The sequence below is a fragment of the Ambystoma mexicanum genome, chromosome 9 (assembly GCF_040938575.1).
Source record: "Ambystoma mexicanum isolate Mex_15411 chromosome 9, UKY_AmexF1_1, whole genome shotgun sequence".
Lineage (NCBI taxonomy): Eukaryota > Metazoa > Chordata > Amphibia > Caudata > Ambystomatidae > Ambystoma > Ambystoma mexicanum.
The window spans coordinates 1,184,776,154-1,184,920,332 of record NC_090931.1 but is presented as its reverse complement, the minus strand read 5'-3'; the positions used below and the strand labels follow the sequence as shown (position 1 = coordinate 1,184,920,332).

At 44.4% G+C, this 144,179-nt stretch overlaps 1 pseudogene; it reads left to right on the top strand.

Moving 5' to 3' along the window:
* The first annotated feature begins 62,562 nt into the window (after nucleotides 1–62,562).
* LOC138487446 (cytosolic acyl coenzyme A thioester hydrolase-like) lies at nucleotides 62,563–137,579 on the top strand (annotated as a pseudogene).
* The last annotated feature ends 6,600 nt before the right edge of the window (nucleotides 137,580–144,179 follow it).

The window sequence follows — 144,179 nt, the reverse complement described above, 5'->3', positions numbered from 1 at the left end:
GTGGAGCTAGAGTATATGGGACTGAGTGAGTGCTTAGGTTTTCACCCTGGCAACACAGGTGATGGTTCTAAATCGTGTATTTCTCGAAGCATAAACTTTGGGCAAGGTGTCTCACAACAGTGTGTGATGTATAGTTCCTTGTGATCGAAATGTAACATCCTACTGTGAAAAATGTAGTGCTTGTGATCATCCATGTTGCTGTATGCCAAACGGGCAAAATGGTGGAATCCCATCATGGAAGTTTTGTGGAATACCTAACTCTTCACAACTCTTTACAATTTCTTTCTCCTAAGTTACTTTATAGCCAGTAAGATGGCGCATCCGTTTAAGTGCTTATTGCTGTGATCTGTGTTTGAACTGCAAATCACAGGTTCAAATCCCGGCAAGGTTGACTCAGCCTTTCATCCTTGCGAGGTCAAAAAGTGAGCACCAATTTGATTTGGGTAATAATAATGTATGTAAATAAGCTTAAGCTAGTAAGAAAGATCAGCGGGTTGAGCTCTCTCTGCTGCGATCTGAGCGTGATCTGCAGGTTAGAATCCCGGCAAGGCCAACTCAGCCTTTCATCCTTCTGAGGTCGATACATGAGTACTAATTTCAGTTGGATGATAGTGTATGTAAATATGTGCTCTGTAAAGCGCTTTGGATTAAGGTGCTATATAAATAATTGCATTACCATTAACATGAATCATGTGCTGTGCATAGCACGTTGGATAAAGGCACTATAGAAGTATTTTAGGATTATTACATTGTGGTTTGTCCCATCAACCATGCTTGCGCACTGGTTGTGCAATGGTACTTTGTTATGAGTAATTTGTTGTTCTCAGAGTCCAGTGAAAAATTACTTACAAACCAGGGTCATCAGGCTCTTTTGGTCAATTTCTTTTGAATGAATGCTCTAGTTTAGCTACCACATTGAGGGTTTATGTCGTTTCTTTGATGTGCAGAACATGATGCTATTGGTGGGTTTGAGGCCACGGGAGATCACTCATTTACCATGTGAAGCGGGTGTCGGTCTCTAACCCTTCAGGGTCTCCGTTTTCATCCTGTAGCCTATCGTGGGAAACTGCATCGCATTGTCGCTATGTGCATGCTGCATTGGTTTGCTCATTCTTTGATTGTTCACACTGTCTATTGTTATCCGTATTATAAAATGTGTTTCCTGGGTGAATGTGTTTTTCTTTTCTTCCCCAAGTTACTTGTTTATGTGGACCTTTTACCTTTTTTGTATTTTTGCACAGAACCTGGGGTTGGTCACCTTAAGTTACTTGGGGGAACCCAGATGTGGACCCCTTGCTCCTCACTGTGCTCAGAGAGGCAGAGCTCCACCTCACTGATGAGGCCCAAGAAGGCTGAAACACGTTTCTGGGGTTGCTGTTGGTACTTGTTGTATCAGGTGCATGTGTACATATGTAGATACGTCGTTCTCCCATTACAAACATGTGTAAATATGTTATTCTACCATTTTAACCTTGAAGGTTTGTAGCCCACATGGAGTGCACAGTATAACACATTCCATTCTGGAATGGAGCATTGGGGTGCTGTTGTTGGAGAGAGATGTTATTACTTGAAAGAAGAAGGCAGACTGATAACATAGCAGGTTTGGGCTGCTTACTATGTAACTTGATGAGAATTTGATGGAAGTAATAAATGCTTACAATTACTTCAATGTGCTTCAAGTGTGCATCCCATTACTGGCGACAAGTATGGGATTATATAGCGCTGTTATGGTATGCCCCACTCAATTCTCTTTGAAGAATTCTTCCATTTCTCGAGCCACAAATTGTGGTCCATTATCTGATACCAAATCCCTGGGAAAGCCCTCCCTCCAAAATACTCCTTCCAAAAAACTCACAACCTTGCGCATACTTATGTACTTTACCATGCACACATCCGGCCATTTGGACAATAAATCTATACCACTATTAAATAAGTGTGTTGTTGTCCTCTTGCCGATATCAGACCCAGAATATTTACAGCAACCACATCCCAGACAGAATTGGGTGATTCAATCACAGTCATTGATGGCGTCTTGGATGGCGTTCCTGGCCACCAAAATCTTGTCACTATTTTTACAACCCCCACATTCTTTAAAGAATTCTCCACCCCCCTATCCAATCTGGGCCACCTAAAACCTTGCAGAATGAATCCCTTGGTCTTGCACACACCCAAATGCCCTTCATGGGCTATGCAAAGTACCACTCCCCTCATTAATTCCGGTACCACCATTCTATCTCCTCAGGTCAAAATCCCTTTCTTAACACTCAACATATTTGTTACTCTTCTATATTCTTTTAATTATTCTTCAGCGTCTTCCTTAGGCCACCGATCCTGCATATACTTTACAACCGCGCTATTCACTTCGTCATTCTCACACTGTTCTCTCCATTCCTTTTCGTCCGCCACTCTGCATTTGTTTAACACTTCTCCATCCTCCTCATATCCTTTCCATTCCACATTCTCTACTGCAGACTCTGCAGCCTACTGATCAATCAAGCAATTCTACTAGAGATACCATCACAACCTTTTTTTTAAAAAAAACACACACAAGGGGTTTATGAACTGTAACCAGTACAAATGTTCTCCCCCATAAAAACTGTTTATATTTTTCCACTCCCCTCACACAAGCCAACGCCTTCCGTTCTATGATGGAATATCTCCACTCTGCATCCTTCAATACTCTTGATGCAAATTCTACGGTCTCCAATTATTTCCCCTTTTGCTGCATAAGAACACACCCCAAACCATTCTCACTAACATCTCTAAACAGTTTCACATCCCAATCCCCTTTAAGTCCTTTTAAGATGGGTGCCTGCTTCAAACAACTTCTTATATATTCAAACTTCCTTTTACATTCCTCACCCTTAGTATATTTTGCTCCTTTCTTCACCAGCATTCTCATTGCTTTTGTTCTTTCGGCCAGGTTTTTAACAAATTTACCATAAAACACCATGAGACCTAAATATGAAGATAACTCCTTCCTTTTGTTGGGTGTTTCAACATTCTAATCGCCTCTACCGTAGACATTTTGGGTTTTATTCCTACAGCTGATAACTCATGACCCAAATACTGTACATTCTTCACTCTGAACCTGCATTTTTCCATTGATATAGTCAAATTTGCTTTGTCTATCCTCTCCAACACTCTTTTCTATCCTTTGTCGTGTTCCTCTACATCCCTTCCCCACACTAAGATATCATCTTGATAACACCTTACAACTTCTATTCCCTTGAGCACTTTATTAATTTTCTCTTTGAAATACGCTTAATGCAGAAAACAGACCAAATAGCATCCTCCTGCACCTATACAAACGAAAGGGCATTATAAAATCTGTAAAATCCATAGAAGAAGGATGTAGTCTGACCTGATGGTAAGCCACTTTCAAACCTATCATTGAGAAAACCTTCCCTCCTTCAATTTCTGACAACAGACACAAATCTTTGACAATGGAAAACTATCTGGTAACACATTCCTATTTAGCACCCTCAGGTCAATACATAGTCTCACACTTCCATTAGGCTTGCGTACTGCTACTATGGAGCTTATCCTCTCTGCTGCTTCTGCTTCTTCGAGGATCCGTTCACTTAACATACATTCTAACTCTTTTTTGACATTTGCACGTAAAGCCAGAGGTATAGTGCATGCCTTGGACCTCATCTGCATGGCACCTGGTTTCCTCTTCCTTAAATGTACAAATCTTTCCAAATAAAAAGTATTCTTCTCAAATACTTTGGAAATCATCTTGTGATGGTATGTTGTTCCCCTTCCACTAACTCTTCCTGTTTTTTTTCGTATAGCCCTCACTTGTGTTCGGTGGTCGGGTCTAGTCTCAGACCCAAATCAGCCTGTGTGTCCCATGACAGTAGGTTGTCTCCTTTTGCCATGACTCTCACCATACCTTGAGCTTCACCTTCACCAAACTTGAATTGTGCCCGAACTTCCCTACAATGTCTGTCGATATGCCCCCATAAGCATGTGCTTTGAGAGTAGGTTCTTGTAGTTCACCCAGGTTAAACTTTTCCCTCCATGTGTCAACATTAACAAGTGTGTGGTCTGCTCCGCCATCAATTAGTAAATTGTGTGGAACATCATGTATATCAATCAATGCATGTGCCTTTATTCTTCTCTGTCTCGCATCAATTGCATTTACCACACATATTTCATCTTCATCACTTGAACCACCATACTGTAAGTAGCTTGTACATTCCGCAGTTGTCTTGATTCCTCCTGGTTTGCTCCAAAGCTTGCAACAAGGAGCAATGTGACCCTTCCTGCCACACTCTCTTCATACTATATGAAGTGCAAAGCATTGTTTGTCACTTGCTTTGTGCTCTGGATTGCTGCACCTGTAACACCTTTTGTTGGGCAATCTCGTGTCATACTTTTGTTTTAATTCCATCATCTTCCCTGGCGCTGCTCTGTCCTCCTCCTTATTCAATGACTGTTTTCTTGGTGTCATCATCTCTACCATGTTGGTCGCTGGTACATCAATTTTACCAGCCTCAGCATCCAATGCTCTCATGGATCTTTCTGTGTGTTCTACCATTTTTGCTATTTCAAATTGTTCTTTCCAGCGTTATGTCTTGGTGCATCATCAAGAGGTGATACGAGAGAGGGTGATATGTGATCAAATAAAATCTAAAAGAAGCTATGATGAAAAGAATTCTGTAAGGCACTGTTTGATGTGAGAGGGTGAAGTTGGGAAGGTTAAGAGTGGAAGGAGCGTGCAGAAAGGATATGTGAGGTATTCCAGCTCTCTAAATGTGGTAAGAGATTTTGGAAATACAGTACTTTTGAGCAATGGTGAGAAATGGAGTAAGGAGAGGGTGGCAACATGTGGAATGAGGGAAGCACATTGAGGAAAGGTCCTATGCATATCATTCCATGAAGGGAAGGAGGTGTGTTGTATCAGGTAAATGTGTACCCAGTGCTGGAGAGTCCATTTGTAGCACACATGGGGATGCAAATAATCGTATGATGTCTGCCTTGCAAATTACCCAAGTACACAAGAATAAGCCATCCTTACCATTTAATCGGGCTGCGGTTTTGTGCATTTTTCAATCCATTGTGCCCCTCAGGGTATTTACATCAACATATATAAGGTTGGTCGACCAGTTTGAAGTTACTAACCAATACATAACCAATATATGTTTTGAAGTCGAGTCAACGTTGAACTACACCATGGGTTTTGAAGTAGACCTGTTGCGCACGGGATATGCAGCCTATAAAGTTCAGATCCCGGTCATGAAACCCCACGCAAATGTACCACCACAAGGGTGTGCCATTCCTGTGGTCCCTAAAAAAATCAAAAATAGTTCTGCGAAACAGGGCACAGATAAGAGTAAATGTTCTCAGGTTTCTAACACGGTGAAGGGAGATTCTAATGATATTCCAAAAGGCTATTGGCAATGGCTCCCTTTGTCCTTTAAGCTACAGTTTGCTGAGACTCATCAATGACAAAATCCCTTACAACTGTTGTATTCATGGAACACTAGAGGGCATTCACACCTGTTTGAAGAAGAGGGTCTTGTTGCACATATGGCATTGTTTAAAATCATAGCACTCCAAGAAACTTGGTTGACATCTGAAGTTCAGTTGGACGACAGATGTACTGTCCATCAGGTGGAAACCAAGGGTCCTTTTGGTAGACCGAAGGGGGGCTTGTTGGTATCTGTCCAACCACCTTGGACGATTGTGAAATTACCTTTGTCGACTCAGAATGTATTGGCGGTTAAATTAACCTGGCTAAAGCATGTTATAATAGTTATTAATGTATATGACCCCCCTAACATGGCTATGACGCAGGAAAATGTGAATACTGTTGAGACTGTGCTAAAGCTGTATAATCATCGTCATCCAATATGGCCTATGGGAGACCTTAATGCAAAAATTGGAGATCTCAGCACAAACGAAGAATGATTTGGAAGTTCGCAAAGTTATGGAATGTGCACGTTGCCTCATAATAAGCAAGGCACCAAATGGTGTAACATCCTGAATGCACATAACTTAGTTAAACTAAATGGTCTAACCCCAGGTGACACTGCTATGGCTTTCACTAGAATAGAGGGTAGTTCAGTGGCGACTCTTGTTTATATTTTTGTAAAGTATATGGGACTTGAAAATATAAGAGACATGGCCATTGTATCGAGAGAGGAGAGCGATCATCTACCCCTGTGTCTCTCGTTTGTCCTCCCTGGCCAATGGGATACAGGCCTTGACTATGATGGTAATGGGATGGTCCATATCAATGAAAGTAATAATCGCATTGTATGGCATCAGCGTAACATTGAGAAAGCTCACCAAGCAGTTGCAGACCTACTACCTGAGTTTATTAAAAAGGGTGTGTTGGGTAAGAACATAGAAACTCCAATAATATCTACTTTCTCTCAGCGCATGCAGAATATTCATAAACAAGTATCTGAGAGGCAAACCTATAAATCTGTTGGTGAACGTTCTAATATTGTGTTACCTCGTAGACATAGTAATGATAAGATGATCAAAGATGCAAAAAAGAACCTTCGTACTGGAATCCGGAGTGGGTTAAGTACAAATAATATTTCATCAGCGCACGCTATTGCATGCCACATTAAAAACCTTAAAAAGAACTATAAACAGTGACTCAAAGAGCATAAAAGGGAATGCGAGATTAAACAATGGAAAGAAATGGCGATACTGGCCCTATCTAACAACACTCAAAGTATCTGGTATCTGCTTAGAAAGAACAAAAAACGTGACTTAACTATTAATTGTATCTCTGAGAAAACATGGGGAAAATATATAAAAGACACTTTGGGAAAGTCTGAACTGTCTGAAAATATTCTTCCTATTCCGAATGTAATATGGAATTGTAAGGCCACTGAACGGATGGTGTTTGCAACTCAATGATTAAAAAACAACCTGATATATGGGGAGCTGCGCTATTGATACTATTCAAACACATTGGTAAACATGGTATGATTCCTGCCTCATGGCAAACAAGTCATATTTTAACAGTACATAAGAAAGTGCCGTGGGATTAACCGGCAAACCTTCGAATGTTAGCGATGCTCGATGTCTCCTCAAATATGTTTACTATGGTATTGCTTCGTGAATTGAATGCATGGATTGCCGAGGAAAGAATTCTACCTCTGAACCAAATAGGATTGAGGGATCAATCGAACACTACTCACAATTTACTGATATTAACAACTGCAGTAGAACATTTATGGGGAAAGTGAAATTTAGATGTATATTGTGCGTATATTGACTTTTCCGCCGCTTTTGATACTATCCTACATAAAAGACTATGGCAGAAACTGAATTCTTGGGGGATTCCACAAGGCTTATTACGAATGTTGATACTACTCCATACTGATACTTCTGTCCGTATAAGATTGAATGCAGCCGGAAGACTCTTATTTCATGGCAACTTGTTGTGAGGTAAAACAAGGATGCATGATTGCTGCCATCTTATTCAATTTATATCTGTCAGACATGAAAATAGCCTTCAATATACCTGAAGCAAACCCCGTAAAAAGCAATGGTGTGTCTATTGGAGGGCTTGCGTACGCAGACAACCTGTTAATTTTAGACTATACTCCGGTAGGTCTGCAGCGTATGCTTGATTCCCTAGCTGCATATCCTACCGCTAATGGGTTATCTATCAATATTGATAAAAGCAAAATCATGGTATTCTCGAAAAAACCAAGACTGAGGAAATACTCATGGAAGTTGGACTCAAAGAAGGTTGAACAAGTCACTTCCTATAAGTACCTCGGGATCATTATTGATGAGAAGCTAACCTGGGCTCCACAATGGTCTGCACTGAAAAATCGATGAGTTGTAGCAGTAAATGCTTTAAGTATGTATATTGGGAGAAACAATGGCTACTCTGTCTCGGCAGTATTAGCTATTTATATGGCAACAATCAGAGCTATGTTATTGTATGCTGTGGAGATATGGGGACATAATCTCGAAAAACAACTAGTGGTTGTCGAAGCAAAAATATTGAGAAAGCTATTACGTCTGCCGCAATGTGTAAGTGTGGAATATCTGTACCTTGAATTTAATATAAAAGGTATATGGAATGCTTATATTTGCCAATGTGTTGTGTCTTATGAAAAAGTGTGTATTTTGCAGACGCGATTATTGTCCCATTGTCAAAGCATTTGTAAGCCTAGAAGGCAATGTACTAATCGGCATATTGGGCATTATGCAAAGATTGCATAAGAAGTGGACATTGGAGAGCGATCGAGGAACAACATCAATTATGGTTGTGAAAAGGTGCCTAAAAAGACATTCCATGATTTGCGATACAAACTAAATATGATTACTATTGCTTCAAAGGCAAACAGTGGGATGTATTTTGAAGAAATATCCACTAGAATAATGCCCCCTAAGTACATCTTGGCCTATACAAGTGTTAGTACGTTTCACACTTATTTATTGATGAAATTTAACATGACAGAGGCGTTAGAGACTGTTAGGGAGAATTCTCTGTAAGGCTGATTTCCCAAACCTAGTGAGTCCCCCAGCAGCTTTGCTGGATTTTTGGGGTTTATTTTTTTCTCTCCTGCTAAGAGTGAGATTCTTTTGCTCCCACTCTTAGACATGATTTGAGGTGTTCCTTTCACTTTCCATGTGTTTTATGGGCTATGGGGTCTTTTACTCCATAGGGTCTCAAATGTTTTTTTATGTGGGTTACACAGCTCCCTCTGTGCTGTAACCCAGGGGTATCGTAGTGATCCCCCATCATAGACTCCATACCCTGGGACTGACTACTGTCTTCCAGGGCATGTAAAGTCACCATTGGCTTTACTAGTCCCAAATTATGAACAGAAACCAGTACAAACCATCATATTGTGGACGTACTGGTCGGGGCAATTCGATTTCCCGGGGTCTGTTGTTCGAGGGTGCACGTCTCCATCCCCCCTGATCGAGTTTTGGCTGGTGGCAGTGGATACTACTTTTTATATTCGACCGCAAATATATCTCTATGGGATTTTCCCATTGTTCGAGGATACCAACTTTAATTATTTAATTCTTATAGTCTCGAACATACCGACAGTTTATTTATTTAATATTAATTCACCGGTTGGTATTTTTTTGCCAGAACTCGATTCAAAAATGGCGTTTGTGTTCTCTTCTGTGACTCCAACCCAAGTCGAGCCCTTTGTTCCACTTTTTGGCGGGCTTCTCCACAGAAGCCTCCAAAAGTGGTGCCACTCTGTCTGGGTACCACAGGGGGTATGGGAGGGGGTTTAGGCACCCTGGACTGAGTTACCTTGGTAACTCAAGTCGCACTCTTGTGTGATTGGCCCAAGTGGTGAGCCGGCCAGCTCACCACTTAGCATGTTTGATTGACAGCTAGGCTGAGTGAATGGGGGTTTGCTGCATAAAAGCAGGGCTTTGGGGACTGGAACTTCAGAAGTCGCCACAGGACCTAAGAATCCGAGGAGGGAGAAGCTGAGCCGACCTGCAATGATGACACCAGCGGTGGAGCCCTGCTGAACCGTCTCACCACTTTTCCCGACGACATAGGAGATCTCCAGTCCGGAGAGTCTTCTTCCTTTGACTGGTGGGGATAACCAGTTTCGCCTTCTTTTGCCTTCCTGGAGCATCTCTTGGCCGCCTTGCCCGTGCCAAGCACCCCGGCAACCGGAATACCACGGTTTACCACTACCGCGAAGAGAAGGGTAGTGCCTTTTAACCGGAGAACTCCGCGGCTGGTTTCTTCCCTGCCTTCATCTTTCCTCCACGGCGAGACCTCTTCTTCCTCTGGACGAAACACAGACTTGCACCTGCTGCCAGGAACAACTGCCCCCGCTGGAGCTTCCTTCACACTTAAGGTACTGTGTCCCGCCTGGCTTCCCTTGCGACAGATCGTTCGGGCTAACAGTAAAGCCTCGACTTTCTAACCTGGCCTAGCCTGGGACAACCTAGCTAACGTTTCCTGACTTTAATTTCATCTTTTTTGTGTGAACTATCTACTCTTTGAGACTCTTTGGGCATAACCCCACTGGTGAACCTGGACCCCTTCTGCTTGCTCTCTCCAAGAGTGGGCCTTGCAATTGACTTCCTTGCTCTCCAGTAGAACTCTGCATATCCTGCCCTACTGTGGTTCTTTGAAAAAGTATTGAAACTTGTGTGCTTCTTTTAACTCTGCCTTTTTCCCTCCCTTTCGTTACAACTTATTAGAGTGTCATCTTATGTTAAGCGCTCACCTCTGTCTGAAAATAAGTGGTGTTTCTCACTAAGACTTGTCTAATAAGTGAATAGGGTTGTATATATATGATAGTGACTGTGTGCTGAAATTACTTACCTCTTTTTTTTGCTAGTGTGAATTACAAGTGTGTTTTTAAATAAATAATTATATACTTTTACACCAAAACTCTGGTCAGTGTTTGTTTGTACTACTGTGTCTCTGTACCTATTGTGTATACTCTGCATACTGCTTAACTCTTCTTGAGGGAAGTCTGACTGCTAAGCCACAGCTACCAAGTGAATCTGTGTGGTACAGACTGCTACCAAGTGGGTTTACTGCCAAACACCTGTAGTCTTAAATCTTTTGCAGTGGTCCCTAAGGGAACTGCACAGGTTTCTGCCTAACAGAGACGAAAGGCGATAGACTAAGAATTGCACGGGAAGATAGGAAATGTAGGTTATGTGGCAACAATGTTACTGCGTCTTTGTATCATCTGATTATGTTATGTGAAAGTTTTATCGATCTGTGAATCAAATATTTTAAATAATATAATAATGCAATTGATATGAATGAATACCTTGACATATAGATGACTTTTAGGAGAGGAAACAATATTAATGTAATATATTTTTTAGTGGTATTTTACATCAAGATTGTGGCTGTTTTTAAATGTCTAGAATAATGTATTTTAGAAGTGTGATATGCATTTTATTATCATTATGAGATTAATCATTTTTATGTAAATGTTGTTTGTCATGTGTTATACAAAGCCAATTGGCTAGATGTATATCTAATAAACTTAAAATGTGTACATATGTACATATATTGTTCTCCGATTGCACACATGTGTAAATATGTTATTATGCCATTTTATTCTTGAATGTTTGTAGCACAAGGAGTGCACAGTATAACACATTCCATTCTGGAATGGAACATTGGAGTGCTGTTGTTAGAAAGAGATGTTATGACTTGAAGGAAGAAGGCAGACTGATAAAATAGCAGGTTGGGTGCTGCTTACTATGAAACTTGATGAGACTTTGATGGAAGTAATACATGCTTACAATTACTTCAATGTGCTTCAAGTGTGCATCTCATTAGTACTCTTGTTCAAAGCAAGTTTACCTGGCATTTCAGTGCTGGACTGCCTTTGTGGGCGGGACAAAGACTGATATGCAAATGGTTATTCCTCCTTTGCTAAAAAGTACAGTGAGCAAAAAAGGATGGCTGCGGACTTTCAAAGTGGGAAAAAAACATAGAACAGGTTATCATGCCATGTTATTTCTAGAGAAGTGCGCCTGCTACCTTTTTTGTATTAAGGGTTAAAGGGCTTGTTAAAATGATATTTCAAGTGTGGGGTATTCAGATTGGACAATTGCCTGGAGGTATTTAAGGCAAAGGTCTGTTCCGTGATTTTTCATGTCAGCAAAATCTGAGGCTGTTCGAACTGTCAAGTCCTGGAGGGGTTGCTAAATAATTTCCTGTTCCAAATAGCAAATTATTTTTTGAAGCATATCTTGGATTTGAAGGCAAGCGTCCCCACACAGCACGATCCTCCCCGCAATGAGAGACAATAAAGGACTCTCCCAAGATGGGAATAAGGCCAAGACAGAGTGCGGGTGAGCGTAAATGGGAGTTTATCAATCAGAATAGGGCATGCAAAGGACTCTGCAAACTCCGAGAGCGCTCCGTCTGACAATCGCAAAGACAGGCGTATATATTTACAAAAAACGTCATAAGAACCTACATACTATAGGGGGCACAAGTTCAAGGGGATTGGGTGGCGACGACTAACTATAGGTGCTGCTGTGATGTGGTTGGCTTTGGCTGGAAGACGTCACTGGTCAGCCTCGTGGGTTGGGCTGGGCCTGGCAGGGTGGCGGAGTTCATCCGGCTGGTGTTGTCGTGCCATCACGGCCAATGTCAGAGATGAATGTCTTTTCCTGACTCATTTGCCCTAGGCCATGCACACCGCAGTCATTCACTCGTTTCAGTATTATCTTCTTTAGTAAATCTTCCAATAGGTTATACTACAGGTTAATGCAACACAGGAGGAATGCACCTTGTGAGGGGACTGGAGGCAATACGTCAGGGCATGGTTACCAGTGTCCTGTTGACCGGGGCCATAGGTCGAGGGGCTAAGCTTCAGGGCCTGGCACGGGCGGTGCATGTCTTCCTGCTTTGTTAGAAGTTGTTATGGATGTTCCGCTGTATGTTATCAAAGTGTTGGGTGTCTTTATTGCACAGGGCCATAAGTCTGCGGTGGTCCGGTGGGTTGTGAGGTTTACGAGGGGGCGCGTGCGTTCAGGCAGAGGTTTACTGCTGTGCTGTAAATAATGCAGGTGGCGGGTGGTGGCCTTGGGTGCTACAGAGGGGGTTACAAGTCTTTCAAGCGGCTCCAGCCTAGTTGGGGGAGGTAACGCAGCGCGGCGCGGTTTCTGCTCTCATGCCTTGGCAGCCCTCGCTGGGTGGGAGGGGGAATGACCTTGCACATATTTCACAAAGGTATCTCCCTCGTGTGTTGCCGGTTTAGGTAAAGACATCACAAACATTTGAACATTCTATAATACTTGTTCGAAACACTACAGAACATGCATTTAAACTTTGCTGGATGTGTCTTGATTATAACCAGTCTGAGTACCTTGTTTATACATTTATGTTTTAACACGTACAGTATTTAGTTATATGCATATATATTTTCAGTAAGTGAGGTAGAGTTAGGGTTGGTGGAGGACATAGAAAGTAACCCGCCACTTGTGCGTGATGGTGGTGGCGCATGTGGGGCCTAGACATGCACCTTCTCATGCATTCTTCACATGGGCCCTTTGGATGGTTTACATTCGTTTTCTTGTGTCCTCTAGCAGCATTTAGTTCAGTTATGGCACGGGCCCCATGGGGTGTGCGTTTTGCAGTCATACATGTATTCGTGGTGTGTGTCGTTATTATTAGTTCCCAACTGCAATGGTATATGCTCACCATTGTTCGTATCATGGGGGCATGATCTCTTGTAATCATACATCCTACAGGCTTTTTGTAATATAAGGGGTTTTATACAATATTAATATACAAAGATTGTCGGGCCTGTAACGACCATTTTACTGTTCATTTCATTTTGCCTAGGCCTGCGGGCCGGGTCATGCTGGGAGCGATGATACGATACACTACGGGAGGTGAACTGTTACAATGTTAAGCTATTATGCTAGCTCATGTCCGTCTTGTTCGTGGGAACGTGCTCGCAGCGGATCTACCAGGGTGCTGCGGCAACAAGGATGACTGAAACCCTCCAAGGGTGGGGGCCGCGCTACAGTGCGCTGTGCTCACACCATCTTTACCAGACAAAAATGGTTTCTAGGCCTAGCTAAATTTTAATACGTGTGGGTAATTAATACGTGCGGGCAATGTCTCCAGTGGGTGAGCCCTCCACCACCTGGGCCCGGGTGGCATGAGGGGACGCCCAAGAGAGCCATAGTCCTCACCTGGGGAGAAAGTGTAGGCGAGGGGGGTCGTCTTGGACCAGTCCTCCCCTACATTTCCCCCCTTTCGTTACTAAAGTAACGAATTCTTCAACTCTTCTATCCTTCTACATTCTGCCTCGTCCATCACCGCCTCATCCCATGCCGGAGTTCCTTTGATGGGCATCCATGCTCTGCACACTGCTCTTAAGCTCTCACCTCTCTGGGCATATTCATCTGGAGTACACGTTAGATATATGCACCCACCATCTGCTTCTAAATCTACCCAAACTTCCTCATACCATTCTAGTATACGGGGCTCTTTGATGGTGGTGTGCCACAACTTATCTACAATATCTTTATCGTGGTATATGGGCACCAGTTGGTACCTGGGCGAATTATCTATCCCTGTTTGTACTTGTGCTTCTTGCATTGTTTTCATTGTACCATGTGAGTTGCCCATTGTCACCATCATCATTGCACCATTTGGTACTGCGTTAGCACAGACTCGAAGACCCACCTGGCACAGGCAAAAAAGTAGAAGGAGGAACACAACAGCTGGTATTAAAAATTTCACAGTTGTTCCAAGCCATGAGGGAACCCAGGAGAAGATGTTGTCGAACCAGGTACTCGCTTCTGCTCCACCTTCCATTTTCATTTTTTCTCCTAGGTTGTGGACTGCTTCAATCACATGGGACAGGGAGCCATTCTCTGCGTCTTCAGAAGGTACGAAAGTGCAGCAGGCACTTCCTATTTTTCGGCAAACACCACCGTCCATCGCTGTCAAGAGGTCTAGAACATACCTGTTTTGCATGGTCATTAGTCGTAAGGCTCTTAGTTCAACTCTGATGATGTTGAATCCTTCTTCAGTGTCGTTCGCCAGCTGAATCAGTTCCCAGCGTGTTATCTGGAGCCATTTTGCGTTTGCCCTTGCTTGGACACTTGAGACGAGTGAGGCAAAAAATGTTTCTGCTGAGCTGAATAATCGATATTTGTCTGGGATCTGAGCCAATAGTTCTGATGATGCCTTTGATATGTAATTTGATGCTCGCCTGTTGCGGGTCAGCACTTCTTCCTTGTTTCCAGAAGACAGGACATATATTTGTGTCTCTGCAGTTGGTTGAGCCACACTCTGCATGCGTTCCCGTGTCCCATCGACGTGGCTTTCTGGTATCACCATCAGGGCTGAGTGTAGAGTGGCCATTGAGCAGCTGCCACTCCATGACTGGGGGAGGTGTAGGTATGCCTGTTTGCCGCACACCCAGTACGTGTCCATCAGGGCCGCTGTCCCTTTCCTTAGGTCTGGGATGGCGAGGGTCTTGTTGCAGTTCTTGTTTGTTCCCATGGGGGTTCTCCCTTCTCCTCTAAAGCACAGTTTATAGTCCATTTCGCTCTGTAGTTTGAACGGTTTTTCAATGGCAGTTACCCAGGTTAGCTTTGAAATGTGTTCTCTCCATACTGGTGGACATGTTTCCACTATCCACCGTAATTTATCCGGCGCCACACCTCTTAGTGCTTCCGCTTTGCACAGTACTTCTTCATCCTTCTGCTTGTTGTCAGAAAAAAGTGTCCCTTTTATCACAAAAAATGGTTCTTTCAAACATACTACTCCTGCCGTTTTTGGGTAACATGTTTTCTCGTTCTGCAGCATTTGAAAAGTCACTTCGTGTGCCTGGAAGGTGTTCTTAATCCTGCACAGCGTGAGATGAAGGAGACATTGGGCATCCACAATAGGCAACTCTTTGGGTAACAACACTTTGGGTGTACCTGATGCATGGGGGATGAGGGAGCAAACATAACAGCTCTCGTTTGTTGTCTGTTTAGCTGTGGCACTCATGTCTGCATACCACTTATTTGTTTGATGGGGGTGTCGTGGGTCTTCCATCTCATCTAGACCTAGCCCATAGTACTCATCGTACTTTCTCCTCCCTGCTTCTCTCTTTCGTCTGTTGTTCTTGTTGCTCATGTACTTCACACCCCCCTGGGCAGTGGACACACTAGACCCCCCTTTCTCTTTCCCGCCCCCCTTGACCCATTCATCATATAATATTTCGTGCATTTCTAGTAGCTTATCGTTTTCTTTCCTGACGTTATCTGGCAGATTGTTTTCTGGGGTGGGGGCGAGCTGGCTGGTGGGGGTGTTATATAACCATGATATGGCAGACGGGTTTCGGTCATTGAGACTGTGGGCATTGTAAGTGGATACCCCTGGTGGAGCCACTGTGTTGCTCTGCATTCCACCCTGTGGCTTTTCTCTTTGTGAGGTCACAACACTGGATGGCGTGGTATGATACCCCCACACAAGTTTAGTTCCGTCCCATATCAAAAAATCACCTTCCTTGGTATTGACCCCTGCAGTTGCATTGGGCCCGGTGGTACTGTTAATTGGTCCAGTGGTGTTGTTACTCCCTCCCCCCTCGTACATCTCGATAGAGATGAACGCTATAAACCAATATGTAACCAAACCGAACATTATCATAAAAAACAATGTAATGCATATTGATAATCCACACTCATACGAATATCTACATCTCTCATATACTAATTCTCTCATTCTACTAATTCTATCCTTTGCAGGCTGCCCGTTAGATGCCATGGAAGCTCCTGTTTGAGATATAAAAGTGCATTAAGTGCATGCATGTAAACGTTTTGCTGGCACCATCTGTGCCAATACATTTGACGGGGAATGGAAGCGGGTGGGGATGTGGGGGAGGGGTATTCACAGACAAGGGTATATACATGTTATAATATTATTATTTCATTGATTACATACCACTCAACAAGATAAAATAATAAAAAAAGAGAAAACACACACACGCATAAATTTTTTTTTTTTTTTTTTTTTTTGTAATATCTTTGTCAGTCATTATTCCATTGAAGTCCAGTGCTGACCCATACACACACACAAGTCGGTATTTAGATATTTTACTCATTTGCATCGTTTGCTGTTGTCTGTGCCTCCTCATCTATTTCCTCTTGTACATTGCTGTATGCTTTTCGTACGTCGGTCAAGTGCACCCAGTACCTCAAGCCCTTCACTTTTACTGCCGTGGGCGTGCAAAATATTACTTCGTATGGGCCATGGAATCGTGGTGCATTCCACCGACGCACGAAGCTTCTGACATAAATTGAGTCGCCTGGCATTAGCTGTAGCTGTTGCTCTGGCTCCGTGACAGATCCCGTTACATTTCCCTCTTCTCTAGTGAAGGGTGGGGATAGTTGCTTCGATATTGCGCGCGCTGCCCTTGTTAATTTTCTTAGGTAGTCTGTGAATTCATCTCCCAATATTGCGGCGCTCCTGTGAGCATCTGAGTGTTCACGCAGTGGAGAGTGTGCTGTGTTCATTCGTCTCCCAGTCACGATCTCGTGTGGGGACAAATGGTGGTCTTTACTTGGTTGATTTCTCAACTCAAATAGTGCCAGGGGTAGACAGTAAATCCAATTTTTCTTTAATGAGAAGCATAGTTTTGATAACCTGCTCTTTAACAGGCCGTTCATCTTTTCCACTACGCCATTACTTTGAGGATGATAAATCGAACACAATTTATGTTTTATACCCAATAACGTGGTAACTTCCTTGAAGAGTTCATTCACAAAGTGAGAGCCGTTATCTGAGCGAATCACGTCACAAATTCCCCAGCGCGGGAACACTTCCCTTACTAGGAACTTGGCGGCGCTTTTGGCATCAGGTCGCGCACATGGTCCTGCTTCCACCCACCTTGAAAACGGGCACACAACCACGATCATGTACCGTGCGCCATTACACCTCTCCCCCATGTCTGCATAGTCTATATGCAGTTCTCTGAAGGGGCCAATGGGTTTGGGAATTGTTCCCCGGAGTGTGCGTAGGGTCATTCCTGAGTTGTATATTTGGCATGTTGTACATTCTATTGCCAATCGAGACACATGCTCCTGGAGACAGGGCACAAACCATTCTTCCTGTATTTCTGCTGCGATGTGCTGTTTAGTGTTGTGTGCGGGGAAGTGTAGCTGTTGAAATGCTACTTCTAGTAACTGCAGTGGCATTACCACTTTCCCTGAGTTATTTTGCCGCCATAATAGGTCTGTTCCTGATTGGCTGCATCCCCGTTTTGTCCACGTTAGTTTTTCTTCTGCACTAGCTTCTTCCTGCAATTCTAGAATTTGTGATAAGGACATCATATTGTACCCTTCTGACAGTTCTTCGGTTGTTGTGTTCTTCATCATGAACTCACCTGTGTCGTAAATCTGAAAATAGGAAGCCTCCTTGGCGGCAGCGTCCGCTGCCGCGTTCCCTAAAGACACAACGTCTGTATTGGATGTATGGGCCTGGCACTTCACTATTGCTACAGCAGTAGGGTTTTGTAGGGCCTCTATTAATTCTTTTAACAATTCTGCATGCTGCACTGGCGTTCCGTCTGCCCTTCTGAATCCCCTACGGCCCCATCTTGCTAGACCTCCATGGACTGTCGTCGTCATGTAAGCTGAGTCTGTGTATATTGTAACTGCACAGCCCTTTGCTGCGTGTAGTGCTTCTATGAGCGCAACCAGTTCTGCTGCTTGTGCAGAGTAATGTGACGGGAGGCGGTACTGTACTAGTGTTTCAAATTCACCTTCCTCTAATCTTACTACCGCCATGCCAACATGCTTTTCTCCCGTATCCATATCAATTGATGCTGATCCATCCACAAAGTACACCTCCCCCTCGCTGAGAGCGTTTTCACACACAACTGCGCCCTCCCCTCCTTCTCCTGTGTGGGTTGTGCAGTCGTGATTTTGCATATCCTCCAATATGCACGCTTCTGTGATAAACGTGGCGGGGTTCACTGTTTTACATCTCACTATGTGGATGTTGGCGCTGGACAATATGATCTCATATGCTGTTGCCCGCTGTGTGGTCAGCGTGCTTTTTGATCTTTCAAGTATTGCAAATAATGAGTGTTCCACAAACAATGTTACAGAGCATCCCATTACTATTGTGGCACTTTTCTCAATCGCGAATGCGGCTGCTGCGAGCGATTGTTCGCACGCGAAATGACCCTGCATCACGGCATCCAAAGTACCACTATAGTACGCCAGGGGCTTGTGTCCTAAGGATGTTTTTTGTGTCAGTACTGCTGTCATAAGTGTGCCTTTGCAATGGGAAAATAAGTAAAATTCCTGTCCATAATCAGGGTTTGCTAGTACTGGAGCGCTTGAAATTAGCTCTTTCAGTGATTGAAACGATATGCTCATTTCTTCTGACCATTTTATTTTTCCATTCTCCTGTTGTGCTTCTTTGAGTGCTTATAGGAGGGGCCTGGTGTAGGCTGCATAGTCTAGTATCCATGCTCGGCAATAATTGCACATCCCCAAAAATTTTTGCATGTCTTTCACCGTCGTGGGCTCTCCTACTGACCTTATTGCCTCCACCCTGTCGGGAATTATTCTTTTTCCATCTTTTGATATGAGCTGTCCCAGGTATAGGACCTCAGTCAGGCAATACTGTAGCTTCTCCCTGTCTACCTTGTAACCCTTGTTAGCCAGTAAAGTCAGGAGCGTTGTTGAATCTTTTCTACACGTTTCTTTGTCTTGTGCACACACCAATAAATCGTCAACGTACTGGATAATCGTACTCTCTACTGATAGGTTCCCCAAGTCTTCATGCAATATGCGGTTGAATATGCTCGGGCTTTCACAGTATCCCTGTGGCAGTCTGCAGTGTTCATATCTTTTTCCCCCCAGTGTGAACGCTGTAAGGTATCTACTCTCTTCAGCCAGGGGTATTGAGAAAAATGCGTTTTTCAAGTCCACTACTGTAAAATGTGATGCTGGTTTTGGGATACTGCATAGTATGGATGCAGGGTTCGGGACTAGAGGGAACTCTTTTTGTATTACATCATTGAGGGGGCGTAAGTCCTGTATCATCCGCCAAGATCCCCCCTTTGCTTTTTTGATTGGATAAATACATGTGTTACATGGTGAGTTTGAAGGCACTATTATCCCTTGTACTAGTAGTGCATTTATCGTTTCTTTTATCCCTTCTTCAGCCTCACGGGACAATGGATACTGTTTGACTCTGGGTAAGATAGCTCCTTGTTTTAGTTTTATTATCACAGGTTGTACTCCATGCAACAGTCCTACATCATGGGGGCCTGTTGTCCATAAATTGTTTGGTACTAACCTCATGTCGTCATCAAAAAATGACGGTGGTTTTCCTACCACTGCCATCAATTGGACGGGGATCTCTCTGGCTTGGATCAAAATGTCACAGGGCATCGCTATTTCCATTACTATCTCACCATCTGCTTCCGTGTCTAAAAAGAGATCCTCATCTGTTACTTCGCGTAGGGCGAGGTTTGCGTTTGTACACAGTACTGTGCGCCACTCACATCCTTCTCTGTCCATTCCAATCACAGCAATCCGTTTCGTTGATACCTGCACAGCGTGCAAATCCAACGACACCACTGATCCTGGTGCTGCATTTGGACACACTATGGGGCGGAAGAGGAATTCTGCTGGAATCCTCCAATCCATGTTTTTTAGCTCTGGGACTATAAGGGCCAAAGTCTTTAGCCCTGCAATGAACATCTCTTCCTTTTGTGGCAGCCCTCGTATTTCCTGTGTGGTTGTGTAGGCTTGCACTACCAACATTGCACGCAAGGGGCATATCCCGGGTGTAGAACACACTATCCCTCCTTCCGTAAATGATATGGTCATGTTAAGTTTACTCATAAGGTCCCTCCCCAGCAAATTTATCGGGGACTGTTCATAATACAGTAAGGGTGCTTTTACAGTCTTGCCCCCTATAGTTACATCCAAAACTTCTGTGTAAGGAACTTCAATTACAGCCCCAGAGAACCCCTGCGTCTCTAACTTCCTGTTAGATAACGGGAACCGGCCCTCCCTGACACATGATTTCTCCGCTCCCGAATCAACCATGAATATAAATTGCCTGTCTCCTATCTGCGCCCCTACCAATGGTTCCTCTGCTGCATTGTGGGAGGTAGATAGAACTGGACACGCAAGTGTTCTCTGTGGGCTGTCCTATGCGGGGTGTCTCATCACCCCCCCTCATTGAATACGTTACCTGAAACCACTGACATGCCGTTGTAGGGTGCTGGTGCGGGGGCCCCGTTAGCTGCTGTCGCGAAAGGGTTGCCTGGTGTATATTGCATGCTGTCGTTGTTATGCATGTTTTGTGGGTGGTTCTGTGTTCTATAATGGGGTCCCTGTTGCTGGCCCGTGTTACCCTGGCTTGGGTCTCTCAGTTGCTGTTGTCCCATCGGAAGGCCATATGGGCTTCCCGGGTGGGGATGGCCATACTGTTCCACCTCCTGGAACCCGTTGTTTTGCCTACTTCTGCACTCCCTGGAGTAATGCCCCCATCGTCCACAGTTCCAGCAACTCCCCTGAGGGCCCCTGGGACCTTGCCATCCACTTCCTCCCATTCCCCCGAACCCCTGTGGTCCACCTCCTCTTCGGCTCCTGTACCCACCTCGTCCCCCTCGAGGGGTCCACTCTTGCCACTGCGGACCTCCACCCTGCTCCTGCTCGTTCCACTGCCGCTGTCTTGTTCCCGCCCAATTAGTTGCCACCCTTCCTTGTATTGCTATCAGCCCCTCCTCCTCATCTTCTCCCTCCCTGCTGTGTGGGAGCACGGCTACTGCTGCTGCAACCTTCACTAACTTTGTCTGCACCAACTTCGCCTCGTCTGCCAATCTTTTCTGCGCCACCTCCTTCTCCCTTTCCTTGATTCGTTTGCAATGGTGTACTATTATGCTCTGAATTTCCGGCCATCCCTTTGCTTCTATACCTGCTATTTTGTCAAGCGCCTTCTGCACTTCCTTTGGGAGCCCCCTTTTTATAATGAAGTAAAATAAAGATGTCGATTGATACCAGGGCGTGCCCGTTTCCGCTCTCCACATCTCTTGGACCCGAAATATGTAATCCATAGCCTCCTCCCCGTCATTCATTGCACACTGCATCACGGACTGTAAGTCAGGTGTGTCTGGAAATGTTTCGCGTAAGGCGTCCCACACCCTAGCCCGCACTGTGTTAAAGGAGGCCCCATCATGGCGGTCACAGTCTAAGGTTACTCCTGGGAAACCGGCTTTAACCCATACTCTTTCAGCCTGGTCGCCCACTGCTGATACGAGCAGACTTTTCACATCTCCTACAGCTAGGGGTACCCCAGCTGTATGTTTTTCGAAGGCGTATATCCACTTACTTGCCCCTCCTGATAACGGGGGCAATAGCTTTAATAAATTAGCTTTATCCATCTGTGCCCATGGGATATAGTTGGGCCTCCCTCCTCCCCTATGTATCAACGGGAGCTGTAGCTTTCCTTTCGTTGTTGTATCCGGACCCGTTTTGGCTGCTGATGTTCCCAGTGATGCCATCTTCCCCACTCTGTTCCTCAGTCGCCCCGACCAGTCATCATCTAGGGTTCTCATAGAACATGCACCTTCCTCCCCCTCGCTTCCCCCTCCTATTGCCATACTCAACCTGTCGCTTTCGTCTAGCTCTTCTCTAATATCACAAAGTAATTCCTCTCTAAGTTCCCCAAGCCTTTCTTCGTTACCACCATCTTCCTCTCGGGTCCCTACTTCTATTATTCGTGTTGGTTCTTCCTCAATCCTAAACAGGATCTCGCCCTTCTTCCACCCCTCTTCGGGCCGTCTGCTTTCATCCGATGCTCTAGACGTACGTCCAGCTCTAGTTGTATCCAGTGCTGTTCGTTCGCATATGTTTTTTATCCTCGAGAGCTCATCTTTTGCTATCGACAGTCTTGATTCTAGATCATCTGTGAGTTTCTCTATGTCCACCCTTTGTGTACAAGCCTGACCTCGCTCCCTTGTACTTTCATATGGTGGGGGTGCAGTGGGCCGGTGGGGTGTAGCGGTTGTCGGGGGAGGTACGTACATTGGATCACTGTATCCTTCCGCGGGTACAGGTTTCTTTAATATCGGATATAAACTTATTACCTCTACTGGCGGCGCTACACCTGGCAATTCTTTGATATCTTTCTGTAACACCAGTGGATTGTCTGTAGTAGATGGGAGATCGGGATTTGGTGCTGGCGCTTTAGGCGGTGGTACCTCTTCAAATAACCGCCAGAGATCTAATATTTCCCTCCTATTCTGCAGCTGTTTCCCCCGGTACTTTATGAAAACGCATGTCATCACCGTATCTAGAACATGTTTGTCAAATGATCCTCCCTCTGGCCATATTTGGGGTAGCCCCTCTCCTTTCAACTCGGTTACCCATTGGTCGTGATATTTCTTAATCCGCTCCGCGTGTCCTGGAAGACTTTTACAAATATGTGATAATGGTGTTTCAGCCCCCATCTCTGTGTCTTCCTAGCGCTTATGTGTCGCTGTGTGTGTGTTTCTACAGCCACAATGTGAATGTAGTGTAGATATTATTTTTTAGTATTCTACTTCACATTCAATGTTATGCTCGGTTGGGCTCCCCCTCCCTTGACTGCACAACACGGAACAGGCGGTACACAGTTTTTAACTTGTTCTCTTTGGGAGACACATACAACAGCAACCCATCTTTTATTTTGACAACATCAACCCGGAAATCAAAAAGTACCCACTCACGTCGCTGTCTCAATGTTGCCTTCAAAACGTTTTATCCGGTCACACTTACCATGACCATTTAACAATTATATATTTATAGCTGTTTTACACATTCTCAACATCGCAGTCGTCCCTTGACACATACGAGGTGCGCACACCTCTTGGTAACACTCAGTACACCATTCACACTGTCCTCCCTTTCCTCCCTAGCCGGCTGTTTCTTTCTATCTTACTTAGGGCATATGCATATATTTATAAGTTTTAACCTGCTCTCCCCCCTCTAGTAGGAACTTTGTTCTCTTATTTTTCTCCCAAGTTCGTGCTAATTCCGTTTTTATCCTCCCCCTACCCTTAGAGAAAAAGAAAAGAAGTAGTAGCGATCACTAATATATTCTCAGTGCCCCCTTTTGCTGAACACTTTTATCTTGTATTTCACTTCATCATATATTCCCAGCACTAGTCAATATAGCACTATGCGGCGCCGCCTTCCACCCCCTTTCGGAGCTAGGTTCCCGTCACTTCTATCTCTTTATTCACCTCGTAATCCTAATGGCCATATGCAAAGAAAAAGAAAGGAAATTTTAGAATGGTATTTAGTATATCTTCGTACCCCCTTCTCGTTCCCTGTCCTACGTTTCTTTCCCCGCTCCCTTTACAATCGCTCACACTCAGTACTCACGTGCCCGTCTTGAACCGATAGTCTCCGAAACTGGGTCCGTCCAGGCAGTGTCGCCGTCAGCTTCAACAGTCAGCCCCGGCTCCGGCGAGCGGTACTCAAAGGGGATTTTTTTCCAATCGGGATCCCGTACCCTTTCTCTATTGAGTGCGCACTTCTTAGTGTACCGGTCGCCGTTGGCGGGCAGCCTCCTGGAGCCGGCTCACCGAGCGTATCCCTTTCCGACCGGAGATTCTCGTGCCAAAAGGGGACGGTTATAATGGGTTTAGGAAGAAATAAAATCACGCTATCGGGGTCACCACTGAAGGCAAGCGTCCCCACACAGCACGATCCTCCCCGCAATGAGAGACAATAAAGGACTCTCCCAAGATGGGAATAAGGCCAAGACAGAGTGCGGGTGAGCGTAAATGGGAGTTTATCAATCAGAATAGGGCATGCAAAGGACTCTGCAAACTCCGAGAGCGCTCCGTCTGACAATCGCAAAGACAGGCGTATATATTTACAAAAAACGTCATAAGAACCTACATACTATAGGGGGCACAAGTTCAAGGGGATTGGGTGGCGACGACTAACTATAGGTGCTGCTGTGATGTGGTTGGCTTTGGCTGGAAAACGTCACTGGTCAGCCTCGTGGGTTGGGCTGGGCCTGGCAGGGTGGCGGAGTTCATCCGGCTGGTGTTGTCGTGCCATCACGGCCAATGTCAGAGATGAATGTCTTTTCCTGACTCATTTGCCCTAGGCCATGCACACCGCAGTCATTCACTCGTTTCAGTATTATCTTCTTTAGTAAATCTTCCAATAGGTTATACTACAGGTTAATGCAACACAGGAGGAATGCACCTTGTGAGGGGACTGGAGGCAATACGTCAGGGCATGGTTACCAGTGTCCTGTTGACCGGGGCCATAGGTCGAGGGGCTAAGCTTCAGGGCCTGGCACGGGCGGTGCATGTCTTCCTGCTTTGTTAGAAGTTGTTATGGATGTTCCGCTGTATGTTATCAAAGTGTTGGGTGTCTTTATTGCACAGGGCCATAAGTCTGCGGTGGTCCGGTGGGTTGTGAGGTTTACGAGGGGGCGCGTGCGTTCAGGCAGAGGTTTACTGCTGTGCTGTAAATAATGCAGGTGGCGGGTGGTGGCCTTGGGTGCTACAGAGGGGGTTACAAGTCTTTCAAGCGGCTCCAGCCTAGTTGGGGTAGGTAACGCAGCGCGGCGCGGTTTCTGCTCTCATGCCTTGGCAGCCCTCGCTGGGTGGCAGGGGGAATGACCTTGCACATATTTCACAAAGGTATCTCCCTCGTGTGTTGCCGGTTTAGGTAAAGACATCACAAACATTTGAACATTCTATAATACTTGTTCGAAACACTACAGAACATGCATTTAAACTTTGCTGGATGTGTCTTGATTATAACCAGTCTGAGTACCTTGTTTATACATTTATGTTTTAACACGTACAGTATTTAGTTATATGCATATATATTTTCAGTAAGTGAGGTAGAGTTAGGGTTGGTGGAGGACATAGAAAGTAACCCGCCACTTGTGCGTGATGGTGGTGGCGCATGTGGGGCCTAGACATGCACCTTCTCATGCATTCTTCACATGGGCCCTTTGGATGGTTTACATTCGTTTTCTTGTGTCCTCTAGCAGCATTTAGTTCAGTTATGGCACGGGCCCCATGGGGTGTGCGTTTTGCAGTCATACATGTATTCGTGGTGTGTGTCGTTATTATTAGTTCCCAACTGCAATGGTATATGCTCACCATTGTTCGTATCATGGGGGCATGATCTCTTGTAATCATACATCCTACAGGCTTTTTGTAATATAAGGGGTTTTATACAATATTAATATACAAAGATTGTCGGGCCTGTAACGACCATTTTACTGTTCATTTCATTTTGCCTAGGCCTGCGGGCCGGGTCATGCTGGGAACGATGATACGATACACTACGGGAGGTGAACTGTTACAATGTTAAGCTATTATGCTAGCTCATGTCCGTCTTGTTCGTGGGAACGTGCTCGCAGCGGATCTACCAGGGTGCTGCGGCAACAAGGATGACTGAAACCCTCCAAGGGTGGGGGCCGCGCTACAGTGCGCTGTGCTCACACCATCTTTACCAGACAAAAATGGTTTCTAGGCCTAGCTAAATTTTAATACGTGTGGGTAATTAATACGTGCGGGCAATGTCTCCAGTGGGTGAGCCCTCCACCACCTGGGCCCGGGTGGCATGAGGGGACGCCCAAGAGAGCCATAGTCCTCACCTGGGGAGAAAGTGTAGGCGAGGGGGGTCGTCTTGGACCAGTCCTCCCCTACATTTCCCCCCTTTCGTTACTAATGTAACGAATTCTTCAACTCTTCTATCCTTCTACATTCTGCCTCGTCCATCACCGCCTCATCCCATGCCGGAGTTCCTTTGATGGGCATCCATGCTCTGCACACTGCTCTTAAGCTCTCACCTCTCCGGGCATATTCATCTGGAGTACACGTTAGATATATGCACCCACCATCTGCTTCTAAATCTACCCAAACTTCCTCATACCATTCTAGTATACGGGGCTCTTTGATGGTGGTGTGCCACAACTTATCTACAATATCTTTATCGTGGTATATGGGCACCAGTTGGTACCTGGGCGAATTATCTATCCCTGTTTGTACTTGTGCTTCTTGCATTGTTTTCATTGTACCATGTGAGTTGCCCATTGTCACCATCATCATTGCACCATTTGGTACTGCGTTAGCACAGACTCGAAGACCCACCTGGCACAGGCAAAAAAGTAGAAGGAGGAACACAACAGCTGGTATTAAAAATTTCACAGTTGTCCCAAGCCATGAGGGAACCCAGGAGAAGATGTTGTCGAACCAGGTACTCGCTTCTGCTCCACCTTCCATTTTCATTTTTTCTCCTAGGTTGTGGACTGCTTCAATCACATGGGACAGGGAGCCATTCTCTGCGTCTTCAGAAGGTACGAAAGTGCAGCAGGCACTTCCTATTTTTCGGCAAACACCACCGTCCATCGCTGTCAACAGGTCTAGAACATACCTGTTTTGCATGGTCATTAGTCGTAAGGCTCTTAGTTCAACTCTGATGATGTTGAATCCTTCTTCAGTGTCGTTCGCCAGCTGAATCAGTTCCCAGCGTGTTATCTGGAGCCATTTTGCGTTTGCCCTTGCTTGGACACTTGAGACGAGTGAGGCAAAAAATGTTTCTGCTGAGCTGAATAATCGATATTTGTCTGGGATCTGAGCCAATAGTTCTGATGATGCCTTTGATATGTAATTTGATGCTCGCCTGTTGCGGGTCAGCACTTCTTCCTTGTTTCCAGAAGACAGGACATATATTTGTGTCTCTGCAGTTGGTTGAGCCACACTCTGCATGCGTTCCCGTGTCCCATCGACGTGGCTTTCTGGTATCACCATCAGGGCTGAGTGTAGAGTGGCCATTGAGCAGCTGCCACTCCATGACTGGGGGAGGTGTAGGTATGCCTGTTTGCCGCACACCCAGTACGTGTCCATCAGGGCCGCTGTCCCTTTCCTTAGGTCTGGGATGGCGAGGGTCTTGTTGCAGTTCTTGTTTGTTCCCATGGGGGTTCTCCCTTCTCCTCTAAAGCACAGTTTATAGTCCATTTCGCTCTGTAGTTTGAACGGTTTTTCAATGGCAGTTACCCAGGTTAGCTTTGAAATGTGTTCTCTCCATACTGGTGTACATGTTTCCACTATCCACCGTAATTTATCCGGCGCCACACCTCTTAGTGCTTCCGCTTTGCACAGTACTTCTTCATCCTTCTGCTTGTTGTCAGAAAAAAGTGTCCCTTTTATCACAAAAAATGGTTCTTTCAAACATACTACTCCTGCCGTTTTTGGGTAACATGTTTTCTCGTTCTGCAGCATTTGAAAAGTCACTTTGTGTGCCTGGAAGGTGTTTTTAATCCTGCACAGCGTGAGATGAAGGAGACATTGGGCATCCACAATAGGCAACTCTTTGGGTAACAACACTTTGGGTGTACCTGATGCATGGGGGATGAGGGAGCAAACATAACAGCTCTCGTTTGTTGTCTGTTTAGCTGTGGCACTCATGTCTGCATACCACTTATTTGTTTGATGGGGGTGTCGTGGGTCTTCCATCTCATCTAGACCTAGCCCATAGTACTCATCGTACTTTCTCCTCCCTGCTTCTCTCTTTCGTCTGTTGTTCTTGTTGCTCATGTACTTCACACCCCCCTGGGCAGTGGACACACTAGACCCCCCTTTCTCTTTCCCGCCCCCCTTGACCCATTCATCATATAATATTTCGTGCATTTCTAGTAGCTTATCGTTTTCTTTCCTGACGTTATCTGGCAGATTGTTTTCTGGGGTGGGGGCGAGCTGGCTGGTGGGGGTGTTATATAACCATGATATGGCAGACGGGTTTCGGTCATTGAGACTGTGGGCATTGTAAGTGGATACCCCTGGTGGAGCCACTGTGTTGCTCTGCATTCCACCCTGTGGCTTTTCTCTTTGTGAGGTCACAACACTGGATGGCGTGGTATGATACCCCCACACAAGTTTAGTTCCGTCCCATATCAAAAAATCACCTTCCTTGGTATTGACCCCTGCAGTTGCATTGGGCCCGGTGGTACTGTTAATTGGTCCAGTGGTGGGGGACGAGGTGGGTACAGGAGCCGAAGAGGAGGTGGACCACAGGGGTTCGGGGGAATGGGAGGAAGTGGATGGCAAGGTCCCAGGGGCCCTCAGGGGAGTTGCTGGAAATGTGGACGATGGGGGCATTACTCCAGGGAGTGCAGAAGTAGGCAAAACAACGGGTTCCAGGAGGTGGAACAGTATGGCCATCCCCACCCGGGAAGCCCATATGGCCTTCCGATGGGACAACAGCAACTGAGAGACCCAAGCCGTCATGAAGTGAATTTCAATGTGAGCTCAATTGTAGCCTCCCACGGTAAAGAAAAATACTTGCAGAATGGGGGGATATAAGTCACTGTCCATTGGGATAGGGGCTGGGATATAACTACATGTGGCACATTAAGTTAACTCAAAATAGCTCTTAAAGCAAGAGCTTGTCCAATGGGGGGGATGCAGATGACCAAAATATTCATAAATTGCCCTCTTTAGCTTTATATGTAGACGTACATACAGATAAAAGATAGGCAGGGAAAATCAGTGAAATAATATCCCCAGAAAGCAGGCAGCTGATGCTAAGAGTACCATGAAATGTACCCACCCTGCAATAAATGAAGAAGGTTTGAAGGTGGAAGCACAAAGTGGGCCTGCAAAATGGGAGTCTATGAAGATTTGTCATTGTTTCTTTGTTTTGCGTAAGCATGGGCATGCATGCAAGCTATGTTTTATATAATTACGTGTAATTATCAGGTTTTTTTATAGAGCTTGTTTGAATATGTTAAAGCTGTTTTATTATTTTGGGCTTGTTCTTTGAAAATGTTAGGAGATATTATACATGTTTTTAAATGTTGCCAACGTAGTGGAGAAATATGATTAAATTAATATTGATTGAGTAATACTGGTCATTGCACAGTAGGCTTTACAGATCACTTCAGTGGGGCTTTGAAGAGGACGATACTACCCAGTACAGCCTGGGTTCCTTTTCAATATGGCATAAGCACCTGTGTAGTTTCCAACACCAGTGCTAATTGTGTTTAATTAAAAACAAAAACAAAATGACTTTGCTTTGCTGTGTTGCGCCGCACCGTAGTTTTCCAGCCCATTTTCTATGTTGTTAACTGTCACGTCATCTGCAACGAAACATAGTTAAGATTATTGTGCTGCACTCCACAGAACCGCAAGGGTACAATTCTTTTTTAAAATTAAATACTTTTTGCAAGGGGAAGGGAAGACAAGGGGAAGGGAAGAAGGAGGTGGAAAGGGAAGGGGCCGCTGCCCATATCACTCAGGCTGCTCGGAATGGGGGCTTTCACTGGAGAATCCAACCCATGTTCTGAGCATCCTCATTTGCCAGTTCCCCTTTCCAGGATAGTAATGGCAAATAGTGCATTTATTGGCACATGGGGCCTGGTATATTGGTGAAAAAAGTGGTTAGGAATGAAAGTAATATCTTTCTGAATGATTTTGAGCCTCTTTACTCTGCTCAAAAGGGATTGTGCAGAAATCCTAGTGGAAAACATTGGTTAAAACCTTGAGCATTTGATGACCACTCGTTAGTCACCCCACCTCTAGCAGACATGCTCGACCCTCATCCCAAGACTGCCTATAGCTCCTGTCCACCTGCTGTGTGAAACTCACATTCTCACCACCCTCTTGCACTCACATGACTCATTCCTGCTGCACCACCACAAATGCTATTACCTATGTTTCAATGTGAGATTATTGCGCCCTGTAATGTCAACCTTGATACTAACTCGCCCTTAAACTTGTCCTCAGACATGTTTTGAAACCATCTTATGCTGCATCTTTAAAGCTCCTCTAGATGTGCTATAATTGATTTATATGTGCCCTGCACCTTGCCTCTAGATGTGCTCTAATTGATTGTATATATACCTCACACCTTGCAGCTAAATGTGCTCTAAAAGATTGTATATGTGCACCACACCTTGCCACTAGATGTGCTCTAATTGGTTGTACACATGCCCCACAACTCACCACTAGATGTGCTCTAATTGATTGTATATGTTCCCTGCACCTTGTCTCTAGATGCCCTCTAATTGATTGTATATGTGCCCTGCACCTTGCCACTAGATGTGCTCAAATTGAATCAATATGTGCCCGCAACCTTGCCAATAGATGTGCTCTGATTGATTGTAAATGTGCCTGCATGTTGCCACTAGATGTGCTCTAAATGATTGTTTATGTGTCCTGCACCTTGCCTCTAGATGTGCTCTAATTGACTGTATATGTGCCCTGGACCCTGCCACTAGATGTGCTCTAATTGAGTGAATATGTGCCCCACACCATGCCACTAGATCTGCTCTAATTGATTGAATATTTGACCCGCACCTTGACACTAGATGTGCTCTAATTGATTATGTGCCCCACACCTTGATTTAAATGTGCTCTAATTGATTGAATCTGTGCCCCACACCTTGCCTCTAGATGTGCTCTAACTGATTGCATATGTTCCCTGGACATGTGCCTTGTGCTTTGACACTAAATGTGCTTTAATTGACCTAACATGTCTCTCACAGATCAAAAATGTAATGTATCATATGTGTCTAGCCCGCACAACTGCAGACCTACAATGCAGCATGCCCGTATACTACCCACTCACCTCCCATTTCACCCTAGAGTCACATCCTCCAGAAACCGCCTACTTGGCCTGCACACATAAGCCCCAGCAGCAAAACATAGTCATGCAAGCCTCACCATACCGACCACACACAGATGCCACCTTGCAAAAACAAGCTCATTCATTGCTACACCACCCAAGCACATCACAGATTGATGCACCATTCACCGTCCTGATTGCCAAACCATAATGCACAACCCTCGGCCTCGCCACGCGCCTAGCATTAAACTCAAAACCCTTCAAACTGTACACCAACAAGGTACTGTACCCTTACCTCCTATCCCCACATCTGTACAGAGAGAACTCACCTCCTCACACCGCAGCTGCTGCTCTGCCCAACCAACTCCACTCTCACTCACCCAAATAGAATTGTCTCATGCCTAAACTAAGAAAAGACCACTGGCTCAGCACACATATGAACCCAAACACCCCCATATTCTCATTCACTGGCATCTCTAGCCAACTACCTTATGTTGCATGTTGCATTTGCCAAAGCTACCTCCCCCAGACCACCTAAAGAGGTCATCATCCTCACAAATCCATCCACCAAAGCACCTTCTCCTCCAACCATGTCACTGGAGCACCAATACAGGATGCAGCACCACTATACGCAATCGCCTCCCTCGCCTGCCATCCATGCACCAATGTAGCTGTACATGCCAATCCTGTTATATCTACTTCAGATTCCACCAATCACAATCCCGCTGCCTATGATCTGACCCCCTACTTGGTTAGCCCAAATGTTCCAACTCGCATGAAGGTCACACTTGCAAATCCCCTGCACTGAAATGCTGTTACAAACCTTACACTTGCTACATCAAAACCCAGGCACCACTACATCCATCGAATCTAGATCCAAGTTAAGTTTAGCACGCACATCCAGTCTCCTTGCCACCACCACCCTTGATACTACTAGCAGCTACCTCACCCTCAAACCTCTGGCCTCACTTTAATGTGCCCTCATTAATGCAACCTGCTCACTGCTAATAATCTGGACTTGCTAGCCATCTCGGAAACCTGGTTACATAAAGCCTCTGGCCCCACCATCTCCCTAGCCCTACCACAAGGCTACACATCTACCGTCAGGACTGCCTACACACCAAAGGGGGTTGAGTTGCCCTCATAGCCAAGGAATCCCTTCCGCTAAGGTAGGTCTCCAACTCTTTCGAAAGTAATAGTGATGTTCTGTCACTCAAGCTTACCACTACCCCCAACTGCACCATCACTATACACATTTTTTACCACCCCTCCATGCCCCACGTCTGACTTCCATGTGAGCCTCATCCACCTCCTATCTGACAATCTAAAAACTTCCTCTAAATCCGTCCTACTTGGGACCTCAACCAAATCGCTTGCCAAATCCCTAGACACCCTGGGGTTCAGACAATCGACCACTAACCTCACCTACTCTAAACGCATCCTGGACTGTATAGCTGACCACAACTGTGCCACATCCATCAGCTCTAACACCCCCTGTCCCTGAATGGACCACCACATCATTTGCTTCTCCATCCCCATACCATCGAAACAAAAACCACTCACCACTCCTCTACCGCCCGCTATAGTACGGTGCTCACGTCAACTTACCAAAGGGAAGCTACTGCCTTATCTAGAAACTCCTGCTTTCAGACCTCCCTACTCCAATGACCCCACAGCCCTAGCTGTACCATACAATTCTTACTGAAGAATGCAGTTGACGCCATAGCCCCACTGTCTGCCAGGAAACCAAAAACGGTTGTACATGCAAACTCCTGGTTCACCCCTGAGCTAATGGAAGCCCGCTCCATGAAACGCACCGTCCTTTCCATTTGGCAAATAAACCCACTTGAATCCACAAAACTGGAATTCAAAAAGATAGCTGACCAATACAAAAAGGCTATCATCTTAGCCAAAAGCGCTTCCTTTAACACTAGTATCGCCAATCCAAAATCTGGATCTAAAGAGTTGTTTGCCATTTTCAGGGAACTAGAATCACCAGCTCTTACCACCCAGGCCATTTCCAAAGATAAATCATGGTGCTCTAACATCCAAACCGGGATGCTTAACAAACTTGACCTACTGCATAGCAGAATCCTACCAACAAGAACTCACAGATAACACCCACAGCCACACCCACCACTAACTCTGCCACCCATGAATTTCCCCTCTTCTCCTTCAAGGAGGTCACTGAATCCAAAGTCCCCACCCTCCTGAAACACCTCAAACTATCTAATTTCAAAGGCAATGACTGGCCAGCCATGATCATCAAAGACTGCGCTGTCACACTGGCCCCATTTCTCAATCCATTCATAAAAGCCTGGGTACAACCACTTCTAAAAAAAAACTTCCCTGACCCAGCCTCCCCTAACAACTACAGACCCACATCCACAGTCCCCTTTCTTCTAAAACTCCTTGACAAAGCAGCCTTCACTCAAGTCCAACACTTCCTCGAAACCAACAACATCCTGGGTTTACGCCAATGCAGGATTCACCGTGGTCACAGCACAGAATCTGCTCTTCTTGAACTACAAAAACAAATAGATGAGATAAAGATTGTAGGCAAGACTGCTCGCCTCCTCCTCCTGGATTTATCAGCTGCATTTGACCAAGTGACTATAATATCTTGTGTCATCACCTCACTTCTGCAGCCCACTTTTCTCCCAAAGCCACAGCCTCAATCACCTCATTCCTGGAAGGAAGAGCCCTGATAGTGTTCTCAGATCAGGACTGCACAGCCCATGCTACCATCCACTGTGGAGTCTCACATGGTTCCTGTATCTCTCCCACTATTTAGAACATTTTCACTTAGCCTTTATTTGACATCTTAGACTCCATTGGCATAGCATACAACAACAATGCCAATGACATGCAAGTCCCCCTCCCAGTCTCTGGTAACTATGAAACTGATACCAAGCCCTCAACACAGTTTACTCCACTATTCAGGCCGTGATGGCAGCCAACAGTCTCTGCCTCAATGGCGAAAAGACAGAATCCTCCTAGTAGTTCCCCATGAAACTCTAAAAAAAAGACCAGCCAATACACCTCCTTCACAATCGACAACATTAAGATCCCTGTCTCCTCCGCGGTCAAGACCCTAGGAGTCTACCATGATGCCACCCTATCCATGTCACGCCAAGTCAGTGCTATCGCTTCCTCAGTGGCTTATTACACCAAGCTGCTTAATGCAGCCAAACAATTTTTATCCACTGAGAACTGCCTCTAGATCGCTAGAGCAATAATAGGCCCAAGACTGGACTACTGCAATATCCTCTTTGCTGGCACTTCCTCAAAAAACCTAATAAAACTCCAAATAATCCTAAACAACGCACTTCAAACTGCTCTCAACATACCCAAAAGAGAGACGCAAAGCCCACTGGCTCCCCATCAAAGAACATGTCCTATTTAAAACCCTCAATACCACTCTTGAGTGTATCACTCACACAGTCCCCTCTTACCCCTCCTCAAAAGTAATCAGGCAGGACTCCTCCAGACCTATTAGAATACCATACTCCAACTGACTCTTAATCCCCAGAGTCAAACGTGCCAAAGCTGGTGGCGCTAACCTCCCATTCCTTGCTGCCAGACAATGGAGTTCCCTGCCACTCATCCTCCGAAATGAACCCTCCCACACTGCATTCTGCAAAGCCCTCAAAACCTGATGGTTCATCTAACTCCTACGCTCCTATTCTTTCCTTACTCTTGCATATATTTCATGAAATTAAACATCCTTGTACACTTGTTTTGCCATGTCCTTTACCACTGTAACTAAGTAACCTACCACTGTATAGCCATGATACTCACTGTTTATACCACTGTAACTAAGCAGCTTACCTACCTCTGTAACAGCGCCACCATGCCTACCGGGCTGTTGGGCGCTATACACATTAAAAAATATATATAAAAAGAAAATAGAGGAATGTGGTGGTGTTAACTAGGTATTTGGACTGATTAATTGGCTTGTTAATTCAAACTTAATAATAGAATCTAAATTGGGTTTGAATGTAGAGTAAATTCATTCTGAAAACTGTGGCATGCATGTGCCTTATCTGTCCATTATCCACATGCCAGATGGACAATTTTTCCATTAGGACACTATGGGTTTCATTACACGTTTGGTGGTATCCTGCCTGTATATATAGCGGGATACCACTAAAGGGTAATTCTGTTACCGCAACTGGCAGATTACAAGTGGTTGCAAGGTTAGGTTAATCCCATTCCATGTAGTGCAGCATGACTCCATATGGGGATTGCCGACAGGAATATCTGTGCTGGTAATACTGATTGTTTTTTGCAAGTGGGGAAACTGACTTACCTCCAGCACTTGGCTGGAGGTAAATAAGGCCACCCCATCAGTGAACTTGTAGTTTGCCGGTCAGGAAACGTTGCAGTAAATGTTATCACTTGCACATTAATTCCAAACTGGCAAACGTGTAATGATCCCCAATGTAATAATAAATATAGGTGAAACTAAACGTAATAGTTCTGATCAATATATTACGTGGTGGCATCAAACACAAACCTCACTTGTACAAAAAGAAGTGCATGCAAATGTTTTAATAAAGGAAAGTTGTGTATGCATGACGCATATTTGTCCATTATGCTTCTGCTAGCTGTACAAAGGACAGAACATCACCATTTTCTCTAGGACACAAACATTGTAACATGGTTGAATTATTTTGCTCCTTAATGCATTTGCCAGCATGCAAAGTATTTGAAGATGACAGGGTTCTAACAATGACACTGCTATAATAGGAGAAGACATTCACAGAAAAACAATTTGCATGGTGGCAAAAAACATAAATCTTATAACTACAAAAATAAGCCAACTGGAACCACACGACGATCATTGGACAACATCCTCACACAGGCCAGGAATCTGTCCTGGCTAACTGTCACTGAGGCCTCATCCTTTCAGCACCTCCTTCTAGGCCTCCACACCATGGCCCATAGCAACTGGCGAGCAACATTTTAGGGTGCAGCGAGCAACATGTTTCTCCCGAGCTACATGTTAGGGATCACTGTTCTAGAGAGAAAGAATTGGTTGTTAGCTCAACTCGATTACCGCCCATCAAAATTGTATTTAGAGAAGGTCCCGGGAAACTGTAGACAAAAGGAATGTGCCAACACAAGCGCATGGGACAATACCTCTTTGAGTTTGGCAAAATTCTTGTTAATTTCTGAAGTACATTTTTTGGGTCTTTTCTCTTTCAGCGCTTCCTTCTGAGCCTGGAGGAAGAGCCTTGTGAATGTGGAGTAGTCAAACACCCAGGCCCTGCAGTAATTGCACAATCCCAGGAATTGCCACATCTCTTTTACTGTCGGGAAGGTGGTGTTCTGTGTATTGCCTCTACTCTTTCTGGTGTTATTTTCCGTCCTTCTGTGGTTATTATATGTCAAAGATATACCACCTCTTCCTGGCAATACTGTAACTCGTCCTTGTCCACCTTGTACCCTTTGTCAGCCAGCACTGCAGCAATCCTGCACTGTTGTTCTGTTTTTCTGCATACCAATACGTTGTCTACATACTGTATCACTGTACTTGGCATTTGCAAGTTGCTCAAGTCCATATGGATCACCCTGTTAAATATACCGGGAGATTCACAATAGCCTTGTGGTAACCTTGTGTGTTAGAATCAGACCCTATACAAGAAAGCTGTCAGGTACCTGCAGTCTAGGTGTAGTGAGATGGAGAAAAAGGCGATTTTGAGGCTGATTGCTTTTGGTGGGATAGTGCACAGTATTCTATTTTGATTCGGCACAAGCAGGAACTCGGCCTCTCCAATATTATTTAGGGGCCGCAGGTTCTGTATGAATCTCCAAGACCCCCTTTTGATTTCTTTATGGGATGTATGGCCGTGTTGCATGGGGACTTGGATGTCTGTATTATGCCCTGTTGCCATAGTGCAAAAAGTGTGGTGTTTATACCCTTGTCTGCTTCATGGGACAATGGATACTGTTTTGCTTTGGTAAAAATGCTCCCACTTTCAATTTTTTTCTTACAACCCCTGCTCCTTTTAGCACTCCCACACCACTTCAGACTATTTAGTAAAGCATCTGTCTTCTTTACCTCACTTTTGCTCCATGGGGTGCAAGCAGCCACTATTGCCAAGTGGGTGCAGATTACCAGGTCTGAAGTGCTACAATTAGCAAATGTGACTGAGAAAGGATTGAATGCAGTAAGAGTATCTCTCTACCCTACGACTCGTAGCACTTCAGAACAGGTTTGTCTTGGACATGCTAACTGCCATGCAATGTGGCATCTGTCAGATGATCGGCAGCAGTTGCTGCATGGCAATACCCACCAACAATGTCATCAATGGTACACTGACTGAGAGTGTCAAGAAAATCCACACCCTCCACAAAAAGATGACAAAGGAGACACACAATACCACATCTGACAGTTGTCTAGACTTACTGTTCGCCTGGGTGCCCGAGTGGCTGGCTGTGAAATTTAAAATAACTGTCATCATGCTCGCCATGATGCTCATCAGTGTTAAGGAGAATTCTCACAATGTGTTAACTTCCCTTACCTTTTGAGACCCCCAGCAACTTTGCTGGATTTCTAGGATTTGATTTTTTTTTACCTTGGAAGAGTGTGAGCCTTTTTTCCCACTCTTCCATGTATTTTGATGTGTGTTTTAATTTTTTATTCTTTGGTCATGGAGTTTTAAAACAACTCCATAGGCATCATGTTCTTCTGTGTGTCACACAACACCTTCAATGCAGTGGCAAAGGGTGTCTTTCAGACTTCCCAAGGTTTAAATACCTTCTCTGGGGCTGACTACTGTCTCCCAGAGCATGTAATGTTAAATTGACTTTACTAGTCTCTTTAAATGTACTGACCCAACACACACTATCTTCCTATAGAGTGCTGGAGGGGTTGCCTAGAATCCCCTGAGTCCAAAAACTCATGTAACAGTCAAATGTTACCCTTTCCTACTTGAAATGGCTGGAGGCAGTGGTTTAGATCAAACTACCATCATTTTTCCCAACCACAAACAACGGTAGCTAAAAATCGGGTCAGCCATGTTTTTCAATATGGCGCCCAAGACCTATCTGTAAAAACGGACTCCGGTCAATTTTTTTCACCATTTCTTTTTGGAAAGGTCCTTCTTGTGTTTAAACCTGTGGGCCAAACCAGGTTTGGTCCCTTTGTTCATTGGCCTTTGGCAGGCTTCAGTGCTGAAGCCCTCCTCTGGCGCATGAGTGTCTGGGGTGGACAGGATAATAATGGGACTTGGAAAGCAGAGTCAACCACTGGAATGAAAGAACCGAAGACGAGCTGAAGGAAGAGGACTGTTGCAACTCCTGGAAGACCGGTGAAGCCCTGCTGCAGGTCAAAATTGCCTGACACTCCCTTGACAGAGAAGCCCTTCAAGGTTAACCTCTTCCCTTGAGTTTGGTGGGAACAACCAACTCACAAGCCACCTGGACACCGTCCCCATCCTGGTTGAATTTTCTTCATAGTGATGTTGAAAACCGGATAGCCAGTGGGCAGGGAACCAGTTCATGGACTTAAAGGCACTCACACCTTAAACTGACGTTTTGCAAAGCTTGTGGCCTCTTCCCTGGGCAGTGCAGGAACCTCCCGACGTCCTCCTTCTTGTCCCCACGACTGAAGCTGAGGAACAGCAAGATCTGCTCGAACTGCCAGGAAACTCTGCCTCAGCTGCAGCTCTTCTTCACTTTAAAGGTACTGTGCAAACGCGGTCCAGAAATCTTTTCGGCCATGGTGAAAGTTTGCTAAACTTTCCCGACTTCGAAGGCTTGTCCTTCCCTAAACATTTGTCTAACTTTTCGTCTGACTAAATTCTTCTATGATCTGTGGCAAAGACTTAACCATTTACTACCAGAACTGTGTTATCCTATACAAAGACTGTGAACCATTGACTTTGGCCCAAGCCTATGAACTGAATTGCTGGTTGTAGTTAACTGAAATCCTTTACCCTGCCTATGAAAGTATTTGTTCTATTGATTCTTATAACCTTTTCTTTTTACGCCTTTTTAAAATACCTGAAGTGCCATTTTGCTCCCACTTCGGGGAGCTGAACTTGTTCAGTAACTTATTGGTTGTCTATTTGTAGTAAATTAGTGTATGATATTGAGCTGCTCTTGCTAGTGTAATGTTTTAAAACTGTGTACATAAATGTATATTCTTTTAACAAGAAACCTTGAGTAAGTGTTTGTTTGAATCACTGTAATTGTTTTCCCTTTGAGTAACTTGTTCTACAGATCACTCAACTCTTGAGATAAGTCTGGATGCTCAGCCAATGCTACCACATTACTGTTTAGTACAGGCTTGTACCAAAGGTGAAATTGTACTGACACTGTAGTCTTAATTGCATGTAGTGTTCACCAAGGGTACTGCATGTGATTCTGCCTAACAATCGCCTTCTGTGCAGGAGAGTTGATTCTAAAAAGCTGTAATTGCAGTAGGAAAAGAGTTTGTTATATAATGTCTGCTACTGATGGCGGCAAGGAGGGTAGTGGGCAAGATAACAAAAAAGATGTCCATCATCCTGGAAAGAATGATGGTGAAGGGCAAGAGCAGGTAGGTCTCACAGTACCACTACCTACAATGCATTTTGGGTAGCATGTTCCTCAGATTGCATCAACTACAAGGTAATAGGTTCCACCTTGGATGGATAAGAAGAAGATTGAGGGGAACTGGACAGGGTAAGAAGACTATGGATACCCAAAAACAGTAAGGGGTGGGGTGCTCAAGGGGGATTATGAGAGGTCTTTGGGAGTATGGGTTAGAAGCATGAGATAAATATGGTAACATAATACGAGGGGAACCAGCTAGCCACCATTTTAAGATGAGACGCACAGGTAAGTAAATCACTTGGGTTTAACACTGACAGGCCCTGCATGGAACTGAAACATAACATTGCATGTGCGCTCAGAGGCAACGGGGTGCTAGGATGCCAGATGACTGTTCCCAGGAGGCAGAAGTCATTGTGAACAGGTACCAGCAGATAAATACAAGGTCGGCGAGCCAGGCTCTCGGGCACTCGGTGGGACCGGGGAGATTTAAACTCATAAAAACATGTTTGGTGAGACACAGGCATAATATGATCAGCAGTTTCAAATTGATCCTTGGCAAGTGGGCCTGGGAGAAGGATGAGGAGATGATATGGGAAGGAGCCACTCAGAAGTTGAATTTTGTTGTCCCTGAAATGCATAAAATATATTGTGTTCTCACAGCACCTCAGGGTATGTTGTGATGTGTGCTGAACAATGTCAGAATAATAAAGTTCCAGAAGTCAGCACGATTCCGCGATTCCGTATTACAAAAAGAAGTCATTCTTGGGGCGGAATCAGAAGGAATGTGGCAGCACAGAGGAGGTGATGAACAGAGGGGTCAAGATTGTTTGCTCCAGTCATCTTTGAATAATATATGCCTAGCTATAGCAGACTGATGCAGTCCCACCAATCAGCTTAGTAAGATGTCTAATAGTTTGCAACATAATCGCAACTGTTTCTGACTACGCAAATAATATTTTAACAGTATAAAATATCTGACCGCACTGGGCGGTCTTGTCAGTTCCTAGCGATCAGTTCTGTTTCACTGTTCTGTTTGATTTGTGCTTTCCCAGCTGCATTAAACAGCTCGGTGCACAGTCCTTTTTGGATTACTTCTGATATCTTATTTTATACATGCTTGTGGAAGACTCCTGATAAACTCATATAAGGAGGAATTGGTAACTCCTTTGACTCATGATTCCCCCATTCTCCCTTAAAAATTGATGGCATATTGTAAAATGGAGCCAAGCAATGTAACTGCTATTCACATAACACCCCCTAGCTCTAATTACTTTCAGTTCAGCAATCAATCAAAATGAAATAACCATTGTGAACCTAAAACCATAATTGAGTGCAAGATCCATAATGCCTATAGTACTGGAATGAGGAAGATGAGCAAAGAGTTAATGATGATCAGTGGGTCACTAAGAAGACCATGTGGTCCAGTACTTTCATTACACATCACCTAAGCAGGACATTTAAATGTGCAAATGATCTATAGATAGAATAGGGAGTAGCAGAGGCAAAAGCTGTCAGGAGAGAAACCGAAGTGGAAGCAGAAAGGAGAGCTCCAGCAGAAACTGACGTGGCAAGAGAAGGCACGGTTTTGCAGAGTATATGCAGGAGGAAGCAGAAACAGGGAAAATGGTAGTGGGGAATGAATTCCAGCTGTACAGGAGATATGCTCCCAATGTGATGTGAGTTGTTTGACTGTGCTGGAGCACACAGAGACCCAACAGAGCCTGTGGAGCTTCAGAGAAGTGCTTTGAAGGCAACAGAAGTTACAGGAGAGCTGTCGACTGTATAGCTGGAGTTGAGAGGGTCTGACCATTCACCAAAGTCCAACCTTAACCAATATTGCAAAGCAGCATCAACGAGTCACTCAGAGATGTTGAAAGAAGCCAGTGAGTTGGCCTGAAGCCTGAAGTAAACTTTGGGCGCTCTGAGCAGAACATTTGTGAATAAAAGACAGTTTCTGAATTTCAAACAAGTAAAATAGAAGGGCAAAAGGGCACAATTCTCCTTTTATGAGATATCAGCTTTTAGAATCCTGTAAACCACATTGCCAACAGCCAAGACATTATAAGGAAGAGATAAAAGGGCAACACAGGTGCAATTCTCCTTTCATGAGATCAGCTTGTGGATTTATGTGACCCACATTGCCAACAGTCAAGAGATTATAAAGACAGGCACATCGTGTGCAACCCTCACCACTTGGGATATTTGTGCAGAGAAATGTGGAACAAATATTGTCATTAGCAGAATAGACTATTTACAGTAGTAGTTAGTCCTGGCAGGCGAGTAAACCATGAAAGAGACAAGTTGTAGTTAGTCCTGAAAGGCAAGTAAACCAGGAAAGAAATAGTTGCTTTGAAGAAATGTGGTCCTCGTAAAAAAGTGTTGTGAAAAGTAACTATTAACTTTATCATCCTGACAAACTGGTAAATAACAAACAACATTTGCTGTTCTGTCCTGACAAGAGTATTCCAAAGAAAGGATAATTGTGCTGTTCGTACAGCCACTTACATCTTGGGAAGAATACTTTGTGGAGGACACCGTTGCTTTGGTTTTGAACACGTGTTTTATGAAAGTGACATTTACTTCAAGTGTTTTGTGAAAGAGACATTTACTTTAACAAGTTGAAAGACATATTGGATGAACAAACATTTTGCTTTTAACTGAATTGAATTTCATGGAATCAGAACTTTTTCAAAGGTCTTCCTGAATTGATTCAAGGAAGGGAACCAAACCCTGGTCACAAGGATGCTTTTTCAGGATGATACTGTTGAACTGAAAACAGATACATTTACCTTATGCACTTTGGTTGTATATGTTAGTGTGTCGGTTGGATACATTTGGACACAAGGTAATTTTTCTTTAGTTTTACTTTGCTAGGGAGGATCATTCTCATTAAGGTAGGGACAGATAAGCATTTATCTCACCCTTTTCTCTTAATAAATATGGCAAATATTGAGGTAAATACCACTGTGTCTCCATCTCTCATTTCTTATCCCTCAAATATGGTGTCAGGGTTGGGATCAGACTCAGTTGATACGTATTGGGGAACCCTTAAGTTTGAGAAATGAGTAAAAGAGCCTCTGATCCCACCATTCCTACAGAACAATCTATAGGATTTAGTTATGGTTAAGTTGTTAAATCCATACGAAGACCTCTTTTTGGGTGGATTATAACATCGCTCCCCCTGGACGAATACTCACCAAACTTTGCAAAAAAGTATATGGCCCGCTCTGAATTTTATTGCACAGTTTGGTGTTTCATCAAGGGGGGGCAAAGCTATAGGGGGTGTCCCACATTTTTTTCTCCATAGACTGAATGGAGAAAACCTTTGCTCATGCCTACAGCCCAAACCACTGGACAGATTCTCACCAAATTTGCTGGCTTGCTCCCGAACACGTGCTTTTGTAAATTTGGTGAAAATACACCCAGTAGTTCTTTTTAAAATGACCGAAAATTAGGTCCAAAAAAATTTGTGATATCTGGGTTCGGTCCGCTGACCCATTTCCCTGTTCGATCTGCGTACAGGGCTCTGATTGCCTTAGAAGGCAAAGTGGTGTCCGCAGACATTGGACGCACCCACTGATTGGGTGGTGAAAAGCGTGAAGATATTTAGAAACGCCCACCATCTTGGTGGACATCGTGGACATCGCAGTAAAAACATATATAAAAAACAACATTGCACTTGTCAAACTTATCAAATAATCTCTGGGGAGGTGAGGGGTGATGAGGATGGGATGGAAAATGGCTGCACCTCGACTCCCTGGGATTGCTGCTGAACTGGATTATGGTCGACCAACAAGGGAGACAGGCGCAAAAGTCTGGGTCCATCACCTTGACGATCCGAGAGCTGTGGCTGGGCAGCATTACAGCTTTTCTCTCCGGGAAGGCATTGGCACACAACCAGGGCTCCCTGGGACTGCCACTGAACTTGGGGGCGGTTGACCAACAAGGAAGACAGGTGCCCAAGGCTAGGGGCAGCAGCCCAACTGTCCAGGAGCTCAGACGAGGCTGCCTTATAGCTTTTCCTTTCAGGAAGGGATGGGACCTTGCCAGGACTCCCTGGGACTGGCGCTGAACTTTGGGATGGTTGCTCAACATGGGAGGCAGGCGCCAAATGCCAGGCACATCACCGCAGACCATCCAGGAGTTCTGGCTGGCCTCAGTTACAGGTTTTCACTCCAGGGAGGATGGGGATCCAGCCAAGAATACCTGGGGAAAGTCGACCAACACAGGAAACAGGTGCCCAATCCCGCAGGCAGCACCGCCAGCCGTCCCGGAGTTCTGGCAGGCTTGCTTTAAAGCATTTCCCTCTGGGAAGGGATGAGCATCCTGCTGGTGCTGACTGGGACTGGCGCTGGACTTGGGGATGGTTGCCCAACATGGGAGACAGGTACCACAGGCCAAGAGCAACAATCCTGAACATCCTGGAGCTCTGGCTGGGCCGCATTACAGCTTTTCTCTTTGAGGAGGCATTGGCACACTGCCAGCGCTCCATGGGATCACCATTGAGCTTGGCGACGGTCGACCAGCAAGGGAGATAGGCACCCAAGGCTGGGGGCAGCGGCCCGACTGTCCTGGACCTCTGGCTCGGATATGTTACAGCTTTTTCTTTCAGGAAGAGATGGGGACCCTGCCGGGGCTCTCTGGGACAGCTGGTGAACCTGGGGATGGTCGACCAACAAGGGAGACAGGCGCCAAGCCCCATGAGGCAGAACCGCAAGCTGCCCTGGAGCTCTGGCTCGACTGTGTTACAGCTTTTCCTTCTGGGAAAAGACAGGGACACTGCTAGAGATCCTTGGGACAGCAGCTGGACTTGGGAACGGTCGCCCAACATGGGAGACAGGCGTCCAAGGCAAGGGGCAGCAGCCCTGACCATCCTGGAGCTCTAGCTGGGCTGCGTTACAGCTTTTCCATCCAGGGAGGTTTGCGTTAAAGGGTTTCCCTCTGAGGAAGCATTGACACATGGCCATGGCTCCTTGGGACCAAGGAATCTGCTTGTCTATCCTTACCAACGAGCCCTCGAAGGGCGCAAATGCGTCTCTGCGAAATTTACATGCTGGGGTTCAGAGAGATTGAGGGAGCAACAGGGGGGAGCAATCCGCCCCTCCAGATGTAAGCACTGCAGAGGACGAAGTATCTCATCCCGCACTGGAAACATTGTGCGGAGGGCAAGGTACCTCATCCTCTGCAGTTAATGGGGTTAAAATATACAGTGGGCATGGCTGAAGGCCGTGCTCCCTGCCTCCTTGGCAATGGCCAAAAGCCCTAGCTAGTGGTCCCAAAGTACATATATAGTGGCCACAGCAGAAGTCTGTTGCCACCTAGTGTGTCCAAAAGAAACATAGTGGGGGAATATGTACAGCGTACGGGGCCAGAGGCTGTGGCCACTGTCTATGGCTGAAGGCCATGGCCAGTGGCCCTTTAGTATTTTAAACTATACAATGGTCACAGACAAAAGTCATGCTCACTGGAAAAGGACAAAGGCCATGGCTAGGTGGGCTCAAAAGACATGCATAGTTGTCCCGAAAGAAACATATTGGTCGACCATATATAGTGGACATAGCCAAAAGCCATTGCTATTTGCCCTTTAGTGGTTTCAAAATATACAGAGGGCAAGGCCAAAGGCCCTGGCTAGTAAGCACACAAGACATGTATATTAGCCACAGACAAAATCTGTAGCCACCAATGGGGTCAAAAAGAAACATATTAAGAGGATTTTGTACAGTGGACACTGCCGAAATCCATGGGTAGGCCTTGTAGTGTTTTAAAACATATAGTGGTCACAGCCAAAGGCAGTGCTCATTGGCAAGGGCAGAAGGCCCTGGCTACTCGGCCCAAAAGACATGTAAAGGCTGTGTCTATTAGGTGGGTTCAAAATAAACATATTGGGGGAAATGTACAGTGATCACGCCCACAAGACATGGCTAGTAGCCCGTTATTGTTTTCAAATCGAGATTGGACATGTACAAAGGCTGTGGCCAGGGCTTTTGGCCCTGGTCATTTGGATCAAAAGACATGCATAGTGGATCCAACAGAAACATATTAAGGGGAACATATACCATGGACACTGCCAAATGGCATGGCTAGTGGCCCGTTAGTGTTTTCAATTATATAGTGCTAACAAACATACAAAAAAGAAGTGTCCCAACAGGAAAAAGGCTTAGGACTATAACAGTGGTCGTAATCACTGCATGCTGTCACATGAAGTGGTTATTTGAGAAAGAGGCCACCCTTCAGAAGGTGTGCATAACTAGCACCTGGTGTGGTATCCTCAAACGGGCTCTCTGTCCAGTAAAGAACCAGGAACATGTGTTCCTAAGTAACAAATACCTCTATGTCCTTATATTGGCTCTCTAAGCTTCAAGAGCTAGAGCACACTATGCTGAATATTTTGCACTTGTATCAATTTCACATATTTTATTCTTTGAAACAAGTATACCATTTAATAGAACAATCTCTCAATAAACATGATATATACAGTCACAAAAGTGAAACAATCCTAAAATCAAAAGTCACAAATTGAAAGGATAGAAAAGAAAAGGAAAAGATTTCGAAGTTCAAGACAATTGTAGCCGACAATTGCAGCTGGTATCCAAAACAGAACAAAGTTTAGGTACAATCAAATGCAGGTTGCCCTGAGGGCTACCTTGGGTCATACAATCAGTTATGACCAAGATCCAATGTAAACTCAGCAACTCTCTGTAGTAAAGAGGCTAGACGAGAAATCACTAGCAAGAGGTTTATTTCAAGGCCCCCGGAGGTCAGACCACAAGCAAACACAAACCGAACATTCCACCAGCGAGTCGTAACGCTCGTTCTGGTGTTCTGTAAGCAATGTCAGAAATATAACATACAACATCTCCCTTCCTGGGAGAAAAAAAAGGAACAAAGGGGAGAGTGGTAAAGCAGGAGGAGAGCGAGGGAACAGGGTGGGGACGGAAAAAGGAAAGAAGAAGGAAGAGGCATAATGATATAAAGATCAAGATATTCCACAAAATGAATGATTAATAGTAGATGTAATCGCTGTTGAAGTTTCGGATGACTTTGCGATTACTCTTTGAAAGTTTTCCAACAGGGGCTTTGTCAGTATCTCTTTGTTTGTTTGTTTGTTTATTTGTTTATTATTTGTAATGCGCGAACGTACCAGAGGGTATCAGGGCGCAACATTTTCAGGAATATGCGAAGCTTAGTTACAATAGTCATAGAATGTACAGAAAGGCACATCAAAGTTAAATACAAGTCAACAAAGATTTACATAAATGAAATATACATATAGGCCAGTATGCACGTGGTTACAGTCTGTGCGGGTTGCATGAGTATCTTAGACAGCTTACGTTTTCAACCAAGAAACTACCTTAGAACGGAAATTCTGGTAGGGTAGGTCTGCTCTGAGATTTGGTGGCAATGAGTTCCACAGTTTGGCTGCTTTCACTGGGAAGCTATTGCCCCCTATGGTGGCTCGTTTGAAGTTGGGGACTGTGAGGCAGTCTTTATAGGCAGTTCTGGTGGGTCTCAGGGAGGGTTGTCTGTGGAATCTATTTATAAGGTAAGTAGGGGCAGCATTATTTAAGGATTTGTGGGTGAGTGATGCAGTTTTTAAGAGAATTATGTCGTTGATGGATAGCCAGTTGTTCTGTTCGCTGAGTCCTGAGATGTGCTCTCTTCTGGAGATGCCCAAGGCCGCTCTGAGGGCATTATTCTGGAGAGTTTGTAGTTTGCTAGTGGTAGCCTTTGATGATCCGAGATAAAGGGCATTGCAATAGTCAAGGCGGGATAGAATAAGGGCTCTAGCGAGGGTAAGGCAGTTAGTGTCAGACAGAAACGGTTTCGCTGTGCGGATTAATTTACATGTATATGCCGTGGAAGAGGCCAAGGAGCTCACCTGTCTTCTGAAGGAGAAGTTAGAGTCCAGGTAAAAGCCCAGAGTTTTGACCTCATGTCCAACCTTAATGTTGTTCCCATCGATCATGAAAGAGTTATAGGTAGGGCCAAGTTTCTTTAGACTGGATGTGGTGCCTAGAATGATGAGTTCAGTTTTATCATCATTCAGGCATAGTCCATGTAGGGCCATCCATGCCTGGATGATGATGTACACCCTATTTAGCAAGGCCAAATCCTTTCCATAATCTCCAGAAAGCGGAAGGAGGATCTGGGTATCATCTGCGTAGTTAGTGTAGGTGATACCGAGATGATCCAGATCATCGAAAAGGGGCTTGGTAAATATGTTGTATAAGGTGGGGGAGACACAGGAACCTTGTGGGACACCACAAGTGATGGGTATGGGGTCTGCCGCCGCTGTAGGTGAGAAGACCCTCATGGTTCTATCATTAAGAAAAGAGGTAATCCAGGTGATAGCCTCGGCCGAGAAGTGAGCTGAGGTGTGGAGGTGTGTGCATAGGATAGAGTGATCAACCAAATCGAAGGCTGCAGACAGGTCGAGGAGGAGAAGTAGGGCGGCTTGGCCGTTGTCTCTGAGCGTATCGATCTGAGCCTTCAAGTCAATGAGGGCAGTTTCGGTTCCATGTTGAGGGCGGAACCCTGATTGTCTGGAACCCAGTAGACGGTGTTCTTCCAAGTGCTTCTGAATTTGTACATAAGCAACCTTGTAGATAAGGTGTTTCTTCAGGGATGGTTTTGTTCTCTAACAGCGTTTCGCATGTTGTCCCTTTGGATGTACTGGGTCCGTGGAATGTTGTCCCTTTGGATGTACTGGATCCGTGGATGTCTTTTGTAATTTTCACCAAATCGTCCCCAGACCACCTCTTCCCATCATCCAGTATGACAGATCTGCCTTGGCAACAGACAACTTTTTGTGGGGACCTGAACCTTGTGTCACCCTTAGGGGTCTATTTTGGTTCCTTGACACAGACCCAGTCTCCTTCTCGAACCAACATTTCTCTTACAGCATTTCTCGAGTCATAATATGTTTTGTATCTTGCCTGTTTCACGTGCACCCTTTCTTGAATTTGATCTAAGTCTAATTTTGTCTCACCAGTGTCCATGAAGATCCATGCCGGCCTTAAACGGTTGGTCGCAACTCTTCCTCGCATCATAGTAAATGGCTCTGTGTTGGTAGTGCTATGTGGTGTCGTTCTGTACGCACATAGGGCTTCCTTGAGGGTTTCCCTCCATGGAAGAGCATTGACTGAAGACCCGTTCTTGGCTACAAAGAGTTTGCAGTACGTTTCTCTGTCGTGAAACTTGAGGTTCACCCAGGTGTATCCAATTATTTCAATGGTAGTTTTCCCATAGCCAGTGGCCCTCACAGGGGTGCATCGTAGTTCATGCATCTTTCCGGACAACACTTCCAAGAATGTCTGGACATCCACCATAGTGTAGGGGGAGCCTGTATCTACCATTACTTGCAAAGGTGTGTTGGTTATGTGCATGTTGACCCAAGGACCCTGGGATTCTTGTGGAGAGGTGATGGTGAGTATCTGTATTGGTAGATATGTTTGGTCAACGGACAACATGTCATCATATCTTTGATCACTTTCTATGAGTCTCACAGAGCCTGATCTGCTGAATCGTCACCTGTTGGACCTGTTAAACCTACCAGGTCTCCCTCTCATGTTCCTGCAGACCTTTGCAAAATGTTCAAACTGGCCACATTTGTAGCACTCGGTGTTGGATGCAGGGCATACCTTATCGGGGTCATCATGCTTATACCATCCACACCTCTGGCAGTGAGCCTGGTTGTCATAAAATGAAACTCTTCCTCTTCCGGAGTTGAGTCATGAGCCTTGTGAGGGTGGAGCTTTTCTCACCACCGCCAGCAAGCTTTCGGTGGGGTCGATTTCAGGATTGGTTTCAACAGACTTGATTTCAATGTTCTCGCCTTGGGCCAGTCTTTCTTTCATACAATGATCCCCAAACTCCATGCTCCTCGCTATCTCGGTGGCTTGGTCTAGGGAGGGATTTCTTGTTTGCAATAGTTTCTGCTGTAGGCGCGGGTCGGCTACGTTCAGGACAAGTTGGTCTCTCAAATAATCGTCACCGACACCAGTAAATTCACAAGTTGACATGAGCACCCTTAGAGATGCGATGTATGAGTCGATCGACTCACCCTTCAATTGTCTTATGGAAAAAAACTTGTACCTCTCCAAAACTATATAAGTTTTGGTGCCGAAAGGCTTGGTAAGTTTGGTCAAAGCTGTGTCAAACTTGCAGTTGCCATCACCCCCAGCGTCGATTGGTTCTGGTAGGGCTCTGAAGAGTCTCAGAGCTTCTGCCCCTATGCAATTTAGGAGAGTCGCTTCCTTAAGGTCGTCGCTAAGCTTGTTGCCTCCAATGGCTCTGAGGTAGACTTGGAATCCGTCAACCCATTGCTCCCACAGGCAGGTCGGGGTTCCGGGACAAGGGAGAAACTTGACTGGATGTGGGATGTTGTTCTGCATGGTTGGGTTGCGAAGAGGGGCAAGTGTCAGTTGATGAGGGAGCTTAGGGAGGGGCTTCTGAGTTGATGACTAATGGTGTCAGGGCGGTTTGACAAACACAGGCTCGCCGTTGTGGAAACAATGTGCAATGAGCAACCTTAACAGCTATAACCTTCAAATACGTTTTGAACCACTCCTCTGGAATTCAAAGACCTGATCTCCTTTGTATACAGGTTGCTAGAGCTCTGTACTCCAAACATGTTCCCAAGATATTCCCATCGTAGATCGTGTGGTGATTGGGAGTGCGGGGAGGCTTTGGCTTACCAAGGCGTCATAGAATGGAGGGGCTGCTGTGTACACTCGGCTTGGGTTGCATAAAGCAGGTTTGTGATTACTGTCTTTGTTTGATGGGAGCTTTCACTCAATCGAGACTAGGCTCGGTGATGTCGTTGTCATGACTACTGCAATCAGGAGGCAAAAAAAAATATGGCCCCGCGTAATCCTACGCACCAAGGTCCTTTCCTCGAATCACCGTTGGTCGGCGATTCGTAAAATGCTTTTCCGCGGTGAGCGGAGTTGTCAGAAACCCCCGATGTAAATACAAAAGGGTACCTCTGGCGAGTACAGGGATGCTGGGGCCGGACTGCTCTGCTCTGCTGGAGCTGCCTCCTCCGCGTCACTGGCATCAGGTCGGCCAAGAAGGGGGCACAGCTCTAGTATGCGGGCTGCCATGAGTGGCCAATGCTTCTGTTGATGGCTGCTGGATGGCAGGCATTACAGCCCGATGCACTGCGGGGGCCAGAGGAACTGCCTTGTCGCCAATTGTAGTAAAGAGGCTAGACAAGAAATCACTACCAAGAGATTTATTTCAAGACCCCCAGAGGTCGGACCACAAGCAAACACAAACCGAACATTCCACCAGCGAGTCGGAACGCTCGTTCTGGCGTTTTGTAAGCAAAGTCAGAAATATAACACACAACACTCTCCCAATACATTTGTATCAAACAATCATGTGTGCTTGAGAGGTAAATCTAATGGTTAGGCAAGCTAAAGTCCAAGTGGGAAAACAAAGTAGTTCTGGGCCAAAATATTTTGGAGAGTTGCTGTTTGGTGGGTCTCAATGTTTTGTTGAGGGGTAAATTATATAGTGGGCACAGCCGGAAGCGGTGCTCACTGTCAAGAGCCAAAATCCCTGGCTAGTCTGCCCAAAAGATATGTGCAGGGCGTGTCCCCCTAGTGGGTCCAAAACAAACATATTGGGGGGACCATATGCAGTGGTCATGGCCGAATACCATGGCTAGTGGCCCTTTAGTGATTACAAATATACAGTGGGTAAAACTGATAAAATAAAATGTATTCACAATCAAAAATACAACAGAATATTTTAAACCAACTCATAATCATATATCTAATAGCACAACTAATATGCTCAATCTAAATCTTACAGAGTCTGACAGGGGTAGCAATGAAACAGTGTGGTTAGTAACTGAGGTGAATTAGTGCACTGTATGAATTCTCAGCACACTTTATTGGTCGACACTTTTGTGTTTCCAGCTCAGAGGCCAAATGATCACAATTCCAGTTTAAATATATATAGTTTATCCTCTGGGCTTTCTTCAGGACACTATGGCTTTGTGCAATGTGGTATCATTTTGGAATCCCTTGATAGTGGAGAGATGTCTCCAGTCTAAATAAAAACAGATAAAATATAGTGCTGTGGAGGTTTATACTCCAGAATTATGCATTTTTTAAAAAGCTGATCAACATAAAAGAGCATGAAATTGGTCTCCAAAAGCTGTGGGTCACTACTCACCTATGATTACTTCTTTGTGTCTTGGGCTATTTGATGTGATATTGTGCACATGATTATGTGTTGTTTTAATATATTTTGTTGTATTTTTGTTTGTGAATACATTTTGTTTTATCTGTTTTTTGGATTGGTGTCTGATCAAATTATCAGAGGGATCTGCACCTCAGTCTGGCTGTTGGCCACTATCCATACCACACTGTGTTAAAGGGTGTGGTAGCCTGTTCTCACTTGTGTATGTCTGTCATCTGTGATGTCATCATTGTGCTCGTAGGCTGTGCAACAGGGGGCGTGAACTTATGGTGCTTTAGCTGAATTTCAGGGGTTTTGTTGCGTTAAGTTCTCACCTTAATGTCACTCCAACTTTTTTCCTTGAATATATCAAAGAGCGGCGATAGCCGCCCTATAGTTAAGGTGAGTCGGATACCAATATGAACCCCTCAAAATTCTATCATTAATAACTTTTGATTTGAGTAATGGATTTGACAGAAATTTTGAAAGTGATTAGGGACTTGAAGGCTCCCCAGACTGCAAAGTTTCGTAAAGATACGTTGAAAAATAAGAACGTTATTAATAATAAAAAAAAATGTTTTTCCAAAGTTGTGGTCTACTTCCCATTCATTTTTCCAAAGACAAACAAGGCCAACTTTTGCCAAAGCACACAGCGCAAACCGGTGGATGGATTTGGACCATGTGTTGACTAGCAGTCCATGCGTGGTTTGGGGTTATTCCATGCAGTAGTTATTTAAATATTTGATGGAGAAAGGGGTGCTACCTTCTCACAAATTGATAGTTATATCTCTCAAGGTGCATTGCAGGATGATGGTTTTCAGAAATGAAAAAGCCACCATCTTGTATTTCTCTCAATGTGAGAACTATTCAAGGTTATAGCAGAGGATATAGGAAAATGAAACACAGGAAAAAAACTATTTGCAGGTCAGAAAATGTGCACATACCATCAGGCTAGAGGTGGGAGTGGCTAGAGGGCAGCAAGTGAAATTTGGGAGTTGGTGGGTGTCTAGGGACTGAGTTTGTAACACAGAGCTTTCTGTAGCCTCGGCTATAGCCGTGAATAGTCAACATCTCAAAGCAAACTGCATCACAGAAAAAGTGTGCGTTGTGGGGGTAAAGGGAAAGGGCAAGGGAGGTGAGGAGGCCATCTCGCAAGTGGGAGAGCTGGCACAGATGAGGGGGACACTTGGTGAGGGTCTGGGGAGGGTAGCAAGGCATTTATTCCAGCTGTTTTTCCAATATTCGCAGCTATATCCCAGACTGCAAAGGACTATGGATAGCCGCAGGTACGACTAATTCCGTGCCCGTAGCTATACATTTTGGGGTGTCTGTGTTTTATTTCTTTTTAGAAGATTTTTTTATAGGTAAAGTGATGTCGGGGGTGAACAATCATTTCAAAACAAGAGAGGTGATAGCTGGAAGGTTTAGAATAAATCGTACACTCTGGCATTGCTCTGGGCAACCCTCCAGACCATTGGTTTTCACCTGCCAAGCCATTACAAAAGGGGAAAGTCCATATGCAAATCAGGCTTGGTCCCACACCTAAAGGCCCAAACTGCTTGGTCACTTCCCTTCTGCATGAGACCACAAGTAACCCCTAAACATATTTCGGCCTTGTTGGGCCTCATCAGTGAGGAGTAGTTTGGGTCTCTAGACTCAGCAGGGACGGGACCAACATGGGGGCAAAACTGTCCCACTGGGGGTGACAAAGTAAAATAAAAGAGGTGATGCCTGGAATTAATCTTAACCTCTGGCATTGCTCTGTGTAACCCTCCTGACAATTTCTCTTTGTCTGCCAAGCCATTATAAAAGTGTAAAAGAACATGTGGTTGCTTATTTTTCTGTGCAGGTGAGGCTTTGCCTAGCAGTTCATGCTGGGCTTCTCCATTGGTGACTACCTCACGGATTTTCATATGGCTGGACCTCTTTTGCAATGGTACAGTCAGGCTAAAAACAAGTGGTGTAGAAGGTTTCCCAGAGCAGTGCCAATGGTTGAGATGTATTTAAAACCTTCCACCCACCACTTTTTTGGTTTTCATCTACAAAGTAAACACGAGTAGAACACCAGTGTACTAGTCGGCTAAACTGAGCATTTCTGTTGGCACATTCTCCTCATGGAGCAAATCAACCAACTGGCTCTAATCACAACTTGTCCTCTCAGAGAAGACCAACAAACAATCCTTTTGTCATGCACCAACCCTATGGAACTCAATCCTGGAATTTTCTTGGAATGCCCCCACAATTATCCAAATTAGCAAATCTCTTGAGAAAATGCTTTTTTCAGCAACCTCTGACCAATGACTAATCCCATTGGATGCATAGACTAATGCACAGACCACAGCTCAGTGTACTGCAAAACTGTTAAAAGACACCAACCCAAATGCTAGCTACCCACACCCTGCACAGTGCTCTGCTGCTCTTGAGCTAGGTCTGCGCTATAAACAATAAAACAAATAAACACAATGTAAAATGTCTGCTCTACCCATTTACCCAGTCCTTACTGGAAAGCAGGGTTATTATATACTGAAGACAATGGGGTGGTTCAAGTGATAATCTCCCTGGTTGGCTGTCACATAATATTCCTCGTTTCCCTGGCCCTAACTGGCCCTGAATGCATGTCTACACCTCATTCCCTTATGATTAAATTCCCCCACTCATGAATTGAAGGTGAGGTAGGATGGCGGCGGGTGCTAATTGATGTTCTCCCATTGTAAATTTAGGCAATAGCCTTCATACTGTACATGCCTCAGAGATGAACTTTTCACATTTTACAATGTTTACAATTGGGGAGTTTTCTATGTTGTGGGTTACTTAGAAATTAGAATTTGATTTGGATTCCCTTACTCCAACCTCACCTTCCAGCGATGTTATGTGCTCACAATGTGTTCCTTTCCACTGTCACTCCAGTTTTGAAAGTAAAAGATCGGGTCTAGTTTTTCAGTTTTTAGGGACAGAGAATTATGGGGAATGTAATAATGAAATACCATTTAGATATACAAGTTCTTTTAGGGAAGGCTTGGTTTCCTAAACTCCTTTTGCAGTGTCCTTCAAATCCTTTAGCTGGAATCTGAAGCACACATTTTCATGTACAAAGGATGGAAAGTAGGCAAAGTCCTGCAGGGGTTGGATAATAGATCTTCTATCCTCCTCTGGGAAGATTGGTAGTGTGGGGGCCTCTCGGGCTACAGTCAAGAAATCACTCCCATGTGACCTAATCACAGTTGACTCGCCTTAAGAATGCATTGACCACAAAACAATATGTGTCACAAGGCCTTTCACTATCATTGGGGAATCCACTGTGACAAGGGAGACGATGTAGTAGAGCAGTGGTGGCCATAAACAAAGTGGTACTAGCAGTAGAGTGGGAGTAGTAGTAGTGAGAGGTAGGAGCAGTAGATATATGGTAGTAGTAGAGATGGAGTAGAGGAATAGAAGTTGTGGGAAAAAGGAGAGAGGGAAGTTATAATGGAAGAGTAGTAGAGACAAGGAGGTAGTATTGAAGGGACGAGGGAGTTGACAATGCCATCAGAGATAGTAGGCAGTACAGAAAGTAATAAGTGGAGGAACTGAGAAGCAGAGGGAGAAGTACTAGAAATTGATGGAGGCAGGAAGGTGGAGTGGAAAATCATAGGGACAGTAGTACGGAGGGAGGAGAACAACATGGGACTCAGTGCAGAGAAGGGTCAGGTGAGACTGTGTGTGGAAGGAGAGCGAGTGGCACTGTGCACAATCCCTCAGGACTCCATTAGAACACTAAGCATGCTTGGTTAGGTAACTGTGGAAGGCCAGTAAGGAGTAAGGTAGCCACTGTCTTAAGGATTCCACCAATAGAACAGGATAGAGAAAAGACAAATAGGTGGCACTGATCCATAGCAACTAACCACCTGTTACAAAAGCCTAGGCTAGGGAGCAGGGACATTTTAGTGAGGTCAAGAGAGAGGGACGGCCATAGTGTCAAACTCCACTAAAACCCAGTAGTCCGTAAAGATCCATATCTAGGAACTGATGGCCACTTTGTGTGTTGCAAAAATCCACAATAAACAGCCTTAGACTGTCAGACGGCACCCGTGTGGTTATATGTCACAACATATTGCTCATCATTGCACATTTACTTACTGATAGGGATAACATTATTTGACAGCCTCTGCTCCCTGAAACCGTATTCACATTGACTTTAGTTGGTCTGCAATTTGAAGTAATGATGAACATAATTAAACAATACAACTTTAGGTGATACAATGCCTTCATACTGTTTTTCTCAAATAAATATATTGGACATATGTTGGACATATCGAAAGTATTCATAAATGAAAACAGATTGTTTTTAATGTACTTTTGAATGTACTTCAAGATTCACCCCAGTGTAGCTGACCTTAAGCATTCTGATGTACTGAATTACTTTTCCATTTGATTATTTCCTACTAATTAGAGTTTGCCAGATGTCCATATATGTTAGTGATCCAGCCTTCCCGCAGAAGTTACTTTATGCATTTAAGGGAGGATTTGTTTTTATTTAATACAAACAACTTTAAAAAATACTGCTTAAACACCATGTAATGGCAACTTCTTTTTTGCATCAAACTATGCTTAACTTCCGTCTAAAAAAACTGTCCTTTAAACGAAATGTGTTTCTTCACACTTTAGTAAAGACATCTGGAAATTGTTAAGGCACATATTTCAGTGCTATGGCGAAAGACAAACACCATATTTTGAAAAACAATCAATCATACTCACAAGGCAAAGAAAACAAAGGATGCGTTTCTGAAAAGCAATTGATTATAATTGTGTTCTAAAGAAAATATTATATTAATATTATGACTTAGTCTAATGAATATGTTACAAATTAAATAATTCTATAGTTCCTTTACATTTCTTCTAAATTTTATGAACAATATGTCTGGATGCTTGGACCGGGCCAATGCCCTCCTCGAAGGCTCCCGTCGTCCTCCCTTGTTCCCCTGAGAAGTGTCCTACACGCAGCTGCATGCCTCATCAAGGGTTTATAGTCATTGCATCGAATTCCTACCATCGACATACCATTCCATCTAAAAAAATGCATTGAAAAAAATAGCATTGAATGCATTTTTTTGTATTTCTTTTTTTAATGGGCCCCTACAATCCCCCTTTAAAACCCATTATAATTAAACTAAACACTTTACCTTTAAAAAGAAAATGCATTTGATACTTATTTTATGCAATTTTTTCGATGGCAAGGCAGTCGATGGTATTGCATACGATGAAATGACCAGATACCCTCATCAAGGTTCTAGGCAGATACAACCACATCATCCCGGCCCTCATTGAGCTTCACTGGCTGCCCCAGCATGCACAAATCACCTTCAAGTCTTGCTGCATCATCTATAAGGCAGTCGCCCTCAAGTCACCCAGCTACCTCGCAGAGAAACTCACCATCTACCTCTGATGGACAGGACAACACCAGAAGCCAGGACTCGTGCAGACTTGAAATCTGCTGCTGCAAAAAGCAAAGGACCAGAAATCCAGACTTCTCTTCCTACACCCCAAGAATATGTAACCTCCTAACGGTCAACATCAGACTCGCCCTCACGCTCCTACAATTCCGAAAAGAACTCAAGACCCACCTCTTCAAAGAATCTCTCCTCAAAATCTAGGCCATCACATCGCCTCCACACCAAGTGACTCACTAGATGCTGTTCGCCCTTCTCCTCCCGCCACCATGTACAGCTGTACTCCTCCTCTGCATACTAACCTCGCTGTATATCTGTTTTGTCATTAGCTCTGAAAAGTGCTCTTTTATGCATCTGTACTGTTCTATACCTCTGTACAGCGCTCATTGTGTATTTGTATTGTTGTGTACCTCTGTAAAGCGCTTTTTAACTTCTCGAAGCTAGGTCAGTGCTCAATAAATACGATATTCATAATAATAATAATAATAATAATAATAATAATATTAGACTTGAATATATGGGAGCTTAAACTTCCCAAAATGTGTTCAGTGGGAAATGTATGCCTTTCCTGCCAGGTTTTCCAAATGGCCAAACCTTGCCTTGGGATTGAAGGTGGGGTTCAAATTCCACCAATTTATCAGGAGATCTTATACTTGAGAGGAGGGTTTGACTATGCGGTCAGTGTTCTCGAGACATGCTAAAAAAATGTGAGAGGACTTTATTAGTACCACCTTGCTTTTTCAACTTGATGTCAATTTAGAAGTGGACAGAAAAGACTCACATATTGCAGGGGTTCTTGGAGAGACTGGGAGGGTCCAGAGGAGTATGTCACCTGCGTGTGGCGTTTGCTGATCCCTATCTGAAACCTATCTGACTATATGTAGTTCTTTGTGAGATTTGTCTTGAGTTTTGCATTTCATTATCTCTAATTTAGCCCCATAAATCTGTAACTGTGTGTTTTAGGACTCCTCTGTAATCTTTTCTTTTTACAATTACTGCTGTAAAATACTTAAAACAGAAGAAAAAACAGGCAACCTCCTCTTGTACTTGTCCTTACCCCTTGTTCCCTTTTGTGTACACACACAAAACGAACACATCACACATTTGTGTTCCTAGGTTTGTAGACACCTTTCTGTGAACAAAATAAGTGTTCCTGTGCTCCATAGTCAGTCTTCTTCCCTACTATTTGTGTATTCCAAAAACCCTTCCCCTTGTTTTGAGTCTGGTATGACTCAATTTCTTTGTGTTTTGGAAACGGCACCTTGGGCAACACATCCTTTCATATATAGTCTGTGTTGGGGTGGGATAAAATGAGAAGCTGGTCTGTTCTTTTCTCCAACTCAAAGGTCAAGGTAGTCAGCTAGGAGGTGGAGATGGACATATGGGGCAGTGAAAGTTTGAGCTGCATCATGAGAACGGTGGAGGTGGCTTAGTAGAGGGGGAGGGAGATTAAGGATGGGTTGGAGGTACATGACAGAAGATAAATGGTGCATAGGAAGGAATAAGTGGAAGAGGCTGCTACTTACATTAATGGCCACGTCAGGGCAGTAAGACCTTTTGACGGAATCAGTGGTTGAAGGAGCTGGTGAAGTGCGTGCCGGAAACGGACTGGCTACCAATTAGGTGAAAATTGTTTGTAGCTGCAGGGACACTCGGAGAGTTCCTTCAGAGGGGAGAGCAGGTGGTGTTGGTGCTGCATGAGATGAAGAGTACCTGGCACAGGAGCCACTGATGGTCTAACAACAGATGGGTATTGGGGAGGAAACTGGAACAACTGTGCCTTGTTTTACTTGTGTGGAAGGGTCAAGGCAGCCTCTGGGTTTCCTTGAGAAGGTAACAACAGGTCAGACACAATCGCTATCCAATACATTACATCCCATCTGGTCCTGGTTGTAGAACTATTTTATCTTTCCAAAGGATAAGACTACCAGGGGAGGAGGATGGCATTGCAGAATAGAACCTCTGCATGTGTAATGCACAAATTAGTATCTCAGGCGCCCATTGGTGTGCAAGCTACGTAGGCTGTGGCACAATAATGTGTGCACGAAATGTACATCCAGTACCAAAAGCCCTGCTACTGCAGTATACTACTCCAACCTGATAGCTATGACAAGGGAGTGTTGTAGGACACTCGAACTCATCATAGCCTATGCTCTAGTTGGAGGCCCCAATCACCCTGAATCTGGGCAATCTCAAAGGATTTGACACACTCTGTGTCTAGTCCAGCCTGGCATGCATACGTGGAACGATTTGCTTGTAGGGATGCTTTACTATCACTAAAGGTGTAACATATTGTTGGGTGGTGTACAATTCCCAGGTCAGGAGAGACAAGAGGGCCTGATTATGGCGTGCTTCTATTTTGAAAACTGTTTCTTTGGGAGTGCAACACTTTTTCAAAGAGATGGGAATTCTAATGACCTTGGAAAATGGCGCTTTTATATTTTTGGGGAAATGATGCAGTGTGTGCATGCCACAAAAAAGGGCATAACAACATACTTAGTTACTCCCAGTTCTGTACTTGTCTGGTAAGAAGCATATTCTGATTTGGAGGACATTTGTCCATTTCGTAAACAAATGTCATTATAAGGGAGGTGTGACATTTGCACACAAGTGGCCAACATAGGTTGTCAAAGGTGAAGAACCTGTTGATAAAGTTTGCTATCATGGTGTGCTGAGTGTACAGGGTGGAGTTGCCAAACTGTGAGGTGTGGGTCATTTACATTTTTAGGTATCAAACAGCAAGCCAAGGCAACAAGAGGGGCACTACTGCTAATAGTGAATGGTTATTATTTTCAACTTGAATGGCACTCATTACTTGACTCTGCAAGTGCATGACTGTAGAGAGCAGCATGCATATTTGAAAAATAATCCTTGAAGCTAAAGCAGAAGACTGCTTTGAGGAAAAAGAATCATCTGCTAAGCTTGCCAGATTTCATCTCAGAACAACAGCATGACAAGTGAGTTTCTAACATTCTGAGATCTTGGGTACATTTTGTTTCAGTTTTAATTTTTTGTGCACCTTTTTACCAAGTATCGGCAGATCAGGTTTCTCTTGACACAGCTCCACACTCATCCCACTCATCACACGACAGTGTGTGCACTGAAGGAATCAAAACTTGTGAGCATGGTGTGGGAAGCAGGTACGTATTGCTATTCTTGTATTTAGTATTTGGTTCATGTTTTGTGTGTTTGTGGGTGTGTTTTACAAATTCAAGGACACACACAATAACCCAGAAGAGTTGCAACAAAATCCATACCAAAGTCCAGTACAATATTGTTTTTGCAATAAGTTCAGGATTAGACCTATAGTTTGGAGGAATGGAGGCACACATAACCAGAAATTAGTCTCACTTGTCATTCAAAGGGTAGCTGGATCCCATGGCAGTGGTGGATGCAATTGAGAAGTTGTTCATATGCAAACGCAATGTCCTAAACGTAAAGGGAAATACAGAATGGAAAAATACTCAAAACATGAAGGTGCCATGTTGTTTTAGTGATTTTGAAAAATTTCTATTAGCCCTTGTTTCTGCCACATGCAAGAGAGCTTGTAAAGTTGACAAGTATGTGGCTGGGTGAACAGGCAGCACAAATATCAAGTTAGTTATTGTTTCAAAAGATGCAGATACCCGTCATCCTCTCTCATGAGGGTTTCCCAGGGACGTCGAACTCAGAACAGAATAATAACAACTTACATTTTTAGCAAAAAACAAATGGACATACAATAGTTGAAAAATATATATCATGGTGAAGCAGCCCTCAGTATGAGTCACTGGGAAAATACTGCACCATGCTTTGGTTCTACAGCTAGTTTTATTTTGCTTGGCAGGATCATTCTCATTAAGGTAGGGACAGATAAGCATTTATCTCACCCTTTGCTCTTAATAAATATGGCAAATATTGAGGTAAATACCACTGTGTGTCCATCTCTCATTTCTTATCCCTCAAATATGTTGTCAGGGTTGGGATCAGACTCAGTTGATACGAATTGGGGAACCCTTAAGTTTGAGAAATGAGTAAAAGAGCCTCCGATCCCACCATTCCTACAGAACAATCTATAGGATTTAATTATGGTTAAGTTGCTAAATCCATACGAAGACCTCTTTTTGGGTAGTTTATAACATCGCTCCCCCTGGACGTATCCTCACCAAACTTTGCAAAAAAGTATATGGTATGCTCTGAATTTTATTGCACAGTTTGGTGATGTTTCAAGGGGGGGCAAAATTATAGAGGGTGTCCCACATTTGTTTCTCCATAGACTGAATGGAGAAAACCTTTGCTCATGCCTACAGCCCAAACCACTGGACAGATTCTCAGCAAATTTGTGGGCTTGGTCCCGAACGCGTGCTTTTGTAAATTTGGTCCAGTAGTTCTTTCTAAAATGACCAAAAATTAGGTCCAAAAAAATTAGTTATATCTGGGTTCGGTCCGCTGACCCATTTCCCTGTTCAGTCTGCGTACAGGGCTCTGATTGCCTTAGAAGGCAAAGTGGTGTACGGAGACATTGGACGCACCCACTGATTGGGTGGTGAAAAGCGTGAAGATATTTAGAAACGCCCACCATCTTGGTGGACATCGCAGACATCGCAGTAAAAACATATAAAAAAAAAACATTGCACTTGTGAAACTTATCAAATAATCTCTGAGGAGGTGAGGGGTGATGAGGATGGGATGGAAAATGGCTGCACCTGGTCTCCCTGGGATTGCTGCTGAACTTGGGTATGGTCGACCAACAAGGGAGACAGGCGCCCAAGTCTGGGTCCATCACCTTGACCATCTGAGAGCTGTGGCTGGGCTGCATCACAGCTTTTCTCTCCGAGAAGGCATTGGCACACTGCCAGGGCTCCCTGGGACTGCCACTGAACTTGGGGGCAGTTGACCAACAAGGCAGACAGGTGCCCAAGGCTAGGGGCAGCAGTGCCAACTGTCCAGGAGCTCAGACGAGGCTGCCTTATAGATTTTCCCTACAGGAAGGGATGGGCACCTTGCCAAGACTCCCTGGGACTGGCGCTGAACTTTGGGATGGTTGCTCAACATGGGAGGCAGGCGCCAAAGGCCGGGCACATCACCCCAGACCATCCAGGAGTTCTGGCTGGCCTCAGTTACAGGTTTCCCTCCAGGGAGGGATGGGGATCCAGCCAAGACTACCTGGGACCGCCACTGAAATTGGGGACAGTCGACCAACATGGGAGACAGGTGCCCAATCCCGCAGGCAGCACCGCCAGCCGTCCCAGAGCTCTGGCAGGCCTGCTTTAAAGCATTTCCCTCCGGGAAGGGATGAGCATCCTGCTGGTGCTGACTGGGACTAGTGCTGGACTTGGGGATGGTTTCACAACATGGAAGACAGGTACCACAGGCCAGAGGCAACAATCCTGAACATCCTGGAGCTCTGGCTGGGGCGCATTACAGCTTTTCTCTCCGAGGAGGCATTGGCACACTGCCAGGGCTCCATGGGATCCCCACTGAGCTTGGCGACGGTCGACCAGCAAGGGAGGTGGCGCCCAAGGCTGGGGCCAGCGGCCTGACTGTCCTGGAGCTCTGGCTCGGATATGTTACAGCTGTTTCTTCCAGGAAGAGATGGGGTTCCTGCCGGGGCTCTCTGGGACAGCTGGTGAACCTGGGGATGGTCGACCAACAAGGGAGACAGGTGCCAAGCCCCCCGAGGCAGAACCGCGAGCTGCCCTGGAGCTCTGGCTCGACTGTGTTACAGCTTTTCTTTCTGGGAAAAGACAGGGACACGGTCGCCCAACATGGGAGACAGGCGTCCAATGCCAGGGGAAGCAGCCCTAACCATCCTGGAGCTCTAGCTGGGCTGCATTACAGCTTTTGCATCCAGGGAGGTTTGCGTTAAAGGGTTTCTCTCTGAGGAAGCATTGACACATGGCCATGGCTCCTTGGGACCAAGGAATCTGCTTGTCTATCCTTACCAACGAGCCCTCGCAGGACGCAAATGCGTCTCTGCGAAATGTACACGCTGGGGGTCAGAGGGATTGAGGGAGCAATGGGGGGGGCAATCCACCCCTCCAGATGTAAGCACTGCAGAGGACGAAGTATCTCATCCCGCACTGGAAACATTGTGCGGAGTGCAAGGTACCTCGTTGTCTGCAGTTAATGGGGTTAAAATATACAGTGGGCATGGCTGAAGGCCGTGCTCCCTGCCTCCTTGGCAATGGCCAAAAGCCCTAGCTAGTGGTCCCAAAGTACATATATAGTGGCCACAGCAGAAGTCTGTTGCCACCTAGTGTTTCCAAAAGAAACATAGTGGAGGAATATGTACAGCGTACGGGGCCAGAGGCTGTGGCTACTGTCTATGGCTGAAGGCCATGGCCAGTGGCCCTTTAGTATCTTAAACTATACAATGGTCACAGACACAAGTCATGCTCACTGGAAAAGGACAAAGGCCATGGCTAGGTGGGCTCAAAAGACATGCATAGTTGTCCCGAAAGAAACATATTGGTGGAACATATATAGTGGACATGGCCAAAAGCCGTTGCTAGTTGCCCTTTAGTGGTTTCAAAATATACCGAGGGCAAGGCCGAAGACTAGAGCCAAAGGCCCTGGCTAGTGAGCACAAAATACATGTATATTGGCCACAGATAAAATCTGTAGCCACCAATGGGGTCAAAAAGAAACATATTAAGGGGATTTTGTACAGTGGACATTGCCGAAATCCATGGATAGGCCTCGTAGTGTTTTAAAACATATAGTGGTCACAGCCAAAGGCAGTGCTCACTGGCAAGGGCAGAGGGCCCTGGCTACTAGGCCCAACAGACATGTATAGGCTGTGTCTATTAGGTGGGTTCAAAAGAAACATATTGGGGGAAATGTACAGTGATCACGCCCAAAGGACATGGGTAGTAGCCCTTTATTGTTTTCAAATCAAGATTGGACATGTACGAACGCTGTGGCCAGGGTTTTTGGCCCTGGTCAGTTGGATCAAAAGACATTTATAGTGGATCCAACAGAAACATATTAAGGGGAACATATACAATGGACACTGCCAAATGGCATGGCTAGTGGCCTGTTACAGTTTTCAATTATATAGTGCTAACAAACATACAAAAAAGAAGTGTCCCAACAGGAAAAAGGCCAAGGACTATAACAGTGGTCGTAATCACTGCATGCTGTCACATGAAGTGGTTATTTGAGAAAGAGGCCACCCTTCAGAAGGTGTGCATAACTAGCACCTGGTGTGGTGTCCTCAAACGGGCTCTCTGTCCAGTAAAGAACCAGCAACATGTGTTCCTAAGTATCACATACCTCTATGTCCTTATATTGGCTCTCTAAGCTTCAAGAGCTAGAACACACTATGCTGAATATTTCGCACTTATATCAATTTCACTTATTTGATTCTTTGAAACAAGTATAACATTTAATAACATTTAAGAGAACAATCTCTCAATAAACATGATATATACAGTCACAAAAGCGAAACAAATAACCCTAAAATCAAAAGTCACACATTGAAAGGATAGAAAAGAAAAGGAAAAGATTTCGAAGTTCAAGACAATTGTAGCAGATAATTGCAGCTGGTATCCAAAACAGAACAAAGTTTAGGTACAATCAAATGCATGTTGCCTGAGGGCTACCTTTTGTCATACAGTCAGTTATGACCAAGACCCAATATAAACTCAGCAATTCTCCCAATACTTTTGTATCAAACAATCATGTGTGCTTGAGAGGTAAATCTAATGGTTAGGCAAGCTAAAGTCCAAGTGGGAAAACAAAGTAGTTATGGGCCAAAATATTTTGGAGAGTTGCTGTTTGGTGGGTCTCAATGTTTTGTTGAGTGAACTTGGGGTAAATTATATAGTGGGCACAGCCGGAAGCGGTGCTCACTGTCAAGGGCCAGAATCCCTGGCTAGTATGCCCAAAAGACATGTGCAGGTCATGTCCCCCTAGTGGATCCAAAAGAAACATATTGGGGGACCATATGCAGTGGTCATGGCCGAAACCATGGCTAGTGGCCCTTTAGTGATTACAAATATACAGTGGGTAAAACTGATAAATTAAAATGTATTCACAATCAAAAATACAACAGAATATATTAAAACAACTCATAATCATATATCTAATAGCACAACTAATATGCTCAATCTAAATCTTACAGAGTTTAACAGGAGTAGCAATGAAACAGTGTGGTTAGTAACTGAGGTGAATTAGTGCACTGTATTAATTCTCAGCACACTTCATTGGTCGACACTTTTGTGTTTCCAGCTCAGAGGCCAAGTGATCACAATTCCAGTTTAAATATATATAGTTTATCCTCTGGGCTTTCTTCAGGACACTATGGCTTTGTGCAATGTGGTATCATTTTGGGATCCCTTGATAGTGGAGAGATGTCTCCAGTCTAAATGAAAACAGATGAAATATAGTGTTAAGGAGGTTTATACTCCAGAAATATGCATTTTTTAAAAAGCTGATCAAAATAAAAGAGCATGAAATTGGTCTCCAAAAGCTGTGGATCACTACTCACCTATAATTACTTCTTTGAGTCTTGGGCTATTTGATGTGATATTGTGAACATGATTATGTGTTGTTTTAATATATTTTGTTGTATTTTTGTTTGTGAATACATTTTGTTTTATCTGTTTTTTGGATTGGTGTCTGATGCAATTGTCAGAGGGATCTGCACCTCAGTCTGGCTGTTGGCCACTATCCATACTACACTGTGTTAAAGGGTGTGGTAGCCTGTGCTCACTTGTGTATGTCTGTCATCTGTGATGCCATCTTTGTGCTCATAGGCTGTGCAACAGGGGGCGTGAATTTATGGTGCTTTAGCTCAGTTTCAGGGGTTTTGTTGCGTTAAGTTCTCACCTTAACGTCACTCCAACTTTTTTCCTTGAATATATCAAAGAGCGGCGATAGCCGCCCTATAGTTAAGGTGAGTCGGACACCAATATGAACCCCTCAAAATTCTATCATTAATAACTTTTGATTTGAGTAATGGATTTGACAGAAATTTTGAAAGTGATTAGGGATTTGCAGGCCTCCCTCCCAGACCGCAAAGTTTCGTAAAGATACGTTGAAAAATAAGAACGTTATTAATAATACAAAATAAATGTTTTTCCAAAGTTGTGGTCTACTTCCCATTCATTTTTCCAAAGACAAACAAGGCCAATTTTTGCCAAAGCACACAGCGCAAACCGGTGGATGGATTTGGACCATGTCCAAAACAATTCGGCACAAAGTGTTGACTAGCAATCCATGCGTGGTTTGGGGTTATTCCATGCAGTAGTTATTTAAATATTTGATGGAGAAAGGGGTGCTACCTTCTCACAAATTGATAGTTATATCTCTCAAGGTGCATTGCAGGATGATGGTTTTCAGAAATGAAAAAGCCACCATCTTGTATTTCTCTCAATGTGAGAACTATTCAAGGTTATAGCAGAGGATATAGGAAAATGAAACACAGGAAAAAAACTATTTGCAGGTCAGAAAATGTGCACATACCATCAGGCTAGATGTGGGAGTGGCTAGAGGGCAGCCAGTGAAATTTGGGAGTTGGTGGGTGTCTAGGGACTGAGTTTGTAACACAGAGCTTTCTGTAGCCTCGGCTATATCCGTGAATAGCCAACATCTCAAAGCAAACTGCATCACAGAAAAAGTGTGTGTTGTGGGGGGAAAGGGAAAGGGCAAGGGAGGTGAGGAGGCCATCTCGCAAGTGGGAGAGCTGGCACAGATGAGGGGGACACTTGCTGAGGGTCTGGGGAGGGTAGCAAGGCATTTATTCCAGCTGTTTTTCCAATATTCGCAGCTATATCCCAGACTGCAAAGGAGTATGGATAGCCGCAGGTACGACTAATTCCGTGCCCGTGGCTATACATTTTGGGGTGTCTGTGTTTTATTTCTTTTTAGAAGATTTTTTTATAGGTAAAGTGATGTTGGGGGTGAACAATCATTTCAAAACAAGAGAGGTGATAGCTGGAAGGTTTAGAATAAATGGTACACTCTGGCATTGCTCTGGGCAACCCTCCAGACCATTGGTTTTCACCTGCCAAGCCATTACAAAAGGGGAAAGCCCATATGCAAATCAGGCTTGGTCCCACACCTAAAGGCCCAAACTGCTTGGTCACTTCCCTTCTGCATGAGACCACAAGTAACCCCTAAACATATTTCGGCCTTGTTGGGCCTCATCAGTGAGGAGTAGTTTGGGTCTCTAGACTCAGCAGGGACGGGACCAACATGGGGGCAAAACTGTCCCACTGGGGGTGACAAAGTAAAATAAAAGAGGTGATGCCTGGAATTAATCTTAACCTCTGGCATTGCTCTGTGTAACCCTCCTGACAATTTCTCTTTGTCTGCCAAGCCATTATAAAAGTGTAAAAGAACATGTGGTTGCTTATTTTTCTGTGCAGGTGAGGCTTTGCCTAGCAGTTCATGCTGGGCTTCTCCATTGGTGACTACCTCACGGATTTTCATATGGCTGGACCTCTTTTGCAATGGTACAGTCAGGCTAAAAACAAGTGGTGTAGAAGGTTTCCCAGAGCAGTGCCAATGGTTCAGATGTATTTAAAACCTTCCACCCACCACTTTTTTGGTTTTCATCTACAAAGTAAACACGAGTAGAGCACCAGTGTACTAGTCGGCTAAACTGAGCATTTCTGTTGGCACATTCTCCTCATGCAGCAAATCAACCAACTGGCTCTAATCACAACTTGTCCTCTCAGAGAAGACCAACAAACAATCCTTTTGTCATGCACCAACCCTATGGAACACAATCCTGGAATTTTCTTGGAATGCCCCCACAATTATCCAAATTAGCAAATCTCTTGAGAAAATGCTTTTTTCAGCAACCTCTGACCAATGCCTAATCCCATTGGATGCATAGACTAATGCACAGACCACAGCTCAGTGTACTGCAAAACTGTTAAAAGACACCAACCCAAATGCTAGCTACCCACACCCTGCACAGTGCTCTGCTGCTCTTGAGCTAGGTCTGCGCTATAAACAATAAAACAAATAAACACAATGTAAAATGTCTGCTCTACCCATTTACCCAGTCCTTACTGGAAAGAAGGTTGTTATATACTGAGGACAATGGGGTGGCTCAAGTGATAATCTCCCTGGTTGGCTGTCACATAATATTCCTGGTTTCCCTGGCCCTAACTGGCCCTGAGTGCATGTCTACATCTCATTCCCCTATGATTAAATTCCCCCACTCATGAATTGAAGGTGAGGTAGGATGGCGGCGGGTGCTAATTGATGTTCTCCTATTGTAAGTTTAGGCAATAGCCTTCATACTGTATATGCCTCAGAGATGAACTTTTCACATTTTACAATGTTTACAATTGGGGAGTTTTCTATGTTGTGGGTTACTTAGAAATTAGAATTTGATTTGGATTCCCTTACTCCAACCTCACCTTCCAGTGATGTTATGTGCTCCCAATGTGTTCCTTTCCACTGTCACTCCAGTTTTGAAAGTAAAAGATCGGGTCTAGTTTTTCAGTTTTTAGGGACAGAGAATTATGGGGAATGTAATAATGAAATACCATTTAGATATACAAGTTCTTTTAGGGAAGGCTTGGTTTCCTAAACTCCTTTTGCAGTGTCCTTCAAATCCTTTAGCTGGAATCTGAAGCACACATTTTCATGTACAAAGGATGGAAAGTAGGCAAAGTCCTGCAGGGGTTGGATAATAGATCTTCTATCCTCCTCTGGGAAGATTGGTAGTGTGGGGGCCTCTCGGGCTACAGTCAAGAAATCACTCCCATGTGACCTAATCACAGTTGACTCGCCTTAACGATGCATTGACCACAAAACAATATTTGTCACAAGGCCTTTCACTATCATTGGGGAATCCACTGTGACAAGGGAGACGATGTAGTAGAGTAGTGGTGGCCATAAACAAAGTGGTAGTAGCAGTAGAGTGGGAGTAGTAGTAGTGAGAGGTAGGAGCAGTAGATATATGGTAGTAGTAGAGATGGAGTAGAGGAATAGAAGTTGTGGGAAAAAGGAGAGAGGGAAGTTATAATGGAGGAGTAGTAGAGACAAGGAGGTAGTATTGAAGGGACGAGGGAGTTGACAATGCCATCAGAGATAGTAGGCAGTACAGAAAGTAATACGTGGAGGAACTGAGAAGCAGAGGGAGAAGTACTAGAAATTGATGGAGGCAGGAAGGTGGAGTGGAAAATCATAGGGACAGTAGTACGGAGGGAGGAGAACATCATGGGACTCAGTGCAGAGAAGGGTCAGGTGAGACTGTGTGTGGAAGGAGAGCGAGTGGCACTGTGCACAATCCCTCAGGACTCCATTAGAACACTAAGCATGCTTGGTTAGGTAACTGTGGAAGGCCAGTAAGGAGTAAGGTAGCCACTGTCTTAAGGATTCCACCAATAGAACAGGATAGAGAAAAGACAAATAGGTGGCACTGATCCATAGCAACTATCCACCTGTTACAAAAGCCTAGGCTAGGAAGCAGGGACATTTTAGGGAGGTCAAGAGAGAGGGACGGCCATAGTGTCCAACTCCACTAAAACCCAGTAGTCCGTAAAGATCCATATCTAGGAACTGATGGCCACTTTGTGTGTTGCAAAAATCCACAATAAACAGCCTTAGACTGTCAGACGGCACCCGTGTGGTTATATGTCACAACATATTGCTCATCATTGCACATTTACTTACTGATAGGGATAACATTATTTGACAGCCGCTGCTCCCTGAAACTGTATTCACATTGACTTTAGTTGATCTGCAATTTGAAGTAATGATGAACATTATTAAACAATAAAACTTTAGGTGATACAATGTTTTCATACTGTTTTTCTCAAATAAATATATTGGACATATGTTGGACATATCGAAAGTATTCATAAATGAAAACAGATTGTTTTTAATGTACTTTTGAATGTATTTCAAGATTCACCCCAGTGTAGCTGACCTTAAGCATTCTGATGTACTGAATTACATTTCCATTTGATTATTTCCTACTAATTAGAGTTTGCCAGATGTCCATATATGTTAGTGATCCAGCCTTCCCGCAGAAGTTACTTTATGCATTTAAGGGAGGATTTGTTTTTATTTAATACAAACAACTTTAAAAAATACTGCTTAAACACCATGTAATGGCAACTTCTTTTTTGCATCAAACTATGCTTAACTTCCGTCTAAAAAAACTGTCCTTTAAGAGAAATGTGTTTCTTCACACTTTAGTAAAGACATCTGGAAATTGTTAAGGCACATATTTCAGTGCTATGGCGAAAGACAAACACCATATTTTGAAAAACAATCAATCATACTCACAAGGCAAAGAAAACAAAGGATGCGTTTCTGAAAGGCAATTGATTATAATTGTGTTCTAAAGAAAATATTATATTAATATTATGACTTATTCTAATGAATATGTTACAAATTAAATAATTCTATAGTTCCTTTACATTTCTTCTAAATTTTATGAACAATATGTCTGGATGCTTGGACCGGGCCAATGCCCTCCTCGAAGGCTCCCGTCGTCCTCCCTTGTTCCCCTGAGAAGTGTCCTACACGCAGCTGCATGCCTCATCAAGGGTTTATAGTCATTGCATCGAATTCCTACCATCGACATACCATTCCATCTAAAAAAATGCATTGAAAAAAATAGCATTGAATGCAATTTTTTGTATTTCTTTTTTTTAATGGGCCCCTACAATCCCCCTTTTTTAACTTTTAAAACCCATTATAATTAAACTAAACACTTTACCTTTAAAAAGAAAATGCATTTGATACTTATTTTATGCAATTTTTTTCGATGGCAAGGCAGTCGATGGTATTGCATACGATGCAATGACCAGATACCCTCATCAAGGTTCTAGGCAGATACAACCACATCATCCCGGCCCTCATTGAGCTTCACTGGCTGCCCCAGCATGCACAAATCACCTTCAAGTCTTGCTGCATCATCTATAAGGCAGTCGCCCTCAAGTCACCCAGCTACCTCGCAGAGAAACTCACCATCTACCTCTGATGGACAGGGCAACACCAGAAGCCAGGACTCGTGCAGACTTGAAATCTGCTGCTGCAAAAAGCAAAGGACCAGAAATCCAGACTTCTCTTCCTACACCCCAAGAATATGTAACCTCCTAACGGTCAACATCAGACTCTCCCTCACGCTCCTACAATTCCGAAAAGAACTCAAGACCCACCTCTTCAAAGAATCTCTCCTCAAAATCTAGGCCATCACATCACCTCCACACCAAATGACTCACTAGATGCTGTTCGCCCTTCTCCTCCAGCCACCATGTACAGCTGTACTCCTCCTCTGCATACTAACCTCGCTGTATATCTGTTCTGTCATTAGCTCTGAAAAGTGCTCTTTTATGCATCTGTACTGTTGTATACCTCTGTACAGCGCTCATTGTGTATTTGTATTGTTGTGTACCTCTGTAAAGCGCTTTTTTACTTCTCGAAACTAGGTCAGTGCTCAATAAATACGATATTCATAATAATAATAATAATAATAATAATAATAATAATAATAATAATAATAATAATAATAATAATAATAATATTAGACTTGAATATATGGGAGCTTAAACTTCCAAAATGTATTCAATGGGAAATGTATGCCTTTCCTGGCAGGTTTTCCAAATGGCCAAACCTTGCCTTGGGATTGAAGGTGGGGTTCAAATTCCACCAATTTATCAGGAGATCTTATACTTGAGAGGAGAGTTTGACTATGCGGTCAGTGTTCTCGAGACATGCTAAAAAAATTAGAGAGGACTTTATTAGTACCACCTTGCTTTTTCAACTTGATGTCAATTTAGGAGTGGACAGAAAAGACTCACATATTGCAGGGGTTCTTGGAGAGGCTGGGAGGGTCCAGAGGAGTATGTCACCTGCGTGTGGCGTTTGCTGATCCCTATCTGAAACCTATTTGACTATATGTAGTTCTTTGTGAGATTTGTCTTGAGTTTTGCATTTCATTATCTCTAATTTAGCCCCATAAATCTGTAACTGTGTGTTTTAGGACTCCTCTGTAATCTTTTCTTTTTACATTTACTGCTGTAAAACACTTAAAACAGAAAAAAACATGCAACCTCCTCTTGTACTTGTCCTTACCCCTTGTTCCCTTTTGTGTACACACACAAAATGAACACATCACACATTTGTGTTCCTAGGTTTGTAGACACCTTTCTGTGAACAAAATAAGTATTCCTGTGCTCCATAGTCAGTTTTCTTCCCTACTATTTGTGTATTCCAAAAACCCTTCCCCTTGTTTTGAGTCCGGTATGACTCAATTTTTTTGTGTTTTGGAAACGGCACCTTGGGCAACACATCCTTTCATATATAGTCTGTGTTGGGGTGGGATAAAATGAGAAGCTGGTCTGTTCTTTTCTCCAACTCAAAGGTCAAGGTAGTCAGCTAGGAGGTGGAGATGGACACATGGGGCAGTGAAAGTTTGAGCTGCATCATGAGAACGGTGGAGGTGGCTTTGTAGAGGGGGAGGGAGATTAAGGATAGGTTGGAGGTACATGACGGAAGATAAATGGTGCATAGGAAGGAATAAGTGGAAGAGGCTGCTACTTTCATTAATGGCCACGTCATGGCAGTAAGACCTTTTGACGGAATCAGTGGTTGAAGGAGCTGGTGAAGTGCGTGCCGGAAACAGACTGGCTACCAATTAGGTGAAAATTGTTTGCAGCTGCAGGGACACTCGGAGAGTTCCTTCAGAGGGGAGAGCAGGTGGTGTTGGTGCTGCATGAGATGAAGAGTACCTGGCACAGGAGCCACTGATGGTCTAACAACAGATGGGTATTGGGGAGGAAACTGGAACAATTGTGCTTTGTTTTACTTGTGTTGAAGGGTCAAGGCAGCCTCTCGGTTTCCTTGAGAAGGTAACAACAGGTCAGACACAATCGCTATCCAATACATTACATCCCATCTGGTCCTGGTTGTAGAACTATTTTATCTTTCCAAAGGATAAGACTACCAGGGGAGGAGGATGGCATTGCAGAATAGAACCTCTGCATGTGTAATGCACAAATTAGTATCTCAGGCGCCCATTGGTGTGCAAGCTATGTAGGCTGTGGCACTATAATGTGTGCACAAAATGTACATCCAGTACCAAAAGCCCTGCTACTGCAGTATACTACTCCAACCTGATAGCTATGACAAGGCAGCGTTGTAGGACACTCAAACTCATCATAGCCTATGCTCTAGTTGGAGGCCCCGATCATCCTGAATCTGGCCAATCTCAAAGGATTTGACACACTCTGTGTCTAGTCCAGCCTGGCATGCATACGTGGAACGATTTGCTTGTAGGGATGCTTTACTATCACGAAAGGTGTAACATATTGTTGGGTGGTATACAATTCCCGGGTCTCTACCATTTAGGAAGGTCAGGAGAGACAAGAGGGCCTGATCATGGCGTGCTTCTATTTTGAAAACTGTTTCTTTGGGAGTGCAACACTTTTTCAAAGAGATGGGAATTCTAATGACCTTGGAAAATGGCGCTTTTATATTTTTGGGGAAATTATGTAGTGTGTGCATGCCACAAAAAAGGGCATAAAAACATACTTAGTTACTCCCAGTTCTGTACTTGTCTGGTAAGAAGCATATTCTGATTTGGAGGACATTTGTCCATTTCGTAAACAAATGTCATTATAAGGGAGGTGTGACATTTGCACACAAGTTGCCAACATAGGTTGTCAAAGGTGAAGAACCTGTTGATAAAGTTTGCTATCATGGTGTGCCGAGTGTACAGGGTGGAGTTGCCAAACTGTGAGGTGTGGGTCATTTACATTTTTAGGTATCAAACAGCAAGCCAAGGCAACAAGAGGGGCACTACTGCTAATAGTGAATCGTTATTATTTTCAACTTGAATGTCACTCATTACATGACTCTGCAAGTGCATGACTGTAGAGAGCAGCATGCATATTTGAACAATAATCCTTGAAGCTAAAGCAGAAGACTGCTTTGAGGAAAAAGAATCATCTGCCAAGCTTGCCAGATTTCATCTCAGAACAACAGCATGACAAGTGAGTTTCTAACATTCTGAGATCTTGGGTACATTTTGTTTCAGTTTTAATTTGTGTGCACCTTTTTACCAAGTATAGGCAGAACAGGTTTCTCTTGACACAGCTCCACACTCATCCCACTCATCCAATGACAGTGTGTGCACTGAAGGAATCGAACTTGTGAGCATGGTGTGGGAAGCAGGTACGTATTGCTATTCTTGTATTTAGTATTTGGTTCATGTTTGTGTGTTTGTGGGTGTGTTTTACAAATTCAAGGACACACACAATAACCCAGAAGAGTTGCAACAAAGTTCATACCAAAGTCCAGTACAATATTGTTTTTGCAATAAGTTCAGGATTAGACCTATAGGGCCTCATTACACGGTAGGCGGTGAGCCATGGCGCTATTAGCGCCATGGCTCATGCCGGTAAAATACCGGCACCGCCTTGGCGGAAAGGGGATTTACCGCCCCATTCCAAGGTTGGAGGGGCGGTAAATCCCCTTTCCGCCATTGCCCTTCCCCATTCCCATTTCTGCCCCATAGGGCTCTATGGAAATGGGGAAGGCGCTAATTACGGCACCGCAATTTTGCGGTGCCGTAATTAGCTCCGAGGTCCCTTAGCGGGTTGGATTTTAACGCCTGCAAGAAGCAGGCGTTAAATCCTGCAACCCGCAAAGGTTCTCGTAGTACGGCGGTAAGGGTTAACGGTCACCGTTGCCATTAACGGTGACCGTTAACCCTTACCGCCGTCCGTGTAATGAGGCCCATAGTCTGGAGGAATGGAGGCACACATAACCAGAAATTAGTCTCACTTGTCATTCAAAGGGTAGCTGGATCCCATGGCAGTGGTGGATGCAATTGAGAAGTTGTTCATATGCAAACGCAATGTCTTAAACGTAAAGGGAAATACAGAATGCAAAAATACTCAAAACATGAAGGTGTCATGTTGTTTTAGTGATTTTGAAAACATTTTATTAGGCCTTGTTTCTGCCACATGCAAGAGAGCTTGTAAAGTTGGCAAGTATGTGGCTGGGTGAACAGGCAGCACACATATCAAGTTAGTTATTGTTTCAAAAGATGCAGATACCCGTCATCCTCTCTCATGAGGGTTTCCCAGGGACGTCGAACTCAGAACAGAATAATAACAACTTACATTTTTAGCAAAAACCAAATGGGCATACAATAGTTGAAAAATATATATCCTGGTGAAGAAGCCCTCAGTATGAGTCACTGGGAAAATACTGCACCATGCTTTGGTTCTACTGCCCTCTAAAAAAAGTCTTAGGACTGTCGAGCTTGTGACAGATTGGTTACTTCTCAAAAGTGGGGTTTCTATTGCATGTCTTTTCAATGAGCTAGCTCTCTCTTTCTCTCTCTCTCCCTTTCTCTATCTCTCTCTCTCTCTTTTTCCTAGGCAAGATGAACGTACTGCAAACTTACTGTTTCTATCCTTGGTCTAGTTAAGCATGATATATTTCACAGTGAGGAAGCTACAAGGGTTGGGGACATGATAGAGTGCCAAGCTGCTTCCTGGTGTCTTGGGAAAGGATGCTACAATATCCAATATTATTGCAACAGGGTGCTGTTTTCTCCTTTGCTAATTGCCCAATTAGATCAACTGCAGGGTGGGGGGTGGATTTAGAAATGTCACAGGTAATGTGCTAACCAAGAGAGTAGGGCAATGTATTTTGATCTATAGGTCTGTAAATGGCAAGAGCCTGTAGTAGATTAGGGTTTTGCATTCACTTAATGTCTGGAATATGATTGTAATTTTGTGAGTTTCTCTAAAACTAAATGCAACCCGATGTGAGCGGGTCAAGAGTTCTTAACCTTTTGGTCACTTGAGACAGATTGACCTACCATTGATCTTAGGCATTGAGAATAAGGTTTGCCCTCAATTAGAGTCAACATTACAGAAGGCAGATGAGGAGCTAGCAAAAGCAGCACAGGGCCAAGGGGAGGGTGAGGGTGCGCCAATAGGCACAGACAAATGGAGGGTGGGACAAACTCTTTTTAAAATTGGTATTAAAGCTATTGAAGATCCCCAGATATATGCAAATGAGGAAACACCCAGTTTAGGAGAAGCAATAAGATATGGATGAGCACAACCACACTATGGACTATGACACAGTATATACTAATGGAGAAGTAGAGGATGATGAGAATGGGTGGGAGACAGAAAATCCGGAACAAATACAACCATGGGGACGTAGGCTTACACCACGGCTTGGCCGAATAGCCCTAGCAAAGAATAAGGCATTTTGTTTCCTAATACCTTGTCACAATGGATGATAACTCATGACACAGGAGCAAGTATGTTTGGGTTTCAATCCTTTCCCTTTTCCAGGTACGAATGGTCACTCACAATATGAAAGCCCACAGACAGCTCTTACGTGCCAAGTTTTATCAGTAAATTGTGACCCAGATGAGTAACCCTGAGTCGGAGTGAAGTTAGGGGATAGAACATTTTCTTTTTTGGTCGACACAGGGGTTACTAAATGCTGTATTAGGGAAGGAAAGTTTCCTTTGTCACATAACATAATGAACATCCAGGGATTTTCTGGGGATATTGTATCAGTTCCTTTCACCTAACACCTACCCATCATGGAAGGAACACAGGAAGTGGCAGCACCTTTATTGTATTTGGGAGACACACCAGTCAACCTCTTAGGTAGGGATCTCATGGCCAAGTAGAATATAACCATCTCATAACAGAGGAATGTATGGTGTGTTCATTTCCAGGAACGTACCATGCTAGGGCTGAAGCACTAACCCAAGCCCTCCGCAATGTTAACCCCTGCGATGAATATGTCTCAATCTAGATTTGTTCCTTTATAGGGTAGCAAACATGCAAGGTTGCGTACCAGAGATCAAGGAAACAATATGGTGCATACTTGCTGAGCTCCAGACCAGCTGTGCCTCAGGAAAGGGCACCAGGCACCATTAGCAAGATATATTTGGAAGCAATAATTACTAAGGCAGACATAGTAATTAATACTGTCTGGTTTCGATTAGGCAGATTTTAAATGGTGCACAGTCCTATGTATTGACCCAAAACAGCGAGTGAGGGATGTGTCCAATGAACAGCTGTTCGAATGAACACAAAAGATGAGGGAGAGATGATATTTGAAATGGCCATATGCTGTGAGATAATTGTAGAGCAGAGAGAACTACCTCACACCATGCACCTTGCAAAGACATTACAACCACTCATGCCGAAAGATTTAGAGAAGGTGCTTGCTGAATTATGGACTAGGAGCAACCACGATGTAGGACTGTTAAATGGCATAGGGGCATTGTGCATTGAAATGTAACCAGGTGCAGTGTTGACCTGTGTAAAGCAGTATCCAATGTCAAGAGGCAGGATAAGGGATCTATTACACCTCTAAGGGTGCAGAAGAAGGTAACTGTCCAGGATGTGTCATGGTGGTTGTCAAAGACATTAATTTAATAAAAAAACCTGGCTATCCCTAACTCTAAGAGGGGTTTCCCTGCCTCAAACTAAAAAGTAAAGTGTCTGTCACAATGTCAGTAACTAACGAAAGCACTGTCCTGAGACAAAAAACTTACCTCTCTCCATTATACTATAACCAAAGAGTCTTAATCAAAAAAAGTTCTCTCATCAGGAGAATGACTCAACTTGAAAGTGCGCTACTAAACGTGCAGTCCTTAGGTGCACATGCTATCGATACACACAACCTCATCCTGGAACAGCAACTAGATTTCCTAGTAACGACTGAAACTTGGCTCCACCCAGCCTCAGGTCCCCTACTGACACTAGCCATCCCACTGGATTGCACCATTCTGAGAACTGACCATCTAGAGGCCACGGGAGGAGGAGTATCTATTATTGCTAAAACCTCATTACAGTTCAGAGCCTGCGAAAAAGACCTCATAGATGGATACAAGATTCTAGTCCTCAAACTCTCCACTGACCCCAAAACGATCATCAACTTCCTCATAGTCTATAGGGCACCTAATGCCTTTAATCACCCTGATATAGACATCCCCTTACTTATTACTCCTCTTTTAAAACCTAAGACCAAATGCATTTTACTAGAAGACATCAATCTAGGATTCAATGACGCTCATGAACTCAAAGCCACAGCCTCCCACACAGCATTTCAAGAAATACAGTTCTCCCAAATGGTTAACACACCCACACATACAAAAGGCAGAATCCTAGATTGGATTCTATCATTGAATATGAAACTATCCCTTGAACACATTACAAAAATCTTATGGTCAGATCACTTTCTAGTTTGCTTTAATGTCTTGACTACAAAATCCCACGACCCACCCTCGCTAGCATCTATTCCTATTCTGCTGAGAAACTCAGGCAAGCTTGCACCAGAAAACCTGTCCCCAGTCCTCTCCAAATTACTCAAAGCATAGGCTTTTATGAATACCAATCCTGACAGCATCTCCCTTCTCTACCACACTTGCCTTAAATCGGCCATTGATGAAGTAACTCCATGCAAGTCGAAATTGCCCAGATCTGCTTAAAAAAAAATGCCTGGTTCAATAATGAACTCATTGAACTTAGAAGAAACAAAAGAGCACTTGAGCATCTAACTAGAAAAAACCTGTCCACTAAATCAAAAAACGAGCTCCAGGCAATCACACAAAAATACAAACTCGCAGTCATTACCCATAAAGCCAAAACCTTGAATCTACGCACCAGCATCACTAATATGGCCTCCAACAGTAAAGAACTATTCTTTATTCTCAGAGAACTGTAAACACCCATCCCACCTCCTAGCCCTGCCATTGCCAGTAAAGCATGGTGTACCACCAACCGAAATGCCTTAGCCTCCAAAATCAATTCCCTCCAAGACGAAATCACAATGAAAAGAAAACTACTGGCTCACACTATGGAGGACCCAAAGACAATGAAGTTACAGTAACCCAGTTCAACTTCACCCTGGTTACCCAAGACCAAGTACTTAAAACTATAAGTTCTCTCAAACCATCCAATTGTAAAGGAGACAGCTTTCCCACTAAACTAGTCAAGACCTGTGCTCCCACTCTAGCACCTATTATCACTAAATTTATTAATGCTTCATTCAGTACCAATACCATCCCCTCAGATATCAAAGAAGCCTGGGTCACTCCCCTTCAGAAAATAATGACACTTGACCCTACTATACCCACCAACTACAGGCCCATTACCAGTGTTCCGTTCCTTCTCAAAATAATTGATAAAATTGCATATACCCAGGTACAAGCACACCTAGAAAACAATCACCTGTAAGGCGATAGACAATCTGACCTTTGACCTAAACACAGTACAGAGACTGTATTACTAGATCGAAAAATCAGATGGACACTATCAGAGACTCAGGGAACTTGTGCATCCTTCTACTATTCTATTTGTTGGCAGCGTTTGACCTTGTGGACCATGATAAATGATGCCTTACATTATCAAAACATTTTCATTTCTAAAATGAAGCAACCACCTGGGTTAAATTATTTTTATCAGAACGTACGTCCAGAGTAGCCATTGGCGAGGAGGCAGCTGATCCTATACAAGTACCACTGGGTGTATCCCAAGGTTTGTGCCTCTCCCCTGCCCTATACAATGCATATAACAAAATGTATTTTTACAGCATTAGATGCTATGGGAATAATGTATACTAACTTTGTAGATGATAAATGGATACTCATCCCATTCACAGGCAATCAAGAGCAGGACCCTATCCTCATAAATCAAATCTACTCTCTCATTCAAAATTGGATGACAATAAACAGTCTATAAAAAGGATGGCAATAAAAAGACTGAGATCCTCATTGTAGGTTCCCCAGCACAATTGAAAAGGTTACACCCAGACTACACTTCTATTCTCATAGATGGTACTCCCATTCCCATCTCAAACCAAGTCAAAACATGGTGTTTATCTAGACTCAAATCTCACCATGAGCAAACATGTCAACTCACTTGCCTCTACTACCACCTATACGACTAAACTCATTGCCCTTAGTTGACAATTTCTCACTCCACAGAACTGCATCGCCTTACCAAGAGCCCTTATTTTGTCCAAGTTACACTATTGTAATATACTCTTGCTAGACACCACTAATAAAAATCTAGCCAAACTGCAATTTCTGCAAAATAAACCACTAAGAGCAGCGCTTGGAATTAAAAAAAGGGACCACATCTCACAGATTAAGATAGAGGTTCACTGGCTACCTATACAAGCAAGAATACTACACAAAACACTCACCATCACACATAAATGCATCACCCAAAATGCCACTACCTACCTTAACCAATGCCTCACAAGCAAAACCTCAACCAGATAGCTAAGATCAAACACTAGCACTCAACTACTCACTCCCCGATTCAAGAACTCTAGGGCAGGAGGTTCCAGCTTTCCCATAGCAGCTGCCAGAATTTGGAAATCACTCCCACTGAACATAAGCAATGAGCTCTCCCACATCCACTTTAAGAAAATGCTAAAAACATGGCTATTCATCAAATGTCAACCTTTGTACCCCTCAAACACTTTCACAAGTTCCTGGATACCACTTTTATCTTGCAATCCAATGTAAGGCCATACTTCCTGCAATCAAATACTTGTTCTGTTACTGACATATCAATGCTCTTATTCTCACTTGACTTCTTTCTCCTATGTAACTAGAAAGCCTTACTGTAACCTTGTAACCTATGTCATGATACCCCTGGGTTTGGGCGTATAATCAAATTCAATAAATAAATACAATTAAAATAAATCTATACCAGGGGGAATTACTCCTTTCCCCTGGTCTTAGATTACACACAGTCCCAGATGTGGCCAGGAGGAATGACTCACTTCCCCTGGTTTCTCTAGTAATATTCAAGCTGGATCCAGGGGGAATGACTCCCTTCCCCTGGATAATGGTTTCACCAAAGTTCCAATTGTGTCCAGGGGGAATGACTCCCTTCCCCTGGAAGTCAGTAACAACATAGTTTCAATTGTTTCCAGAGAGACTGGCTCCCTCCCCATGTCTTCTTAGGCAACTTTCATAACAGTTCCAGGCTCTCCGTAGCCCGTCACTGATCTTTTCTGTACCACTGTTTAGGGGGTTCCTCCCTCAGATATTCCCCTTGTACTTATTTGTGTACCAGACCCTGTTCGGTCCCTCTTTCTAGTCAGGCTCACTTGGTGCACTGTCCTGCCAAGTACTGACAAAAGGTGGATAACTAATGTGCAGATATCAGTTACTTTGGTTTGTTTCCCAGAACCTGCTTTCTATTCTTCTTTCATCAGGTCGACTTGGTTCACTCCCCTGCCAAGTACTGTCACAAGAAAGATGACTCATATCACCATAGGAATCACCTCTGCTTGGGGCCCAGAAACTTTATTATCTTCCCTTTTCATAAGGCCCACTTGGTTGACTCTTTTTCCAAGTACTGCCACAAGGAAAATGCTTCTTATCGTCATCTATTTCACCTTGGTTCAGGTCCAATACCCTTCTGCCCCCCCACTAGGCCCACTAGGGTGACTCTCTTCCCAAGCGCTGCCATGAAGATGCTTCATGTCTTCATCTCTGTGTAGTTTGTCTCTCTTCCGTACTTCCAAGTCCCTATCAGTCCCTGCGGGTTGCCTGTTACCTTTGGTGGCTCTGTGACACTTGTCCGGTTTTTCCTGGATGCTTGCGTCTTCTCGCCGGGCTGCACTGGCATCTCTGGCTTCTGCTGCCCTCTCTCCATGTACCTTCTTCCTAGTCTCTTCACTGAAGGTATGGGTGCCATTACTGAACCGCTCGGTCTACCAACCTGGGGTTGCGCCAGCATCTGCTAGGCTCCAGTCATGGCCTTAACCTGCTTCACAGCACCGGGTGAAGGACTCCCATCAACTGGCTCTTGCCTTTGGGAACAGACTGCCCTCAGCATTGCCAACGCGTCCTCTGCGGTTCCTTCAAACTTCCTGGGCTCGACAGTCATTTGTGCTGGTCTGCTGCTCCCCTTCTCAATGTCCTTTGTCTGTTTTTATGTATTTACCAGTATGACTCCCCCATGGGAGTCAATACCGTTCCTGTATCATCCCTGAGCCAGTCTCCATGGCTCCTGGTGGCCACCTCATCTCAGTACTGGCCTTGCTGGTGATATTCATGCTTTGGGTGATCTTTTTCATGGCAGTACTGGAGTTAGACATCCTATCTGTGTTGATAGCAATCTTTTTGTCTCAGTAGAAATAACTGGTATAATGTTACAATAACAAATAGAAGCGTCAAGAGGGGGTTTGGTGGAAAGGTGTATGACAGGCTTGAGAGGGTTATGTTTGGGGTGTTGTGCTGACTTTTACCCAGGTGGTCTTCCTTATCTCCAGGACGGGAGCCCATCCCCATGTGGTTCTTCCACAATAAACCACACATAGGGGGAATATTGGGCAGATGGCTCACCTCCCCAGCCTCATGCGAAGTGGCTCCCCCCTGGGGAAAAGTGACTACATCTGGTGAACCGTCACACACCATTGTAGCTGTATGGCAGCAGGGCATAATCCCTCAGAATCACCATTTAAATGGTGATTCCCCCAACTTAAATTTCATTTCCTCTGCCTAGTCTTTAAGTCTCTCCATGACCTGGCTCCCCCTTATCTCTCCTCTCTCCTCTCCTTCTATAATCCCTCCCGCTCCCTCCACTCAGCCGACCACTTCCTTCTCACCGTCCCCCCTTCCCCATGTGCTTCCTCCCGTTTCCGCTCCTTTCACCTCCTAGCCCCCCTGCACTGGAATGCCTTACCTCTCTCAATCCGCTCCATTCCTACCTTTTGCTCCTTCCACTCTTCCCTGAAATCTCTCCGTCTCCATTCCCCGCCATGAAACCTTCCCCACCTCTCATTTTCTTCCCTTCCCTATGATCCTCTCTTCCCTCCCCTTCCCCTTATCCTCCATCATTTCTCTCCCTTCCCCACCTCTCATTCTCTTCCCTTCCCTTGAATCTTCCCTATGATCCTCTCTTCCCTCACCCTTCCCCTTATCCTCCCTTATTTTCACCCTATTCACCTCCTGTTTTCTCCCTCCTCCTTCCTTCCTCACCCCTTCCCCCTACAGATTAATTGCTCTACTTACTGTTTTTATTGGTTCTATTCATGATTGCAAATTGCTTCTACTGTTATATTGTTTATGTATTCTGTTGTTTACTGTAAAGCGCTTTGGATGAAAGCGCGATATAAACTACATAAATACAAATACAAATACCATTTAACTGAGCCATACACCCTGTCAAAAAAACAAAAGGTAATCTTGGAGGATGATTCAGGACTCCAACCTTTTGAATAACTTGCAGAGGCAGAGTTCTGAGTGGTCATCAACCCTGCCAGCATCCTATGTAACACCCCCACAGAGGCCACTCATTTCACTATAGCAGATCTCAAGAATGCATTTTTCTCCATCCCATTGTCCCAGCCCCTCACAGCATTTACTTACAGGGGTCAGAGATGTGAACACACTTTTTTGCCACAAGGATATTGTGAATCCCTTATCATTTTTAACAAAGTATTTCAAATAGACTAAGGAAATGTACAGGCACAAAGCACAGTGATCCAATATGTCGAACGCCTACTGGTCTGCAGCCAAACAGAAGAGCAATGTAGGAAAGACTAAATAAAGCTTTTGACTTTTTTGGCAGAAAAGCACTACAAAGTGAATAAAGAAAAACTGCAGTTTTGCCAGCAAGAGGTTGGGTACCTAGGACAGATCATATAATCATCAGGAAGAAGAGTGACACCAGAAAGGGCAGCAGCAGTACAACACACACCACAGCCAACCACAGTCAAACAAATGCAACAGATCCTAGGGTTATGCAACTACTGTTCAGCATGGATATTTGACTTTTCTACATACACCAAACCTCTATTGCAAGGTTTGAAAGAAGCACAGAAATGTAATGGACAGAAGAGATCATGACTCATCCATTTCAGGAACTCAAAAATGAGATCAGTAATCCACCATGTCTAGCAACACCAGATTTCAAAAAACATTTCTTCCTATTCTCATACTCTAATGGGCAAGTGACCACATCTGTCCTCAACCAATGAAAGTCAATGGGACATAAGCCACTGGCTTATTACAGTGCTTATTACAGTGGGCTTCTAGACCCAGTCATGCAGGGGCACTGGCAGTAACAGCTTTTGCAATGCAGAAATTATCCACCATCATCATGAGGTGCCTGGTAACTGTCTATGTGGAGCATGCTGTTTTAACAATTTTAGAATAATTAAAATCAACTCTCACTACATCACGAGCATCAGGGTATGAGGTCATTTTGTTCAACCTCTCCATTCACATTGTCAAGCTTACACTGTCAATCCAGTAAAATTAAGTGCAGAGCCAGTATAGCCAGATGTCATTGTGCATGATTGCGCTACATATAAAGACACTACAGGTGACACTACCCATGTTAGTGAAGAAGCATTCAACGATCGATCAGAACACGGGACAAAGGCACATGGAAGCAGCACTAGTAAGCCTCGAGTCAGGGGAACATAATGTATTGGCAATGGTGCCCCTACCATCAAGCTATTCTGAGCAGGCAGCTGAACTAGTGGCCCTTATCAGAGCATTAGAATTGTCCATAGGATGTTCCATGACCATTTACTCAGATTCAGCATATGTCACCTCAACACTACATTCAGGTTTGTCCAGATGGCGTGGGAGAGGGTTAAACAAAATAGAAGGCATTCCAGTGCAGCATGCCTTCTAATTACTTTCCAGATTAATTGAAGCATTAGCAATGCCTACAACAGTGGCAGCATTTAAGTGTGCAGCCGATGCAAACAATGCAGGCCCAATTGCTCATGGCAACAGTGCAGCAGACAAAGTAGCAAAAGAGGCAGCATATTCAGATATCCCAGGTAATACAGAATATCCCTTTCTTGAATTGTCATTACAACCAGAGAACAGTGTGATTCCTTACAATGCTGTTCCCCTCACCTAGCATATTAAATTACAAGCACAAGCTCCCCAGCAAGAGAAAGAGTTATGGACAAAGAGAGGGTGTTCATTGTGCACCACAGATCTGATATGGAGACAAAATAATTCAGGGTAACCAGATATGCCCCAAACATTACTTACAGTTGCTCTTGAACAGTTGCATTACCCTGTACACACCACACAACTGTATACTGCAGTGGATTTACAGTACAAGTGGTTAATTCCAAACCTTGATGATTTTGTTTCCATTTGTACCATGTACAAAATGTACACCACAGGACGCACTCTGAGGACACTGAAAATCATATTGCCCAACTATTGGAGTCTTTTCAACATTTACACATTGATTAGCTGGACATGGTTAAAAGGTGCAGTAACTTGCATTACCTAATGATTGTTGTGTGCCCATTCTCCCGATGGCTTGAAGCAGGTCTCTGTGTTCACCCGATGCCAAATCGGCAGCACCATTTCTATTGCTTGAAGTATTTCCCCAGTGGTGGATATGTGATGTCCTGAGATCAGACAATGAGGCTTACATTTTCAATGAGATGTTCAAAGAGATCTCTTTATCTTTATTTATGAAGCTGAATATATGTATGGGTGTGTGTATTTTTGTCTGGCTATACAAATCCACGCCGTTGTACCACATCTACCAAGTTTTGCATGGATTCCTCTTTTGTCTGGGGCAAATTCGTAGTCTATGTTTGGATGCAAAAATCTTATATGAAAAACATGTTTTGGATGTGTGTGTGTATGTTTGTCCGGCTATATAAATCCACACTGTTGAACCCACTGCTACCAAATTTTGCATGTATTCCTCAATTGTCTGGGGCAAGATTGTATTCTATGTTTGGATGCAAAACATTCACTCCGTAGACACCCTCATTTACTGATGCTCACCCAGATTCACTACAGTAGGTTCTAGAAGGAGGCAACGTTTAGAAAAGCGTCTGAAGCAAAATGTTCAATGTGTTGGTTATTCCTTTGACATTCATTACTACTGTATACAGTTCGAAAGTGTTTATTAATGCATTTTTAAAGGGAATTAAAAAAATGTCATCACATCACTTCAAATATGGGAAATGGCAAGGTTACAGTTTACTTAAGTTCATTCACGAGAAAAGAGCACATCTTTCTTGGACATTTTCTCTAATGTGCTGAAACAATTGAGTGACTGAAACATGCCTCACATGCCTCACAAAAAACAAACATCACTTGAAAAAGATCCATCTGATACAAAGCGAAAAATCAATATTAAGAGCTTCTGAAACACAACAAACAGCACCACGACTTGCCGACCAGAGGACAAGAGTAACTTTCTCCAGGGCAAATGAGATGCCAGAGCAAGCTGAAGCAAGACTTGCTGACATGAGGACAAGAACAACATCCTCCAGGGCACATAAGACACCAGAGCAAACTGAAACAAGATTTGATGACAGGAGGACAAGAGCAACATCCTCCATGGCACATGAGACACCACTCGATTAGGACACAGGCAACGCCGGGTACCCCAGCTAGTTGCTCATAAAGTACAAACTGTGCTCAATTTACCATCCACAATCCAACAGGTTAGTGGAACACTTAAATGGTCCACTAAAACAAAAGCTTGCCAACTTGTGTGATACTTTGAAGAGGATTTGGCTACACTGTCTGCCGCTCTCATTGTTTGCACTAATGTGGTTCTAATCATAACCTTGTGCCGCATGAGATAGTCCCTGGTAGGAGGCTGCATACACCTCTCATACCCACAGCCTCTGATGCACATAATTGTGCTGACATTTAAGGTGATGAATTTGGGGGGTATCAGAGAACTAATCAAATCTGTCAGACCTATATCTTGGCAGATTGGGCCCCACCAAAAGGAGCATGCTCAAACAGTGACTGACTCATCACAGCAACTGCAAGAATTGTCACAGCAACAGCCACTACAGCTCTTCCCAGGCAATCGCGTGTGGATACAGAATTTTGTGCACAAGTGGAAAGAGCTGAAGTTTGAAGAAACATACGTCATCTACCTCACACCCATAGCCTTCAAAGTTCTAGGTTGTTGACCATGGATCCACATCAGAAATGTCAGGAAAGAGAAGAGCTCTGCCTTCTCTCACCAACAGCACTAGGAAGAAGAGGGGGGAATAATATGATGAGTGGTGCTATTTTCACTGTTTTAAAAGCAATACATCATTTAGGGCGGTTGAATGAAAACATTTCTCCACAGCTTTCAAAGACTATGGGGCTCATTATAACTTTGCTGGTGTGGAATCAATGTGCCAGTATTATCATATACTGGCACATTTACGGAAGGGGTGGAGGAATTAGCTAAGAGCTGGAGGTAATTCCGCCACCCGATCAGCAAAAATAGCCGATATGACCAGTGTCGGTAATACCGGCACATCCCCCCATGGAGTCCTATGGGGATTTACCACCCATACAGTTTTAGCATTTGCCGGTATTCTAGAAGAATTGCCAGCAGGATTCTGTCAAAGTCATAATGAGGCCATATGAATGGTATGAGCACATACATGCCCTACATTGTTCTTCTTTGCAGTCTTATGTCTGTATATTTCTTCATGATCAAAGTCATATAGATTCTTTCTAGGGGTGGGTCCAATAATAATATTAACATTGCAAAGGTACCAGCATGTGGTACTGCCATATGAGGGTGATGGGAAGGGAGAAATCAAGGGAACCTTGTTTTGTTTTGTTTGTTCATCGATCCCCCATGCAACAGCAACTCCAGATTGTCTATATTGCAAGAAATACCAGCAGAGATGGCACAGTGTTTAGTGCATGTGGCCTTATGTATGGTGCAAGGACTGATTCAGGGACACAAGGTTCAAGCACAGTGGGTACATGTTAATGCTACAGTTTATGAAGAGATCTACATTAAACTGAAAAAAGATGACAGAGAGAGATATTTTGAAAAGTATCATACTCAGCTATCGAACAAATGGAGAAGGAACGAATGGGGTTGTTTTTATGGTACCACCCACATTCTGGTGTGATGATGAAATAGCACAGGAGCAGCCTCATTGCAGAAATAGAACCCAATTACAGATAAAAGGTGTTGTTTTCTTCAAATGTGAATGTGTCTAAATACTGATTGGGTGCAAAGCAGAAGGAATGTTTGAGTTACCAAAGAGTACAGTATTACAAATACATGAAACTTGTTTTGATGTCTGGGAAAATATGTCAGGCGCTGGACATGAATTGATCATTGTAAACCCCCAACAAAGATCATGATACTTACATGATTTGCCTTGTGTTTTAGAAATAATGGCACCATATCTGTGGGCACTAACAAGCAGTGTGATAAGATGATTGATCTCCCAGACATCCCAAGCGAGTACACGGGTGTTCAGCAGCACTCATGGATGTTTATTGGATCTGTGGAGGGATGCATTATGTGCAATTTCCACCATCCTGGAGAGGAATATGTGCAGTGGCAATGATGCACACCCCCATGTTGGTGAACCCACCTGGTAATATCACAGCAACCAGCAAGCATCAAATGACAAATCCTGAACACTTAATGCATCAGCAGAACAGGCACTCATTGTCCCTGAAACATCACCACCATAGCAACTACATGTCTCAGGACTCCAGCACAAAGCTCAATGCTATACAGGATGAATACAGAATATTTAGCAAAGCAGAGATATTTTTTGCCTAGATTTTCACACCTGTGGTGCAAACAGCGGCCAATGCAAAAAGGCTTCAGATTAAACTTTGGGAGTTAATACAGCTGGCTAATGAGACTGAACATTGACTGAATGCCATAAAGGAAGAACTAGAGCAATTAGGCTGACAACTCTTCAAAAGTGATATGTTCTGGATGTATTAACTGCAATGGAAAGTGTTGTGTGTGCAAAGCTGGGTACTTCTTGCTGTACCTATCCACCTTCCAACAATTCAGACAATGGAACACTTGGCAGGTAATACATGCAATATATAATTTGCACACTACAATGAAGAAAGAGAATGGGCTGAAGGAATATGATTGGCCCACATCATTGTTTTCATAGGTGTTCACATTGATATTTCCTATGTGCTGATGTCTGTTCTTGCTTTGCTGCTTTTCCTTATCTGCACATGTCAATTGATTGTGGTCTGCTCCAAAAAATTAATGTCTAAAGAGTTGCCCATGATGTCACTCACACTGAACTTTCGGAAAATATTCTAACGCAAAGAGGAGAATGGACTGGCGAGGAGCCTCCAAGCATGGTTAGAAAACAGAATGCAATTGGTCCACCAGGAACTTGTTTTGATCACCTGAATTACCCTGAAAATTACATCAAAACTTATGTTGATTGCATAGGGTATGGGGATTGTAATGTGTACCTTGCAGCCCAGAAGAATATTGCAGAGATGTGCGTAATGTTAGTAAAGTATGAGTACCTAATACTCACTTTGACAAGATGAACGAGGGTGGAGGTATAATCAATGAATTAAATGGAGGGGGAATTTTCATATGCAAACACAACGTCCTAAATATAAAGTAAAATACATACTGCGACAATACTCAAAAAGTGATGGCCCCATGTTGTTTTACTGATTCTGCCATTTTTTGTTTATTATGAATCACATCTGCCTTATCCAAGAGCGTGTACATTTTCCAAGGGTGTGACTGGATGAACAGACAACTCATGTCAGTTATTGTTTCAAAAGATGAAGATCCTGTTATTCTCGTTCATGAAGTTTTTCCCAGGGAAGTTGAACACAGAGAATAACAGCTTATGCTTTTAGCAGTATCCAAACGGAAATACAATATTTGTAAAAGATATACTATGATGTGAATCAGGCCTCAGGTTGAGACACTACCAAAATATTACATCAGCCTTTGGTTCTACTGCCCTCTATTGAAATCTGAGGTCTGTCAAGTTTGTGACAGAGTGGTCTGGTAGTACAAATATTACAAGACATTACATCACAAAAGTGGGGTGTCTGGTGCATAGATTTTCAATGTCTCTCTCTCTCTCTCTCTCTCTCTCTCTCTCTCTCTCTCTCGCTCTCTCTCTCTCTCTCTCTCTCTGTCTTTCCCAAGCGAGTTGAACATTCTGCAAACAGACCATTGCTGTCCTTGGTCTAGATAAGTAATGAGGTTTGTAGCATGTATCAACGTGGTAGTTTCAAAAGATATGTTTTCACAGTCAGGACACTATAAAGCCTGGGAACAGAATGGAGTGCTAAACTGTCTGCGTCATGGGAAAGGAGGCTAGAGTATCTAATATTGTTGCCACCGGGTGCTGGTTTCTCCTTTGCTAATTGCCTGATTAGATCATCAGGGCGATGGATTTGGAAATGTCATGAGTAATGTACTAAACAATAGAGTAGGGTAATGTATGTTGATCTTTAGGTTTGTAAATGGCGAGAGCCAGTAGGTGAATATTATTGTAATTTTGTGGTTTCCGTCTATAAGAACTGTAACCCGATGTTGGCGGGTCTAAAGTTCTCAGCCTTTTGGTCACTTGAGAAAGATTGACCTCCCGTCCATTAATTTCATGCATTAAAGTGCTGTCTTTTTGCAATTTGTGCACCTCATTATTGTTTCCAGGATATTTCTGGAGTCAAACAAAGTCCCTGCTCTAGCACCACTCTACCCTCTTGTAGGTAATTGCATCGAAACTAAGGACAAAGTGAAATTAAATACTGAAAAGGTCCATACAAATACTGGTGTGGCTCTTCTGGTATGAATCCCAATGCAGCTTCACTGGTTGGTAGAAAAATATACATTTATGTCCTAGCTCCAGTTTGTGAGCGCGGTACTAGGAGTTAGAGTGGGTTTGTCCAGGCCTTTTAAGTGTTGCAATGTATAATTAGTTCTTTTTCATTCACTGGACCAGCAAGTCAAATTCATAGACATTGCAGGAAGCAATATAAAATCAGGAAGATGATATTTGGCCATTGCCACCAATAGTATCACAGGACATTTTAGAAAGGGTAGGGCACAAGAATATGTAGATTACTGTGCTGATCATTAAAGCTTGTGAAGGTATCCTGCTGTGTGTGACGGGGCTCACGAGAGATGGTGTCCTTCCATCTCCAATTGGGTTTGACAGAAAAAGAAGTTTGAAAACTGGTCACAATGGCGCTGGGTGGGCGCATAGATTCAATGAGTATTTGGTGTGGTTTCAAATATAAGAACCAGTCCAATTATGTTGATCATAAAGAAGGGTTTTATTAGAATTCCAGCCGCTGCAGGAACGGGAGAATTTTATGAAGGGTCCCGAGCTTAAAATAATCGGTCTGACAGACAGAGCTCACTTGTGACTCACACGAACCAGAGGAAGAAAGCTTAATTCCAAGATTTTTAATGATGGAACTGGTTTAGGGAGAGAGACAAGAGTAGGGCACCAAACAGCAGATGTCCAAAGAGTGGCACCACAAGTACTTCAGTTTTATCATCATTAAGGCAAAGCCAATTATTGCTCATCCAGGTGCTTTACTGAGTGTAGGCATGAGCGGCAGCGCTCAGCATTGGCTTGTTGGGTGAGATCGAGGCATACTATGTTCTGGGTATCATTCACATAGGAATAATTATGAAAAACAAAAGAATGTATACGCTTAAGCAGAGGTTGGATATATACATTGAAACAGACGGGAGAAAGAGCAGACCCTTGAGGAACACCACAAGTGATCAGAACTGGAGATCAAACATAAGGTGAAACAAAAAGAGATTGAGAACGATCTGATAGAAAAGTGAGAAACCAGGCAAGGACAGAACCAGTGATGCTGGCTGAGGACAGTCTGTCCATACAAATGGAATGATCAATGGTGTCGAACGCAGCAGATAGATCTAACAAAATCAGTGCTCTGACACCACCCTGGACTATTAACGGGGACAGGTCGTCCACAGCTGACACCATCAGCAATTTAGTACTGTTACTGGGTCAGAAACCCAACTGAAAAGGGTCAAGAATATTGAAAGCCTCCAGGAAGGAGTGGAGCAAAGGCACACCCAGAGAATCAAGTAACTTCATAAAAAAGGAAGAAGAGAAATAGGGCAGAAATTAGAAGGGTCAAGAGAAACAGAGCATGCTTGAGAGAAGAGGGGATAGAACTAGTAGAGAACAACAAGTTTATCATGGATGACTACACCAAAGCCAAAGAGGCGATGGCTGGAATGTTTTAAATTAATCTTAACCTCTGGCATTGCTCTGGGCAACTCTCCAGACCATTGTTCTTCACCTGCCAAACCATTACAAAAGGTGAAAGACCACATGCAAATCAGGCTTGGCCCACCCTAAAAGGGGCAGTCCAGTCCAAACTGCTTTCTGCTCTAGACCACAAGTATCCCCAAACATGTTTCAGCCTTGTTGGGCCTCATCAGTGAGGAGTAGCTTGGGTCTCTAGGATAAAGAACGATGGTCTGGAGCGTTGCCCAGACCAATTCCAGAGGTTAGGAATAATTCCAAACAATCCAGCCATCAGCTTGTTCATTTTGCATCAGTCATCCTGAGTGGGATTGGTATGCCCAGACGTGAGTCCCAAACCGGATGTGGCTAGAGACCCAAGCTACTCCTCACTGATGCTGCTCAATGAGGCTGAAAAGTGCCTGGGGATGCTTGTGGTCTCGTGCAGAAAGAATTTTGACCTAGCAGTTTGGGCTGGACTGACCCTACTGGGATGGGATTAAGCCTGAATTGAAAATGGTCTTTCCCCTTCTGTAATGGCTTGGCAGGCTAAAGAACAATGGTCAGGAGGGTTCCCCAGAGCATTGGCAGAGGTTAGGATTAATTCCAAATCATCCAGCCATCAGCTTGTCCATTTTGCGTCAGTCACCCTGAGTGGGATGGGTATTGCCAGACGTGGGTCCCAAACCAGCTGGGCCTAGAGGCCCAAGCTACTCCTCACTGATGACATCCAATGAGGCTGAAACATGTCTGGGGATGCTTGTGGTCTTGTGCAGAAGTGATGTGACCTAGCAGTTCGGGCTGGTCTGCCCCTTTTGGGGTTGGTGCAAGCCTGATTTGCAAATGGTCTTTCCCCTTCTATAATGGTTTGGCAGGCTAAATCCGATGGTCTGGAGGGTTGTCCAGAGCAATGCCGGAATTTGCATTTCTTTCAAATCTTCCAACCATTACCTCTTTTGTTTTGTTATCGTGGACGACACCAAAGGATCAATGGAAGGCATGTGGTGCGGAATTGGATCAGAGGGCTGGGCAGATTTCAGACCATTGCTGGCCCTAACAATATCAAGGGCATTAAAAAGCGGAAATGAAGACCATGAATAAAAACAAATGACAGATTCAGAGAAAGCAACAGACGGAACAGACTGTGAGCTATAATCAGACATTTACGAGCAGAAAGTAACAATCATAGAGTTTGAGAAGGAGTAATAGGGCTAACAGAGGGGTCAAAGGACAGAGAATAGGCAAGCTTAAACAACTTCTTAGGTCGATTGGCTACAAATTCCAAATGAGCAAAACAATATGCACGTTTAGCATTGAAAATGGCACCTTGATAGGCAGCCATGGCCTTGCGCAAAGCAAACAAGCAAGCATAAAATAGGAAGTACGTCACTTGCCTTCTGTTTGCCTACAAAAAAGGCATAGTCTAGCTAACTCATGAGAGAACGAGGACTCATAGTGGAGTCTGCGAGATCCGTTCTTAGAGGAGTTATCACGTCAGCTAGAAGTAAAGCCCAACAAAAGAGAGGAAAGGTCTACAGTATCAAGAGAAGAACAGACTTCACTAATATTAGAGGAGATATCGGATATCGGAATGCAATGCCATCTCCGATATGGCAGACAGGGAAGGACAGAGGAACAGAAAAAAAGGGACATGTTAATAACAAAAGGAATAATAAAGTTATCAAACCAAAGAACCAGGAAGGGACAGAAAAAAGGAGACCAAAACAGAAGAGGCAAAAGTAAAATCCAAGGTATTCCCATGAAAATGCATAGGTCCAGCAATTAACTGAGGAAGGCTAAAATCGGATAAAGCAGAAATCAAACAAGCAGCCTTCGCATCCGAGGGGTCGTTTGGGTGAAGGTTGAAATCACCAAGTATGATGAGATCAGAAAAACTAATTTTAAGGTCACTAATGGCCTCCAAAAATGCAATGGCAAATGTTATCTCATACGTAGGGGGTTGATAAATTAAGAGTGAGTGAATTGTTCTAGAGGAAGAGATAACAGTCTGAGTTAAAAGTGCCTCCATTTTACACTTGTGTATAGGCGCGTTACAAATGCCATATCATATCATATCAAATATGAATAAAAGGCAATGATGCACAAATAAACAGAGAACAATATATCAGCACTGCACCACCACCGGAATGAGAGTACAATCTATCCAACCTCCGAATGTTATAATCTGGGTGGAGCGCTGGAACCAGACTGGGGCCAGAGTCCTCCTTCCGCCAGGTTGCAGTGACACAGGCAATGTAGGGGGGAGGTTCATGCAATAACTCATAGCATGCTGGCGCTAGAGCAATAAACGAACGCACATTAAATAAAAAAGACAGCACACCTGGGATTGCAATCTGACACAACCAGTTGTAGCAAAAGCAGGTTGACTAATCCAACAGATGGCATAACAATATAAGATGGGTCAAGCATGGATGGGCACAGATGGGTTGGACTTTGGCATGTCTTTGTCGCGCTGAGAGCACATCCACTGCGCTCATCCAATGTCCTTCTTAAAAGGTGTTACAGGTACAGGGCACATGGTATTGGCAGGAGTCAAGCCAACAAAAACTATGACAATAGACAGAGTAGAAAGATGGCCCAAAACGCAGTGCAGGTAGGAAAACAATTAAAATAACGGCATCGTCCGGGAATGATACTCTGGGGCACCAGGGGGGAAAGGCACCCTGCAGCCACCTGGCTTCAATACAAGGAAAGGAATTAAAATTAAAACATAATAAGAAGCCAAGGAGAATTATAAAAACAGAGCTGCATGCAAGTGTGCAGCGTCCAGGCACAGTTAAAACCTCTGTCTATGAAAGGAAATTAAAAGCATAAAAGGAAGTAATATCTGCCCCTGTTCGAAATAGACATGAGGCAGTTGTCTTTTCTACACAGATTATTGTTTGGGTTGCGCAGTCTTGCGAACCATCTCCACGGTCTGAGGTGAAAATAAAATGAAAACGATTTGGCGTGTAATTTGCTAGCAGAGTGCTTTTATCCTCCAGTAAATTGAGTTATGTGCCAAACTTCTCCTAATAAAGAAGTGGGCCTGATTATGTAAACATTGAATCATCTGTATCCGTAGCAACCGTAATCAGTGACTAATACAACGTAGCCATTACATTTGATCCATGTATATTAGGAACAGGAAAGAAATATCCGTAAAGGCATAAAAATGAAGAAAAAAAAAATGAGAGTCTGCTTTGTTCTAGGTATAAGGTAATATAACATTAGATGAAAAGTCAAAAGAAATATGAAGAATGTCAATGTTTCACAAATGCTGAATTTCAAGTCTGTTCTTTAAAAAGGTCACTGTTTCTCTGTCTGAACTTCAGGTTTGGAGCACAGCGTGCCCGTTTTGTTTGTAAGTGCAAAGGCATATTTAGTTGGAGAGGATGTAACGTGTGTAAACTTCCAGGGATGACGTGCCTTATGTACATAGGTTTATTTTGCAAAATTCTCGCTTTGATATCTTTTTTTTTTTTTTACAACATATAAAGAAGGTTCCTTTTTAACTTCTGCATTCCCTGTGAGCATTGATACAGTCTCAGCTGAGGAACAATCACTTATTGGATAAAGGCAGAAGGTCTTAGCAGCCTGAATGTTTAAAGTAATGCAGAGACATTATGCCCACTGAGGGTAAACCGGTGTTGGCATTTCAGACTTCTGATTGACAACTATAGTCCAGTAACATTATGCCTTGCTTTCTGCAACAAATACGTCCAAATAATACCTGTCCCACCCTTATCTGAATAGAGGAAGGATGCATTTTCTAACCGATTTATGGAGTTCAAGCTCCCAATAACTTTGGGAAGCAGCCATCGTTTCATTCTTTCTCACGTATTCATGTTATTCAGTTGATGAAACACCTTGCCCGCACCAAGGTCGACACCAAAATGGTAATCAATCCAAAAAACAGAAGTTTAAATCTATTCATGCCTCGTGTCTGTCTTAATTCTGCACATCACTGAAATATATTAATCACATTTCTTTAATGCTATAGCGACATATTGCAGATGATTATGGAATTCCTAATGAACCGACATGACACCATGCCAGGGGATTCTGACAACATTGTCAATCCATTAAATGTTTGCAAATTTGGTAAATCATTAATACAGTGAAAATTAACAAAATGGAAATCGAGAAGATTTTCAGAACTTATTCCAGCTGAGTGATTGAGAACAAATATGAAGACGACGCCCTAATTCCCCTTTTCTGAGTCCAAACATGAGAGTGGCAGACACGTGTTTTGGCCTTGTTGGGCCTCCTCAGTGAGGTGAAACTGAGCCTCTCTAAGGCACAGTGAGCAACGGGTCCACATTTGGATTTGCCTGGGTTACTTAGGTTGAAACCCAGACTTTTACATAATTGCAAAAGCCTGTGGAAGCCCCCTCCACAGAGAATGAACATGGGTCAAATTCCCAGTTATATGGAATTGCTTTTACTCAGGAGCGTCTACAATCACGTTTTAGCTCACTGCACCCTTCACAGAGGAAAAATATCCATTTGCATATCAGTCTTTGTCCCACCCCAAAGGGCAGTCCAGCACTGGAATGCTATGCCATTCTACTCTGAACAAGAGTACCATCAGCAACCCCAGACACGAGTTTTGGACTTGTTGTGTCTCCGCAGTGAAGTGAGGCTGAGCCTCTGTAAGGCAAAATGACAAAGGGTTTGGCGTCTGGGTTACCCTGAAACACCATTTTTACATATTTTACAAAGGAGTGTGGGCGCCCCTCTACTGAGAACGAACATGGGTCAAATACTAAAAACTATGTTCTATGGAATGTCTTCCACTCAGGAGGATCTACAACCACGTTTCATTTCACTGTACCCTACACTGAGGAGAAATACCTCTTTATCTAGCGCAGCCACTTTTCTTGATTTTTCACCTCCAACTGCTCCAAACTGCTTCAGCCAGGCTAGTGGGACACACTCCTTACTGTACCTCTATTTATCCTGCCTTGCAGCAGCTTCATTGGCTGCCTGTGTTTCAGAGGGTACATTTCAAATCATTATGTATTTTCGACCGGGCCTTCTATGGCATGGGGGCTGTATATCTGCGGAGTATATTCTGTCTGTTCATCTCAAATCGGCCGCTTCACCCTCTGCATTCATATACAATTGCTGCTCCTCGTGTGCGTCTCTCCTGGGTTGGAGGGCACGCGTTCTCAGTGGCCACTGTAAAAAGCTGGAATTCACTCCCACTTTTATTTGAGCAACAGTGGACCATCTATGCTTTTGTCAGCTTCTGAAGACATTTCTATTACAAAAATGTTGGTGGCCCTTAGCTGTGACTGTACCCAGTGTAGCGGCAAAATACCTTTGGGTGTTCGTGCACTTTACAAATATTAGTCATCATCATCATCATCACAAACATCAACCATGGCATCTTGAGGGAGGATTGGAGAAGGTGCCCTGCACAAATGAGGGGTTGTCAGAGTTTTCAAAGGACTCCATACAGACTCATCCTCCTCATGGGCAAACCCCACCCAGTTATTTGAGCTGACATCCCTGATACAGACCCTTGCAATGTTTCCTGCGATCTCGGTAAGAACTGCATTTCTAAAAAGTTGGGAAAATTAGAACTTACCTTCCTCATACGCCCACCTCTAGCATTGTCATGCACTGCTCAGTACAATACAATACAATACAATATAATAATGCTTTATTAGCATGACTAAGGGCATGGATAGTGACAACCTTGCACAGATCTTCTTTCATTATTTTGCTGGACATCATTTATTTTACACAGGGGTAGAATTACATGTTAACGTGTATGGTCCACATGTTTCACTGATAATTTAATGTTTGCCCTTTTGCATGCCTCTGTGGTTTTTGATGCATTATATTGTGACATGCCGCCTGGTATATTGCAGCTTTTTCTACACTTTCATAGTGTTCACCCGAGATGAACTGCATTTCTGTTGATATTATCATATTTTCTTATTTCCTGTGGGGGAGTTGACTTTAGTGAAAATAGTTTACAATGGATCAGCTAAAAGTTACCACTCTTTTCATTGGACTCTCAGTGGTACAATTGTTTTTTTTTTCCAAAAGGTGGTTTACACATTTACTCAAAAACAATGCTCCTCCAGTGCAATTGATCCCAAGGGATTAACAGTGGCAGGCTGCATGTGACACTTTCAGATGTGAAGTGATGAGGAGTGTGTAGAATATGTGAAGAAGAGAGTCTAGGTTATGCAATGATTGAAATTCACAGGATGTATTTCTTTTTTCCATAGCATACTTTACACCCCAGGACAGTGGAGGCACTTGTGATTTGATAGTGTATGAAACAGCCATAGTTCTTCTAACAATTCATAATAGTTGCCAACTTTGGTGCTACGTTCTATTGAAAGTATTCCCACTGAAGAAGGGCCACAGTAAGATGTGAATTTTATTTGGCAAATAATGTAATGTACTGGGCTTTTGTATTGCGCCTTTCATCATTGGTATGGTCTCAACGCGCTGTAGGTTGAACACCCTTGGGGGACCGAAGTTAAGGTGTGGGAAATTCGTCAGAAAAGTGTGCATTTAGCCAGTATGAAGGTCAGTAGGGTGGGCCAAGTCTCTGCTAGTCATCGATGTTGAGCAGGCATGTGGGTGGGTGCAGGGAGGTAACCCAGAGACTATGTGGAAGAGACATTATGCGTGGAGCTAGACTGAATATTATCATGAGGGATAATAATAATAATAATAATAATAATTTGGCATTTATATAGCGCTACGAACCCTCAGGTATCTGAGCGCTGCTTATTATTACCCACGGTGTGGGTGCTCATTTATCGACCTCGGAAGGATGAGTTTGGCGCTGCATTCGCAGGCTCTGCACTGATGTCAAAGCGAGCGCTCTACTCGCTGTGCCACTTGACCGGCTAGATCTCTTCTAGTGCCAGGGGTGTTGTGCTAAGTATGTGAAGCATGAGAGGCATTATGTGAGCATCTAGACCAAATTAAATAGTGGCAGATAACTGCATTCTAGTGCCAGAAGTGTTGTACATAATATGTAAAGCACAAGCGGCATTTCGTGCGCAGCAAGTCCAAATTTTAAAGTGGGGGATAACTGTGGGGGCAGTGTGAGCAATCCAATGGAGTCATCACAAATTCCTCGGTGTAGTCTCCTCCCATGTGGCCAGGGGACGGCAGCTGCTACCTGATCTTGACCATGGGGGTGGCTATATGAGGGAGGATCACAAGGGAGGAGATAGACACTCGGGAGGTGTCATGGCTTCATTGGATAGGATGTGGTATCCGCCATGTTCCCATGAGGAAGACTCTCTGTTACCCAATACCCTGATGGCCTATTGGCATCCACAAGGTGAAGAGTAAAATCTCCAAGAAAACCCCTTTCAGTTATAGTGTTCCCTCATATAGAACTGACCTTCCATGTGGAATCATTGAGAAAGACCCTCCAAGAATTATGCATCAGAAACTATCAATGGACTTCAATTCCCACAACCACCTAAATCCTCAGTTATTATCAGCAGACTTTAATCCTCACAACCACCTAAGTACTGAAATGATGTGAATGAACAAATTGATACAGAGCAGCAAGCACCAAATGGTGAGAGGGTGCTCAGGAGAAGACGTGATTGCTCCAGTGAAGGTGGACGGAAGCTGGAGGCACAAGTCGGTGTGTGGAAGCTGGAGGCACAAGTCCTTGTGCAGAAGCTGGAGGCGCAAGCTAGTGTGGCAGAGCGTGGTTGCTCACCAGCAGAGAACGAAAGAAACTTGATACAAGCGAGGCATGCCGTGGAAATGCCAGGAACCACAAGACGGTCCCCAGGCATCAGGCAGCCAGGAGAAGCAGCATTGTCCTTACCAGAAAAGCAAGTGGGCAGGAGCACAGCCACAAGAAAGTCTGGAGAGACGTCATAGCTACCCAGAGTGGGAAACAAATAGTGAAGGTATGCTGCGTAAGCGCTAGCAAACCGGAAAACTCTACAGAGAGCCGTGAGTCTGCCAGAGCAGAGTGGGGACCCCGGGGCATTTCGGCGACCCTGCTAAAGAGAATGAGAACATTGCAAAGTTACAGAAAGTGAAATGACAAGAAGATTGTTTATGAATTGATAGGACAAAAGATTTTAAACATTGTGAAATTACGGAAAGTAAAGTAATGAGAAGATTGTTTGTCAAGTAGATATAGCAAGCCAACATGAAAGCTATAAGCTACTTGAATAGAAATAGGAACTATATGATAGGAGAAGTCTTGGCACGCAAACACCAGGCAGTTGTGAATACAGGAAAAGTCCTGGCAGGGTAGTACATCAGGAAGTTGTGAATACAAGAGATGTTCTGGCAGTAGAGTACACCAGGCAATTGTGAGTTTGAGAGAAATCCTGGCAGGAGAGTACAACAGACAAACCTACAAGGAGTGTCAAGCAGAACCAGTGTGTGTTAAGCAAAGTACAGCCTGTGGTAAAAGAAGGAACTTTTGTAATAGAAGAACTTACAAAGTTGAAAAGTTTTCATCTAACAGGATTATTGTGGGCCAAGGTAGGCATAAAGAACTGTTAGACCCACAGCTATGTGTGATACCAGCAAAGCACCCAGGGGAAGGGAATCACCCTATGGAACTAAGGTATTTTCTATTTTGCAGAACATTTACGTTGGAGCTACTCTATTGTTATTTAAGAACACTTTTGCAAATACTAGGTTGAAGACATGCCCTTGTCACTTTATAATGAAATAGGCACATAAAGTACCCAAAGCAGTGGATCAGAGGTATCCAATATACCAACTATATTGGCAGGGGCGGTGCGATGGGGGAGAACAAATAAATGCAATCAGGGATAAAGAGGAGCAGAAACTGACACTTGGGTCACCCAGCTTAACTTCAATTAATGTGTTATGCACAATCCCATTCTGCAATAGTGAAAACTGCATGTGACCCTCGGGTATGTTGTCAGATTCTCGAATACGCGCCTCATTGTTAAACACTTGAACGGCATCCATGTTGATTTGTGTATGGCCACCACAGCAGGGCACTTTGCAGGAGTCTATGCGATCTGTCCGTGAGCTGACGATCAGCGTTGGGTCTCTGCGCTACCCTGGAGTACGCTGCAGGTTATCTTCTGCACCCTAGCCCTGCCCCACCACTTCCTTGTGCTCTGCATGGGCTTCTGGGATGTGATTGGCAGGAACAGGCATGGCTGTGGTTTAGATATGCCCTCCTCTGACTGGCAGAGAGCAAGGTGCGTGCACAGCACACCTGCAACAACGGGTGGCCACATAAGGCAGCCAACAGCAGGGAAAAGGGCACAGACATTAAAGAGAGACCAATCTCTCCTTAGTGTATCAACATTGAACCATGGAAACAGTAAAGGGACACTAACATACCAGATGGTCTCCTTGAATGATAAATGTGAACTAGCATGCCATGCGCGTGTGTGAGCTTTATATATCATTGCCGCCCGCACAGAAGAACACAAACTCAAAGAGTTCCCATGAACAGGACTTTTTGAGCAGAGAAAGCCAGGACAGGGTGGGATTACCCATAGGGATTAGCATGGCTATGGGCAAGGAATGGGTGGGTTTGTACCCAAACAACACCTACTACAATGTGTGTCCCTCCTCAAGTGTCAATCATCTTTGTCCATGTCATATGCCATTCCTCTCTCAGTATACATGAATTTGAATGTAAGCGACACCTAATAGCCCAAACAAACTAGTGTGACTGCCTCCTGAATCACCCTAATAGCCCAAGACCTCTGGGGCACTCCCCAACACAGCCTCAGGTTACACATGTGTCTCATCAAAATGACTCCACTACATCCTCCTGCTTCTCCAAAGGGACCATCATGCTGCAAGAACAATGACATAGCATACCAAAACAGCAAAATCACTGGCGAGCAGTTACTGCCAGGCTCCTGCAGGACATCTGAAGTTTAAGGGAAACATAGAATGCCATTACAAGCGTGGTACACTCACCATTTGTGAAGGGCACACTGAGAGGGACAGTTTATCCAATAACATAAAAACAGAAATAATAAGTCACTGAATGTGATGTATAATCCTCCTTTGAAAATAGATGGCCGCAGATGAGGCCTCTGATGCCCCTATATTGTCATCATATACTTGGTATACGCACCATGTGCCAAGGTTTTCTTGACAAAAGCAGGTGTTGCAAACATATGGCAAGTGCAGCTTCTGATGCACCAATGATTCGATCATATCCCTGGAGTAGTCACCAAGTTTTAAACTACAACCTGACATGTGCTGGTGCTAAAATCATTGGAGATGTGTAGCTTTACATGTCCTAATATGCTATAACTGGTATGGTCACCATATGCAGAGAACAGACACACTAGAACTGCAATCATATTCCAAATTCCCCAGCACTGAGGCTGACACATGCACCCAGCCTTCTAGTGCTGCTGGACATAATCAATATGTATTTACAGTCTCTACCAGTGTCATCTGAGCATAAACTTCGCTTTCCTGAGCAGCACCAATGCAGCATATCAGGCCTCTTAAGGATGTCCCTGGTCAAAGCCATCAACCTCTCCTCCTCCTCCATCCAGATAAACTGCATAATGAGTCCCTCCCACTCTCCTCTTTCTCTTCTGTATCACCTGATGATGTCTCTAGACAAGCACGCTCTATGCAAGTTTCATTCAAACAGGTGCTCCCCTGCTCCTCCAGAACTATCAAGGACAACACTGTCTCCCTTGCTCCAGCCTTTTCCGGTTTCTGCAATTACTGCTTTGCCACTGGATCCTTCCCGTTACTTCTCAAGCACTCCCTTGTGCACGCTCACCTTAAAAAGCCTTCTGCCGACCCCCCCTGTCTGACTAAGTACAGCCCTATCTACATTACCCACTTCCTGGACAAACTCTTGGAGAAGCTGGTTGTCTCCCACCTTATTCATCACACTGAATCTTTTGGTTGTCTCCACAACCACCAGTCTGGCTTCACAGCTGCCAGAGGCACAGAAACTGCTTTCCTGAACACCCATGAAGACTTTCTCTCAAAACGTGTTTCCAACTCTCCCTCCATTCTCATTCATCTTGACCTTTCCTCTGCCTTTGATACGGTCAATCATGCCACCCTTTTAAATTGACTATGTGATACCCTTGGCACCACAGACATGGCTCTGGACTGGTTGACATCCTTCCTTTCTGACCATCCTTCCCAGGTTCAACTGGGCCCTTTTCCCTCCTCCATTTCACTCTCCACCTGTGGTGTCCCTCAGGGCTCCATCCTTTCCCCTTGGCTTCTCATCTACCCTGCCCCTCTGCTTCTTCCTCGCTTATTCCTGACTGTCTATCTGCTATTTAGGCATGGTGTACTGCTAATGATCTCTGCCTTAATGCCAGTAAGACTGAGATCCTTTTCTTTGGGACCCCAATGAACTCCTTCCATCCTGCATCCTGGTTGCCTCACCCCCACCCTCTTGTAAAGCAAAAAACCTTGGTGTCATCTTCAACCCCATTCTCTCCTTCTCTCCTCACATCACAGACCTGGCTAAGAAGGCCCAAATTCAGCTGCACCTCCTCAGAGGCATTCTTCCTTTCCTCACCTTCCCACATAAACTCAATTTCTCCACAGCTCTGGTCCTCTCCAGACAGGACTAATGCAAAAGCCTCTTCCCCAATCTGCCTAATTCCACCATTCGCCCCTTTCAATTAATCCAGAATAGTACTTTGAGATTTATCCTTGGCCTCAAGCCCAGGGACCACATCTCTCCAGCTCTAAAATCTCCCCACTGGCTCTTGGTTGCTGCAAGGATCAAGTTCAAGACACTCTGAATCATCCACAAGGCTTTCTTGGGCATGGGGGCCTGGGACCACACTACATCCAACTCTCTCTCCCTAAATTCCTCCCTGCTTGTTAGGCAGAATCACCTGCAGTACCCTTGGGGAACACTAAAGGCAATTAGGACTACACGTGAAAGCACAATTTCACCTTTGGTACAAGTCCGTACTACACAGTAAAGTGGTAGCGATGGCTGAGCAGCCAGACTTATCTCAAGAGTTTAAGTGAGCAGTAGAACAAGTTACACAAAGGACCAACAAATACAGTTATTCAAGTAAACACTTACTCAAGGTTTCTTGGTAAAAGAATACACATTTTTTAAATTTATTTTTAATTTTTTTATTTTATTTTAACTTAGTTTTGAGAAGAAAAACACAATTTTTGTCACAACTAATACAGCTAACACATTTCGACCTACGCATTTAATATGCGCCCCAAAATACACCATGAAATTATAAACTAAGGAAAACATCATTTTGTCCATAAAATGTATAACTCCAAAAGTCAATTGCTGATTTATACCGGAAATCAAGTAGCTCCACCACTCCTCCATATTGTCATTTTTGGGTGCATATTTCCCAATATGTAACATGCGTAAGGTAGAGATTTCTGTGCAGTTAATCACCAAATGTTTCACTGACTCAACAAAAGCAGCATAGATTATTTGTTGTTTTACTATCCTGCTTCAGAGTCAATGGGCCTCATTCTGAGATTGCAGGTAGCCATGGCGCTATTAGCGCCATGGCTGCCTCCAATACCGGGTCTGGGTCCGGTCTGGTTGGATGTGGATTTACCAGGTCATTCCAACCCTGGAGGACCCGGTAAGTCCCTCTTCAACCAGCCATTCCCCATTCCCATTTGAGCCCCCATAGGGCTCATTGGGAATGGGGGAGGCAGTAATTACGGGCCTGATGATGGCAGGCCCGTAATTAGTGCCCTGGTCCCTTAGCAGGACCCATAAAGGAACCTCGGAATTGGGCGGTAAGGGATTACCGGCACCGGTCTCCTTACCGGTGCCTGGTATCCCTTACCGGCCAACTCATAATGACCCCCAATATCTCTTTAGTTTTGTGAAGGTTCATTTGCAATCTAATGAATTGATCTTGTTGGTAACACGAAGGAAATTTTGACATATATTATGGAAGGACACCAACTATGTGTAAAGATAGTCCAAAATCACAAGCTGTCGTCATTTCCACATGTTTTTCTTCGTTAACAATCCAATTCCATCGACAAATCCGCTTTTTTGCAATTTGCGGCATGTGTAGCACTTGTTCTAAAGGTATCTCCACTTCCTTTAGTATCTTTACTAACTTTTCTTCCCAGATTCTAAGAAGATCATTCAAGATGTACATTGGTTTCACTTAGAATCTCATAAGGTTTCACAGTGGGATAAATTTGCATCTTGTGCAAAGTTGTCATAGATTTCCACAAGACTGCGCCATATAATGAATCTATACTTAACTCATGGCGAATGGCGATCCTTGATACATTTTGAGGGAGTTTCAACACTTTACGCCGGAACATTGCTTCAAGTTGGTCCCAGAACTGTGGGTTGATGTTCCATCCTGCTTCACTGCCAAAGGTTATTGCGGGGACCACTTTTTACAGATAGAATGTTAATACCGAAGACAGTGTAAATTTGCCAAACTTGGCATGCAGCTTGGCTTCTTGTAGGGCAAACATCTGCATTCTTGACAGCAAGTCTTGTTTCCAGCTCTGTTCCCATATTGATGTTTTAAAGGTGACTCCTAGATAACGTATTCTGTCAGTTTGTTGCAGGGGTTCATTGTTTACCTTCCAGGTAAAATTCTTAAATCGTGGTTGTAATTTCTGACCAAAGGATATTATCTTTGATTTTTGTACTTTTATTTCTAGATCGTTTTTCGCCAGGTAGCATTGTAAGGCTGTAAGTAATCTTTGTAGGCCTATTTGTGTTAGATCTAAGAGCACAATGTCATCTGCATGATAACCCAACTGATTTGCTCACCATTGACTTTTGGAAGGAAGGTCATTGGTTGCATTAAAGCCTTCGGTAGATCTGAGATGAAGAGTTTAAACAGGAGTGCCACTAAAGGGCATCCCTGTTTCACTCCCCTTTGGGTCTGTATTTCTTCGGTTAGATCACCTCGTTTATTTAGCCTTACTCTGATCGAGGTGTTTGAGTATAGTGCCATTATTGGCTGTAGTAGATTGTCGAGACATCCCCAGGCCTTCAGTTTGTTCCATCAAGTCTGCCTATTAATACAGTCGAAGGCCTATTTTAAGTCAATGGCCCTCATTACGACCCTGGCGGAAATCGAAAAACGATGGCGGAAATGCAATACCGCCATCGAATAGCGCTCGGTGCGACTATGACCCGTCACCGCAAAGTACGATGCCATTAGCGACACCGTAGTGAACGCCAACGCTAACTGCACCAAGTACGCGCGCGCGCGCCATGCCAAACCGTAAATACCACCATGGCGCAAGGGTACGCGAATTCCGACCCTAGCGGACATGTACCTAACGCCATCAAGCACGGCGGAAAGTACCATTCCGCCATGGCGAGAAGTACGGCATCGCGAATCAACCGTAAACGGCCCCACTGAGTGCCTGTACACCGCTCCCTGCCCACAAAGTACAACACCCCGTAGGTGCAATGAAGTCACAATGCAACCAGTGAAATGTACAAGTCACCCATGCATGCCAACGAACAAAATAATCACAAGAGGGGCCAATGGGAGCTGCAGGGCACAGATGGCACGAATACAGAAGCCATTCCAATGGACATGACCACAGTCCCCCACCAAGAAACGCACGCAAACACAGGCACCTGTGACCAGCAATATTCCGAAAATCACATCATTCCACCAGTCCACCTGGCTGACCGGCATCTGTTACACAAAACCTAATCCCCCGCCCCTGAGCATGACATCATTCAAACAGTCATATTGGCAGCCCCCATCTCTGACCTCACTGGGCTTCGTAGGCAAACGCGCCCAGCACAGTACCACGCAACTAAACTCCGAAGCTGGAACCCAATGCAGATCTCCTCACAATACATCGCTCCCCAAATAGGAATATGCCACATCACATGCAAAGAAGAACGCTACACGGCCCATATCAGAATAGAAATTTAATGCACAACAAAATCACCAAGCCCATACAGCCATTAGGCCATGAACTCCAAAACACATTTCACCATTGTGGGCTGCATCCGCAAGAAATGACCAGCTACTACTTGTGTGACGCCCTGTTCCATCATGGTACACAGAGCCACATTCACGTACGAAAAGGCAACATGGAAGCGCACAGAACCGCAGGGCCGTCCCAATGGGGAGGCACTAGTCCAGCTGAAAGGCCGAAATGTTGCTCCGAGCCACTAGTACTGCGTAAGGGCATGTGGCCCATTGGCGATCGTCCCATAAGATCGTAATGCTGCTCCACTGATTAAGACGAAGCAGCAGGTGTCGGGAGTAAAAGCCATCTGCAGGAGTGGCATACAGATGGCAGTGGCAAAAGGGGAGGAGATACCTGTCAACCAAAAGAAAAGAAAAAGAACAGAATGGCCATCAGAACTACATTCGAACAACTCACTTCAATGATCACACTAAATCCACAGCCATATGCATGCTAGCCCACTCCAAAGGATCATCACCACCCCAAAACCACTTGCGACTCATAACTATCTATGTCGAGGTGTAAACACCATCACAAACGAGTGTACCTGTGCATGCGTCTGTGAAAACAGAATCCATCTGATGGGAATGTTAACGTGCATGGACACAAGTGTCTGAAGGCGCGTCGAGACAGGGAGGGCTCAACAAGGCCAGATAGACGATGGTCCCACTATGGCAGCCCTGCATCACATAGCGCAGGGGAGGTGGACAGATTCCAAGAAGCCCTGTACATGGCAAACTCTGTATCAAATCATCTGCCCATGCATCCATTCATCATTCCCTCATCCCGGTATAAAAACGCCTGAATATTTACTCACATAACATTAGAAATATCCATTGAGTCTGTGCGTTATGCAGCCTGCAAAATCCACAGTGCCCCAGCCCGTAATTCCAGTGTTGTGAAGTAACATGTATTTGGGAACGTCCGGCCTCATCGCCCACGTCGCTATTGCGCATCCCAAACTATTCATATCAATCATTGCATCCTCGCCATGGCCCCTGTCTCAAGGACATTGAACAATAGAACGTTATATTTGCAGTCAGACCTTTGGGCATCTCCTCGCCGCTAGCTGATAACCGAAAGCGCCGCCCTTCGAATTCCTCATTTGCAACATCACGTCGAAAAGGCATCTGTGGCCGCTTGAAATCACAAATTAATCCATCTAGTGTGGCTGTGTGTGAAAATGGCAACTGCCTTCACCCACAAATGGGACGCCCCGCCCGTCGGTGCAACTCGGTACAGTGATGCATGAGGGCCCACCGTTACTCGAGTACTACGTTCCACTGACCCTTCACAAGTCTGTTCGCGACTGCAAAGATTGTATGTGAAACAATGGGACCATAGCCGAATGAACATATCAACCAATGTTACACGGCCATCGGGTACAAATACATGATTGCAATAGCAAGATGCCATTACTCGAATTGCAGCGTTGTGTGCGGGACGTGCTCGGCCAAAGGGGAGAGCAGCTTGCACAGGTGGAATGAATCACCACAGGTGGAGGCCATACAGCCTGAAAACACATAAATTGCACACCCAGTCTCCTCCCACAACCACACCCACTCCGAAATGCTACCGGCAGGACTCGCGATGTTGGCCCTGGGGGACCTGATAGCACTGCAAGTACTCCAACTCCAAGAAGAAGACGAACACCAACTACAACCGGCCGCACGGAGGAGACGCAGGAGGAGGAGGAGGCCAAGGCAGGGCCAGCAAGGGCCGCCAGCACAGCCACTACCACCACGCAGGCAGCCCGCAATCCCACGCCTCCGAGCACATCCGTTCAACCTCACTGATGAGCAGATCCACACCCTCTACCGTTTGGACCGGGACACCATAGCCGCCATTGTGGACATGACACAGGCTGACCTTGTCAGCATGATAGATAGCCCAACCGCCATCCCACCCCTACTGAAGGTGGTGTCTGTACTCCACTTACTGGCCACAGGCACCTACCAGCACACAGTCTGACAGTTGCATGGCATTTCTCAGCCACTGTTCTCACGGACACTATTGCAAGTGCTCGATGCCCTCCTGCAGCACGCAGATGACTACATCTCTCTACCACGCTCGGAGCAGGAAATTACCAACACAAAAGTGGGATTCCATGCACTTGGCGGCATACCGGGTTGCCTTGGTGCCATCGACTGCACCCATGTGGAATTGGTCGTCCCACATGCCATGGAGGCCCAGTACCGCAACCGAAAACAATTTCATTCCCTGAATGTACAAATGGTGTGTGACTCCAACAGGATCATTACACATTGTTGTGCCCGATTCCCTGGATCAACCCATGATTCTATGGTCTTGAGGAACTCTAAAATACCACGCTACATGGAGCGACACGCAGGGAACAGATCCTGGCTACTCGGTGAGTCTCATTTCATGCATGATGATGTGGGGTATGTGATTCGGCAATGACCTGGCAGGAAGGGGGGGGGTGTGGGTACGTAGCAATGGCATTCCACATCATACGTTTATCGTCCACATACAGGTGATGCTGGATATCCACTGAAGAGATGGCTCCTCACACCAGTCCGGAACCCACGGGACCAGCATGAGGAGGACTACAACCATACCCACTCACGTACCCGTGTAGTCATTGAACAGGCATTCGGCCTACTGAAGACTCGTTTCCGCTGCCTCAGCAGGTCTGGCGGGGCACTCCTGTACCGCCATGAGAAGGTTGCAAAGATGGTCATGGCATGTGTCATGCTCCACAACATGTGCGTACGTAGAAATGTGCCCATGCCCCCTGACGCAGAACTGCAAGCACCTGAAGATGGTCATGATGAGGGTGGGGATGTGGCAGCACCTCAAGGAGTCTGCGAGGCACCGGAGGGCCGTGACATTCGTCAGCATCTCATTGATGCATGCTTCTAGCACTCACGCCTGGTGGCTGATACATGGACACGGTACTCGTGGCACTGTGTGTGTCTGGTACATGCACAATATGGACTGTACGCCTATGATGGCCTAGTACACAAAGATCATTGTCCACACATCTCATTGGTTGATCGTGCATTGTTTATGGCATATGTGATATCATGTTGAACACCCTATCGACCCGCCACCCAAGTGAGCCCAACACACCCCCTCCACCCTCCTACCTCCCCCCCGAACACCAGTGTCCAAAGATGCTCATTGTCAGTGGGCAGTCGCTATTGCAAGCCCCCTCTGCGGGTATCAGGGGCACCCCTGCCTGTGGAGCGCAGGTTCCTCCCAGATCTACGTTGGGGGCTGCCCTGGACGGAACTTGCAACGGATGATGTCTCTGCCTGCTCACGTCCATGCATGTCCCTAAGGGTTTGTGAGAGCTCAGTGAGCACACGGCGCACTGCGGCAAGTTCGGCACATACGTCTTTGGACGTCGCATGCAGTTCCCCCCTCAGGCTCTCGGTGCTTCTCTCCATTTGGACTCTCAGGCTCTCGGTGCTACTCTCCATTTGGACTCTCAGGCACTCGGTGCTACTCTCCATTTGTGCCCTTAGTGTCTCTGTACTTCTCTCCATTTCTGCCCTAAGTGTCTCAGTTGATGTTTCTATGTCTGCCTTAGTGCCCCCACATTCATCGGCATGGTCCTTGAGGAGCGTGGCCAGTTGCTGCTGTTGCACGATTAACTGGTCGAGGGACTGTTGCCTCTGCTGGGCCATGGCCATTTGCGGTGGTGTCACAGAGGGGCTGGTGACCTCATGTTGCCTTGCCACAGGGCTTGTGGGGGATGGCCAGTCGTCGTCTTGTGGGTGCCCCTGCGTGGTATCCTCATGTTGTACGGGATGGGACAGACAGGGGGATTGGGACAGGTCATGGATGGATCTGACTTCGACATCCCCGTCTTCTGTGTCGGAGCATGCTGCCATCAATGGGGTGTCACCTATGGTGCTGCTGCCACCAGAGGCAGTGCCTTCTGTGGCATCCATTGGGGGGATCTGTGGTGCTGCTGTTGTGGGCATGCTGGCTGCTGGGGTGCCTGTTGATGTTCCCTCCTCTGTGCTGCCACCTGATTTGTGCTGCTGCTGTGTCTTGATGCGTGCAGCTGAGGTGGAGGGTCTTTGGCCTTTGGTCTTGGCCCTCTTTGCAGGTGTGCTGGTAGGGGTGTCCTGAAGCTCGTCGTTTGGATCGGACCCTGTGGTGGAGTAAAGGAGGGCGAGCGTTATTAATGGGTCTGTGGGAATTGGAATGGCATTGTATCACATGCATTGGGGTGGTACCTGAGGGTGATTTGGGTCGGGGCCTTGGAGGTGCTTTCATTTGTGTGTGGAGTGAGGGTGCAGTTGTTTGGCAGCCTGCAGTTAGGGTGTGCCTGCTGCACGTGTAGTGGGTGTTTTAGGGGTTTTTAATTATTTATGTATTTATTGTGAGTTTTAAAGTGCGCTATCAGGCCAATGTGTGTGGACGTTCTCCTGGACATGTGTTTCTGTTGCACTATGTGGACACATGGTACTTCACATGATTGGACATTGTGGATTTAGCTTTGTTTCATTTGGGCCACCTACCTGATTCTTCGGATGTCTGCACTCCTTTCTCCATCCCTCCAACTCCCTCTATGCTCTCCATTCCAATGGTGGAGGCACAGATTTCTTCCCATGGGGTCAACTTGATGGGTGATTCCGATCCTCCCCCGGTGGCTGTGGCAATGTTGCGGTTGGCAGAAAGTATGCTACGGACGCGTATCCGCAGGTCGTCCCATCGCTTTCTGCATTGCTGTGGGTTGCGGGGTGCGGTCCCCACCGCACTTACCCGCTGTGCCACCAGAGCCCATATGGCCTTCTTGTTCGCAAGTGCCGTCCTGGTCATTTGCGTCGAGAAGACGACGGCAGCATTCTCCTGGAGGGTCTCTGTTAGCACGGTGAGTTCCTCACGGGAGAAGTGGACCTGCCGCTTGCGGTCGCACGCTTTCTTCGCTACTTTTCCCATTTTTCTTGGTTTCGCTAGGGTGGATGACGGGTTGGGGTGTGTTTCAGGGTAGTGTTTTTAGTGGTTGTGTGGATTTTGTGGTTTTATAGGTGTACGGCGGGATGTTTCCCGTTCCGGGCCCATGTTTTTACTTCCGTTTCCGTATATTTACGGTCACCGTACTTTCCGGTTGGCGCTCACTGCGGTGTCCGCTAAGATGGGTGGCGGTATTGCACCTAGGGCGCCGTACGGCGGCGGTGTGGGCCGTTTTGGGGTCATTTCCGCCATCGCGGACTTTGCACTTCCGCCATGCCGTGGTGCTCGTGCCCGATGGGTCGGAATGGGCCGCACTTTGCTCCATCGTGCAATGGCGGAAACGCTATTTACGCTGTGGCGGTCCGGTCAGTCACTTTCCGCCAGGGTCGTAATGAGGGCCAATAAACGTAAGAAATAGTTGCTTGCTATTCTTCAGGGCTTCTAATTTAGCTATGTTAAGTAACATCAGATTTAGCTCCACTCCTACTCCTTTGGTAAATCCTGTTTGCCACTTGTCTGTCACAGCTGCACCTTCGCCCATTTTGCCAGTTTTTCCTGCAGAAATGTCACAAACACTTTACTGATGGTATCAAGAAGGGCGATCGGACGATAGTTTCCAGGATCATCTCGATTGCCCTTCTTGAACACCGGCACAATCACTGCTTGTCTCCATGACTCAGGGAGTGTTTTGGTCCACTCAATCTGCTCAAACAAGATCTTAATATAAGAGGCCCATTGCAATTTGTTTTGTTTAAGTGTCACATTTGAAATGCCATCAGGGCCCGGAGCTCTTGAGTTTTTTAATTTTTGAATCGTCCCCTTTCAATATTTTCGTGTGTTTCTGTCACAGACCAGCTTGATGTTATCTGAGGGTAGGATGGCATTTCTGTAGGTGCTTTAGTCGCAAAAACGGTTGTGAAGTGTTTAACCCAATTTTATGCGTTTACTCTGCTTGACATAGCAGAAGCTTGTTTCAACTGGCCGGTGTTTATTATTTCCCATATATGTCTACTATCCTTTAACATAATTAGCCGTAGCATTTTCTCGGCTTGATCTTGATCTCGGATCGTGTTAAAGGATTTAAGCCAGTTCCGTTAATGTTGGCGTCATTTTTTTATCAATTCTCTGTTATCTTTGGTTTTCGATTTTCTTAAGAGTCTGAGATCCTTTGCTAATTCTTTTTTTGCTTCACCAACTGTGGTACTATAGGGGTATTTTGGCACCAATATCTCTGTTTTATTGTCTATAGTCCTTGTTTTGAATTGTTGCAACAATGTTTCATAATTTACCCCAATTCCATTTTCCTTGCTGCAACCCATTTTGGATGTCAGATTTATTATTTGGTTTGCATTTATTCGAAGTCTGTTGTTTCCATTATTTATGGCAAGGGTTGGGGTATATCTTACAGGACTGTCTTCTTTGGGCCACCGCCAGGACAACAGTAATAGGTCGTGATCACTTTTCAATGTTTTTGCTATTGTTAGTTTCACGATTTTACTTAGCAAGTTTCTCGAGGCCCAGATGTAGTCGAGTGTTTTAGTACTGGTGCCTCTATGCCATGTTTTTGCAGCTGGGATGTCACCTTTAGTATATCCGTTTAACATTTCACTTTGTCTCAGGGCCATCTCGTCTGACCAACATTGGCCACGGTTTATCCGATTCTCTGACTGGTTGTATTCTCTGGCAGTAATCAATTCATTAGCTTCATTAAACCAGGAGAAATTTAGGTCGCCACATATTAAGATGAATGGATCCTCAAAGATCAGTAATCCATTGTCAATTTGTTTGGTTACTGCAAAAACAAATTTGTTTTGTGAGATCATTGCTGGATTCCAATATAAATGTATAATTATTAACTGTTTTGGGTTTAATAAGGTCAAATTACTTTGTTCTAAAGTGGTAACTTGTATAAATAAATTTGGATTGGAAGAGCATAACACCTAGCAGCTGTTGTTGTCTTTTACCATGGTAATTAAGCCTGAAAATGGTCGCCCAAATAGGTTTTTTCCTGCAGCATTTCGGTATATTGAATAACCGTCATGATTTGGAATAGTTCGCAGCCATGTCTCTTGAAGACAAATTATGAAATGATTGTTGTTTATCGGAGAGTCAGCCTGAAGCAGATGGGTAAAGAAGCCTCGAATGTTCCAGGACGTCAGCAGATGGGCAACCTTGGTCTCTTCCTTTGCATGCTAATTGTAGTTTTGACTTGATTTTTGTCGAGCGTTATGGGAGTTTGAACATTTTTGGTGTTGTTTCTCAGTAGATCATGGGAAATCATTGAATCGATTCCATAAGTCTTGTCGTCGTTGTTCTTGCGAAGTATGCGTGGTTTGCAATTGTTGTTCCGCTACTTGCATCTCGGCCTGGTCAGCATACAGTGCAACATCAAAACCAAAGAATAAAAAATCTTCTTTGACTTCGATTACAGATTTTGCGACAAACTTAGATTTCATGTGCAGGATCACGCAATCTGAACAACGTTCCGATTTGTATTCTACGATCGCAATGTCATCCGATCTTATAATACGGAGAGCTGGAATACTGTGTAATAAATTATTTATATTATTCCTGTTTAAATTCACCTCGTTTTTATCTTCTAGTATGTTCTCTAATTGTATTTTCCAGACTCCGTTTTTAGGGTTTGATGCTTTTCTAATCGCACATTATTTTGCTGAAAATTCTTCTTTTAACAGTTGTCCTTTTGTTTGTCTAGGATTTAATTTTGAAGATATCTGAGAGCTTGTATGCATGACGACTTTTCCTGGTATCTGGTCTTGCTTTTCGCCTTGCCCACTATCCATGTTACCTGATGTAATATTCGGTCTCTCAGGCTTGTTTAGTTCAGCTTCTTTAGGACGTTCTTTTGGTAATATTTTTTTAATTTTCAGGCCATCGGACCGTGTTTCATTTAGGCCTCGCTTTTTACCTACAGATTTATCGGTTTCCACAACAATTTCTACCTCTTCTTCTAGGTTGAGAATTCGCATAGGTCGATCGAGGCGTCAGAATTTGAAGCTTCTGATTCTTCAACTTCGTGTCTTGGTCTTTTATTGGATTTTAAGGTCACTTGGTCCCCACGGGCTCAGTTTGTGATAGAGCCAGGTCATCTGTTTTTTTTCTCGCCTTGTCGTTACAGTCAAATAGCCCAATCCGAGGTGGCGTTGAAAGATTTCTAATAAACCTTTTCGCATTACTTGTGCGGGCTCTTTTCGCATCTGGTTTTCTATTGATTTTTTGAGGTAGCTCATTACGTTTAGCTTTTGCAGTAGAGTTTGGGTCAACTGGCTTTGTTATCGATGAAGCAGCTCCAGTAAAAATTCCAAATGAGGCTTTATTTGTTGTCATTGGATTTACTTGATTCAACGTGCCCAGTTTGTCTTTCTAATTTCGGAATTGCAGTTTTCGTGTCATCATGACCTTGCAGCAACACCTGCTCCAGCTTTCTGGGCAGGTGTGTCGCCAACAGAGCTTGCATGATCCTTTGTCTAATGTAAATTTGTGAGTCTGCATTTCCGTCATTTTGAGCAAAAAGTTTTTTTGATGTTATGTTCAAGGAAGTCTGGCAAGATTTTGCTACCATGTTATTAGCCAGTGGAGAGGTAACACTGGGTAACAGTTTCATTTTCACCACCTCTCCTTGACAATTGCATACATAAGAGTTGCATGTTTGTCATGTAGATACATTGGGCCTCATTACACGGATGGTGGTAAGGATTTACCGGTACCGGTAAAATACTGGTACCGGTAAATCCTTACCGCCTTACTACGAGGTCCCTTTGCGGGTTGGGGGATTTAACGCCTGCTTTTTGCAAAATTGCGGTGCCGTAATTAGCGCCTTCCCCATTCCCATAGAGCCCTATGGCGCAGAAATGGGAATGGGGAAGGGCAATGGTGGAAGGGGGATTTACCGCCCCTCCAACCTTGGAATGGGGCGGTAAATCCCCTTTCCACCAAGGCGGTGCCGGTATTTTACCGGCATGAGCCATGGCGCTAATAGCGCCATGGCTCACCGCCTACCGTGTAATGAGGCCCATTTGTGTCTGAACCACTTCGTGCATTCGATAACGGCTTCAATTAAATCCGTCTTTTCGCAGGCTTCATGCTTTGTTATCTCGTTTATACAAGATTGCCATTGTCTGGATGTTTCTGTTTCATACTCGAATCTCTGCGTGAGATTTTCGGTGCACTTTTCTAAAATGAACAGCTTGTTGTTAATAGTTACCAATAATGAACTTTGGTCTTGAATTGCTCGTCTCGTAGAGCTTCATAAAGGGTAATAAAGCAATTGAGGTAGCCACAAGTACATTGTTGTGAATCTGCACACTAGCGGCTGTTGACAGATTTCCCTTAATATTTGGCTCTTTTTCCATTTGGCCTGTCGGTAACAATGTTTGCAGAGTGGCTGTTGTATTTCCTTTCACGTGATCCTCTTGTGTCATATTTTGAGAAAACCGATTTACTTCGACTCCCGATTCCGCTTGTTGTTTAGTAGCTTGTGGTCTAAAGTTTGTATTTGCCGTAGTACGTCCCAGCAATGGCTCTCGGACCGGACACTGGGACATGATTTCCCTTGAAGGTAAGCGTCTCATTCGGGCTGCACTCTCTTTGATCTGTGGAGTGTTAACATATTTCTGGGTGTAACTGGCTTCCAGACGTTCTTGTATGCATAAGAAATCATCTTTTAGCCATTCAGTCAGTCGTACTTCTCGTTCAGCAACGTCAATTACAGCCGTGCTTTTAGAAGGTAGAGATAAGGTTTTTATGGACGACACCATTGGTGTGTTGTTTTCACTTGTTGTTTTCTTTATTATTTTTGTGATTGTTTCGCCTAACCCTACAACCTCACGGTCGCTTAGGTTTTTTTTCTGGAAATAGGTTTGGTAAATTTGAGCTTCTGAGCTCATTTGAACTGTTACGGCAAAAAAAAAAAAAAAAAAATATATATATATAAAAATATATATATATATATATATATATATATATATATATATATATATATATATATATATATATATATATATATATATATATATATATATAATATTACATTCCTAGGCAAGGTAAAGGGTTTCAGTTAAATACAACCAGCAATTCTTCTCAATAGGCCTGGGCAAAAGTCAATGGTTCAGAGTCTTTTGTATAGGATAGCACAGTTCTGGTATATAATGATTAAGTCTTTGCCACATAGTTTTGCCACATATTTTTATTTATTTTTAAAGGAATTGGCTAGGCAAAATGTTTGACAAATGTTAAGGGAAGGACAAGCCTGCATAGTTGAAGAAAGTTTCACGCAGTTTCTCAATGGCCGAAAAGATTTCCGGACCACGTTTGCACAGTACCTTGTCAATTAAGAAAGCTTTAGCTGAGGCAGTTGTTTATGGCAGTTTGAGCAGATCTCGCAGTTCCTGAGCTTCGGTCGCGGGGACAAGAAGGAGGACCTTGGGAGGTTCCTAAACTGCCCATGGAAGAGGCCAAAAGCTGTAGCAAGATGTCAGTTTAAGGTGTGAGTGCCATAAAGTCCACAAGCTGGTTTCCTTCCCTCTGGCTATCCAATTTTTAACAGCACTCTGATGAAAATTCGACCAGAATAGGACAGTGTCCAGGTGGCTTGCGAGTTGGTTGTTCCCACGAAACTCAAGGGAAGAAGTTAACCTTGAAGGGCTTCTCTGTCGTCGGAGTTTCAGGCAATTCGGACTGTCAAGGGTGTTGACCCATGTTGAATTATTAGGCGACAACAAAAACTGAATCAATAGACTGGGTAGATGTCGGGATGAGCTGTCGCCGGCCATCATTCTATCCCAGAACAATACTAAATCAATAGACTGGGTAGATGTGGGGATGAGCTGTCGCCGCCCATCATTCTATCCCAGAACAAAACTAAATGAATAGACTGGGTAGATGTGGGGATGAGCTGTCGCCGCCCATCATTCTATCCCAGAACAAAACTAAATGAATAGACTAGGTAGATGTGGGGATGAGCTGTCGCCGCCCATCATTCTATCCCAGAACAAAACTAAATCAATAGACTGAGTAGATGTGGAGATGAGCTGTCGCCGCGCATCATTCTATCCCAGAACAAAACTAAATCAATAGACTGGGTAGATGTGGCGATTGAGCTGTCGCCGCCCATCATTCTATCCCAGAACCAGGAGAACCGCGCAGTTTTGCGCACACCAAAATGGTCGCCTAACCTGCCACCCACCAGTGCAAGCGTGATGGACCGGAAGCGCCAGGGGTGAAAGGTGGTGCCAAAGGAAAAATAGCAGTGCCTGTTAGATCAAAAGCACCTTGAAATCACTGCTGTTTCACTGAAGTGCAAGCTCAAAATGTCCATTTCAATTTTTGTTCAAAATCCGTTTTTATTGATGTCAACAAGTTGCTAAAATCATGGGCACAAGACCACTCTAAAGATTCAACCTTCTTGTGGGGGGTTCCACATCACCACTCTACTGTAAGGATGCCCATCAAAACAATGGCAGCAAGGATTAGAGCAAAATCCTCCTGTCAAATTCAAGACAACTCCTAAAAAAATGGGTGCAGTACCAGCTTTGGACACAAGCTGGCGCTAGCGGTCTAAACTCTGACAGTAGAACGTACTGCAGGAGTTGCCAAAGGATCCTGAGGCAGCTGGAAACTTCAAAGCCTTTTGGTTAATCAAAATTCATGAACACCTGCGGTTCACAGAAGACAGGCTGATTCAATTAACAGTCCAAGAGGCTGGGAAACCTTCTCACCTCAAAACTCCACACAAGAAGCCAGGAGATCACATGGACATGCTAACCAAATGCAGAGTGGCCCCCTGGCCGTCTGAGCTCTGCCGACACAATAGACTTTTGCAATTGAATGGGGTATGTTAATTTGGGTGTGGACTGTAAACAGAGCTCTGCCTGGCAGAAGAGACATGTGATCCCTGACTCCCAAGTTTCTGGGGGCGGACCCAAACACTGAAGTGAATTGAATTGAAGGCAAATATATGTTTTATAAAAACACTGATAACTAATTGTAACCAGATGACAGGAATGTGCAATTTGGAGATCCTTAAAATGGAAATTGTACCTACAATTTGAGTCTAAACTCAATTCCGTACGATGTTCTGAGGCAAAACCCCATGAATTATGGAGATTGCAGACACGGTGTTTACGCTAGAAAAATGAAAATTTACTGGAATATGGGTAGAAAGGCGGTGTACATGGGTGCCATTTTTGGTAAACGTCCGATATTGGTAAATCAACTAAAAATGAAAATAAGTTGTCATTCTTGAATGCAAGCTCTTAGGAAGATCAGAGTTGTACAAGCATGGACCATAAGTAATCTGTAATATGTACCTGCAATGTCAAACAACTGTGTATCTGGGAAATATGTGTAGTTATGAAAAATGATTTCTAAGGTAAAAGCAAAGGGGAGTTTCTTCAATAGATCATAAATGGCTGACATCACTCTGACACACTATCCTTTCTCAAATCAGGGACCAAAGAATCCTTTGACCTATTAAATCTTGAGAGGGTTGGGCATGCAGAATTAGCCGACCCACCCATTTTCAAAACACATAAAAAGAACCACTGGTAGCCAGGTGAGGACTTTCAATTTTCATCTCCTTGTGGAGCACGCTGACAGATGACTTCACATCCAGAGACTCCAGACTTCAAATCCATCAATCTCCAGAGTCAAGAACTTTTGCCAGAACCGGTAGCAGACCCAGAAGGCAGAATTATCCAGAGAGACCAGACCCAGACCAGATCGCTGTGCAGTACTGAGAGCTGACCCAGATCGCTGTGCGCAGGACCAGTACCGGAGTCCAGCCAAACCTGACCAGATCGGGGACGGAGGCCCATTACTTTCAAAATTATAGTGTGAGTACTCAGCCAGGACTGTGCAAAATCCAATCTCTTAGTTTAAAAAAATCTAATTCAAACTATTTTAACCTATTGAGAACTGCATCATAGAAATCATGTCCCTTCTTTTGATTGAAAGCTGCAAAACTGTCATCTGTCATTCTGAACTTTAAAATTTCATTTTGAGAATCTACCTTCACAAAATCGTCCGCATCTCCGGAACCGTTCATCCTAGGAACTAAATTTAACTGTCATTTTAATGCTAAGCTTCTAAGCTTTCCTGTGAACCTAAAAGCGACTTGCTACTCCTTATGGTTTTTCCGTAATCACGCTTGACGCACTCGGAAAAATTGCCGTGATTTGCGATTTGGCTCAAATTTCGTCACGTGTCAAAATAGCCGCTCCTTGTTTTCCTTTGCTGAAATTCGTTTGCAACCTGACAATCATTCATAGAGCATTGCTAAAGTGATCCTGAACTAATTTAAAGTAGCTATCACTCACCCTGAACCTCTAGAGGGAATTAAAATAATTTTTAGCATATTTTTCCCTTCTTTGCATACCACCTTTAAAGTACTTTGCCTGTGTTTAAAATCATCTCTGTTGATCTAAGCTTGCTAGGGGGGAACTGAATTGGGATTGTACTGTGATTGTATTCCTGAAGAACTGCGTGTGTCTCTTCCACCTCCTTACATTGCATAGAGGGGGGGTGAATTGCCAAAAGGGGAAAAGTGATTATATTATGTTGTGCTGAAATCATATCAAGTTTATTCCTGTGTTGCTTCTTTTCCACCTTGCATTTCCTTGTACCATATAAAGCATTCTCAGCTACCTTATCCTCTATACTACTCCTAAGTAATTACCCAGTGTGCTAGTATCATGTCATCCATTGTTGATCACTCACTGTCATATGTCTAAGTGTGATATCAATTATTAATTTATTATAAAAGTGCAATATATATATATATATTGTTTAATTCTCAAATAAACCTTTTAAATTTGCAAAACAAACTTACTTCTTGGCTCAGTGGGGTCAGGGGGATTCTAAGAGAGGGGTGTTATATAAGGGTTGTCATCCAGAGTACACAAACTGGATATAAAAATATATGAATAAGGGCTTCCCTTGAGCAATCCCAGACAACGCACTGACTTAGTGGGACTGCTTGATTGGAGTCTTTAACAAAGTGGGGGCTCGTAGCCGGGGATTCTGGATTAGATCTACCATTTGTGCAGCTTAAATACAGTGTGCTAACTGATGGGATACATACAACCGGTCGGATCACCACGCTGTGGTACGCTGTAAAGCACTCCTCAAAGGAACGCTCTGAGGAGACGGTCTGTTTTGCAAAATAAAATACAAACTTCTGTAAATCAGGAAGGAAATCAAGTTCCAGAATGACGACCTTGGTAGATATCAAAATAGCCAGAGAACACCTCTTACATAAGCTATTTGTGAGAGGTGAGTGGGCTCATCAGGACCAGGTGGTCTGGTTGCAGGCAGTCGCACCCCAGATCACTGAAAAAGGGTCAGATATATGGAGAGATCAGGGTCCCTTACATGTGGCCCTGAGTGAACTATATATGGCCCCTAAGGCCCAGGATGAGCACAACAAGATTGCCAGGGTAGCGGCATATTTATATTTACATGTGGGAGCCATACAGGACAAATGTGCTGAAGGCCAAGATCTGGCAAATAGGCAACTGATGGCGTTAGAAAAGGCCCAATCTGACCTGGTCTCTTCTGAACAGAGGCTGCAGAGGAGCCAGAAGTCAGAAAATGATAGTAGGCAGTATATTATTAAAATAAAGGAGGAAATGGATATCCTGCAACAGGAAAAGTCTGACCAGGATAACAGATTTCTGGACTTGCAGAAGGAGTACCAAGAAGGTTTGGACGCCCTACTGCAGAGCCAGAAAAAGCTGGAGCAACAACTGGACTTCAATAGGGCATGCGCATAGCAGGTAGTCACCCTGCAAAGCCACATAGATAGGGAGAAAGAGGAAAGCAATACATTGATTTAGAAAGACCTGGATACCCTGGCAGAGTTTGATCAAGAACGCCAGAAAGCTGGTGCCTTTCAAAGGCAGAGGAACGACCTGGCGACACAGATGCAGGCTCTTAGTCAGGAAAGGGACACTTTAGGCCAGGAAGTCTGCCAATTAAAAGAAAAAATTGAAGGAAATCACCTGGCCCTTCAGGGGCATGGTGACCTCCAAAAAGAGCATCAGAACTTGTTAGAGCACACCAGGAGGGTGGAAGATGCTCTGGCAAGAAAGGAGCAGGCTAGTAGGGATGGGGCTCGGAGGTAACCCTCCTGCAGCAAAGACTGGCCCAGTACTCCAGGACCAACCAGGAAGCACAGAGAGAGAATGAGGCTCTCTGTCGGCACAATCATAGGCTCCAGCAACAGGTAGCCATGCAGGAGAGACAGATAGAGTCTAGTAAGGCCTTAACTGAGGAACTGAAAGTGCAGGCTCTTGCATTGTAACAAGGAGCAGGGGCTGATAGAGATGAAGTTCACTGGGAAAGGGAAACACCTGAGCATAACCTCAGGAGCCCTAGTACCAGAGGCCTTCATCTCTCCCAGTCCCTGGACTCTGCCACCCTCATGTCTCCTGGCGCACATGAGCACGGGGCCACAGGGATGGCAGATTACTATCCAGCCAAAAGGATGGGGCTCATAGACCAGTACCACCCAGGAATGGATGGGCGGGCATCCGGGTATGGGCACCCACGCACAGTGCAATTTAGTGGGGAACCCCAGGAGAGGAGGCCCACTAAGGGCATTCTGAAAACGTCTGCCCAGTTAGGTCAGTGGGGGGGTACCCAGCAAATCCTGGTAGCAAGGAGGGATCTGAAGACTCCTCTGAGCATCACAGGACACAGGAGACCATGTCCCCACATTCTGCCAGCCATTCCCAGGCTCGCAGAATCCGGGAACACTTGGAGCTCTTTGAGCAAATGATGGAGACCTTCCATTTGAAGGACAGCAGTAGCTGCATCCAGTACGTCAAATGGACATTCTCCCCAGAATACTCCAGTTTCTTTGCGGGGCTGGAGTACAAAAACCATTCAAGATGGTCCACATACAGGGCGCCATATTGAAACATTTTTCTGTTCATAGAAATCCCCAAGAGGCTCGCAAGGCAGCCTACAATTTGTAATGTGGGGAGGATCAGGCCCCACAAGAATTTGTGCAAGAATTGAAGCGTGCCTTTGCGCAGACCACCAGAAGGGTGCGCACGGACAGCAGAGAATTCATCAATACATTTTTCCATGCACTCCCCAAATACATAATGACCCAGCTCGTGAGAGGTTCTCATGAGAAAAGATCTTTAGACTGGGTCATTAAGCAAGCCACCCGCATCTATGAGGTGCAGAAACCGGTGGAAAATAAGAATCAGCCCAAAAACCCCAAAACCAACAGCATCCCTGCTGCTGCCAAGGTGGCAGAGGTAAAGGTTGCCCCCGTTTTAGATTTGGAGATGGGGGGCCTAAAAACCTGCCTGCACCGAACAATTCACAGCCCCGAAGGCCCTCGGGCCAGTCACAGACAGGGAGTCAAGGGGGTGTTCCCACAAATGGGGTCCCCCGCTCTCCTGACTATGTAAGTCCCCGCTATAAGGGAAACATACCAATCCTGGGTTCTGTGTGGACTCCTCCAGCCCAAGGGGGGATCCAGCCAAGCACCTGACCCAGGGAACTTCCCTCCTAACTTCCCACAGGGGGGCAGAAATTCACCAAATCCTGGGCAGAACTTGTTCCCCAGGTATCCCCCCAATTTCCTGCCCCAAAATCATCCATCCTTCTTTCCCCAATTCCTTGAGCCCAGACAACAGAATCCGGGAGAGGGGAGGCCAAGGGTGGAGGGGTACCCAAATCTTCCCAACCCAGGGTATTACCAGAGAAGGGATAGATACCCTTCCCGGGATCAGCCCAGGGGAGAAAACAGGACCCCGTATCAGCCTGAGCGGGTTTCCCAGTTGGAGCGTCAGGTTCAGAATATGGCACAGGATTTGGGCCACATGCTGAGGGCCCAACAGAACCCTCAAATGGGCATGCGGCACAGAATGCCCCAAACTCTGGACCTAGTGCTCCAGAACAATGACGGGGCAGCACCCCGATAACCCACCGGTTCCCAGGGAGGAGGCACAAGGGGAAGGGGGGTGTAAAGCCTTTGAGGAAGCTTCCTTCCCCACTTGTAAACAGCCCCTGGAAACCCAGGAACCAGAAACAAAATCTCCTACCCCTGGAAGTCTGCCGCCCAAGGAGCAGAGAGGAGGTAGGAGAAACAAAGGACCCAAACAGACCCATTTTGTGGAGGAGATACAGGTCTTCCAATTTGAGGGAGAGGGATCCCAAGAGGATCCTGGGGAAAGGATCTTCTCCTTCAGAGATGGGGGAACTCCCCCCAAGGAAAAATGGGTCCCAAGAGATTCCAATCCAGACTGGGTAGATGTGGGGATTGAGCTGTCGCCGCCCATCATCCTATCCCAGAACCAACAAAACCAAACTTCCCTGGTTCAAACCCATCTGGGTGACTGCCTCCAAAGAGCGGGGGGCGACCCAGAACCGGAACCAGGGGAACCTAAAATTGAATCAATAGACTGAGTAGATGTGGGGATTGAGCTGTCGCCGCCCATCATTCTATCCCAGAACCAACAATACCAAAATCCCATGGGTCGAACCCATCCTGATGACTGCCTCCAAAAAGGGGGGGGCGGCCCAGAACCCGAAATCATTTCCAGTTGCCAAATTTTTCTTTCAGATTCCGCAGGCTCTTCACAGAATTCTGCCCAAATCTATTCTCTCGCCATGTCCAAAACCAGAAAATTAGCCCCCAGTTGTCCAAAAATGTGCATTATCTGTGCCCCCTTGAGGAGAAGGAGGGAAGATACTATGCCCCGGTACAAGTACAGGGGCAGGGTACAATTTTGGCACTGGTGGACACTGGATCCCAAGCTACCCTTCTGTCCAAAAGGGCCTTTGATGAACTAAATGCAGGAAGAGGGGAGAATTACCGTATTCCTCTCACCTCTCTTCCTGGACAACTCCAGAACTTTGACGGGAAGGAAATTCCCGTCGAGGTGACTGCAGATTTTGACTTCAAAATTGGGCGACACAAGGTGAAACACCCGGTCATAGTAGTGACTCCAGAGGGCACCCCTTGTTTACTAGGGAATGGCCTCCTGAGAAGGTTGTCACCCCTAATAGATTGCGTAAACAAGGTCCTCTGGACCCAGACTAGCCGACCAATAAAATTAAAACAGAGCGTCAACCATGTTAGTTCAAACGGCACCTGCCACATGGTTGAACAAAAATCTGACCAAGTAGAATTTCACTTCCAGAACAACCAAATTCCAGACGTGACAGTAATAGCAGTAGGACAACAGACTGGTGATGGGGGGTCCTCTCTATTTCTGAAAATCAACCTTCCTTCCAGTGTAAGGTGGTATTCCACACTGGAAGGAAATACTCTGAAATTCTTTACCAATCCATAGTCAGACATTCCCACTCCAATAGTCCAGAAAGATGTGAAATCAGCTCAGAGCCTGGCTGATGTTCAGCAAATTGGAGAGCAGTTGTTCATCCCTGTTCAGTTAAATGATGGGAAGGACTCTGTTTTCGCCCGAGTGTGTGTGAACAACGGTAAGAGCTTCATTAGCGAAGCCATGTTCTGCCAACTCCCAAAAGATCCAGCCATTCCCACATTCAAACTGATAGACAAATGGGAAATTGACCTTGAAGCACCTAATTCCCAACATCTCCTGCCAAGCAGGTGTATGCTCAAAATCTCCACTGGCAACAAGAGCATAGTCCATAATTGTTGGGTTGTGCGAGACGTCACTGCCGCCTTTTACTTAGGCAGTGACATTCTCAATCGCTTCGCCATTAGTTTGGACCTAATAAACTTCAAAGCTTGGTCCCAATTAGCGGATAATCCCATGGGCTTTGATGGTCGGCTCAATTGCTACCTTATGCAGTCGAAATTCAGATTAAAGGGAAGTCACCATCCCAGAAAGGGCCCGACAATTCTCCCTGGAAGTGAAAGTTAAAAGAGGACAAAAATTGAAAAACTCTAATGCTTATATTCATCTAAATGCTTCTCTCCAACAGTAAGGGTTAGGGGTAAACCCAACACCATTAGTCAACATAGAACATGACACCATTCCAATAGAGGTGGATAACAGCGACTTAAAGAGTATTACTCTAGCTGCAGGCACCATTATTGGAATGGTGGTTGATGACCGACATTTCTCCATTGATTTAGGAAATGAACTGTTAGGACCAATCCCCAAGGACTGTTTTGACAGTGACAGTGATGACAATACAACACCAGACAGGATCTTTACCCGGCATGGGGGGAACTTCCTGGTGTACACTTCTTGCCCTTATGGTAAAGAAGATGTGACTATTGACTTCAGAAGGGATGAGGTGATTTTCCAGGTCCATGAGGGCTGCCTTTCCCACCTGAAGCCTCCAGTCCAAATCAGCACTCTGACCAGGGACTTCTCCACCCAGCTGGAGGAGGCCGCTGAGATAGTAAAACCAGAAGTCTTTCCAGGCTTCAGGCAGATGGTGGAAGAGAGAGTCAACCTAGCGGATGCCTGTGTGACTCTGGAACAGAAGCAAAAGTTGAAATAAGTTTTCTTGGATTTCCAAGATCTCTTTGCGGTACACTAAAATGACTGTGGTCGCACCGACATCCACACAACAACAATTCCCACGGACCCTGGCATGACTCCAGTGTTTGTGAAGCAATATTGCTGGCCTCTCGCATCAATGGAGTCCCTTACTGAAATAATTAAGAACCTTGAGTCCCGGGGAATAATCCGTCCAGTACACTGCACCTTCAATAATCTGGTGCTGGGAATATTGAAGGCAAACGGCCAGTGGAGACTCTGTGCCGACCTTAGGGAGCTCAACAAACGGGTCCATACTTCCCGATGGCCTCTGCCCTACATTGACCAAGGGCTGGCCCAGATTCAGGGGTCACAGGTATTCACTGCAATAGACCTGACCAATGGATACTGGACCGTGCCTGTCAGTAGGGAGGACCAATACAAACTGGTTTTTACCTTTGGGGGCTAGCAGTACACATGGACCCGGACTCCCTTCGGATACCTCAACTCTGGCAATGAATTCAACATTTTCCTACATAAGGCCATGCCCGACCTGGGTGGGATGGGTAACCTGGCTTATGTAGATGCTGTCCTCATCAAAAGTTCATCTGTGGAAGAACACATAGCGGAGATCCGTTATGTTCTGACACAGTTGAGGGCCGTCGGAGCAAAAGTTTCCTTCCAAAAAGCACAGTAGTGTAGAACACGTGTTAATTTCTTGGGGCATGAGATTACCCCTCAGGGTCTCTGTCCCCAGGAAAAGAAAGTGGAAGCACTCCAGAAACTAAAGGATCCCACAACTCTGCGGTAACTAAGGAGCCTCCTTGGACTGATTTATTACAGCAGAAAGTTCATTGAGGGCTACGCAGAGATCACTAGACCCCTGATTCATCTTTTGAAGGGGGGGTCAAGTGGGAATGGGGTCCAGAACAATCCGAGGCAGTAAGACAACTCAAAAAAAGCCTCTCACAAGCGCCTTGCCTAGCTTACCCTGTCAGAAACAAGGAGTTCTTCCTGGGGACAGGGTTCTCTAATACGTGCTTGACGGCAGTATTATACCAAAAGCATGACAAGGTCAATAAAGTAATCTCCTATGCGAGCAAAACTTTATCCTCTGTGGAGGAAAAATTCAATGATTGTGAGAAGGCAATCCTGGCGACGGTGTGGGCATTGAAGAATTACCGCCCATTCATCCAGGGGGAACACATCATAGGGGAGACTCCACCCCAGATGATCTGGTCACATCGAATGGGATGATCATCTACTGGAAAAAGATCAAGGGTCATTCCAAAGTAGAGGGACCAGACAAAACTGGAAATTACTTAGCTGATCATCTGGCCAAAACCGGGGCCATCCAAGGGGATCTAATAGAAATAGAGTCCCTGTTGGGCGAAATCCAGGTCACTGCTATCACTAGGTCCCAGACAAATGCTCACAACAATCTTTCAACTGCACAATGGAGTAAGGAGACCCCTGATGCTGATTTGATTACGGCTCAAAAGGGGGATCCAATAATTGGTAAGTTTTACCAACACATTGAGGACCCTGAGAACTTTCCCCTGACGGATACCGATTACGTTGGGAAAGAGGACCTAAGAGTGTTGATGAAATGTCCAAAAATGTTTCGAATCCAAGACGGTTTGTTGGTAGGGAAATCCCAAGCTAGCCATGATCAGTGGGTGGTTCCTACCTCATTCTGAAGCCTGATGTTAAGCCACGCCCATGATGCGGCTACCGCCGGTCATAGGGGGTTTCACACAACACTGGAAATCTTAAGAGAGGTTGCATACTGGCCACACATGGGGCAGGACCTCAACCAATACTTCAAGGGGTGTCTGGTGTGTGCCCAATTTCAGCCATCATCCCTCACACACCGTGCGCCTCTCCAAAAGAGGGGGATGACACTGCCATGGTCAGATTTGCAAATCGACTTCGTAGGCCCTGTGATTCGCTCGTCTAGAGGAAACAAGTACATGTTGACGGTTACATGCTTGTTTACCAAGTGGGTGGAATGTCTCCCGGCCCCAAACTGCAAGGCAGAAACAGCAGCTGCCCTGTTGATTAACCACATCTTTTCCCGTTTTGGTCTACCTCAAAGTATTGAGTCAGACAGGGGTAGCCACTTCACCAGTAAAGTGATGACAAAGATGTGGGAGATACTGGGGGTCATAACGAAGCTACACATTGCTTATCGGCCAGCCTCTTCTGGTGCAGTGGAGAGATACAACAGAACCATTGTGAGCATATTAAAAAAGTTTGTGGCAGATTCTGGGCCAAGTTGGGATATCCGATTACCTCTGGTCCTAATGCCCATCAGATCTATCCCTTCATCTGCAACTAAAATGTCACCTTTTGAGTTGATGGCTGGACGCAAGATGGTGCTTCCCCAGCATTTGCTCTACAGGACCCAAGAGCAGACATTGATAAATGCCTCCACAACTCATGAGTATGTGGAGAATTTAAGGAAACACCTTCAACATGCTTTTGCCTATGCTCAGCGGAATCTAGAAAGATCAGCTGATAGCATGAAGACTCATTACGATTTGAAAACTTCCAGGAAAGTATATAATGTGGGAGACTGGGTCTATCTATACAATTTCCAAAGAAACCAGGCCAAACAGCGAAAATGTTTGCCTACATGGAAGGGACAGTTTGAAATTATAGACAAGATCTCCCCAGTAGCGTATAAGATCTGCACCCCCAAAGGTAGTCTGGCGGAAAGGGAAGACAAGTGGGTACATATAAATCAGCTAAAGTGTTGCCATCCCAGGCACACTCTGCAGCAACTAGAGGAATCCTCTGGAATCCCAGAGGGGGCCGCTCCAGAGTAATTCAGTTCCACCCTAAAATATTCCACATATAGCCTATAAAAGTCTTTGATTCTTGAACATGTTCTTGCCTCCTGATTTAAAAAAATGTATATGTTCATGTTTTTGACTATAAAATGTATATGCCGCCCCACTATATCAATAGTGGGGGAGAAATGTCTACGAATAGGTATTCCCGCTTTGCTTTATCATCCTAGGAGAGATGAAACCCGGAGACTGACCACGGAAGATGACCTGGAGACCGAGAGCAAAGATCCGAGGGGCCCGGGGTACCGCCCAATACTCCCATCAGGACCGGCGAGGAGAACCGATCGATCCGACTGGAGGGAGGAAAAGATGCTGAACTGTGCCATCTACGGAATTGGAAGATAATGATGCGGACATACCAGCACGTGGATCAAAACATCTGTTGCACCCGACTCCCCCTTGACTCGAAATCAAAGCGCAGTCGGGCGGGGGGGCTTGTCAAGGGTTTTGACCCATGTTGAATTATTAGTCGACAACAAAAACTGAATCAATAGACTGGGTAGATGTGGGGATGAGCTGTCGCCACCCATCATTCTATCCCAGAACAAAACTAAATCAATAGACTGGGTAGATGTGGGGATGAGCTGTCGCCGCCCATCATTCTATCCCAGAACAAAACTAAATCAATAGACCGGGTAGATGTGGGGATGAGCTGTCGCTGCCCATCATTCTATCGCAGAACAAAACTAAATCAATAGACTGGGTAGATGTGGGGATGAGCTGTCGCCGCCCATCATTCTATCCCAGAACCAGGAGAACAGTGCAGTTTTGCGCACACCAAAATGGTTGCCTAACCTGCCACCCACAAGTACAAGCGTGATGGACCGGAAGCGCCAGGGGTGAAAGGTGGTGCCAAAGGAAAAATAGCAGTGCCTGTTAGATCAAAAGCGCCTTGAAATCACTGCTGTTTCTCTGAAGTGCAAGCTCAAAATGTACATTTCAATATGTTCAAAATCTGTTTTTATTGATGTCAACAAGTTGCTAAAATCATGGGCACAAGACCACTCTAAAGATTCAACCTTCTTGTGGGGGGTTCCACATCACCACTCTACTGTAAGGATGCCCATCAAAACAATGGCAGCACGGATTAGAGCTGTCAAGCAAAATCCTCCTGTCAAATTCAAGACAACTCCTAAAAAGTTGGGGGCAGTACCAGCTTTGGACACAAGCCGGCGCTAGCGGTCTAAACTCTGACAGTAGAACTGTACTTCAGGAGTTGCCAAAGGATCCTGAGCCAGCTGGAAACTTCAAAGCCTTTTGGTTAATCAAAATTCATGAACACCTGCGGTTCACAGAAGACAGGCTGATTCAATTAAAAGTCCAAGAGGCTGGGAAACCTTCTCACCTCAGAACTTCACACAAGAAGCCAGGAGATCACATGAACATGCTAACCAAATGCCGAGTGCCCCCCTGGCCTGCTGACCTCAGCCGACACAATAGACTCTTGCAATTGAATGGGGTATGTTAATTTGGGTGTGGACTGTAAACAGAGCTCTGCCTGGCAGAAGAGACATGTGATCCCTGACTCCCAAGTTTCTGGGGGCGGACCCAAACACTGAAGTGAATTGAATTGAAGGCAAATATATGTTTTATAAAAACACTGATAACTAATTGTAACCAGATGACAGGATTGTACAATTTGGAGATCCTTAAAATGGATTTTGTACCTACAATTTGAGTCTAAACTCAATTCCGTATGATGTTCTGAGGCAAACCCCCATGAATTATGGAGATTGCAGACACGGGGTTCACGCTAGAAACATTTTAATTTACTAGAACATGGGAAGAAAGGCAGTGTACATGTGTGCCATTTTTGGTAAACGTCCGATATTGGTAAATCAACTAAAAATGAAAATCAGTTGTCATTTTTGAATGCAAGCTCTTAGGACGATCAGAGTTGAACAAGCATGGTCCATAAGTAATCTGTAATATGTACCTGTAATGTCAAACAACTGTGTATCTTGGAAATATGTGTAGTTATGAAAAATGATTTCCAAGGTAAAAGCAAAGGGGCGTTTCTTCAATAGATTGTAAATGGCTGACATCACTCTGACACACTATCCTTTCTCAAATCAGGGACCAAAGAATCCTTTGACCTATTAAATCTTGAGAGGGTTGGGCATGCAGAATTAGCCGACCCACCCATTTTCAAAACACATAAAAAGAACCACTGGTAGCCAGGTGGGGACTTTCAATTTCCATCTCCTTGCGGAGCACGCTGACAGACACCTTCACATCCAGAGACTCCAGACTTCAAATCCATCAATCTCCAGAGAGAAGAACTTTTGCCAGAACTGGTAGCAGACCCAGAAGGCAGAATTATCCAGAGAGACCAGACCCAGACCAGATCGCTGTGCAGTGCTGAGAGCTGACCCAGATCGCTGTGCGCAGAACCAGTACCGGAGTCCAGCCAAACCTGACCAGATCGGGGACGGAGGCCCATTCCTTTCAAAATTATAGTGTTAGTACTCAGCCAGGACTGTGCAAAACCCAATTGCTTGGTTTAAAATGATCTAATTCAAACTATTTTAACCTATTGAGAACTGCATCATAGAAATCGTGTCCCTTCTTTTGATTCAAAGCTGCAAAACTGTCATCTGTCATTCTGAACTTTAAAATTTCATTTTGAGAATCTACCTTCACAAAATCATCCGGATCTCCGGTACCATTCGTCCTAGGAACGAAATTTAACTGTCATTCTAAAGCTAAGAATCTAAGCTTTCCTACGAACCTACGCTCGACGCACTCGGAAAAATTGGCTCAAATTTCGGATCTCCGGTACCGTTTGTCCTAGGAACGAAATTTAACTGTCATTCTAAAGCTAAGAATCTAAGCTTTCCTACGAACCTAAGCTCGACGCACTCGGAAAAATTGGCTCAAATTTCTTCACGTGTCAAAATAACCGCTCCTTGCTTTCCTTTGCTGAAATTCATTTGCAACCTGACAATGATTCATAGAGCATTGCTAAAGTGATCCTGAACTAATTTAAAGTAGCTATCACTCACCATGAACCTCTAGAGGGAATTAAAATAATTTTTAGCATATTTTTCCCTTCTTTGCATACCACCTTTAAAGTACTTTGCCTGTGTTTAAAATCATCCCTGTTGATCTAAGCTTGCTAGGGGGGAACTGAATTGGGATTGTACTGTGATTGTATTCCTGAAGAACTGTGTGTGTCACTTCCACCTCCTTACATTGCATAGAGGGGGGGTGAATTGCCAAAAGGGGAAAAGTGATTATATTATGTTGTGCTGAAATCATATCAAGTTTATTCCTGTGTTGTTTCTTTTCCACTTTGCATTTCCTTGTACCATATAAAGCATTCTCAGCTACCTTATCCTCTATACTACTCCTAAGTAATTACCCAGTGTGCTAGTATCACGTCATCCATTGTTGATCACTCACTGTCATATGTCTAAGTGTGATTTCAATTATTAATTTATTATAAAAGCGCAATATATATATATATTGTTTAATTCTCAAATAAACCTTTTAAATTTGCAAAACAAACTTACTTCTTGGCTCAGTGGGGTCAGGGGGATTAGGGGTGTTATATAAGGGTTGTCATCCAGAGTACAAGAGCTGGACATAAAAATATATAAATAAGGGCTTCCCTTGAGCAATCCCAGACAAGGCACTGACTTAGTGGGACTGCTTGATTGGAGTCTTTAACAGGACCTGCAGCAGGGCTTCACTGGTCATCCAGGATTTGCAGCAGTCCTCTTCCTTCCTCTCCTCTTCGGTTCTTTCGTTCCAGTGGTTGACTCTGCTTTCCAAGTCCCAGAGACCTGCTTTCAAACAGTTTTCCCTGTTCGGCAGAATTATATGCAGTACCCTTTGGGTACACCACACACAATTAAGACTACAAGTGACAGTACAAATTCACCTTGGGTGCAGCCTCTACTACACAGCTAAAGTAGTAGTGATGACTGAGCAGCCAGACTTATCTCAAGAGTAAGTGAGCATTATCAAATAGTTGCACAAGGACAGCAATTACTATGATTCAGGCAAACACTGACTCAAGGTTTTCAAGTAAAAGAACATTTATTTCACTCTTCAGTTGTATAACATTACACCATTATAAGCAACTTAAAAATCACACTCTTAATACACCACACCACTTCCCTTAAATTCCAGACAAGTTAAGCTCACAACAATGAAGTGGGAGCAAAATGGCAATCAAGCAATTTAAAAGAGTGGGAAAACCAAAGTTGATAGAAATGAACCACACCAACAGGTAAGTACTCAGGGCAATTGAGCAAGAGGAACTACAGTGATAGAATCAGGTAGAAAAGGCTTAGGGTCAAAGTCAATAGGACAAAAGTCTTTTGCTCAAGATCACACGATTCAGGGTAGTTTGCGGTAAAGTTCGTGCCACGGATTTCAGACGAGGTTGGGTGGTAGAAAAGTTAGTTCAAAGAGAAGAGAAGGACAAGCCCTCAGACTGGAGCAAGATTTCACACACTTACCCCGCATCTGAACGAAACGAGCAACCGGATTTGCACAGTACCTTAAAATGGAGAGGAAGCTTTAGCTGTGGCGGACTTTCCTGGTAGTTCCTGCAGGTTCACGGTTCCTGAAGTGACTGTCAGATTGACACAAAGTAGGAAGACTGGAGGGTCCTGCACTACCCAGGGAAGAAACTAGCAGCAGAGCAAAGCAACAAATAAAAGGTGCGCTCCTTAAAACCCAAGCAGGGTCCGACCTTCCTGGCTATCCGGCCCACTGTAGCTCTGTTCAGCGAATTCGACCAGAGGAGGGGTCCTGGCTTGCAGTGTGGGTGAACTGGTTGGTCCCACCAGCTCAAGGGAAGAAGTTTCCTGGAATATCTTCTCTGTAGTCGGATTCTGAAGATTCAGACCTGCAGCAGGGCTTCACCGGGCGGTTCAGACGTTGAAGGGGTCCTATTCTATCAGCTCCTCATTGGTTCTTTCGTTCCAGTGGTGACTCTGCCTTTCCAGTCCCAGAGACATGTTTTTTATGCAGTTTTCCCCCATTCATACAGCCTGGCTGTCAATCACATAGCAGGGTGGTTGTCCTGGCAAGGACAGTCCTCTTAGCCAATCAAACAGGAGTGTGACTTGGGTTACCAAGGGAACCCATGGCAGGGGTCTGAAGAGCCCTCCCTTACATCCTGCCTACCCAAATTTTCAGACGCCATAAGGAGGGTCTCTGTGCAGAAGCCCGCGAAAAGACGGTGAACAAAGGAATCAACCCCAGTTTGGTGCGCAGAGAACAACACGAGAAAGACTTTAACAAAAAGAAATGATGAATAAACCCAGCCGGAGCCAAAATAAAATGTATTTGGTCAAGTGGGTTTATGTTCGAGGCTAATATGATAGCCTAAAACAATAACATGGTTATATAAGATAACCGTGGTAGAAACGTTAGGGTAGTTACCACTGCCACCACCCAAGTCTTGATGTAAAGGGAGCGAAACAGTGCTCCAAGAGACACAGACAAAAAGGGATAGGAATTAACCCTTTCCAATACTCCATGTAAGATGGGGTGTACTGGGTCTGTAGTTTAAAGAGACTATATAAAGTTCATGGCAACTTTACATGTTTCTGGGAGACAGTAGTAAGTCCCAGAAAAATTGAGTCAGCGGGAAGTCTAAAAAACAACCCTGTGTCACTGCACTGACGGTGCTGTGTATCACACACAAACAATGGTGCTCATGGAGTAGGTGAGGGTCCAGAGCCCAAGATCACACAAATGGTAAAAACACACACAGCAAAACACATGTAAGAGTGGGAAAAAGGCTCAAACTCTTACCAGGTGAAAAAAAAAATCCTAGAAATCCAGCAAAGCTGCTGAGAGACTCATTAGGTAAGGGAAATTAACCATTTATGAGAATTCTCCCTAACATTCCCCCATTCATTCCAGCCTGGCTGTCACTCACACAGAAGGGTGGCTGTCCTTGCCGGACATCCTGCCGGCCAATCACACCAGAGTGCATTCAGGTCTCCTAGGAGACTAAGCACAGGGAGGTACACGCACCTCCCTCACATCCTGCCCACCCCAGACACCCTGGCGCCAGAGGAGGGCTTCAGCACTGAAGCCCGCCAAAGGCCAACAAACAAAGGGACCAAACCTGGTTTGGCACGCAGAGACAAACACAAGAAGGACCGTTTCTAAAAGAAATGGCAAAAAAAGATGACTGGAGTCTGTTTGTACAGATAGGTCTTGGGCGCCATATTGAAAAACATGGCTGACCCGATTTTTAGCTACCATTGTTAGCGGTCGGGAAAAATCAAGGTAGTTGATCTAAACTACTGCCACCAGCCATTTAAAGTAGGAAAGGGTAACATTTTACTGTTACATGTCTGAAAGACACCCCTGTGCCATTGCACTGAAGGTGCTGTGTGACACACAGAAAAAGATGATGCCACTGGAGTTGTTTTAAAACTCCATAATCAAAGAACACAAAAGTAAAACACACATTAAAATACATTAAAGAGTGGGAAAAAAGGCTCACACTTTTTCCAGGTAAAAACATCAAATCCTAGAAATCCAGCAAAGTTCATGGGGGTCTCAAAAGGTAAGGGACATTAGCACATTTGGAGAATTCTCCCAAACACTGCTAGAGCCCTTCGGCCTTCAGGCTCAAACTATCTGCAGATTAGATGTTTTTACAAGCAAAGAGTGAAGGTAGATCTCTCTGATCCACAGGTGCCTCCCTCTGGAATGACCTCCATGCCCCTCTCAGACTTGAGCCAGATCTATTTAAGTTCTGGAAGCTTCTCTAGGCCCTCCTTTTCTCTTCCTCCTTTCCTATCCCATTCCCTTAGTAATGTCATTCTCTGCCTGTTTGATTGGATACTTGATTCCTTCAGATTCTTACAGGGCACCAGGCCCTCCTCAACCAGTCCACCCCTGCACTTGATCTCCCCTGACCACCCCCTGCACTAGCCTGGCTGGGCCTGCTCCTCCTGAGCCCTTCCAGCCCTGTCCCTCACACTTAGCATATGGACCTTCTTCCACTGCACTCTCTGCATTCCCCTGGTACTCTCTACCTGGCCTTCCCTGGCACTCACTTAACCCACGGGCCATTTCCAGGCAGACTGGCGCTACCGCCTCTCTCCCTCACACTTCTTGTTACTTACTGCACCTGCACAATCCAAACGACACAAGGCCTAGTAGGACCGTTTTTGTTTTTCTTCATCTCTTTGTTTTTTCACCGCCCCTTCTGTCTTATTGTGCCTTGAATCACTGTGTGTATAGGCTCATTATCAATACACAATAAATACATAAATACATACATAAAGATGACACTAACATCACAGGAATAACCATGGCGGAAAAAGGCTGGGGAGCGCTGTGTGGCCACCTCCAAATATGTGGAGCACACAGACTTCCACTCCCCCATGTGCATAGAAGAAGTAAGCCATGTGAGTACAGAGATCACCTACCCCCAACTCCATGCACTCCGTAGAAGTCCAAGTCAACATGCTGGCGGAAAATATCCTGACACTTGCCAAACAGTTGACTAACCATGCAACTTTGTGGTATGTGCCTCTAACCCTTAAGAAAGTTGACGAGATCATTGAAGTGCCACCTATTGAGTTTCCAAGCAAGGATCAAGAATAAGAAATGGATAAGTGATATGAAGCTCAGAAATGTGAACGTCTGGAAACGAAACAAAGAAATGGTGACAATATTTTGCCTGTTGTGAACCCAGATAGACCAACCAAAGAGCCCTACGCAGTGTGCTTCACCCAATCGAGCTTAATCCATTTGGTTGGACCCTCATATTGCACTTTGAATGGATTTGTGCATGGAGGTATTACTATAAAGCTAATGGATGAGGTGGCCGGGATTGCAGCTGTCAATCATTGCAAGACGAATACTGTCATTGCATCAGTGTTAGCTGTCAATTTTCATTGCAAGATCAAGACAGGTTGTATCATTGCTATATCGGGACTCATGACATTCATGAGTAGCAAATGAATGGAGATTGAAGTGTTTGTGGATACCGAACCCTTTTTTGAAGATTTTCAGTAAAGCTATTGTGCTGTCAGTGTAATCTTCACCTGTGTATCGTTCAATCAAGAAGCACAGCCTCTACCTGTGCCACAATTGCTGTTAGAAAACAATGACGAGAAAACACACTTTGAATGGGAAAGGTGTGATACCTACAAAACAAAGCCAAAAGACAAGTCGAGATGAAGCCTCTCCTTGAGCCATAATGTCGGAAGCAAACCTCAGGCTGCGGAAGCGATTGAATTAGAAACATAAGTGTTCACTAAATAAATCTCTCATATTGGACAAACATTTTACACAAAGAAAAGTAGTATTGTTCGAAGTTAAGGTTATCCAGTGTTACACTATGTCCTGGAACTGGAAGGCAACGCTTATGTGTGTAAACTGGAAACTATTATACTATAGAGTATTGTATTGAAATGTCTGCATTTAGTCAGTGTCAAGAATCCCTCACACACAGACACATGCAGACTGTCTCTATATAATAGTAACAATAAATATGGCCTCATTACAATTTGGGCAGTATTCTGGCAGTAAATCTGCCAGAATAACCCCCAACAAAATTATTGTTACCGCCACATGATCCGGAGGTATTCCGCTCAATTACAAGTGGCAGTGGTGGTGTGAGTCCCCATTTCTTTTTAGTCCGCAGGGCTCATGTGGGAATTTTTGAAGACATTACTGCAGCTGTAATTCCGCCACAGTAATTCCACAGAAAATGGGCAGAAAATTGGCAGATTTACCTCCAGCTCAAAGCTGGAGGTGAATCCCAACTTTCCGTTAAACTCGTAGTTGAGCGGTGCAGTAATGTGGCAGTAATTGTATTACCACTGCAGTTTTACCGCACCGTCCAACTCGTAATGAGGCATTCATATTTTTCCGCACCTTTTAGAGAATTGCAGCACAAAACACTATCAGTTTGAATGGAAAAAAACATTAATTCAAAGTCAGTGTTGTGCGCATAGATTCGAGAGAAAAAACACTTCTATGAACACATACACAATTTAAAACAATTTTTGATCAGTACTTTGTTGTGATGCAAGTGCAACAGCCGAGGCAGACAATTAGATTTAGACTGCACAAAAGATATTAGCAGATCGCCTAGTGCTAGCAGTCCTTGTTGGGTGCGGCAGAATGTGCATGTCCATTTGTTTCTAGGTTTGATACATAGTAGAAACACCAATAGCCAAACAGAAAGAGCAACATTGTACTCATGGATGCAGAGGATCAAGATAGGGTGATGTATTTTGCATTTAGCTGTAGGATACAGTGTTGTGTTTTAAGAGATGTGAGAGCAGGTAACTTGTATAGGTAGGCATGTGAAATGTGTTGCAGTAAAGGCGAGGTCCAAAGGCTAAAATAGCAGGAGTTGTGCCATGTCTGATCTTAGGGCACGTTACAGGATGCATTTTGTGAACGTATGAGAAACAGGTTTAATGCGGAGCTGCGGCTCTGTCCAGTTGATCCTGAGGCAAGTCGCAAATTCCTTCCCCAGAGAGAGAAGTTGTGCTGTCAAGGTTACAGGCAGCCATGCTGTGCCGATAACAGTTGAGTCCATCTGCAGAGATCGGAGGAGCTGGGAAAAGAATGTTGGGCCCAGGGAGGAAGGGCAGGCATGCGCTTTTTGAAGGTTGCATTCATTTGAGCAGGGGATGGGGTTCTCTGATTCCAAGGGGCCTGATGAAGATTTAGAGCACTGCTACGAGGGACGTCATTTCACCAAAATGCCTTGGGTAGCAGAAGTGACATCACATGACCTTTGACCTCTGATGACATCACAGGAAGTGATGTAATTGGACCACCACCCAAAGTGACATCATGGGCAGTGAAGGAACACAACCTTTTGGTCCTTGACAAAACAGGAAGTATCATCGCAAAGCATTTTCCTAAGTACACTATGGAAAATATGGTTACAATATCACTATAATATGATATACATTTCATACAATAATAGATCACCATATGCATCATTAATATCAGTGTGTATAGGCCCATATTACCAAATTACTGTGAATGCAAGCAGACTTCCAAGGCAAAATGATAATGATGTATTATTATGAACCATATGCACTTTATAGAGAACACATATACATACAATATCACCCAATACGTGTTGGTACTCATTTATCAACTTCAGAAGGATAAAAGGCTGAGTTTAGGTGTTTAAGAACAGACTAAATCAGTGACTCACACCCTGTAGTGTGCCTGAAATAAACCTTTAATGAGTCTAGCAATTATTGTATATAATTTCAGAAAGACATATTATTTGTTATTCCTATTCTTTCTTATATAGGAGCACTGCTCAAGTGGAACCACCTGTGTTTTTAAGAAGCCTGAACAAGAAAGCAAGCCATTCCAAAATTAAAGAGCGACATGGCGCTGGCCATAGCCCAAGAGCTTACATTTATTTACAACAAAAAGAAATGTTTTTTAAGGGGTAGCAGGGCAGACCTCAGGGGTAGCAAGGAAGACCTCAGGGGTCACAACTGTGTCTCCTGACGACCCGAAATGACGTCCCTGCCTGCTACCCTCACCCAAAGAACGGTCATCCTATTTGAACTGCATGTCTGCACTCTAGAGATCAATAAGTAAGCGATATTCAAACATAAGAGTGGTGCCCAATCTCGTAATTTATCCCAGAGAGAGATAACTAAGGAGGCGTGCAAGGGCTGTTCTGTGATTTGGGGCAGGAGGAGCAGAGGTGATGCTAATAAATGTATGTACCAGTGCAGACAGCTGTTTGTGCATGCCAGTGTCTGGTATAATGAGGGGGCCATTGTATTAATACATCAGAGTTGACTCGCTATTTACACTTTGATCAGGCTCCGACAGAGGAGTGCACATCTAGTGGTGGTGATGAATATTTGCTTGTTACAGAAATGTGTTATGGTAACAGTGCACCTGGTAGACAATCAACTCCTACGTTTCACAATGATGATGTAGCAGGTCACGTGTTTAGGGGAATGTATTTTAGATAATGTGTGACTAATAGGGTAATGGGCTATAGAAATTGTGTATAGGTGTTAGCCAAAGGGGAGTGTGGGATCATGTTGTGATCCTTATCATGCATAGTTTTGTTAAATTGTGGTTTTCCACTAGAAAAGATATAACTTTCGTGCATTGATTATTTGGCCTATTTGGGATTGTTTTTATTGTTTGAGTTTTGGGTCATTCACCTTACAATTCCGATAATTATTTTGAGTTCCTTGCAGGGAGCTCATCCATCCGTTCACCTATACCCACTCACCTATCCATTTATGCAACCATTTCACGAACCCATCTATCCATTCACCCGTGAATCCACATGCTCTCCCATTCACCTACCCACTCATACATATGAAACTAAAAGCCAGATATATGTACTTTGCCAAGGGCTGTTAACAAAAGGGATGTTATGAATATGCATGCATTTAGGGAACACATGAATTCCAAATGACATAGATGGTGTACACCTATGGACTCAATGTGTGGTTACAGTGAGTGTGCAGTCTGTGACGAAATCTGAACACTATATATGTTGAAGCTGACCTCTCGCAAAGGTCCATAGATGTAGACTATGTGCCTGCCAAAATAAGTGTCAACATTTAATGTAGGAAACATTGTTACAATTGGGTGTACTCCATTCCAATTTGCCTTTGCCAATCGCCGCCCTCTTGCTGATTTTTGCTCTGGCTCTGGGGCCCTTAATTGGTATGAGGCCCATTTCTGCTCCGATGCATATCCCTGCAACTAGGCCATCTCTGCTTTTAGGTCTATCCTTCCTAGAAGGACTCTCCCTGCATGCTCCGAGGCCCATGCCTGCTACTTGAATCCTCTTTTCCCAGACACCTAGCACTTAGAACATGCCCATCCCTGATCACTGGTTCGAAGCATCTCCATGTGTTGAATGTTTTTTTTCATTATATCACACGCACAGTTTAGAAATCACCACGTCAACCTCCAATATTCAGACTCAGAGGAATCCGGCATTAAGCGCTATGTAAGAAGACCCATTATTAAAAGTATTAGTAGAATTCAAAAGCGTTTTCTATGCTTTGTTATAATTTAACTTTCCGCAATAAAATGCAATTACATTGCATAAACCCTCTGTTCACGCAATTAAAATTCCTCACCCACACACCTTTATTTAGTAAAGCGTTACCTGCAAATGGGTGATATAACCTACCGAAATGAACATATTTCACAAACGGGTAATTACAGACCCTGGAAATGTGGAATCAAAGCAGAACTAAAGTTTCAGGAACGCACTGAATGGCGAAGATATTGAATATTTAAAAAATTAAAATACATGTAATCAAGATGGAATGTCCTCCATTAACAGGACTGACCAATGAAACGCCGACCTTAACATTGCTTATTGACATGATGCGATTTGAAGGCTGGCACTAATGGCATTCTTCTTGGAATAAGATGGCAAACATGGCATTAGCAAACAAACATTACACGATCAATCACAGCAGGTAATCTCTCTGATAAACAAAGCGCGGTTCACTGATCCAGCTTAAATCACTCTATAAATATTCGAGGTGTGCTGGGACTTCAATTTGTTTTAATCTTGCCTTTAGTGCAATGGCATTTATACATTGAAAAGGTCAGAATCTATTTTTGAAGGATGCATGACAACCTTAGAGTAAATAATATGTACAGCATATATAATATGTTGAACTCGGGGAAACCGCAAACCCGTATTATGCAGAGCTAGTAAGGTTACAAAAGGACAACGTTAATTTTGCATGACATGTTCAAACGTGCAAGATGAATTTGCATGGATCCTCGGTAACATTCTGCAAACACATTAGGCCTATTGTTCTTATTTTTTTACTGTGCATTGGTTATACATCAAAACCTTCAGCATAAACAATGTATTACAGTACAAAGAAAGGAATTAAAAAAAATGCATCAAAGTTCATCAAAATGTAAAATAACCATAGTACATTCAAATGCAATCTAAGATCCATACATTGTACATATAACTTAAGTGTCCATTTTATGCAGTGCAATCAAGCGTAGTACTTCTTTCCAAATAAAATAGGCCGATGCAGTTACTACAGTAGACTTAGCACCGTAAATATTGTTCCAAAACGGATCCTAATGTATTTTATTAAAACATCTTGCTTAGTGGAATGTGTTCGTTCAACTTGTCCTATAGGTCATTGGTCTGTGCTCAGATAATTGTTCTCTGGATAGCTCCACTGAGAGATGTTAGCAATGAGCGTTGGGGCTTGCTGTTACAGGGCACATTCTGCTCTATGACTTACAGATGGCACCATATCAATAAACATGCCTATACAACATTATGGCCTTCATTAGGAGTCTGCGTTTAACCCGCCTGGTAGACTCGCCTTACCATTACTGACATCCGATATCCAGGTGTTACCGGGATATTACTGGTGCCCGCAACAACGGTAAGTTCCCATTCCATGCAGTCCCACAGGACTCCATGGAATGAGAACTACTGATTCACCTGCACCATTGTTAACGATGCAAGTGATTCAGTGATTTCACTGCTGGTAGGGTCCTGAACTCCTGGCAGGTTATCCCTACCGGCAGACTCGTAGTATGTCAGTTCAGGAAAAATGCCAGAGCCAGTAGTTCCAGCCATTTTACCGGCATTTTTCCCAGACCGACATACTCATAATGAGAGCCTATGTCTCATAGAATAAATAGCCATTCACATACATACATCTCCAGCATTCAATATAGTTAAATGAGCCTACAGTTATTGGGCCTCATTATGACCCTGTCGGTAAGGGGCTAATGGCACTGGTAGAGCTGCCGGCGCCTTTAGCCCCCTACCGCCTCATTACGAGGTCTGCTCGCAGGACCAGTCCCGCGAGCAGTCCAGGATGCTAACAACAGGCCCGTCATTAACAAGCCCGTTGTTAGCATCCTCCCCATTCACATTGAGCCCTATGGGGGCTCAAATGGGAATGGGGATGTACCGGGTCCAGGTTCCTTGAATGGGGATATACCGGGCCCTCCAAGGTCAGAATTTCCCCATTCAAGGAACCGGGACCCGGTACCCAGTATGGGGGTAGCCATACTTGTAATGAGGCCCCTTGTCTTTTACTTTTATTCGAGTTGTTCAATCTATTGGAAAGAGTCCAGCCAACATTGCCTCCCCATTGTGGGCTCTTCTTGAGGGATTCCAATTATCCTCTGCAGAATGCTGCATTAGGCATAAGAAACAGGGTGAAGCATGATTCTTGTACTTTGCACATCTTCATGCTCTAAATCCGCCTTCAGCTCCTCCATTCCTGCATGCACGTAGAGCAGAGATCAGTAAGGGCGCCCACCATTAAAACACTGGGGACTGCCACAAACTGATTCCTATGCACTCTGCCTGCTCTTAATACACAAAGAAAAGTAGGCAGAGCCTGTAGGATAGGGACATCATGTGTTGGTCTTTTAATGGTAAAACTCAGAACTCCCTTCCTTTTGCCATGTGACTGACATTTCCAGGCCCTGTCTCAGAGAAAGCACGGCTAGTTCTGTGGGCTCTAATTATAGTCGTGTACACTTTCAGACATTACAACACCGGTTCCCTTCACCAGCTTTTCACCTGGTGCTGAGTGGTTGTGAATGGACAAGAATGGAAAAACTCATTTTCCCATGCTCCCTACATCATCATTATGTTTCTACTGCAGTGAGCATGTCGGAGGAAAGCTGGGAGAAGAAGATAAAGTGTGGGTCTTTCATTTTGAAAAGTAGAAGAAGCACATGTTTGTTGATGATACTGGAAGAGTTTTAGGAGCTGGTGCTTTTGTCTGTGCATTTGCCGTGTCGGTAGCTGAAGTAGCCATTCC